The sequence below is a fragment of the Bubalus bubalis genome, chromosome 18, assembly GCF_019923935.1.
Source record: "Bubalus bubalis isolate 160015118507 breed Murrah chromosome 18, NDDB_SH_1, whole genome shotgun sequence".
NCBI lineage: Eukaryota > Metazoa > Chordata > Mammalia > Artiodactyla > Bovidae > Bubalus > Bubalus bubalis.
Window position 1 is genome coordinate 63,998,304 of NC_059174.1, and position 140,887 is coordinate 64,139,190.

A 140,887-nucleotide genomic window follows, 5' to 3' on the forward strand; every position below is an offset into this window, starting at 1 on the left:
CTGGTTTTTGAAAGCAAAACTTTTGAAAGAAATTTCTCAAGCTGAATAGATTATAAATATCAGCAAAATTAAAACTGCAAAAAATAGAAGGTAGAGAAAGAGAGAGAGACTTTTTTTTGTTTTAATGAATCTACCTTGTTACGACTTGGGATTCTTGTGAAATGCATATATTATCTTACAGAGAAAACTCACTCTATAGTCTTCTAAATTGTTGAGGTGCTGAAGCTCATGGGTGATCATTTTACTTCTCAGAAATGAGTGGGTGCTTTCCTAAGTAACAGAGGGCTGGAAACTGGTGATAATCTTAAAACCAGCCAGCACCAAAGAACTGTCATAAATATCTCATAAGCCGTAAAGTCACCAATACCTGCATAGAAGGAGGAACTGGAAAAGATGAGGATTGAGTCAACAACAGAAAAGCCCTGGGAGAAGCGCACTGCAGGGGAGTAAATAGCCAGGGCAAAGGCCCGGAGTCGGGGTTTTTGTTGCTTGCCACCGAAGGAGTCTGATACAAAGGATGGTTGTTGTTGTTTAGCTGCTGAGTCCTGTTGACACAGACTCTGGAGTCAGCCTCTCTGGATTTGAATCCTGGCTTGGCTCCTTATGATCTGTGTGACCTGAAGCAAGTGACAGGCACTGTGTGCCTCTGTTCTCTTATCTCAGAAAGAGACAGAATAACAGAACTGGCCACATGGTCGTGAGCATTAAGGGGATCAAAATGTGTAAAGACCCTGGCTTGCGGCCTACCGCATGGTCAATGCCCAAGAAAAGTTCCTCATTCTAATTATCTGCATAAAAAGGGAGGAGATTCTGGTCAATGGAGGAGAGATACAGAATTGAAGAATACATTTATTCACTTGGGTGTTCATCACAACATGTGCTGGGGATAAATTAACATAACACACCCAGTCAGAGGTGAACACATTATCCATTCTCCTTTGCTATAGTGATAGAAGCTATTGGATGACACATGATTGCCCAGCTAAGGACTACAGTTCCCGGCATCCCTTGCAACTAGATGTCACCATGTGACCGTCTCTGGCCAATGAGCTGTGAGGAAAAGTGATCTGGGCTTCTTCTAGGAGTCGCCCTTTGAAGGACTGAAGCGTGTCTTCCTCTCTCCTCATCCCCCTACTTGCCCCGAACCAGAATGTGGACTGGGTGTCGGGGTGAGCCCTCTCCAGCCACGTGGCACAGAGCACCGAGGTCAAAGGACCCTGGCTGCCCAACTCCACGGAGCTGCACCGCCCCGGTCCTGGGAGTTTCACACACAGACCACAGCCTTGAGAGAGACAGCAAGTCGGGTTTATTGAAGCCGCTGTATTGGGGGATTTTACACTACGGTAGCCCAGCATGCATGATTCGGGGGCGCGCGGTCAGGAGCGGGAAGCGGAGGGCCCTCAGCGTTTAGGAAGCAGTGACGAAGCTGAGGCAGCACAGGGGGCACTCGCACACCTTGACCTCGCGGAACTCCAGCACAGGCATAGGGACGACGGTGCGTTTCGGGTCCGATTTCGAACCGTCAGGAGCCGCCTGGGGCTCGGGCTCGGGCTCGGGCTCGGGCTCGGGCTCGGGCTCAGGCTCAGCGTCATCCGGTTCCAGGTAGTAGCTGAAGCAGACACTCGGCTGGAAGGAAAGAGAACAGAGAAACAGGAGGGGGATGTCAGTGTCCCACTAGAGACATTCTCGGGTCATGTCATTCCTTGCAGAGTGTGTGTGGGGGGGCATCCTGTGCTTTGCAGAATCTTGAGTACCATCAATATTATATCTAAATATATATTTTAAAAAACATGCAAATAGAATATGTGGCAACACTCGGTGAATTTTGATAATCTTTGTACTGTTTTTAAAAAAATCTTGGATTCTCACATTAATTCCTAATACGAGAACTTCTTTAAGAGTAGTACTAGTCGCACTAGTAGGTAAGACATTCTCGCCGGCAATCTGACCCAGGGCCTCCCCTGACCTCTCCCCAAGGGCCTCCTGGTTCTCACCCGGGTCGCTCCAGCCTCCCCTCCTGCCTGTTAAGAAGCCCCAGAGACAGAGCAGACGCCTCATTGGCCAAGGGTGAGTCACGTGCCCAGCCCAGGCCCAATCACCGGGAATCTTGGCACTGCCGGCTCTGATTGGTCAGGGACGTACCTGGAGCTGGTCTGAGGATGGGATCAAATCCATCCAAAGTGCGTGGGGACAGGGGCGCCCCCCAGAAAAGTCAAGGGGGTTAGTAGGAGAAGGAGGACTGGTACCCAGGTAGACAAGGCCATGCTTGCCTCCGCAGGAAGGACCGTTCCCTAATTCATTTCTTCATTTAATCAGCCCGAGTGTATGCAGTGGCTGACACTGGTTAAATCTGATCTAGACAGGGGATATGTCACTGAACAACTTCTCTAGGAGGGGAGACAGATGAACACACAGATCAAGGTATGTTCTTAGGTAGCAATAATTATGAAAATCCAGCATGGCAGGGGGTTAGAGAGAAATGGTGCAAAAGTGAGCAAGGGAGGCTTCGTGGAGAAGGTGGCATTGGAGCCGAGATTGGAATTTAGGAAACAGAAGGAAGGCAGGAAAGAGGGCAGCACCCCCAGAGGATGGTGGCCATATCCTGGGGCGGGGGGGCGGCATGGACAAGGGGCACCCAGCCACCCAAGGGTCTCTGCTGTACAGAGGAAGAGGTAGATGTGCCTGACCTCTCATAACCTAGGGGATCTCAGGTCAAAGAAAGGAAACAAGCAGGCTTACTATGGGACAGAACGGCAGGACTTTGAAAGACAGTCTTCCCTTCATTCCTCTGGGCTTCTTCTTAGGCTCATCAGGGTTCTCAGAAAGCAGGGCTGCATTGGGGGGCGGGGGGAGGAAAGAGGTGTGAGACCATCTTGCCTTCTGGGGCTTGAGAAACTGAGTATCTTCATCATGAAACCAGTGACAAAAACTAACACGTACTGAGTACTTGCCATGTCCAGGTACTCATGTACTTTACATGTATTAGTTTAACTGATTGCTCATAATGACTCTCTGAGACGGATACTATCATTGTCCTGCTTTAGAGATGAGGAAACTGAGGCAGAGAGGTGAGGACCCTGCTGCAGGCTGCAGACTCTGAGCAGAGGAGTGACAGACAGCCTGACACGAGGTGATGTCAGTGACTTCATCCTGTGTGTCCTCAGGGCCCCCTCCCCAGGGGGAGATGCCTGGGTGGGACTGGGCCAGTCTCCAGGGTCAACCCCTCCTCATCACCTTGCCCTAGACCCTCCCACTCCCACCTGCCTATACTTTCCACCCCACGTGGGTCTCACCTCCTTTCTCCGGAGGCTTGGTCTGCACCTCCTCGGCTTCCTTGTCCTCGATGGTGCTCAGAGGCAGCATCATGACGCGGCAGGCCCTCCCTAGAGACAGGAGACAGAGCAGTTAGTGCCTGGGCGGTGGAGCCGGGGGTCCTGGGTGTGGCTCTCAGAGCTCGGGTGGACTCAGACAGCTCCATCCCCTCCTATGTCTCCAGGTCCCCAGCATCCAAGGGGACGTGCTGGCAATGCCTCCTGCTGGTTTCCTCCAAGGCCCAGGGTGTGATCTGGGGAGAGCGGTTGTCATGGCGCCTGGCAAGGACAAGGGCAGAGCTGGTACCTGGGGCTCACCCCCCTTTAAAACCAGAACAACTGTGACACAAAGTGCTGGGACCAGGAAGCTGCAGCTCGGCTAACTGGGTATCAGAAGGGCCTCTGGAGGCTGGCATACAGCAGGCACTCAGTAAGTGCACTCGTGGAGCAGTCCCAGTGCTGTCTTTCAGCTCCGTCCCAGGGCTCCCAGGCAGCCTGCCCAAGGGGTTCAAACAGGCCCTCCCCTCCTGTCCTGGGCCCCTCCAGGTACAGGAGGCATCAGTCCTGCCCTCAGGACCATGGTGAGGGGAGGGGCCGGGCCCCAGACCCCCCAGCACAGCCCTGGGGTGGGGCCAGCCCTGCAGGAAGGGGGCTCGGCACAGGCTTAGTGTGGGGACCCCACCTCTGCCCCAGCATCACCCTGGACAGGACTTGGGCCGTGTGTCTGGGGAGTGGACTTGGGGGAATTCCAGCCTGCTAGTCACTAACTGGAGATCTCAAGGATCAAGTTCGCCAGATTTAACAACTACATTACAACAAATACACAGCAAACTGAGATGTGAATTTCATATACACGGATCATATTGTACTATAACAAGTCCCAAACACTGCATGGTAAGTATCTACCTAAAAATAATTTATTTAATATACTAACCTATGTTTATGCATATATCCCTGGAAATACTTGGGACATACTTATGTCCAAAGGTAATTCATTATTTGTCTCAAATTCAAATGTAAGTAACTCTCCTACATTTTGCATGACAAGGAGATCAAACCAATCAATCTTAAAGGAAATCAATCCTGAATATTCATTGGAAGGATTGATGCTGAAGCTGAAGCTCCAATATTTGGCCACCTGATGAGAAGAACTGACTCATTAGAAAAGACCCTGATGCTGGGAAAGACTGAAAGTAGGAAAGGAAGGGGACGACAGAGGATGAGATGGTTGGATGGCATCACCCACTGGATGGACATGAGTTTTGAGCAAGCTCCAGGAGTTGGTGATGGACAGGGAGGCCTGGCGTGCTGCAGTCCATGGGGTCGCAAAGAGTCGGAGACAACTGAGCGGCTGAACTAAACTGATCCTGTGTTTTACCCGATAAGCTCTAATTCAGGGGTTATTAACTCTTGTTATGTCAAGTCTCCCTTCCAGAAAAAAATGAGTAAAATTAATTATTAAACATGAAGCTTAAATATGGTTAAATTGACACATAGTCAGAACACATTATCTGGAAACAAAATCAACACCTCTGCCTTCTTTAAACCTTCTTTAAACATTTTAAAGAAACATAAGATGCAATCAGAGACCCTCACATATAATCCCGCAAAGAAAAGATGCATCAGTTTGGGGGAACTCTCTCTGGCGGACTCCCAGGCCCACCCTCTGCTTCGCCCGGGCCCCTCCCCCAGAGGCTGACCCTCAAAATCTCGCGCCCCAAACGTGCTCCCAGCCACACGGGCGCACAGAACCACTGGAGGCGCAAAAGCTGTTCTCCACGCGCCCTTCTCATCAGCGAACTTCTCATGCGTCCTCCGTGAACCCCCAAACACATCCATAAGGCCTCCTGCCTCCTGCAAACTGCCCTCTGGACTCCCCACAAAGTCGTTAGCCTATGTTTCATTCTGCACTCGCTAGCTGACCCCTGACACCCCTCTGGCTTCCCAGGTTGGGAGCAGCCCCCGGACCTCCGCCTCCCCCATCAAACGGCAAAGTCCCGGGTTCCGCCCCTCCCGCCCCCAAAAGCTGGGAACTAGGACCCGGGCCCCCCTCCGCCTGTCCTGGAGGGGGTCCCCGCCATCCCCGCCTCCGGACACCCAACTCCGCGGGGCACCCACTCCTCTGTCCCCTCCAGGATTCGCTCCCCACAGTGGCCTCAGAAATCCTGGGGCCCTGAGTCCCCGCGCGGCACGGAAGGGTCCGAGGCCTCCCGCCGCCCTCGGGGAGCCCCCACCGCGCCCTCCCAGCGGAGATCCCCCTCCGCCCTCCCGCCGCCCCCCGCCCCGAACTGCTCCAACCTTGATGGCCGGACCCTTCGGAGCTGCGGCCGCGGGAGCGACCTCCGGCCCCGGGCTCGGTCTCGATGTCCGGGCTGGAGCGCGCCGGCTTGCTCACCGCTTGTCCTGGGGGCGCGGGCAGGGCTGGCTCCGAAGTCCAGGGCACCTGCGGGTGAACTCGCAGGAATGAAGAGTGCTGAGCGGCTCCGCATCACTCACGACGCCCCACCTCCACCCCCAACACAAGCGGGTGGTTAACAGCGTGCCTGCCGCCAGCACGGGCGTGCTGGCTTCACTTTTATTTTGGGGGAGGGTCCCGGGCATCCTCCTCCTCACCGCTTAGAGAAACTGATACAGAGGGTGGCCTTGGGCGGCTTTAGGTGGAGGAGACTCAGTTGTGCAGGTAGCAAGGTAAGCAGTGGCTCTTAAACTTGTTACTCAGATACGAAGAAACACAGGCCCCACACGTAGAAACATGTATGTCTCATGTGTGCTGGACCCAAACAGCAAGTATCCACCCTGTGCATCAGAGTCACAAGAGTTTAAGAGTTTCCCTCCTTTTTCTAAGCATTCTCACACCTTCGCCTGAACTGATGCCAGCCTGCATCTATTCGAAGCACCGTCATTCACCGCTGTCGTGGAAAGTGTCATGGCAAATTGCCTAGCCTTTCTGGATCATCCAGTCTGCGTCTCAGCTACTGGATTTTACATGAAAACAGCCCTGACTCTACCTAAGGTTGGGGGTGGACGTGCCAAGAAACCCTTATTCACACAAACAAGCTGTGGGCTGAATGACCGTAGTCTGCCCACCGTTGACCTAGGGAAATTTTTGTGCTAGCTCCTGCCGGAAAGACAAGGGTGTTGTAGAAGGAGGACTGGTAGCCAGGTGGACAAGGCCACAGCTGCCTTTGCAGGAGGGACCGTTCCCTGACTTATTCCCTCATTTAATCAGCCCGAGAGATTGCATGCCTGGCGCTGGTTACATCTGTGCTAGGCAGAGGGGATATGTCATTGAACAACAGAAGAGGCTCTTGACCCCACAAAACTACTCTAGTAGGGGAGAGAGATGGTTAAAAAATAGGTACAAGGTATGCTGTCAATAATTACTCTGAAGAAAATTCAGGAAGGCAAGGGGCTGGAGAGAAACGGGGTGAAAGGGAGCAAGGGAGGCCTCATGGAGGAGGTGACGTTGGAGCAGAAGTTGGAATTAGCAAGGAGGAGGCAGGAAAGAGGGCAGCACCCTCAAGGAAAACCATCCCGCCCCACAGGCTGGGGCCACATCCAGGGCAAGGCAGGGGCAAGGGGCACCTGGGCACCCGGGCACCCAAGGGTCTCTGGTGAGCAGAGAGGGTGGCCAATCTGCGTGATCGGTCAGCCAGGGGCCTCCGGTGAAAAGGGAGGGAGCAAGCAGGCTTACCGCCGGGCAGAACGGCAGGACTCTGAAGGACACCGTTCCCTTCATTTTCTTGGACTTCTTCGGCAGAACATCACGCTTCTTAGAAAAGAAGCCTGAGGGAGGGGGAAAGAGTCATGAGACCATTTGACCCTCTGAGGCTTGAGAAACTCGGTAATAATAGTCTTCATCATGAAACCAGTAACAGGAGCTAATACGTGTGGAGTGTGTTCCAAACGTGCTTTTAAGTATTGTACACGTTTATGTGGTTCTTCATAATAACTCTCTGAGATGGGTATTATCATCAACCCACTTTAGAGATGAGCGAACTGAGGTACAGAGAGGTAGGGACACTTGTTGGAGGTCACCCAGGAGTGAGTGAGACCTTTATTCAATTGTAACCCAAAGGCCCCCAGAGAACAGACAGGAAGTGTCAGGGAGGGGAGGGGCTGGGGTAAGAAAACAGGGGTGTCCAGGCCACAAAAAGGAGCCCAAACGGGCTCAGCTCCCAGGAGCTCCCAGCGGGCCGTGATGGGACCCGCTGACGGGAGGTGATGTCAGGGAGGCCACATCCTGGGTGTCCCTGCCCGGAAGAGCCAGTGGAGACATTTGGTGACAGGGCCAATCTTCAGGATCATCGCTTTGCCCTGGAGACCTCCCCACTCCCGCCTGCCCACAGTTTTCCGGGTCTCACCTCCTTTCTTCGGCGGCTTGGTCTTCACCTGCTCGGTCTCCTGGCTCTCGATGGTGCTCAGAGGCAGCATGATAACTCCACAGGTGTTCCCTACGGACCGGAGACAGAACAGTTAGTGCCTGGGCGGTGGAGCCGGGGCCCGGGTGTGGCTCTCAGAGGCCGGGTGGACTCAGACAGCTCCATCCCCTCCCCAAGTCCTCAGGTCCCCAACAGCCGAACGGACATGTTGGCAATGCCACCCGCATAGAGTTGCTTCAAGGTCCAGTGTGTGATTTGGGGAGTGTGTGGCATGGTGTCTGGCAAGGGAAGGGGCAGCGTCCGTGGGTTTATGATCCTTTAAGAAACACAAGAAATATGACACCAAGTGCCAGCACCCTGGATGTGCAGCTCAGCAAACTAGTACAGAAAGGGCCTCTGGAGGCTGGCATACAGCAGGCACTCAGTAAGCGCACCCGTGGAGCAGTCCCAGGGCTGTCTTTCAGCTCTGTCCCAGGGCTCCCAGGCAGCCTGCCCAAGGGGTTCAGACAGGCCCTCCCCTCCTGTCCTCGACCCCTCCAGGTACACAAGGCTTCAGTCTCGCCCTCAGGACCGCGGTGACCGGAGGGGCCGGGCCGCAGATCCCCCAGCACAGCCCTGGGGTGGGGCCAGCCCTGCAGGGAGGGGGCTCGGCACAGGCTCAGTGTGGGTTCCTCACCTCTGCCCCAGCATCACCCTGGGCAGGACGTGGCCCAGTGTGTCTTGGGTGAGAACTGGGGGATTCCAGCCTGCCAGTCACTAGCTGGGGATCTCAACGATCAAGTTGGCCACGTTTAACAACAGCAATGTTATAATAAATACGCAGTAAATGGAGATTTGAATTTCAGATACACGAATCAAGTTTTAGTTTAAGCAGCCTTTAAACACTGTGTGGGTCATATCTACATTTAAAAAAAATTATTAAAAATTTATTAGATTATCTTTACAGATGGGCTCCCAGGAAATATTTGTGACACATTTATACTAAAATGTAATTCAGTATCTGTCTGAAGTTTGAATTTAAGAAAGCAGCCTGCATTTTACCTGGCAGGCCCGGATTCTGGGTTTTTTAACCTCTTGGGCTGTCAGCTTTCCCCTCCATGAAAATTAAGACTATAAATGATTAAACATGAGGATTAAATATGCTTAAAAACACACTCAGCACACATTATCTGGTAACCTAGAGTCAAACCTCTTCCTCTAAGCCTTTTTTGAAGAGGCATGAGACCCATCGCAGACCCTCACACATAATCCTGCAAATACAGGGTGCGTCAAACAGCGCGGGAACCGCAGGCCAGATACACACACACTCACACACACACAGTCATTGGAAACACACGTTTTCAGATGCAGACTGCGGGAACCAGGGCCTAACGACACAAACACACCTGCAGACAAGCCCAGGGAAATTCAGAGACCCCACTACGCAGGCGGGCAGGCCTGCCGCTCAATGCTGAGCACACTCCTCACAGGCAGTCCTGATATCTCTCACACACTCTCATACACATACACACACACACACACCCTCCAGACAGGCACAGAGGCAGACCCACAGGCTGGAATGACCCCCCACCCTCCCCAGTACACTTTCCCTCTGGGGGACCCCCAGGCCCACCCTCAGCCTCCCCCGGCCCCTCCCCCAGAGGCTGCCCCTCAAAACCGCGCGCCCTAAACGTGCTCCCAGCCCCCACCCGCAGCCACGCAGCCGCACAGAACCGCTGGAGGCGCAAAAGCTGTTTTCCACGCGCACTCCTCATCTGTGAACCTTGTTCTGCGCCCTTAGTGAACCCCAAACTCATCCAGAGGGTCTCTCCGGCTCCCCACCCATCACACCGCCCTCTGGATCCCCCCAGAATCATGTTCCCATCTTCTGTGTGGCCAATTCCTTACCTGAGCCCGATACCGACTGCCCTCTCTGGTGTGCAGAGCAAACCTGTGCCTCCCGCCTCCTCCAGCAAACTGCGAAGTCCTGGGTCCGCCCCTCCCGCCCCCCAAAACCTGGGGACCAGGACCCGGGCTCCCCGCCGCCTGCCCTGGAGGGGACCCCTGCCATCCCCGCCTCCGGACACCCCAGCCTCCTCTGTCGCCTTCAGTTTTCGCTTCTCCCAGTGACCAGTGAAATCTTTAGACCTGGAGTCTCCCCGAGGTGGAAGGGATCCGAGGGTCTCCATCGCCTCCAGGGGAAAACTTGAATTTCTCCAGGGCCCCCCACCGCCCGCGCCCTGGGGTCTCGGGGCCCCCAGGCTGCAGCCCCCGCTCCCGCACCTCCTCCCGGGGCGCCCCCGCCCTCCTCGCGGGGACCCCCGGCCCGCGCCCCCGCCCTGCGGGCGCAGACCCCGCGGAGTGGCAGCCGCGGGACTGACCTCGGGACCCGCTTCGGTCTGGGCGGCTGGGCAGGGCAGGCGGGCTGGTTCCGCGCGCGTCCTTGGTGCCTGAGCAGAGCCGGCTCCGGAGACGCTCGGGGACGCGGTGGACAAACGCGCGCTTATGTACAGGCTGAGCCGCTCGGCGACTCGCGCAACCCCCAAGCCCGCCCCCAAGGCCGAGTCAGGTGGTTCAAACCGCCTCTGACACCAGCACAGGCGTCAGAGGTTCGCGGCAACTTGGTTACTAGGGGGGAGGGTCGGGGGCCTCTTGTTTTCGTTGCTTTGAAACCGATATAGGAGGTCATGATGGGCAGGTCTTAAGGGGACGAGAATGACCTTGTGCAGGTCATAAGAGTAAGTCAGTGGTTCTAAACTTGTGCTTAGAGTAAGAAGAGATGCCACACAGGTCGAAACACACGTATGTGTTAATAGCATGTGTCCTGGACTCAAACACAAAATATCTTTTAACGTTCGGCATCACGGGCACGGGAAGTTCAAGAGTTTCCCTCCTTTTTCTGATCATTCTCACACGTTCACCCGTGTTGATTGCAGTTTGCGTCTATTCAGTTCCGGGTCAGTCACCTTTCTTGGCCAGGGTGTGTGGCAGGTACTTTAGACTCCTGAGCCATCAGGTCTGGGTCGCAGCTGCTCCTCTTTGCATGAACCCATCCTAGACAGTCCTAAGGATGGATGGAATTATGTCAACATGCCCTTATTTACACAGTCTTCATCCTTGTCCTAAAGAATTTTTTTGTGCCAGGTCCTGGAGTAGATAAACCAAAAAGTTGCTGTGAAAAGTGCAGTTTGAACAGAAAGGTGAACAGATATGTGTTTTTAATATATATCTATATATATATCTATATATATATAGTTTATGGAAATTTAAATCCTGTAACGTATACTATAAAAATCGTAATATAGTCTTGGTATATGTGCAAAATTTGAAACAACCACCTTTACAAATAGCTCTGGTGAGCCTGGGTGACTTCCCTATAAGTTGGGGATCATTTTAGTTCCTATTTCATAGGATTCTGGTGAAGGTTACATGAGCTCATTTGTGGAAAGTGCTCAGCCTCGGACCTGACAGATGGAAATTGCCCGCGAAGTGTTAGAGTTTATCTAACACTATCAGTAACCAGTTGGTTAATCTCTCCCAGGAGAGGGGGTGCCCTTTGGGCCAGGCACTGGCCACTCTGAGACTCAAAGTGCCCAGAGGACCGTGCAAGGAGCCAAGAGTCCCCAAGATGCACTGATAAGATTTTTTCAGGAGACTATGCTCCTTCACGTTCTCATAGCTGCAAGCCCACAGCCTCGCTTTCTGGGGGCCACGGTATGTGATAACCTAAGGGATCTAAATCAGTCCTGACGCAGACCCTTCAGTGACCACGGAAATGTTGTGTATCTGCAGCGTCCAGGGTGGTAGCCTCTGGCCACATTCAGCTGCTGAATCCTGCCCTGAGCTGCCAAGAAACTCTGTTTTGAATTTTATTTAAGATTGATTTGTTTACATCGATTAGCTTCATGTGGTTACTTAGTGATTACTGTGTTGGAGAGCCAGAAAATTGTACCTAATTCCTTCTCAAATGCATCCCCCAGAGTGTCACTGACATTTGGGACCTGAACGTTCTTTGTGCAGGGGGTCTTCCTGGTCCACTGCACCGTGTTTAGAATGGTCTCTATCCATTAGAGTCTAGTGTGTTAGTTGCTCAGTCATCTCTGACTCCTTGTGACCCCATGGACTGTAGCCCGCCAGGCTCCTCTGTCCATGGGATTCTCCAGGCTAGGATACTGGAGTGGGTTGCCATTTGCTTCTTCATCAGAGCCTAGTAGAGGGGCACCAATTTGGGACAACCTGAAATAGTGCCAACATTGCAGACAAGTTCCAGGAGGGGGCGCTGAAGTATCACCCCACATGAGAACTTCTGGTCTACCCAAAGATGTTGGCGGTGAAATGAAAGAAATCTCTATCCACAGAGGTTCTCCATGGTTTTCATGTACGTTTCAGTTATTCCACACTCAGAAAGTTTACCGTCTTTTCAAGCTTGAACTCTCTGGTGGAGCAGCAGGGAGGAGACCTGCCTGAAGCCCACCCCCACCCCCCCCATCCTTGATGCATCATCACAACTTCCCCAAGGTGTAGGTTTTGCCGTAATGAGTAAGGGGTGAGCCCTCTGTGAAAGCTTCCCCACACTCAGGACTCCTGTGGGCTTCTCTGTGGCATGCAGGCTCTGAGGTCTCTGGACATTTGACTTACACAGAAAGTCTTTCCTCCTCATCCCTCACACTGCTAACTGCATCCTCCCAGAGGCTCTTCTGATGCTTGAGAAGGGTCACCTGGCTGCTGAAGGCTCTCCCCCATTCCTGGCTTCCCTCCCAGGTGCCAGGCTGGGGAACCCTCTTGTGTTGTGACAGGTGGAAGCCCATGGACGTTGGGGATGTAGTCACAACTCTGCATTGAAGTAGATTGCAGACATGGCCTGTTTTCCACCCTGCCTCGTGTCTATCCCCTTTGCACTTTAAGTGTGCAATGGCCCCTTGTTCTGAATTTGCATTTGGCCATGGAACGTGCTCTCGGCAGAGGAGGCTGGCAAAATATGATCCAGCAGAAGGTTGAAAAGTGCTTGTGAAATGACATTTGTTTCTCCCCTGCGCCTCTACCAGTGCCATGAGGATGAACCTGCCCAAGCCAGCCTGTTGGAGGAGAAAAGACATTGAGAGCAGGGCCAGGTCTCCCCAGTCCCCCAGGAGAGGCCAGCCTAGGAGAGCTGAGGACCAGTGTCCACCAGGCACCAGGAGGAGCTCAGAAATGGCAGCACAGCCTCCTCCCTGACCTCATATGTCTTTTGTTCCTGAAGTTTGCCAACTAAAGGATGTTCCCCACCACACACCACCACCTACAGTTCACCCTGAAAGGAATTCAGAGTGAAGATCTGGGTGAGGCACTTATGTTCTGGGAGAAGTGGCAGAAAAAATCCTGTGAAAGCAAGTCCTTTGTCCGTTTCCTGTCTGCTCAATTATGTCCCACCTCTAAAATAAACTAATCATAGGAATGAGATCACTAAGTAATTGAAATTAACTCCTGACTTATGAAGAATTGACACTTTTGAACTGTGGTGTTGGAGAAGACTCTTGAGAGCCCCTTGGACTGCAAGGAAATCAAACCAGTCCATCATAAAGGAAATCAATCCTGAATATTCATTGGAAGGACTGATGTTGAAGCTGAAGGTCCAATATTTAAGCCACCTTATGCGAAGAGGTGACTCATTTGAAAAGACCCTGATGCTGGGAAAGATTGAAGGCAGGAGGAGAAGGGGACGACAGAGGATGAGATGGTTGGATGGCATCACCAACTCGATGGACATGAGTTTGAGTAAGCTCCGGGAGTTGGTGATGGACAGGGAAGCTTGGTGTGCTGTAGTCCATGGGGTCGCATGGAGTTGGACACGACTGAGCGACTGAACTGAACTAATATGCTCTCCTGAATGCCTTGTCTAACCTGTTGATACTTTTCCTGGATAAATAGAAGCGTGACTAGCTCTCTTCCTCCAAAGTGCCCCTAAGCATCCAGAAGGCAGATTGAATGGGCAAGGTAACATCTGAAGAGACCTCAGCCAGTTCTGCATACAATGGAGAATGGTGTAGAACCCAACCTCCTGCCTTGACGATTCACAGAGATTCCTACATTTTCCCAAAGGTCCGTATAATCAAAGCTATGGTTTTTCCAGTAGTCATGTACAAATGTGAGAGTTGGACCATAAAGAAGGCTGAGCACCGAAGAACTGATGCTTTCAAACTGCAGTGCTATAGAAGACTCTTTAGAATCCCTTGGACAGCAAGGAGATCAAACCAGTCAAGCTTAAAGCAAATAAACCCTGAATATTCATTGGAAGGACTGATGCTGAAGCTGAAGCTCCAACACTTTGGGCACCTGATGGGAAGAACTGACTCATTTGAAAAGACCCTGATGCTGGGAAAGATTGAAGGCAGGAGGAGAAGGGGACAACAGAGGATGAGATGGTTGGATGGCATCACCAACTCGATGGGCATGAGTTTGAGCAAACTGTGGGAGACAGTGAAGAATAAGGAAGTCTGGCGTGCTGCAGTCCATGGGGTCACAGAGTTGGACACCATTTAGCAACTGAACAAACAAAAGGCTGAGAAGAATCTCTTGAGTTGGTCCCTGGACACAAGCCCACCATCTCCCCAGGTGTCATCTTTTCTGATTAAAGCACCTTTCCTATCTGCTGACACCTGCCTCTTGAATGATTGACTTATGAGTCCCAGGTGGCCAAACTTGGGCTCAGTTACACCTCAGATGCTAGATATGTTCAGGAGAAAATAATAGGATGCAAGAGCCTTAGATTCTTCCTTACTTAGAAAAGCACCAATCACATTAACTGAGATGTCCATGTATCATGACCAACATGAACCGTGTACTGAGGTATGTACTTCATTGCATGGACCCCCTTTCCAAAATCACATCAAACTGACCTCTCACCTACCTGTTTGGAGCAGCTCCTCACAGCTCTTCGAGAGGCTGTCTCCTGGGCTATAATCCCCACTAAACCCCCAGATAAAACCCTCACATTGTGCATTTTCACCTCAGTGAACACCTTCTATGGATTTTGTGGCGGTGGTTGTTAACTGGCACTATTGTGGCTACAGATACGTGCTACACACATATTCCAAGTATTTCTGCAGCATCTGAAGAGTTATGTGAAGGGAATTGGAAGGTCTGAGTGTTGAAAGAGGCTCTTTGACTCACAGGTGTGTGGCCATCTGGGAATCTCCCCGTCTCCACCTCTGTGAGGCGGATACCATGATGCTTAAGGGCGTAGACTCTGGAGCCAGCCTGCCTGGGTTTGAATGTTGGCTTGGCTCCTTCTGATCTGTGTGACCTGAAGCAAGTGATGTGGACTCTCTGTGCCTTGTTCTCTTATCTCAGAAAGAGGGATAATAGTAGAACCAGCCACAGGTTGTGAGAATTAAGTGGCTCAAAATGTGTAAAGACATTAGCTCAGTGCCTAACACAGGGTCAGTGCTCAAAAACATTTATCCTGCTAAAAACGGAGGGGATCCTAATCAAGAACTGAAGAATACATTTATTCACTCGTGTTCATCACATGTGCTGGGGATAAATTAACTTAATAGACTTGATCCGAGGTGGACACATTATCCATTCTCCTTTGCTATAATAACAAAAGCTGTTAGATGACACGGGATTGTCCAGCTAAGGACTACAGTTCCCAGCATCCCTTGCATCTAGATGTTACCATGTGACCGTCTCTGGCCAATGAGCTGTGAGGAAAAGTGATCTGGGCTTCTTCTAGGAGTCGCCCTTTGAAGGACTGAAGCGTGTCTTCCTCTCTCCTCATCCCCCTACTTGCCCCGAACCAGAATGTGGACTGGGTGTGGGGGTGAGCCCTCTCCAGCCACGTGGCACAGAGCACCGAGGTCAAAGGACCCTGGCTGCCCAACTCCACGGAGCTGCACCGCCCCGAGTCCTGGGAGTTTCACACACAGACCACAGCCTTGAGAGAGACAGCAAGTCGGGTTTATTGAAGCCGCTGTATTGGGGGATTTTACACTACGGTAGCCCAGCATGCATGATTCGGGGGCGCGCGGTCAGGAGCAGGAAGCGGAGGGCCCTCAGCGTTTAGGAAGCAGTGACGAAGCTGAGGCAGCACAGGGGGCACTCGCACACCTTGACCTCGCGGAACTCCAGCACAGGCAGAGGGACGAAGGTGCAATTCGGGTCCGATTTCGAACCGTCAGAAGGAACCTGGGGCTCAGACTCAGGGTCATCGGGTTCCACGTAATAGGTGAAGCAGACGCTCGGCTGGAAGGAAAGAGAACAGAGACACAGGGAAAGAACGGTGGTATCGCACTCTCAGGCCGTTCTGTGCAGTGTGTGTGTTTGGGGGGCATCTTGTGCATTGCAGGATGTTAAACACCATCACTGCCCTCTACCCACCAGGTGCTAGGAGCTTGCTTCCTTTACTTGTGACAAAGAAGAAATGTATCCCCACACTGAAGGTGTCCCCTGGGGGGTGAACTGCCTCTGGTTGAGAATCACTGCTTCGTCCCATCCTTACAGCGGTTAGGGAGAGGCAGGGACCGTCTGCCCCATACACACCCATGGATACAAGATGTAGGGTTCTCATCTCATAAGCTGACGGTTGGTTCCGTGGTGGGCACAGGACCCAAAATGAACTGGTCAGAAAGCTCTCTCTTTCTAGACTATTTGGCTCATCTATAAGCATCTCCCCACTGATTTCTTACTAGTTAGTTGCATAGAGAAAAGAAAAATCAGTAAGTATTCAGTGGAGAAATGTGATAAACATCTCGACTGAGTGGATCGAAATTCAAGTGCATTTAGCACATGGCATCACTTAGGTGGTGCTCCAAAGATCATAGCTTACCCTGAATCTCATTAGAGGGATAGCATAAAAATCAAACAAGTGTAGAAATAAAACAAAACAGAAAAAGCAATCAATATTGTGTGAGGTGTGACTCGGATGTTCAAAATTGTCTGTCATAAGAGGCAAAGGAAGACTGAGGAGATTGTCTAGCTCAAAGAGAACTAAAGATATATTGTGTGCATGCTCAGTTGCTTCAGTTCTGTCCACCTCTTTGCGACCCCATGGGCTGTAGCCCTGCAGGCGCCTCTGTCCATGGGATTCTCCAGGCAAGAAGACTGGAGTGGGTTGCCATTTCCTCCTCCAGGGGACCTTCCCAGCCCAGGAACCGAACCCATGTCTCTTACATCTCCTGCACTGGCAGGCGGGTTCTTTACAGGTAGTGCCACTTGGGAATCCCAGAGATACATTACCAAGTGCAATAGCTGGCCCCAGTTTTCCCCCAGGTAGGAGGGAAAAGAACACCAAATAGACTGCATGTAGTGAGAGAAGAAACCAAGAACATGGACAGCAGGTGAGATGGAAGTGCGTATCAGGGTTAAGACCTCAAAGGTCACAACAGGCCCACAGCTATATAAGAGAATATTCTTCTTCTAAAGTGAAACACACAGAGGAATAGGAGCATATATACATATATACATAGTACGTATATGAGAAAACATGCAAATAGAAAAAAATGATAACAACTGGCAAACTCGGATGATCTTTGTACTGTTTTTGTAAAATCTTTGATTACATTATTTCTTAACAAGATTTTCTAAAGAGTCCTCCCCGGGACTGCTGCAGGCACTAATAGGAAAGACGTTCTCACAGGCGTCTGACCCTCTGCCTCCCCTGACCCCTCCCCATGGGCCCCCTGCTTCTCACCAGGGTCCCTCCAGCCTCCCGCTTTGTGGGTCAAGAAGCCGAGACAGAGCAGACACCTCACTGGCAAAGTGTGAGTCACGTGCCAGCCCAGGACCAATCACCAGGCACGTTGGCACTGCCGGCTCTGATTGGTCAGGGGCGTACCTGGAGCTGGTCTGAGGATGGATCAGATCCACCCAAAGTGCACTGTATACTCTCGGGCTGATTAAATGAAGGAATGAATCAGGGAATGGTCCCTCCTGCAAAGGCAGCTGTGGCCTTTGCGCCGGACACGGGTTACATCGGATCTAGACAGGGGATATGTCGTTGCACATAGACATAGAGAAGGCTCTCACAAAACTACTCTAGTAGGGGAGACAAATGATTAAAAAGATAGCTGCAAGATATGCTCTCAGGTAGCAATAATAACGCTGAAGAAAATTCAGGAAGGCAAGAGGTCCGAGGGAAATGGGGCAAAAGTGAGCAAGGGAGGCTTCATGGAGGAGGTGATACTGGAAGTTGGAATTAGGAAAGAGAGGAGGCAGGAAAGAGGGCAGCACCCCCAAGAGGATGGGGGCACATCCTGGGGTGGGGGACAAGGGACACCAAGCCACCCAAGGGTCTCTCCTGGCCAGAGAGGGTGGTGGAGGTGCCTGACCTCTCATAACCTAGGGGATCTCTGGTCAAAGGGAGGAAACAAGCAGGCTTACCATGGGACAGAACGGCAGGACATTGAAAGACAGTCTTCCCTTCATTCCTCTGGGCTTCTTTCGAGGCTCATCAGGGTTCTCAGAAAGCAGGGCTGGGGAAGGAGGAAAGAGGCATGAGGCAATCGTGCCCTCTGAGGCTTGAGAAACTCAGTAATAATAAGATCTCCATCAGGAAACCAGTGACAAAAACTAATGTGTTGAGTGCGTGCCCTGAGCCAGGCACTCTTGCATACATTATACTGTAATATCTGATTTGGTTATTATCTTCATCCAACTTTACGGATGAAGAAACTGAGGCCCAGAGAGGTTAGGACACTTGCAGGAGGTTGCACAGCAATGCCTGCAATCACGCATTAAATTGCATCCTGAAGCTCCCCAGGGAACAGACGGAATGTCAGAGAACGAAGGGGCTGGAGTCAGACAACAGGGGGCTGTGGAGATAGTGATGCCCTGGGGTGCCCGTGTCCAGGAGGAAGGCACAGCTGATACACAGGTGCCCCTGTGGCATATCTCTCCAGAAAATACTTAGGTTTCCCCAAAGAAGATTTCCCCAAGGAAGACAATACTTTGGCCACCTGATGAGAAGAACTGACTCGTTGGAAAAGACCCTGATGCTGGGGGAGGCTGAAGGCAGGAGGAGAAGGGGTCGACAGAGAATAAGATGGTTGGATGGCATCACCAACCCGATGGGACATGACTTTGAGCAAGCTCTGGGAGTTGGTGATGGACAGGGAGGCTTGGCGTGCTGCAGTCCATGGGGCCGCAAAGAGTCGAACACGCCTGAGCCACTTAGCGCGCACAGCACAGACAGACCGCGCAATGCCAGGCAGCTGGAACACAAACCCGGCGTCTTGTGGAGGAGGGTCCCCGAGATGGACAGGGGACACAGTGCTTAAGGTCAAAGACCCCCAGGCAAGACGGGTTCAGATCCCACTGTGAGCTGATTACTCGCAGTTGTCAGCCTTCAGATTTCCCATCTGCAACATGAGGTCATTGGGGTCACCATCTCACAGGGCTGTTGTGGAGTGTGGGTGACTGGATGCAGGGGAAACACTGGGACTGGGCCTGGCATACGTGCCAGATGAGAATTAAGTGAAATAAGACAAAATAGGAAATGGAAGTGAGATACACAGTACACAGCGCATATCAGACATAAATGCACAGCACCAGATACACGCACATCCTTGTCTGTCTGAGCGAGCACAGAACATTCTGGAAGACGGGACGAGAAGCTGGGAAGCAGCTACCTCTGGCAAGAAAGTAGGTAGCTAGGGAAGGGGCTTGCATCTTATTTTGTATGATGGTTACATGCAGCTACAGATGTGTGGAAATAGAAGCAAAAACACGCATGGGACTATGCCAGGATCAGCGGGCCAGTTTTCACGCTGGACTATAATCCAATAAGATCAAATGACTGGGGAGAAATGGGATAAAGGGTCCGTGGAATTTCGATGAATTATGATGGCAACGTCTTGTGAATATAAAATGATTGCAAAGTAAAAGTTTTCACAAAAGGGAATGTCACAGCAAACCCAAGAGACCTCCCTCATGAGGCCAGACCACCAGCGGGACCAGCAAGGAGCTCTGTGCTCAGTCACTAAATCGTGTCTGACTCTTTGGGACTCCATGGACTGTAGCCCGCCAGGCTCCTCTGTCCATGGGATTCTCTGGCAAGAGCACTGGAGCGGGTTGCCATTTCCTTCTGCAGGGGATCTTCCCCAGCCAGGGAAACATGTGACTCCTGCGTTGGCAGGTGGGTTCTTTATCACGAGCGCCACCTGGGAAGCCCCCACTGCACTCCTTCCCACTGCTACGTCCTTGGTTCAGGCCTCCATCGCGTCTCAGATGAATGACCCTACAGCCCCTTGACCTGGCAACTGAGTGGAGGGTCAGCTGGCCCATGCAGGTGGCCACATGATAAAGGAGCCCAGACTGATTCCAGCTCCCAGGACGCAGCCCTGCAGGCTCTGAGCAGGGGACTGACGGACTCATGGACACGGGGTGATGTCGGGGAGGTTCCATTCAGGGCGCCCCTCAGGGCCCTCCCTCCTTAGAGGAGCCAGCGGCAGACACTCGAGGTTGGGGCCAGTCTTCAGGGTCCATGCTTCCCCATCAGCCTGGAGACCCCCCACTCCCGCCTGCCACAGGTTCCGCCCCTCGCGGGTCTCACCTCCTTTCTCCGGAGGCCTGGTCTGCACCTCCTCGGTCTCCTGGCCCTCGATGGTGCTCAGAGGCAGCATCATGGTACCACAGGTGCTCCCTGCGGACAGGAGACAGAGCAGTTAGTGCCTGGGCGGTGGAGCCGGGGGCCCGGGTGTGGCTCTCAGGGCTCGGGTGGACTCAGACAGCTCCATCCCCTCCTACGTCTCCAGGTCCCCAGCATCCAAGGGGACGTGCTGGCAATGCCTCCTGCTGGTTTCCTCCAAGGCCCAGGGTGTGATCTGGGGAGAGCGGTTGTCATGGCGCCTGGCAAGGACAAGGGCAGGGCTCGCGGTACCTGGGGCTCACCCCCCTTTAAAACTAGAACAACTGTGATACAAAGTGCTGGGACCAGGAAGCTGCAGCTCAGCTAACTGGGTATCCGAAGGGCCTCTGGAGGCTGGCATACAGCAGGCACTCAGTAAGTGCACCTCAAGGGCAGCATTACCATCACCATGTTTCAGCTCCGTCCCAGGGCTCCCAGGCAGCCTGCCCAGGGGGCTCAGACAGGCCCTCCCCTCCTGGCCTGGGTCCCTCCAGGTACAGGAGGCATCAGTCCCGCCATCAGGAGCGGGGTGAGGGGAGGGGCTGGGCCCCAGACCCCCAGCACAGCCCTGGGGCCGGGCCAGCCCTGCAGGGAGGGGGTTGGGCACAGGCTGACCCTAGCCCTTCCTGGGCAGAGCCCTGGTCAGTGTGTCTGAGAACTGTGGACTGGGTGGATTCCAGCCTGCCAGTCACTAGCAGGGAGATCTCAAGGATGAAGTTTGCCAGATTTCCCAAAATGATATTACAACAAATTCATAGCAAACTGAGACTTGAATTTCAGACACAGAAATCAGTTTTTACTGTAAGTCATATTGAAACACCATATGGGTCAGGTCTACATAAAAACTCATTTTTAAATTTATTTTGCTAAATGATGTTTAAGTATAGGCAAGTCCCATGAAATATTTGGAACATACTTATACTAAAAGGGAATTCACTATTTGTCTTAAATTCAAATTGAAGTAAGCATCCTGTATTTTACCTGGCAAGCCCCGATTCAGGGGTTTTTTAACCTCTTGTGCTGTCAGCTTTCCCGTCCATGAAAATGAGGAAAATAAATGATTAAACATGAGGATTAAATATGATTAAATACACACACACTCAGAACATACTATCTGGTAACTTAGAGTCAAACCTCGTCTTCGAAGCCTTCGTAAGATGCTTAAGACCCATCAGAGATCCTGACACATAATCGTGCAAATACAAGTGCGTCAAATAGCGGGAACACGCGGCCAGATATACTAACACACACAATTGTTACAACACACACAACTGTTGATCACTGTGGAAACCAGGGCTTACCGACACAAACACACCCGCAGACACACTGCAAGGAAACCCCCATGACCCCCATGACTCAGGTGGGCAGGCCTGCTTCTCAGAACTGAAGGACGGGCCTCTCAGGCAGTCCTGGTCATGCACACCATCCCCGCCCCCCCCCCCCCCCCACACACACAACACACAACTGCAGACGCATCAGCTGAGATTATCATTACACCTCACCCTCCCCAGTACACTTTTCCTCTGGGGGACCCCCAGGCCCACCCTCAGCCTCCCCCGGCCCCTCCCCCAGAGGCTGCCCCTCAGAACCGCGGGCCCCAAACGTGCTCCCAGCCCCCACCCGCAGCCACGCAGCCGCACAGAACCGCTGGAGGCGCAAAAGCTGTTTTCCAGGCGCACTCCTCATCTGTGAACCTTGCTCTGCGCCCTTAGTGAACCCCAAACTCATCCAGAGGGTCTCCTCGGCTCCCCACTCATCACACCGCCCTCTGGACTTGCCCAGAGTCATGTTCCCATCTTCTGTGTGGCCAATTCCTTACCTGAGCCCGATACCGACTGCCCTCTCTGGTGTGCAGAGCAAACCTGTGCCTCCCGCCTCCTCCAGCAAACTGCGAAGTCCCGGGTCCGCCCCTCCCGCCCCCCAAAACCTGGGGACCAGGACGCGGGCTCCCCCCCCCCACGCCTGCCCTGGAGGGGACCCCCGCCTCCGGACACCCCAGCCTCCTGTGTCCCCTCCAGGCTCCCCTCCTCCCAGTGGCCAGAGAAACCCTCGGACTCGAGCCGCCCCGCGACTCACGAGGGTCTGAGGACGCCCCCCGCCCTCAGGGGAGCCGGGGTTCCTGCAGGGCCCGCACCGCACGCGCCCTGGGGTCTCGGGGCCCCCAGGCAGCAGCCCAGAGCGCGCCCGCACCTCCTCACGGGGCGCTCCCGCCCTCCCCGCGGGGACCCCGCAGCGCCCTCCCGCGCCCCTCGCCCTGCTGGCGCAGAGCCCTCGGAGCTGCGGCCGCGGAACTGACCTCCGGCCCCGGGCTCGGTCTGGGCGTCTGGGCTGGAGCGCGCCGGCTTGCTCACGGCTTGTCCTGGGGGCGCGGGCAGGGCTGGCTCCGAAGAAGTCCAGGGCACCTGCGGGTGAACTCGCAGGAATGAAGAGCGCTGAGCGGCTCAGTGATAGGCACAATCCTGCACCTCCAGCGTTGGTCCCCCCAACACGAGCAGGTGGTTATCAGTGTGCCTGCCGCCAGTACGGGCGTGTTCGCATCACTTTTATTATTGGGGGGAGGGTCCCAGGCCTCATCCTCCTCACTGCTTAGAGAAACTGATACAGAGCTGGCCTTGGGCGGCTTTTAGGTGGAGGAGACTCAGTAGTGCACGCAGCAAGGGTAAGGAGTGGTTTTAAACGCCTTTCTCGAATATAAGGAAACATGCACCCCACACACCTAGAAACACATGTGTGTAGCATATACACTGGACCCAAACACAAAATATCTTTTACACACGGCTTCACACTCACAGTAGTTCAAGATTTCCCTCCTTTTTCTAACCATTTTCACACCTTTGCCAGTATTAATTTCAGTTTGCATCTATTCCAAGCAAGATCGGTCACTTTGGTGGTCAAAGGTGTCATGGCAAATCGTTTAGTGTTCCTGAACCATCCACTCTGTGTCCGAGCTACTGGACTTGGCATGAAAGCATCACAGACTCTCCCTAAGACGTGGGTGTAGTGTGTCAACAAGCTCTTATTTACTCAACAGGCTGTGGACTGGGTGGCCTTAATCGGCTCCCCCTTGACCTAGAGAATCTTCTGTGCCAGTTCCTGGAGTAGACAACTCCAAGGTGCTCTCTAGTGAATGGGTAGTTAGGGCAGCAATGTGAAAGGGTACACTTTGTGGATTTTCTTTAAAAATAAGAAATACTTTATGAAGATACGAATCCTGAGAATTGAAAGAGTCTAGTATGAAAGGAGCCATTGCGTCTTCACTATGTACAAAACTTGAAATAACCTTTAAAAACAGCACTCATGACACTCGGGTGTCTCTCCTGTATGAGGGATCATATTAATCCGTGTTTCATAGGACTCGGCATGGTTACATGAGCTCATCTATGTAAAGTGCTCACACCACGCCTGACAGGTCGAAGCTGCCCAGGAAATACTTTGTAAACCTGTGACTCTCGTGTTCTTTTCTAATAAGATTTTCTAATGCATCCTCCCCAGGGCTGCTGCAGGCACTAACAGGAAGACATTCTCGCAGGCATCTGACGCAGGGCCTCCCCTGACCTCTCCCCACGGCCCCCCAGGTTCTCACCAGGGTCCCTCCAGCCTCCCCTCCTGCCTGTTAAGAAGCCCAGAGACAGAGCAGACGCCTCCCTGGCCAAGTGCGAGTCATGTGCCAGACCAGGACCCATCACCGGGAATCTTGGCACTGCCAGCTCTAGCTGGTCAGGGGCCCAATCCTCAGCTGGTCTGAGGATGGGATCAGAGCCATCCAAAGTGCGTGCAGACAGGTGGTCCCCCAGAAAAGTCAAGGGGGTTAGTAGGAGAAGGAGGACTGGTACCCAGGGGGACACGGCCACAGCTGCCTCCGCAGGAGGGACCGTTCCCTAATTCATTCCTTCATTTAGTCAGCCCAAGTGTATACAGTGCCGGACGCTGGTTACATCTGTGCTAGGCATGGAATGAGTCATTGAAAAACAGAGGAGGGCCCTGCCCTCACAGAACTACTCTGGTAGGGGAGACAGATGATGAACACACAGACAGAAGGTATGCTGTCAAGCAGCAATAACTACTGTGAAAAAAAGTTCAGGGAGGCAGTGGATTGGCGAGAAATGGAATGAATGTGAGCAAGGGAGGCTTCATGGAGGAGGTGACACAGGAACAGAGATTGGAATTAGCAAAGAGAAGGAGGCAGAAAGGCGGGCAAAATCTTCAAGGAAGACTAGCCCCCACAGGATGGGGCCACGTCCGGGACAAGGCAGGGGCAAGGGGCACCCGGGCACCTAAGGGTCTCTGGTGGACAGAGAGGGTGGCCAATCCATGTGATCGCTCAGCCCAGGGGCCTCCGGTGAAAAGGGAGGGAGCAAGCAGGCTTACCACGGGGCAGAACGGCAGGACTCTGAAGGACACCGTTCCCTTCATTCTCTTGGACTTCTTGCGTGGAACATCAGCCTTCACAGAAAGCAAGACTGAGGGAGGAGGAAAGAGTCATGAGACCATCTGACTGTGAGACTTGAGAAACTCGGTAAGAATACAGTCTTCATCACAAAACCGGTAACAGGAGCTAATACGTTGAAGTATGTTCCAGACATGCTTTTAAGTATTATACACGTATTCGTTTATGTGGTTCTTCATAATAACTCTCTCTTCATAATAACTCTCAAGAATACTGAAGTGGGTTGCCATTTCCTTCTCCAGGGGATCTTCCCGACCCAGGGATCAAACCCTGGTCTGCCATGTTGAGGGCGGACTCTTTACTGACTGAGCCACCAGGGAAACCAATAACTCTCTGAGATGGGTATCATCATCAACCCACTTTAGAGATGAGCGAACTGAGGTACAGAAAGGTAGGGACACTTGTTGGAGGTCACCCAGGAGTGAGTGAGACCTGCATTCAATTGTATCCCAAAGGTCCCCAGGGAACAGACAGGAAGTGTCAGGGAGGGGAGGGGCTGGGGTAAGAAAACAGGGGTGTCCAGGCCACAAAAAAGGGGCCCAAACGGGCTCAGCTCCAAGGAGCTCCCTGCAGGCTCTGAGCGGGGCCATGACGGGACCCGCTGACGGGAGGTGATGTCAGGGAGGCCGCATCCTGGGTGTCCCTGCCCAGAAGAGCCAGTGGAGACATTTGGTGATGGGGCCAGTCTTCAGGGTCCATGCTTCCCCATCGCCTGTGCCTGGAGACCTCCCCACTCCCGCGTGCCACAGGTTCCGCCCCTCGCGGGTCTCACCTCCTTTCTCCGGAGGCCTGGTCTGCACCTCCTCGGTCTCCTGGCCCTCGATGGTGCTCAGAGGCAGCATCATGGGACCACAGGTGCTCCCTGCGGACAGGAGACAGTTAGTGCCTGGGCGGTGGAGCCAGGCGGCCGGGTGTGGCTCTCAGAGCTCAGGTGGACTCAGACAGCTCCATCCCCTCCCACGTCTCCAGGTCCCCAGCATCCAAAGGGACGTGCTGGCAATGCCTCCTGCTGGTTTCCTCCAAGGCCCAGGGTGTGATCTGGGGAGAGCGGTTGTCATGGCGCCTGGCAAGGGCCTGTGGTACCTGGGGCTCACCCCCCTTTAAAACTAGAACTGTGGCACGAAGTGCTGGGACCAGGAAGCTGCAGCTCAGCTAACTGGGTATCCAAAGGGCCTCTGGAGGCTGGCATACAGCAGGCACTCAGTAAGTGCACTCGTGGAGGAGTCCCAGTACTGTCTTTCGCATCCGTCCCAGGGCTCCCAGGCAGCCTGCCCAAGGGGTTCAGACAGGCCCTCCCCTCCTGTCCTGGGCCCCTCCAGGTATAGGAGGCTTCACTCCCTCCCTCAGGACCGGGGTGAGGGGAGGGGGCGGGCCCCAAACCCCCCAGCACAGCCCTGGGGCAGGGCCAGCCCTGCAGGGAGGGGGCTCCTCATGGGCCCCAGCATCACCCTGGGCAGGACGTGGGCCAGTGTGTCTGGGGGTGAGAACTGGGGGCTTCCACTCTTACAGTCACTAGCTGGGGGGTCTCAAGATTTAACAACAATAGCAAGAAAGACACAGCACCCTGAGATTTGCGTTTCAGACTCACAGATCATTTTTTCTTTTTAGTATAAGCCATATCCAAACACTATATGGGTCATGTCTACTAAAAACTAAGCATTTATTTATTTGGCTAAGTCATTTTTAAGTATATGCAAGTCCCACGGTATATTTGGAGTGTACTTATACCAAAAGATAATTCATTATTTATCTGACATTCATGTTTAAACATGTGCACTGCATTCTACCTGCAGCTCCTGATTCAGGGGTTATTTAACCTCTTGGGCTGGCAGCTTTCCCCTCATGAAAATGAGGACTATAAATGATTAAACATGAAAATTAAATGCAATTAAATACACACACATACTCAGAACACTCTGGTAACTTAGAGTCAAACCTCTTCCTTTAACCCTTTTGAAGAATCCTTTGACCCACCGCAGACCCTCACACATTAATCGTGCAAATACAAGGTGCGTCAAACAGTGGGAACACTCGACCAGTTACACAAATACAGGATTGTTAGTAACGCACACTTTGAGATGCAGACTGGGGGAACCATGGCCTAACGACACAAACACATCTGCAGACAAGCCCAGGAAAATTCAGAGACCCCACCACGCCTGCTGCTCAGTGCTGAGCACACTCCTCACAGGCAGTCCTGCTCACACTCACACACACATACACACACACACACCCTCCAGACAGGCACAGAGGCAGACCCCCAGGCTGGAGTGACGCCCCACCCTCCCCAGCACACTTTCCCTTTGGGGGACCCCCAGGCCCACCCTCAGCCTCGCCCGGCCCCTCCCCCAGAGGCTGCCCCTCAAAACCGCGGGCCCCAAACGTGCTCCCAGCCCCCACCCGCAGCCACGCAGGCGCACAGAACCACTGGAGGCGCAAAAGCTGTTTTCCACGCGCACTCCTCATCTGCGAGCCTCTGATGCGTCTCAGCGCACCTGCAAACACGTCCAGAGGGTCGCCCCTGCTCCCTACCCCTCAAAGTAACCCCCGCACTCCCCAGAACAGCCCCATGGCATCACTTCCCGTGTTCTGCCTGGCCCATTTGCTCGCTGACCCCTGACACCCCGCTGGCTTCCCAGGTTGGGAGCAGCCCCCGGACCTCCGCCTCCCCCATCAAACCGCAAAGTCCCCGGGTCCGCCTCTCTGGCCCCCAAAACATGGGGACCTGGCCCCGGCCCCCCCTCGGCCTGTCCTGCAGGGGGTCCCCGCCATCCCCGCCTCCGGACACCCCACTCCGGGAGGGGGGGCACTCTGTTCCGTCCAGGATTCACTCCTCCCAGTGGCCTCAGAAATCCTGGGGCCCGGAGTTGCCCAGGGGCTCAGAGGATTCGAGGGTCTCGATCGGCCTCAGGGGAGACTCGGGTTCCTGCAGGGCCCCCACCCCCGCGCCCTGGGGTCTCGGGGCCCCCAGGCAGCAGCCCCCGCTCCCGCACCTCCTCCCGGGGCGCCCCCGCCCTCCTCGCGGGGACCCCCCGCCCGCGCCCCCGCCCTGCGGGCGCAGACCCCGCGGAGCGGCGGCCGCGGGACTGACCTCGGGACCCGCTTCGGTCTGGGCGGCTGGGCAGGGCAGGCGGGCTGGCTCCGCGCGCGTCCTTGGCGCCTGAGCAGAGCCGGCTCCGGAGACGCTCGGGGACGCGGTGGACAAACGCGCGCGAATGAACAGCGCTGAGCGGCTCGGCGTCACGCACAAGCCCCAAGCCCGCCCCCAAGGCCGAGTCAGGTGGTTCAAACCGCCTCTGACACCAGCACAGGCGTCAGAGGTTCGCGGCAACTTGGTTATTAGTGGGGGAGGGTCGGGGGCCTCTGTGTCTCGGTTCGTTAGTGAAACCGATATAGGAGGTCGTGATGGGCAGGTCTTAAGGGGACGAGAATGACCTTGTGCAGGTCATAAGAGTACGTCAGTCAGTTAAGTCACTTAGTCGTCTCCAACGCTTTGAGACCCCGTGCACTGCAGCACACCAGGCCTCCCTATCCATCACCAACTCCTGGAACTTGCTCAAACCCATGTCCATCGAGTCAGTGATGCCATCCAACCATCTTATCCTCTGTCGTCCCCTTCTCCTCCTGCCTTCAATCTTTCCCAGCATCTTTCCAATGAGCCGGCTCTTTGCATCAGGTGGCCAAAGTATTGGTGCTTCAGCTTCAACATCAGTCCTTCCAATGAATATTCAGGGCTGATCTCCTTTAGATCTCCTTGGATCTCCTTGCAGTCCAAGGGACTCTCAAGAGTCTTCTCTAACACCACAGTTCAAAAGCATCAATTCTTCGGTGCTCAGCTTTCTTTATAGTTCAACTCTCACATCCATACATGACTACTGGAAAAGCCATAACTTTGACTAGATGGACATTTGTCGGCAAAGTAATGTCTCTGCTTTAATATGCTGTCTACTTTGGTCGTAGCTTTTCATTCAAGGAGTAAGCATCTTTTAATTTCATGGCTGCAGTCACCATCTGCAGTGATTTTAGAGCCCAAGAAAGCAAAGTCTGTCACTGTTTCCCCATCTATTTGCATGAAGTGATCGGACTGGATGCCATGAGCTTGGTTTTTGAATGTTGAGTATTAAGCCAACTTTTTCACTCTCCTCTTCCACTTTTATCAAGAGGCTCTGTCCTTCCTCTTTGCTTTCTGCCATAAGGATGGTGTTGTCTGCATATCTGAGGTTATTGATATTTCTCCCGGCAATCTTAATTTCAGCTTGTGCTTCATCCAGCCTGGCATTTTGCATGATATACTCTGCATATAAGTTAATGAAGCAGAGTGGCAATATACAGCCTTGACGTACTTCTTTCCCAGTTTTGAACCAGTTTGTCTTCCCATATCTGATTCTGTTGCTTCTTGACTCGCATACAGATTTCTCAGGAGGCATGTCAGGTGGTCTGGTATTCCCATCTCTTGAAGAATTTTCCACAGTTTGTTGTGATCCACACAGTGAAAGGCTTTAGCATAGTCAATGAAGCAGAAGTTGATATTTTTCTGGAATTCTCTTGCTTTTTTTTATGATCCAACAGATGTCAGCAATTTGGTCTCTGGTTCCTCTGCCTTTTCTGAATCCAGCTTGAACATCTGGAAGTTCTCAGTGCATGTACTGTTGAAGCCTAGCTTGGAGAATTTTGAGCATTACTTTGCTGGTGTGTGAGTTGAGTGCAATTGTGTGGTAGTTTGAACATTCTTTGACTTTGGCTTCCTTTGGGATTGGAATGGAAACTGACCTTTTGCAGTCCTGTGGCCACTGCTGAGTTTCCCAAATTTGCTGTCATATTGAGCGCAGCACTTTCACAGCATCATCTTTTAGGATTTGTAACAGCTCAGTAAGAGTAAGTAGTGGTTCTAAACTTGTGCTTAGAGTAGGAAGAGATGCCACACAGGCAGAAACACGTGTATGTGTTAATAGCATGTGTATTGGGCTCAAACACAGAAGTTCTGGGTTTCCCTCCTTTTCTAACCATTCTCACGCCCTCACCCCTACTGATTTCCGGTTGGCCTCATCAGTTCCGGGTGAGTCACCTTTCTTGGCCAGAGGGTGTGTGGCAGGTATTTTAGAATCCTGGGTCTGTGTCGCAGCTGCTCCTCTTTTGCATGAAAGCATCCCAGACCCTACCTAAGGATGACTGTGGCTGTGTCAACACACCCTTATTTACACAAACAGGCTCGGGGCTGGATGGCCATGGTCTGCCCACCTCTGACCTGGAGAATTTTCTGTACCAGCTCCTGCAGTACATAAAGTCAAGCTGCTCTCTCGCAAAAGGGCAGTTTGCGAAGAAAAGTGAACAGATAAACTGCTTTAAAGCAAGAAATATTTTATGAAAATTTGAATGTTTAGTCAAGGCTATAGTTTTTCCCGTGGTCATGTATGGATGTGAGAGTTGGACTGTGAAGAAGGCTGAGTGCTGAAGAATTGTTGCTTTTGAACTGTGGTGTTGGAGAAGACTCTTGAGAGTCCCTTGGACTGCAAGGAGATCCAACCAGCCCATCCTAAAGGAAATCAGTCCTGGGTGTTCATTGGAAGGACTGATGAAGCTGAAACTCCAATCCTTTGGCCACCTGATGTGAAGAGTTGACTCATTGGAAAAGACTCTGATGCTGGGAGGGATTGGGGGCAGGAGGAGAAGGGGACGACAGGGGATGAGATGGCTGGACGGCATCACAGACTCGATGGACGTGAGTTTGAGTGAACTCTGGGAGTTGGTGATGGACAGGGAGGCCTGGCATGCTGCAGTCCATGGGATGACAAAGAGTTGGACACGACTGAGCGACTGAACTGAACTGAGCATACAAATAGGCACATAGTGTGGGATTTGGCAGAAAATTTAAAATGGCGGTGTTTTTAAAAAGCTCCTCTGAGCCATGCTTTTCTCTCCAATAAATTGGGGATCATATTAGCTCCTATTTCCTAGGGCTCTGGTGACAATTACATGAGCTCATCTAAGTAAAGTGCTCAGCGCCATGAGTGACAGGCGGAAGCGCCTGGGAAATGTCACCATTTATCTAACATCAGCAGTAACCGATCGGTTAATCTGGCCCAGGCAGGGGAGGTGTCCTGTGGACAGGGCACTGGGCACCCTGAGATTCAAAGTGACCAGAGGACGCTGCGTGGAGCCAAGAGTCCCCAAGATCCACCGATGAGATTGCTCCATGAGACTGTGCTCCTTCAGGCTCTCCCAGCAGCGAGCGCACAGCCTCACTTCTGAAGGCTGCACTGTATGATCATTCTGATAATCTAAGAGATCTAAAGCGTTTCCCTGGTGGCTCGTTGGTGAAGAATCTGCCTGCAGTGCAGGAGATGTAGGAGTTGCGGGTTCAATCCCTGGATCAGGAAGATCCTCTGGGGAAGGAAATGGCAACCCACTCCAGTATTCTTGCCTGGAAAATTCCATGGACAGAGGAGCCTGGTGGGCTACAGTCTATGGGGTGGCAAAGAGTTGGACAGGACTGAGCACTCAGCACAGCACAAGAGATCTAAGCCAGTACTGACACAGATCCGTCGGTGACCATGGAAATGTTCTGTATCTGTGGTGTCCAGTGCAGTAGCCACTGGCCAAGCTGGGCCCCTGAAATGTCCTGGATTCCTTTACATTGAAGGATCCACATGAAGTTATTGTGCTGGAGGCAAGAAAATTAAACCCGGATCCCTCTCAAATGCAATTCCATGGTCACTGAAGGATCTGTGTCATGACTGGTTTCCTGGGCACTTTCCATCTGTCAGGTGTGGTACTGAGCACTTTACATAGATGAGCTCAAGTAACCTTCACCAGAGTCCTATAAAATAGGAACGAAAATGACCCCTAATTTATAGGAAAGATCCCTAGGCTCATGAAAGCTGTTTTTAAAGGTGGTTGTTTCAAATTTTGCACATATATCAAGAATATATTACTATTTTTATATTTTACTTCACAGGATTTAAAATTTCATAAACTATATATTTTTTAAAAAGCATATCTGTTCACATTTCTGCCCAACCTGAACCTTTTACTTAGAAAAGAACTACAGCCTTTAATTCTTTAATGGAGATGTCCATGCATCATAACCAACATGAACTTTGTAATGAGGGGTGCACGTGATTGCATGGGCCCCTTTTCCAAAAATCCCATGTAAACTGACCTCTCACTTACCTGTTTGGAGCAGCTCCTCACAGCTCTCCGAGAGGCTGTCTCCTGGGCTATAATCCCCACTAAATCACCCAGATAAAATGAAAACTCACAGCTCTCACGTTGTGTGTTTTCACCTCAGTGAAGAATTCTATGGATTTTGTAGTGGTGGTTGTTAACTGGCACTATTGTGGCTACAGATACATGCTACACACATATTCCAAGTATTTCTGCAGCATCTGAAGAGTTATGTGAAGGGAATTGGAAGGTCTGAGTGTTGAAAGAGGCTCTTTGACTCACAGGTGTGTGGCCATCTGGGAATCTCCCCGTCTCCACCTCTGTGAGGCGGATACCATGATGGTTAAGGCCGTAGACTCTGGAGCCAGCCTGCCTGGGTTTGAATGTTGGCTTGGCTCCTTCTGATCTGTGTGACCTGAAGCAAGTGATGTGGACTCTCTGTGCCTTGTTCTCTTATCTCAGAAAGAGGGATAATAATAGAATGCAATTAAGGGAATCAAAATGTGTGAAGACATTAGCTCAGTGCCTCCCACATGGATGGTACTCTAAAATGTTCATCATTCTAAATATTTGTGTAAAAAGGGAGGAGAGCCTAGTCAGTGGGAGAGAGATATAGAACTGAAGAATAAGTTTATTCACTCGCGTAATCACCACAGCCTGCTGCTAGGGATAAATGAATATAACAGATCTCGTCAGTGATGGAAACAATAGCCATTCTCCTTTGCTATAAAAGGGCTTCCCTGATGGCTCAGTGAGTAAAGGGTCTGCCTGCAATGCAGGAGACACAGGAGATGCAGGTCCAATCCCTGGGTCGGGAAGATCCCCTGGAGAAGGGAATGGCAACCCACTCCACTATTGTTGGCTGGAAAAACCTACGGAGAGGAGCCTGGCGGGCTACAGTCCACGGGGTTGCGGAGTTGCACTACGTACATACACAACTTTGCTCTGAGGAGGGCAGCTATTACGTGACACAGGCTTCCCCGGTTAGGGACTACACTTCCCAGCATCCCTTGCAACTAGATGTCACCATGTGACCGTCTCTGGCCAATGAGCTGTGAGGAAAAGTTATTTGGGCTTCTTGTAGAAGTCGCCCTTTGAAGGACTGAAACGTGTCTTCCCCTCTCATCCCCCCACTTGCCCCGAACCAGAATGTGGATTGGGTGTGGAGGTGAGCCCTCTCCAGCCACGTGGCACAGAGCACCGAGGTCAAAGGACCCTGGCTGCCCAACTCCACGGAGCTGCACCGCCCCGGTCCTGGGAGTTTCACACACAGACCACAGCCTTGAGAGAGACAGCAAGTCGGGTTTATTGAAGCCGCTGTATTGGGGGTTTCACATCACAGAAGCCCAGCATGCATGTTTGGGGCGCGCGCGGGTGGCCCGGAGCGGGAGGCCGGGGGTGTCCTCAGGATTCAGGAGATGTAGAGGACGCTGAGGCAGCACAGGGGACACTCCCAGGCCTGGATCTCCTGATACTTTGCACGAGGCTTCGAAGGGGAGGTGTACTTCGAGCCAGCTCTCGAACTTCCAGGAGAAGGTTGCGAATCAAACTCGGAGTCGTTCGAATCCATGTAGAAAGTGAAGCAAAAACCCGGCTGGAAGGAAAGAACAGAGAGAAGAGAGAACTTTAGTGCCCTGGGGGGAGGGGCCCCTCGCCCTTAGTTTGAGGGGCTGAGCAAGGATTTCAGGGGCGACCCACCTAGGGTTGAATTCCTTCTTCGCCCAGTACAGCTGGGGATTCTGAGGCAGATAACCTGCCCTTCCCTGGCCTCAGTTTACATTTTTGTATAATGGACTATAAGTAACTGCTCCCTCACAGAGGCGTGTAAGGACTGAACAAGGTAATCCAAAAAAAAGGATCATTAAATGTAACAATGTTTGCCGCTTTGTGAGAGCTGGAAACCCGTCAGCTGTGACAATGTTTGCTTTGCTGGTTTTCTTAAAACCATCTGCTTTCCTAAAAAATTAAACACTTCTTCCCAATAGAAAGCATCACCCACGGTGCTGGCAGTATTGAAGCTGTAGTGATTTCTGGGAGGACTGCTATTTCTATCCAATGGTTTTTGAGCATTTAGGACGCTTTAGCCTGAATGACATATCAGGTCCCATTTAATTCTCACGACGTGGCCTCTGATCTTATTTTTCCATCCTGCAGATGAGGAAATGGGGGTAGGGAGGCACTGGTAAGCTTTCCCACTCTGGCATTTGATCAGACGTATAGGCGGGGAACATGCAGCACTCAGGATTAGAAGTGAGTACATAACCTTCTTGATTCTCCAGGCAAGAATACCGGAGTGGGTTGCCATGCCCCCCTTCAGGGGATCTTCCCAACCCAGGGATCAAACCTGTGTCTCCTGTACTGACAGGTGAGTTCTTTACCACTAGCACCACCTGGGAAGCCCATTTTCCCAGGTAGGCGCAGCACAGATGTGAACCCACTTCATCCTCCTAGTAACCAACCCCATGTGCGGTTCCTACCGCCCTGTTTCACAGATGAGGAAACTGAGGCACGGAGGAGTTCAAGAACTGGTCCCGGGTCCCACAGCTGGTAGTGGCTGACGCCGGGTTTGAACCCAGCGCTGACTCTGGAGTTGGGACCCTTAGCCTCAGAGGGCTGGGATGCCACCTGGGAAGCTTGGGGTGGGCAGGACGGTGTTCCCTCCACACGGCGCCCTCACCTCTGCAGAACCGTCCTTCTCCTATTCCCAGGTTACCAGCCCTTCCCACTTGTGACATTTGGGGTCCAGATCCTTCTTGCCGTGGGTGGGGCAGGGGCTCCTGAATATTGCAGAAATGCTAAGCAGCATTCCTGGCCACCGGATGCCATTAGCACGACCCCTTCAATTGTGACAAACAAAAATGTTTCCAGACATTGAAGGCGTCCCCTGAGGGACAAACCGCCTCTGGCTGAGAATCACCGCCTCATCCCTTCCTTCTGTTCTCCAGGTATGGGGAAAGGGAGGGATCTGCTTCCCTTCGCATTACTATGGTCAGGTGACCCGGCCTGGGGCCATTAGGGTCCTGCGTCACCTCAGCTGATTGGTTCCGTGGAGGACACAGGACCTGGAAAGACCAATCAGAATGCTCTCTGCTTCTAGGTTAGCTGATGATTGGTTCAGTGGTGAGCAAAGGACCTGGAAGGACCAATCAGATTCTCTCTGCTTCTAAGTTATTTAGTGCTTCAAGTGTCTCTCCAATGAGCTCCTATTAGAAATGGGAAAGTCAGATATTATTCAGTGAAGAAATGGAACAAGCATCTTGGCCCAATGGATCAAAATTCGCATCACCAGTGATAGCGCACAGACCTCATGTGCATCAAAATGTGATGTTCTGAGAAGGACACGGCATCACAGGTGGTGCTCCAGAGATCATAGCTTATCCTGAATCTCATTCACAGGGAGATGGTAAAAAATATACCCAATAAACCACAATATGGGATGGGTGTGACTCTGGACTTCAAAATGGTCAGTGCCATAAAAAGCAAACAAGGCTTAGGAGACTGTCTAGCTTAAAGAAAACTACAGATACATTACTAAGTACAATCTCTGCCCTAGACTAGGCCTTGTGTTGGAGGGAAAAGAATGCCAAATGGACAGTATGTAGCATATTAATATCAAAACCAGTACAGGGATAAGATGAAGTGTGCATCAGGGTTGAATGCAGGAAGGTGACAATAGGCCCACCCCTATATAATAGAATATTGTATTTCTAAGGCGATACACACTTAGGTATATTATGCGTACATATACTGTAATAAATATACATACATATGTATAATATATACATATATATTATAATATACATATATATTATTTCTTTTATTAAAGAAAATATGTAAATAGAAAAAAATGTTAGCAACTGGCGAATTTGGATGATCTTTATACCGTCTGTGACTCTTATTTTCTTTTCTAATATAATTTCTAAAGAGTCCTCCCGCGACTGTTGCAGGCACTAGTAGGAAAGACGTTCTTGAAGGCATCTGACCCAGGGCCTCCCCTGAACCCTCTCACCAGGGTCCCTCCAGCCTCCCTGCGTGCCTGTAAAGAAGCCCAGAGACAGAGCCGACGCCTCATTGGCCAAGGGCGAGTCACGTGCCAGCCCAGGGCCAATCACCGGGAACCTTGGCACTGCCGGCTCTGATTGGTCAGGGGCGTACCTGGAGCTGGTCCGAGGATGGGATCAGATCCACCCAAAGTGGTCCCCCAGAAAAGTCAAGGGGGTTAGCAGGAGAAGGAGGACTGGTACCCAGGGGGACAAGGCCACAGCTGCCTCCGCAGGAGGGACCGTTCCCTAATTCATTCCTTCATTTAATCAGCCCGAGTGTATACAGTGCCGGACACGGGTTACATCTATCTGATCTAGACAGGGGACATGTCACTGAACAACACGGGGCTTCCCGCTGCCATCCTCCCCCTGAAATACTCTCGTAAGGGGGACAGATTAGGAACAAATAGATAAATGGTATAATCTCAAGCAGCAATAATAATGCTGAAGAAATTCAGCAAGGCAAGGGGTTGGGGATGCAGTGTCAAGGGAGGCTTCATGAAGGAGGTGACATTGGAGCAGAGGTTGGAATTAGCAAAGAGAAGGAGGCAGGAAAGAGGGCAGCACCCTCAAGGAAAACCGTCCCCTTCATAGGATGGGGCCACATCTGGGACGAGGGAGGGGCAAGGGGCACCCGGGCACCCAAGGGTCTCTGCTGGGCGGAGAGGGTGGGTGATAAGCCTGACCTCTCAGGCCCAGGGTTCTCTGGTCAAAGGAGAAAACAAGCAGACTCACCATGGGACATGTTGACACCCGTTTGGCTGACACTCGTGCATTCTTTCTGGCGGGCTCCCTTCGCTGACCGGTAGTGCTCTCAAAAGGCAGGGCTGAGCGAGGAAGAAAGAGGCATGAGTCCCTCTCACCTGATGAGGCTTGCGAAACTCGATAGTAATAAAATGTTCATCATGAAACCAGTGACGATGGCTAATACATGTGGAGGACCTGCTGTGTGTCAGGCACACTTTTAAGTATTTTGCAGGTATTAGCTTGTTTGGTTGTTCATGATAACTCTCTGAGATGGGCACTGTATTCATCCAACTTTAGAGAGAAGGAAACAGAGAGGTTAGGACACTTGCAGGAGGTTACACAGCAGTCCCTGCAGAGATGCGTGAAGTTGCATCCTGAAGGTCCACAGGGAACAGACAGGGAATGTCAGTGAGTGGAGAGGCTGGAGTTAGACAACAGGGGCTCTGGAGATAGTGACGCCCCGGGGCACCCGTGCCCAGGAGGAAGGCACAGCTGATACGCAGGTGCCAGTGGGCATGTCTCTCCAGAAAACACTTGGGTCTCCCTGAAGAAGACAGACATGTCGATTTGGAGTGAAAGTCCCTGCTATTTCAAAGCTGCCCACAAATCCATCTATTTGCTTACAGACTCCTCCACTCCTGAGAATGGAAGCCGGCCTCTCTGGAGGACCATCCAGGCCACCTGTGCAAACGTCCCCTCGGACGCTGCCATCTCCCTTTTTAAACATGTAGTCCTGGATCCACTCCCCTGTGTGCAATGTGACCCAAGTATAGTCCTATTTCCATCTGCATTTATTGTCATCGTCAAAGACTGGGAATAACCCAAATGGCCACCGGCAGGAACCTGGTTGAGCTTCCCTGAAGGCTCAGTGGTAAAGAATCCGCCTGCCAGTGCAGGAGACACAGGAGACCTGGGTTCAATCCCTGAGTTGGGAAGATCCCCTGGAGAAGGAAATGGCAACCCACTCCAGTATTCTGGCCCGGAAAATTCCATGGACAGAGGAGCCAGGCAGGGTTACAATCTGTAGGGTTGCAAAGAGTCAGACACGACCGAAGCAACTTAGCACACATATAGCACAGAGAGACGTGGAATCCCAGGCAGCTGGAACACAAACCAGGCATCTTGTGGGGGAGGGTCCTAGAGATGGGCAGGGGGCACGGTGCTTAAGGTCAAAGACCCCCAGGCCAGAGGGGTTCAGATCCCACCGTGAGCTGTTTATTCACACTTTCACCCTTCAGATTTCCCATCTGGAAAATGAGATAATTCCTGTCCCTCCCTCATTGTGAAGCATGCATGACTGGATGTGTGGAAAGCCTTGGGACTGTGACTGGAAGATTCTGTGTCAGAGCAGAAATAAATGAAACCAAACACTGAAGGAAGTTGCATGTGCAGTACACACCCGTATATCAGACATAAATACACAGTAACAGATACATGCACATCCTTGTCTCCATGAGTGAGCATAGAACATTCTGGAAGACTGGACAAGGAGCTGGGAAGTAGCTGTCTGGGGAAGGAACTACAAAGCTGAGCGACGGAGAGGCATGTCTGTGTTTTGTGTGATGGTTATAAGCTGCTACAGATTTGATAAAATACATGGGGGAAGACACGGTGGATTGGACCAGTATCTGTCGTACCATCGTCACGTCAGCTACAACAGCTGGGCGCCCCTCAGGGCCCCCTCCTTCAGAGAGCAGCGGCAGACACTCGGGCTTGGGGCCAGTCTTCAGGGTCATTGCTTCCCCATCGCCTGTGCCCTGGAGACCTCCCCACTCCCGCCTGACCACAGATTCCGCCCCACGTGGGTCTCACCTCTTCTCTGCGGAGGCCTGGTCTGCACCTCCTCCCTTCCCTGGCCCCCGATGGTGCTCAGAGGCAGCATCACGGCACTACAGGTGCTCCCTGCGGACAGGAGACAGTTAGTGCCTGGGCGGTGGACCCGGGGGCCTGGGTGTGGCTCTCAGAGCTCGGGTGGACTCAGACAGCTCCATCCCCTCCCACGTCTCCAGGTCCCCAGCATCCAAGGGGACGTGCTGGCAATGCCTCCTGCTGGTTTCCTCCAAGGCCCAGGGTGTGATCTGGGGAGAGCGGTTGTCATGGCGCCTGGCAAGGACAAAGGCAGGGCTGGTACCTGGGGCTCACCCCCTTTAAAACCAGAACAACTGTGACACAAAGTTCTGGGACCAGGAAGCTGCAGCTCGGCTAACTGGGTATCCAAAGGGCCTCTGGAGGCTGGCATACAGCAGGCACTCAGTAAGTGCACTCGTGGAGCCGTCCCAGTCGTGTTTCAGCTCCGTCCCAAGGCTACCAGGCAGCCTGCCCAAGGGGTTCAGACAGGCCCTCCCTGGTCCAGGTACAGGAGGCTTCAGTCCTGCCCTCAGGACCGGGGTGAGGGGAGGGGCCGGGCCCTAGCCCTGGGGCGGGGCCAGCCCTGCAGGGAAGGGGCTCGGCCCAGGCTCACCTCTGCCCCAGCATCACTTCGGCCCCAGAATCACCCTAGGCAGGACGTGGGCCATATGTCTGGGGTGAGAACTGGGGGATGCCAGCCTGCCAGTCACTAGCTGGGGATCTCAAGATTTAACAACAGCAACAAGAAAGACACAGCACCCTAAGATTTGCGTTTCAGACTCACAGATCACTTTTTAGCATAAGTATCTCCAAACACTGCATGGCTCATGTCTCTAATGACATAAAAATTCATTTTGTATTTATTCTTCTAAATTGTGTTTCAGTATTGGCAAATCCCATGGAATATTTGGGACGTACTTATACTAAAAGGTGGAGAAGGAAATGGCAATCCACTCCAGTACTATGGACAGAGGAGCCTGGTAGACTACAGTCCACGGGGTCGCAAAGAGTCGGACACGACTGAGCGACTTCACTCACTTACTATACTAAAAGGTAATTCATTATTTATCTGAAATTTGCATTTAAGTATTTATCATATATTTTACCTGGAAAACCCCAGTTTGGGGGTATTTAACCTCTTGTGCTGTCAGCTTTCCCCTCCACAAAATGACCAGAATGATGAAACGTGAGGATTAAATAGGATTCAATGCATGTCAAGTGTTGAGAACACAGTCTGACCCAGACCAAGGCAGTCCTGTGTTGGCTCCAACTCTATCGCTGTTGGGGGGGGCGAGTCAGGGGGCCTCCCCCCACCGGCTCCCACCCAGCTTCCCTGAATCACTGTCTCTGATGCTGGGACCCTCCAGCTTGACCTCTGACCTCCCCAGCGCCCCTCCCCACCAGTCCAGGGCCTCCTTCTGGGCCAGGTCGTCCAGGGCAGAGGAACCCTGCGAGAGGGAGAAGCCCCCCGGGTCACCGAACCGCTAAGGCACAGGGACAAGGGGCGGGTCACCAGGTCAGGTGGGCTTCAGAACTGGGCTGGCCCTCCGGGGCCCTCAGAGCTGGGACGACCCCCCAGGAACGCGGTGACCCTCGGGGCCTCTCCCGCGCTCCGGCTCTCCAGGACGCTCTCCAGGCGTCTGGGGCACCAGGGGCGCCCAGAGGTTTATTCTAAAGAACCGAGAGCCGCCTGCGGACACGCCGCCCTGCCTCCCTAGAGTGAAGACACATGCCGCAGTGCGCCCACCGTCCCCACTGGCTGCCCCAGGTGCTCTGAGAGGTGCTCCCTGCGGCACCTCCCCGGAGGCCGCTCCTCTGGGAGGCACCCCCCTCAACCAGACATGACCCCCCAGAATCCCTGGAGGTCGACAGGCCCGTTTCCAAGGCCTTACTCAGCAGCACATCATCACAGGCGTCCTCAGAGGACCTCCAAACGCCTTCAGAAGTTCCCCTGCCCCAGACTCCCCTCTGGACTGTCCCCCAGAAATAATTTCTGGATGTTCTCTTTGGTCAGGGCTGTGCCTGGACCACGATCCCCACCTCACCTCTCCTGGGTCCTGCAGTGCCCCCCTCCCAAAGTCCCGCCTCCTCCCACAAACTCAGAAGTCCACAGGTCTGCCCCTGTGCTCCCTAAAATGAGCTGTGGGGTTGGAGAAGACTCTTGAGAGGCCCTTGGACAGCAAGGAGATCCAACCAGTCCATCCTAAAGGAGATCAGTCCTGAGTATTCATTGGAAGGACTGATGTTGAAGCTGAAACTCCAATACTTTGGCCACCTGATGAGAAGAGCTGACTCATTGGAAAAGACCTTGATGCTGGGAAAGATTGAGGGCAGGAGGAGAAGGGGACGACAGAGGGTGAGATGGTTGGATGGCATCACCGACTCAATGGACATGGGTTTGGGTGGACTCTGGGAGTTGGTGATGGACAGGGAGGCCTGGCGTGCTGCAGTCCATGGGGTCACAAAGAGTCAGACACGACTGAACGACTGAACTGAAAACCTGGGGACCAGGAGGGGGTCCCCGCCACCTCCTCTTGCAGACACCCCAGCCTCCCCTGCCAACTGCATTCTTTGTTCCTCCTGGTGACCCCAGAAACCCTCAGACTTGGGAGGGGTCGGGAAGCTCAGAAGGTGAGGCTGCCCTCAGGGAGGCTTGGTTCCTCAAGGGGCCCCACCACCCACCCCATCGGGTCTCTGTGGCCCCCAGCCCACGCCCCTGGGCCCCACCACCCAGGAGGCCCCCGCACATCCTCCCTGGGTGCCCCCCTGTGCTCCCCGCGGAGACCCCTGCAGCGCCATCCTGCCCGAAAGGCGGAGACCCTTCAAGACTGCGGCCGCAAAACTGACCTCGAGATTGACATCGCGACCCGGGTCTCTCTTCGACCCTGGGCACGAGCGGGATGGGGGGCCTGGTGCTTTTCCTTGACGCCCGGACAGGGCTGGCTCTGGGGATGCCCGCGGAGCCTGTGGACAAACCCAAGAGAATGAACGCGGCTCGGTTGCTCGGAGACACAAGCCCCCTCCACAAACCCCAAACGGCAAGTCAGGTGGTTAACACTGTCTCTGACACCCGCACAGGCGTCGGAATGTTCACCGCAATTTCATTATTTGTGTGAGCGGGGGTCCCGGGCCTTTACCTCCAGGAAGACCCCCAGCCTGCCAGCATCACTGTCCCTCTTCTGAGGTGTCCCTACTGGACCTCAGCGCATGGCCCCTCCCCCCAGCGCCCCTCCCCCACTGTCCAGGCCAGGCCTTCCTGGGAAATGCACAGAGGCTGGGGCTTCAGAGACCCAGGGGTGGGGGGTGCTGGGGACCCCTCGGGGGTGGGGGTGGGTCCTGCAGGATCACAGACACACAGTGACTCCCTCTTGGGAGCTGATCCCCTGCTCGGGACTCACAGGTGGACACTCTCAACAACTCCCGGACACACCCCTGGCCCCAGAGCCCCACGTGTGCAAATGAAGATGCACTTGTAGATCCTGAAACACACGCAGATGGGCAGTAACATCCTGAGGTTCAGGGAAGCTCAGGCACACGCATACACACACACACACACACACACACAGATGTGCAGATACAGCTTCAAATACCGGGCACTTCCAGGCACACACACGGAGGACACACACTTTTGCACACTTAGATTTCAAAGGACACCCTATGGGACACCCAGACCACCTCTGTCTGACACCCCAGGGTTCACCCTCAGACTCACATGGGGACCCACCCCCAGAGGCCTCCCCCTCTCAGACCTCCGTCACTCCCCTTTACACTCTCCAGATGGTTTTCTTTAAACCTCAGAATCACTCCTTTGGGAGTATAGGCTTGGAAAAAATTGAAACCTACGAGGAAATCAAATCAGACAGATATGCAGAGAGACACCCTGGCGTGTCTCTCCCAGACACCGTCAGAGACACCCAGGCGTGCACACAGACACACAAATATCCACACCCACACTGCAGTCACAGACATTCCTGGAAAATCAGAGACACCCTCTCAGCTCGCGGGCCTTTTGGAAACGCTAAGACCCGCTCACAAATCCACACACACAAACGTGCAGATTCAGGTTCACGGAGATTGAAAGAGCAGACAATCCAGTCACACACAGACACATGCACGTACGAACTTGCAGAAACACCTATTTCCAAACAGATACTTTGGACACGGGGGCATGAAGACACAGACGTTTGCAAAGCCGCAATCGGCCTCCAGACTCAGGATCCCCTCGGGCTGGCCCCCGGGGCAGACCCTCGGTCTCCCCCAGAGGCCGCCCCCCTCAGAGGCGCGCTCCGGCGCGCTCCCGGGCCCCGCCGGCCGCAGGCGCGGGCGCGCAGACACCCGAGGCTCCAGGACGCTTCGGCAGGCGCGCTTCTCGCCAGCTTGCTCTGGTGCCCCGAAAGGCTCCGGAGGGGCTCCTGGCCCCCCGCACCCCCAGGCTCCCCTCGAGGCTCCCCAAGCCAGCCTGCTGGGCTCCCTCCGGCCGCTCCGGAAGGAGCCCCGGCCCCGCCGCCTCCCCGGAGCGCCCGTCCGCCATGGGCGCCGCGCGGCGCGCAGACCGGCCCTCGTACCTCCGGGCGGCTCCGGGCCGGGCGCCTGCTCCTCCTGCACCTGCCCGGGGAGGAGGCCCAGCCAGGCCCTCACCCGCACGGCCCAGTCCTCCTCGCTGCCCTCCAGCCTGCTCGCTCGCCGGCGGCCCGAGGAGCCCTCGGACCACGAGTCGCCCGCCTGGCGCCTCAGAAGGGTCTGAGGACTGCGGCCGCCCTCGGGGAGCCGCGGGCTCCTCGGGGTCTCCCGGCGCGCGCGCCCGCGCCCCGCCGCCCGGAACGCACCCGCACCGCCCGCGGGGCGCCTCCGCCTCCCCGCGGCGACCCCGCAGCGCCCGCCCGCCGCCCGCCGCCCCCCGCCCCGCACTGCGCACTCGCCCGGATGGCGCAGACCCTCGGAGGCGCGGCGGCGGGATGGCCCCGGGCTGCCCAGGGCTCAGAGTCGGGGCGGGCGGGCCCCGGCAGCTCCCTGGCGTCCCGCGGCGGGGCTTCCCTGCACACGCGCCCGGGGACCCCGGGACAAAAGCGCGGAGGCAGCGGCCCGCGACCACCGGCCCCGCCCCGGCCCACGGGGACTCGGACCGAGTGGTTCCAGCAGCGCCCGAAACAAAGTGCACCAGGGGCTCGTGCTGGCTCCGCTTTTGTTGTCTCAGGGTTGGAGGACTGGAAATTCTGGCCTCACACCCCTCTGTGAGCCAGCGTCCCGGCATCACTGCCCCCCGGCGGGGGTTCCACCTGGGCCCCGCCAGCGCCCCTCCCCCACCTGCCCCCCCCCACCCGGGCCCAGACCTTCAGGAGACGGGACGTGGGGTTCCCAGGGAAGAACCGTGTTACACTCCTGAGCCACGGAGACCCAAGGGCCTGGATGCCCGGGGCGGGGGTGGCACTGGGGTCTGGGGGCCCGCCCTGCACAATCTTAAGATACAGTGACCCCCAGGCACGCGGTGACCCCTCTCCCAAATACCCACACACTCACTGCTGCTCACAATGGCCTACTCTCAAACCCCCAAGATGTCCCCTCAACTTCTCAGGCCAGCTGGTGACAATTGAGACCCTCTTGTGGATGGGCACACACGTGGGGAAACACACCTCGCCCGGGCTGTCTGTTATGGATGGTCCCTGAGTGCACGCTCAGTCATGTCCAACTCTTGCGACCCCATGGACTGTAGCCTGCCAGGCTCCTCTGTCCATGGGATTCTCCAGGCAAGCATACTGGACTGGGTTGCCATTTCCTCTTCCAGCAGATCTTCCCGACCCAGGAGAACCCACATCTCCTTCACTGGCAGGCAAATTCTTCACCACTGAGTCACTGGGAAGCCCAAGGATGTTCACTGGCCAGACCTTAATCAAATGGACCCCTGGGACAAGAAGTGAGAAATGCTGTCTTGCCTTCAGGGAGCAGGATTCCAGCTGAGATTCAGGGCTTTCATGTCCTGGAAGAAAGGGGGAATGGATCGAGGAGACTTGGTTTCAGCAACAGTGGTGAAACCTTCCAACAGGATAAAATATTATACAGAAAGGAGTACATCTCCTTCCCCTCCAGCTCTCCCGGCCATGTTTCCTACTGAAGGTAACCTCCACTAGCATTAGCCAATTTCCTATCCATGCCATCAGAGATAAATATGTATTCATTTATTTGTATGCTTAATTATCACTCACCTAGAGCCAGACATCCTGGAATGCGAAGTCAAGTGGGTCTTAGAAAGCATCACTACAAACAAAGCTAGTGGAGGTGATGGAATTCCAGTTGAGCTATTTCAAATCCTGAGAGATGATGCTGTGAAAGTGCTGAACTCAATATGCCAGCAAATTTGGAAAAGTCAGCAGTGGCCACAGGACTGGAAAAGGTCAGTTTTCATTCCAATCCCAAAGAAAGGCAATGCCAAAGAATGCTCAAACTACCGCACAATTGCACTTATCTCACACACTAGTAAAGTAATGCTCAAAATTCTCCAAGCCAGGCTTCAGCAATACATCAACCGTGAACTTCCAGATGTTCAAGCTGGTTTTAGAAAAGGCAGAGGAACCAGAGATCAAATTGCCAACATCCGCTGGATCATCAAAAAAGCAAGAGAGTTCTAGAAAAACATCTATTTCTGCTTTATTGACTATGCCAAAGCCTTTGACTGTGTGGATCACCATAAACTGTGGACAGTTCTTCAAGAGATGGGAATACCAGACCACCTGACCTGCCTCTTGAGAAATCTGTATGCAGGTCAGGAAGCAACAGTTAGAACTGGACATGGAACAACAGACTGGTTCCAAATAGGAAAAGGAGTACGTCAAGGCTGTATATTGTCACCCTGCTTATTTAGCTTATATACAGAGTACATCATGAGAAGCACTGGACTGGAAGAAGCACAAGCTGGAATCAAGATTGCCGGGTGAAATATCAATAACCTCAGATATGCAGATGACACCACCCTTATGGCAGAAAGTGAAGAGGAACTAAAGAGGCTCTTGATGAAAGTGAAAGAGGAGAGTGAAAAAGTTGGCTTAAAGCTCAACATTCAGAACACGAAGATCATGGCATCTGGTCCCATCACTTCATGGGAAATAGATGGGGAAACAGTGGAAACAGTGTCAGACTTTATTTTTTTGGGCTCCAAAACCACTGCAGATGGTGATTGCAGCCATGAAATTAAAAGACGCTTACTCCTTGGAAGGAAAGTTGTGACCAACCTAGATAGCATATTCAAAAGCAGAGACATTACTTTGCCAACAAAGGTCCATCTAGTCAAGGCTATGGTTTTTCCTGTAGTCATGTATGGATGTGAGAGTTGGACTGTGAAGAAAGCTGAGCGCCGAAGAATTGATGCTTTTGAACTGTGGTGTTGGAGAAGACTCTTGAGAGTCCCTTGGACTGCAAGGAGATCCAACCAGTCCATTCTGAAGGAGATCAGCCCTGGGATTTCTTTGGAAGGAATGATGCTAAAGCTGAAACTCCAGTACTTTGGCCACCTCATGCGAAGAGTTGACTCATTGGAAGAGACTCTGATGCTGGGAGGGATTGGGGGCAGGAGGAGAAGGGGATGACAGAGAATGAGATGGGTGGATTGGATCACCAACTTAATGGACATGAGTTTGGGTGAACTCCGGGAGTTGGTGATGGACAGCAAGGCCTGGTGTGCTGCGATTCATGGGGTTGCAAAGAGTCGGACACGACTGAGCGACTGAACTGAACTGATGCATGTATATGCATGTGTGTATTTAAATAAACCGAAGTACATTTCATCTGCCCCTATCCCTCTGTTTCTTTCTTTAATGTGCATGATATCCTACCATACACACTCTTGCTTTTTTTTTTTAGCTAACAAATGAATATATTTTAGAAATTTTGTCATATCAGTCCATACAGTACTGCCTCATTCTTTTTTAACAGAAGTAGACTATTCCACTGAGTGACTTTACCATGATTTGTATAACCAGTGTCCAAAGGCTGGACATTTAGGTGGCTTCTGGTCTTTTCTTACTACCAACGTGACTGGAATAACCTTCTTTCAAAGTGTGTGGTTGCACACAATTGGCAGCTTATCAGCACAGGTTTTAGAATGGAAGGTACTGCATCAGAGTATATGTACATTTCAAATTTGGGAGCAGCTCTTTCCAAACCGCCCTTCATAAAGAGGACCAGAGGAGACTCTGACTAACAGTGCATGTGGACAGGCCACGTCCGTATATAGGAACACATTTTAAAATCTTTACTGAAAGCTGAGTCAAAACACTATTAGAAAGTTTCATTTCTTCACTGTTAATTACTGTTTCCTCTGTCCCCACTTCTGGTTGGGTGGTTGGTCTTTGTCTTATCTATTTATAAGAGTTCTTTACATATTAAGGATATTGATCTTGTCTATGTAATGTGTACTGAAATTACCTTTGATGAGTTTCTTATTCATACATTGACTTTCTTTATGGTGTTGGTAAAATATTTTTGAATACATGAATGAATAACTTAATTGGCCATCAATTTCTAAGCTTGATCTGCAAATCAGAAATCATGGGCAGAGCTACATTCCCGCATACGAGGTAATGGGTGTATATGAAGGCAGCTTAAAAAAATATTTGCAGGTTTAAACACACACTCCTTGCACTTGCTAAGGCTTACTTGGCTCTAATTCAATTTAACACATCCTAAATTAAACAAACCCTTATAAACCCACTGGTGTGTCTCCCAAGTCATTCCCACCTTGGAACCTAGCACCTCCGGTGGTTCAAGCCAGAATCCATGAAGCTATCCAAGATGCTCACCTCCCCCTTGGTCCTCCACATCCAATCCCTAGGACACCCTTTGGCTCAACCTTTTATCTTTGAATCCTGAAGCTATACAGAAGCAGCGATCAGTCACCTTTCTTTTCAAGGGTCTCTTGGCAAGATTTTTAGCCTTTCTGGGCCAATGAGTCTCTGTCGCAGCTAAAGGACTTTGCATTAAAGCAGTCCAGACGTAACTGTGCCAAAAAGTCCTCATTTGCACAAACAGGCTGTGGGCTGGACAGCCGTAGTCTGCCCACCTCTGACCTAGAGTTTTCTCTGCCAGCTCCTGCAGTAGACAAAGCCAAGCTGCTGTCTGGTGAAAGGGCAGTCTTGGCAGAAATGTAAACTGCTCTATTTTATTTCTTTAAAGATATATTTTGTTAAAATTTGAATTCCATGAGGCTGAAAAAGTGTAAAGAGTAGCCAGAGAGTCCTGGTTTAGATTCAGAAACTGAAATAATAATCTTTAAAAACAGCTCTCACAAGCCTCGGGTTTCTCCCATATAAATTGGGGTCATATTAGCTCCTATTTCCTAGGGATCTGCTGGCGGTTACATGAGCTCGTCAAAGTACATTGCTCAGCACCATGAAGGACAGGCGGAAGTGCCCGGGAAATGTCACCATTTACCGAACGTCAGCAGGAACAGACTGGTTAACCTGGCCCAGGTGGAGGACGTGTCCTGCGGGCCAGGCACCAGCCAAGCTGAGACTCGAAGTGCCCAGAGGGCCTGAGTGGAGCCAAGAGTCCCCAAGACCCACTGATAGGATGCTCTGTAAGACCGTGCTCCTTCGGGATCTCACGGCGCTCAGCCTAAATCCTCGTTCTCTAGGGCCTATAGTGAAAGTGAAAGTTGCTCAGTTGTGTCCAACTCTTTGCGACCCCATGGACCATACAGTCCATGGAGTTCTCTAGGCCAGAATGCTGGAGTGGGTAGCCTTTCCCTTCTCCAGGGGATCTTCCCAACTCAGGGATCAAACCCAGGTTTCCCACATTGCAGGCAGATTCTTTACCAGCTGAGCCACCAGGGAAGCCCAAGAACACTGGAGTGGGTAGCCTATCCCTTTCTCCAGGGGATCTTCCTGACCCAGGAATCGAACCGGGATCTCCTGCACTGCACATGGATTCTTTACCAACTGAGCTATCAGGGAAGCCCTAGGGGCTCTAGTGTGATAATTCTGAAAACCTAAGCGATCTAAGCCAGTCCTGACATAGACCCTCCAGTGACCATGGAAATGTTCTGTATTTGAAATGTGTTCAGTGTGGTAGCCACTGGCCACATCTGGCCACTGAAATGTAGCTGGCGGGGCTGAGAAACTGTTTTGAACTCAATGTTTAATTCATTTACATCGAAATGTCTTTTTTCGACAATCACAGGTTTCTGATAACCTCCAGCTCATACCACTGCACTGAATAAGGAATTGAAGAATCCTAACGGAGAAGCCGATGGCTTCATAAACTGCCAACAGAAGTTTAAGATCAACAAGGATTCATTACACAGGACCAAGTGAAGGGTTGAAGATACTTTCCATTTTTATGGCTTTTTGTCTGAAATGCTGGCTTTTAATCTTTGTTTTTCTACACATAAGGAAACATTTCGCTCTCATTTAATTATGACAACAATTTGGCAAATTATACCTTTGTAAGCTGAAGTGAAACGTTTATATTGTCTCTCTACCTGATCCTTCCAGAATTTGGAAACTCTTAGCAAGTATTCTTTTTTTATGGCAATGTAGTTACCTGCATAAATTCAATAAGAATCTCTTCTTTTAATGGGGTATAAATGGAAACATCGTTGAGAATATGCACAGACTATAACCAGACAGCTTTAAAGAGCCTAGGTGAACTTTAAGGAGTCACAAAGCTCCTGGGAAAAAGAGCCTGGTACCTTGCTTCAGAGTTCCTAGCAGCACTCCCAGGTAAATAAGGAAGGACAGCTCCTGGTAGATGCAGGAATCTCAACTTACATTAAGGCCTTCCTTGAAAAGACAGGAAACTCCCCAAATCTGTAGATTCTGCTATGATATCTGACTCATCTATGGAGAGGACTGCTGGCCTCCAATCTTCTCACATCCATGCTCAAGCGCAGGAGAGATTATTCTCAGACCAGGAAAACAGGAGATGGCATCAGAAGTAGACAGCTATCCCAAGAGGCCAGACCTGACCCATGTGAGCTGAAAATGTTAGTCACTCAGTCGTGTCTGACTCTTTGTGATCCCATGGACTGTAGCCCGCCAGGCTCCTCTGTCCATGGAACTCTCCAGGCAAGAATACTGGAGTGGGTTGCCATTTCCTTCTCTAGGGGAGTCTTCCCCACCACAGAATTCAAACCTGGGTCTCCTGCATCAGAGGCAGATTCTTTCCCACCTGAGCCACCAGGGAAGCCCAGACCTGACCCAGATGACTCTTTATCATTTTTCTTTATTGTGAGGACTTTTGCATGTGAATGAAATGTTTTTCTATCATAAGCAGAATCATATGCAGAGTTTAGAAACTATTCCAGCTGTTGGGCTTATGGTCAGTTACCTATGTGGAGGACTACTGGCTTACTTTGGTGGATTTCTCTTCACCAATGCTCTCATTGGATGGTCCTTAAGAAACTTATTCTAGAAGAAAGAAATATTCTTCTGCTGGGGCTGTTTTTTAAACTGAAGTATAGTTGGTTTATATTAGTTTTGGGTGAACAGCACAGTGATTTAATATTTTTATAGATTATTTTATTATTTATAGCAGATTATTTATATGATTTAAAGTTATTAAACTCATTGCAAAATAATGGCTATATTTCCCTGTGCTGTATAATACACCCTTGTTGCTTATTTGCTTTATACATAGTGGTTTGTGCCTCTTAATCAGATACCCATCTCTTGGCCCTCCTCCCCTCCTGAGTAACCACTAGTTTATTCTCTACATTCGTGAGTGTGTGTTAGTCATGCAGTTATGTCCAACTCTTTGGGTCCCCATGGGCTGTAGCCCGCCAGGCTCCTCTGTCCATGGAGTGGGTTGCCATTCCCTTCCCCAGGGGATCTTCCTGACTGAGGGATTGAACCCAGGTCTCACACACTGCAGGCAGATGCTTTATCATCTGAGCCACCAGGGAAGCCTTCAGTGTGTTTCTATTTTGTTATATTCATTTGTCTGTTTTATTGTTTAGATGCCACATGTAAGTAATAATATATAGAGAATTTATCTTTCTCTGTCTTACTTATTTCACTAAGCCTAATACTTTGGCCACCTCATGAGAAGAGTTGACTCATTGGAAAAGACTCTGATGCTGGGAGGGATTAGGGGCAGGAGGAGAAGGGGACGACAGAGAATGAGATGGCTGGATGGCATCACTGACTCGATGGACGTGTCTAAGTGAACTCTGGGAGTTGGTGATGGACAGGGAGGCCTGGCGTGCTGCGATTCATGGGGTTGCAAAGAGTCGGACATGACTGAGCGACTGAACTGAACTGAATACCTTCCATGTCCATCCACATTGTTGCAAATGGCAGAATTTCATTCTTTTTTTATGACTGAGTAGTATTTCAGCCCTGGGATTTCTTTGGAAGGAATGATGCTAAAGCTGAAACTCCAGTACTTTGGCCACCTCATGCGAAGAGTTGACTCATTGGAAAAGACTCTGATGCTGGGAGGGATTGGGGGCAGGAGAAGGGGACGACAGAGAATGAGATGGCTGGATGGCATCACTGACTCGATGGACGTGTCTGAGTGAACTCTGGAAGTTGGTGATGCACAGGGAGGCCTGGCGTGCTGCGATTCATGGGGTTGCAAAGAGTCGGACATGACTGAGCGACTGATCTGATCTGATCTGAGTATTTCAGTGTGTGTGTGTGTGTGTGTGTGTGTGTAAGATGTTATATGTGTAGGGATCCAACCCACAGCTCCTGCATTGGAATTTCGGAGTTTTAACCACTGGAAGAAGTCCCAAGAAATGTTCATTATTGTAAATATTTGCTTAAAGGCAGGAGATCCTCATCAGTGGGAGAGAGATACAGAATTGAAGAGTAAATTGTTTTCACTTATGTGTTCATCACAGGCTAGTGCTGGGGGTAAATGAACATACCATACCCGGTCAGCAGTGGACACAATGGCCATTCTCCTTTGCTATAACAATAGGAGCTATTAGCTGACACAAGATTGCTCAGCTTCTCTTGCAGCTACTTATGGTCATGTGACTAGGCTCTGGCCAATGAAGTTTAAGGAAAAGTGGTCTGGGCATCTTGGAGGAGTTTCCCTTTGAGGGTCTAAAGTGTGTCTTCCCTTCCCCTCATCGTCCCCCTTCCCCCTGAGCCAGAATGTGGGCTTGGTGTGGGGGGTGAGCCCTCTCCAACCACAGATCCCCCAGGTCAAAGGACCCTGACCGCCCAGCTCCACAGGGTGACCGCACCTTGGCCCCTGAGAGGTTAACACACAAACCACCCACACAAGAGAGACGGCAAGCTGGGTTTATTGAGGCTGCTGTATCGGCGGTCTCACATCACAGTAGTCCAGCACGTGCCTCTGGGGAGAGCGCAGGTGCTCTGGAGCAGGGGCAGGGGTGGGGGGGGGGGGGCGAAGAGCGCAGGTGCTCTGGAGCGGAGTCGGGGAGGGGAGCGCAGGTGCTATGGAGTGGGGGCGGGGTGGGGGGGAGCGCAGGCGCCCTCGGGATCTAGGAGAGGCAGAGGATGCTGAGACAGCACAGGGGACACTCCCACGCCTGGATCTCCTCGTGGTCCACGCCAGGCTTGGAGGGGGAGGTGCAGCTCGAGCCGGGTTTCAAGGTGTCAGGGTCAGACTGGGAATCAGAGTCAGAGTCATCCGTTTCCAGGTAGTAAGCGAAGCAGACACTCGGCTGGAAGGAGAAAGAACAGAGAAGCAAGAGGGGAATGTTACACCCGGGGCGTCCACTCACCCTTAGTGTGGGAGCTGAGCCCTGGCACCCAAGGGCGACCACTGGGGGCTGGATTCAAAGTTGCTTACAAACAGCTGGGGGCTCCGGGGCAAATGACCTGACCTCTCCCCACTTCCGTTTATAATTCTATTTAATGAAATAAAAGTAACTACTCCCTCAGGGCCGGGTGAGGACTGAACAGGATAATCCAAGAAAAGGATGGTTAATGTCTGATGCTTAGTGAGAGAGGGTTTTGCGCCTACCCAGTGCCCTCATCTTGGCAAAACCATCCTGCCTCTCTTCCCGGGAGTCTCAGCCTCCACACTAAGGATATTTTGGGTCCAGATCATCCTTTGCAGTGGGGGTCAGAGGGCCATGCTGGGCATTGCAGGGTGTTGAGAGATATCTCTGGCCTCTACCCATAGGGTTCCCTGGTGGCTCAGTGATAAAGAGTCCACATGCAATGCAGGAGACCCAGGTTCGATCCCTGGGTTGCATCCCTGGGTCAGGAAGATCCCCTGGAGAAGGGAATGCCTACCCACTCCAGTATTCTTGCCTAGAGAATCCCATGGACAGAGGAGCCTGGTGGGCTACAGTCCATGGGGTCGCAAAGAGTCGGACACAACTGAGTAACTAACATTTTCACACTTTCATACGAAGATACATTACTAAGCACAATACCTGGCCCAGAATGGACCCTGTGATCTGGGGGAAAGAATGAAAACAAGGCAGCATGTAGCTAATTCACGAAACAGGAATACGGACAGAGATTAGATGAAGGTGTGTCTCAAGGTGAAAAGCCGGAATGTTACAACAGCCCACACTTATGCAAGAGTATATTCTATATCTAAGGTCATAAAGACTAAGGAACGCATGTATAAATATATTTATTAGATAGAACAAGCAAATAAAATATTAACAGTTGGTGAATTTGGATGAACTTTATACCATTTTTGCAAAACCTGTAACTCTCACGTTCTTTTCTAATAAGATTTCTAACAAGTCCTTCCTGGGACGGTTGCAGGCACTAACAGGAAAGACTTTCTTGCAGACATCTGACCCTCTGCCTCCCCTCACCCCTCTCACCAGGGTCCCTCCAGGCTCCCCTCCTGCCTGTTAAGAAGTCCAGGGACAGAGCAGATGCCTCACTGGCCAAGTGTGAGTCACGTGCCAGCCCAGGACCAATCACCGGGAACCTTAGCATTGCCGGCTCTGATTCGTTAGGGGCGTACCTGGAACTGCTCTGAGGATGGGGTCATATCCATTCAAAGTGCATGGAGACAGGTGGTCCCCCCAGAAAAGTCAAGGGGGTTAGTAGGAGGAGGACTGGTACCCAGGTGGATAAGGCCACAGCTGCCTCCACAGGAGGGAGCGTTCCCTAATTCATTCCTTCCTTTAATCAGCCCGAGTGCATAGAGTGCCGGACACGGGTTACATCTGTGCTAGGCAGAGGGGGATATGTCACTGAACAATGGAGGAGGGTCCTGCCCCCATAGAACTACTCTAGGAGGGAAGACAGATGATGAACACACAGATACAAGGTATGTTCTCAGGTAGCAATAATAACGCTGACGAAAATTCAGTAAGGCAGAGGCTTAGAGCCAGATCCGGAGGAAGTGTGTAAGGGAGGCTTCATGAAGGAGGTGACATTGGAGCAGAAGTTGGAATTAGGAAAGAGAGGAGGCAGGAAAGAGGGCAGCATCTCCAAGAAAACCACCCGCCGGAGGATGGGGCCACATCCTCAAGGGTATACAAGGGGTGCCTAGCCACCCACAGGTTCTCCTGGGCAGAGAGGGTGATGTATGCGCCTCTCTTCTCAGAACCAAGGGGGCTCCGGTAAAAGTGACGAAAGAAGCAGGCTTACCAAGGGACAGATGGGCAGGAACTTGGCTGACATCTTCCCCTCCTCTTTGTTTAGCAGATCATCAGGGTTCTCAGAAGGCAGGGCTGAGGGGGGAGAAAGAGGCGTGAGGCCATTGTGCCCTCTGAGGCTTGAGAAACTCAGTAACAAGGTCTTTATCCTGAAACCAGTGATGAAGCTCACCCGTGTTGAGCGCTTCTCATGTGCCAGGCACGCTTTTCAGCATTCTACAAGCAGGGGAGTCATGGGACCTACTACAGGAGCTGGTGCCTGGCGCTTCCTCCCAGGCACTGCTCAGGGACCTCCCTCCTTTAGAGGAGCCAGGGGCAGATATTTGGGGCTGGAGACCCACAGCCTGGACACTTCCCCACTCCCGCCTGCCACAGGTTCCGCCCCTCGCGGGTCTCACCTCCTTTCTCCGGAGGCCTGGTCTGCACCTCCTCCGTCTCCTGGCCCTCGATGGTGCTCAGAGGCAGCATCATGGCACCACAGGCCCTCCCTGAGGACAGGAGACAGAGCAGTTAGTGCCTGGGCGGTGGAGCCGGGGGGCCCGGGTGTGGCTCTCAGAGCTCGGGTGGACTCAGACAGCTCCATCCCCTCCCACGTCTCCGGGTCCCCAGCATCCAAGGGGACGTGCTGGCAATGCCTCCTGCTGGTTTCCTCCAAGGCCCAGGGTGTGATCTGGGGAGAGTGGTTGTCATGGCACCTGGCAAGCACAAGGGCAGGGCTCGTGATACCTGGGGCTCACCCCCTTTTAAAACTAGAACAACTGTGATACAAAGTGCTGGGACCAGGAAGCTGCAGCTCGGCTAACTGGGTATCCAAAGGGCCTCTGGAGGCTGGCATACAGCAGGCACTCAGTAAGTGCACCTCAAGGGCAGCATTACCATCACCATGTTTCAGCTCCGTCCCAGGGCTCCCAGGCAGCCTGCCCAGGGGGCTCAGACAGGCCCTCCCCTCCTGGCCTGGGTCCCTCCAGGTACAGGAGGCATCAGTCCCGCCCTCAGGAGCGGGGTGAGGGGAGGGGCTGGGCCCCAGACCCCCCAGCACAGCCCTGGGGCCGGGCCAGCCCTGCAGGGAGGGGGCTCCTCGCCTCCGCCCCAGCATCACCTGGGCAGGACGTGGCCAGTGTGTCTTGCGACTGTGAGCTGGGGGGATTCCAGCCTCCCAGTCACTAGCTGGGAGATCTCAAGGATCAAGTTTGCCAGATTTAACATTATAACAAATATGCAGCAAACTGACATTCACTTTGAGATACATAAATCAATGTTTAGTATAAACACCTCCAAACACTGCATGGGACATGTCTACATTTTAAAACTTCATTTTAAAAAATTTATTTCAGTATATTACTTGTAAGTATAGGCAAATCCCATGAAATATTGGGATGTACTTATACTAAAAGGTAATTTATTATTTGTTGAAAATCAAATGTAAGTATTCGATTAAATACTCCCACTTTGGGAGTATTTAACCTCTTGTGCTGTCAGCTTTCCCCTCCACAAAATGACCAGAATGATGAAACGTGAGGATTAAATAGGATTCAATGCATGTCAAGTGTTGAGAACACAGTCTGACCCAGACCAAGGCAGTCCTGTGTCGGCTCCAACTCTATCGCTGTTGGGGGAGGGGGTCAGGGGGCCTCCCCCCACCGGCTCCCACCCAGCTTCCCTGAATCACTGTCTCTGATGCTGGGACCCTCCAGCCTGACCTCTGACCTCCCCAGCGCCCCTCCCCACCAGTCCAGGGCCTCCTTCTGGGCCAGGTCGTCCGGGAGAGAGGAACCCTGCGAGAGGGAGAAGCCCCCCGGGTCACCGAACCGCTAAGGCACAGGGACAAGGGGCGGGTCACCAGGTCAGGTGGGCTTCAGAACTGGGCTGGCCCTCCGGGGCCCTCAGAGCTGGGACGACCCCCCAGGAACGCGGTGACCCTCGGGGCCTCTCCCGCGCTCCGGCTCTCCAGGACGCTCTCCAGGCGTCTGGGGCACCAGGGGCGCCCAGAGGTTTATTCTAAAGAACCGAGAGCCGCCTGAGGACACGCGGCCCTGCCGCCCCAGAGTGAAGACACATGCTGCCGTGCGCCCGCCGTCTCCTCTGGGCCCGGGCGCTCTGAGAGGCGCTCCCCGCGCGCGGCAGGTGCGCGCGCAGGGCCCGCGGGCCGGCGGGAAGCGCGCGGAAGCTCCCCGGCGCGCCCAAGCCCCGCCCGCCCCGCGCACCCCGGGCGCTCTCCGCGGCCCGCACTGACCCCGCTCTCTGAGGCCCCGTGACCGCCTGGCTCTCACAGCACCCTCCGCGCATCCCTCCCGCCTCCTCCGCAAACAGCAGAGTCCCGGGTCCGCGCCCCCCGCCCCCCAGAACCTCGGGGGGCACGACCCGGGCTCCCCTCCGCCTGCCCTGGAGGGGACCCCCGCCTCCGGACAACCCAGCCTCCTGTGTCCCCTCCAGGCTCCCCTCCTCCCAGTGGCCACAGAAACCCTCGGACTCCTCGCGGCTCAAGAGGGTCTGAGGGCGCCCCCCGCCCTCAGGGGAGCCGGGGTTCCTGCAGGGCCCACACTGCGCGCGCCCTGGAGTCTCGGGGCCCCCAGGCAGCAGCCCAGAGCGCGCCCGCACCTCCTCCCGGGGCGCTCCCGCTCTCGCAGCGGGGACCCCCTCGCCCCGCGCGGCGTCTCCTCCCCAATGGCGCAGACCGCTCGGAGCTTCGGTCACGGGACTGACCTCCGGACCCAGGGGACCCAGAGTCTGTCCCGGCCGCTGGGCAGGGGCGGGCGGGCTTGCTCAGCGCGTGTCCTTGGCGCTGGAGCCACGCTGGCTCTGGAGATGTGAAGGGATGCTGTGGACAAACTCGCGTGAATGAACGCGGCTGAGTCGCTTACAGACACGCATAAACCCCCACCCCCGCCCCTAAACACAAGTCAGGTGGTTAACACAGTCTCTGACACCCGCACAGGCGTCGGATTGTTCACCGCAATTTCATTATTCGTGGGGAGGGTCCCGGGCCTCTTCCTCCAGGAAGACCCCCAGCCTGCCAGCATCACTGTCCCTCTTCTGAGGTGTCCCTACTGGACCTCAGCGCATGGCCCCTCCCCCCAGCGCCCCTCCCCCACTGTCCAGGCCAGGCCTTCCTGGGAAATGCACAGAGGCTGGGGCTTCAGAGACCCAGGGGTGGGGGGTGCTGGGGACCCCTCGGGGGTGGGGGTGGGTCCTGCAGGATCACAGACACACAGTGACTCCCTCTTGGGAGCTGATCCCCTGCTCGGGACTCACAGGAGGACACTCTCAACAACTCCCGGACACACCCCTGGCCCCAGAGCCCCACGTGTGCAAATGAAGATGCACTTGTAGATCCTGAAACACACGCAGATGGGCAGTAACATCCTGAGGTTCAGGGAAGCTCAGGCACACGCATACACACACACACAGATGTGCAGATACAGTTTCAAATACTGGGCACTTCCAGGCACACACACGGAGGACACACACTTTTGCACACTTAGATCTCAAAGGACACCCTATGGGATACCCAGACCACCTCTGTCTGACACCCCAGGGTCCACCCTCAGTCTCACATGGGGACCCACCCCCAGAGGCCTCCCCCTCTCAGACCCCCGTCACTCCCCTTTACACTCTCCAGATGGTTTTCTTTAAACCTCAGAATCACTCCTTTGGGAGTATAGGCTTGGAAAAACTTGAAACCTACGAGGAAATCAAATCAGACAGATATGCAGAAATCCATCCACAGAAATCCGGGCCTGCAGACACACACGTACCTGGAAAATCAGTCACCCTCTCAGCCTCCAGGCCTTTCAAAAACAGTAAAAGTCACTCGCTCCCCCACATACAAATATGTAGATTCAGGTTCATACAACTTCAATCTGTAGGTAACCCACATGGACACGTACACACACACTTGTAGACACACACATTTTTCAGATAAACACCTCAGACACCGGGGAATGAAGACTTAGCACCCAGGGCTGCCCCCTCTCACACGTGTGCACCAGCCATGCTCCCAGCCCCCACCCTCAGCCCAGCACTCCTGCTCATACCCACTGCAAGCTCAAAAACCCTTCTAAAACCCCAAACTTCACACCCACTCTGGGGAACACTCAGATGCCTCCTGAGGGTCTCTCTGCAGCCCCAACGCCCCCCACAAACTGCCTCAGGTGTTCCCTGCAAGTCGTTTATACTTGCCCCATCCAGCCAATTCATCACTGGCCCTCTTAGCTCTCTCTTTATTTATTTTTTTTTTTCCTCTTAACTCTCAATGCACCCCTCCAGCGTCCGGGAGGCCCCCGAATACCACCTGCCACCGCCATCAGATTAGCACTCCCTTCACAGAGTGAGCTGCCCGAATTCAGACACACAGTCAGACTCGGTTCCACGCGCACGCCCACACCCCCTAGGTGCCCTCAGACTGCACCTGTCAGAGCAGGTGCGGACTCTCACAGACGCCTCGCAAAGTCAGAATCCTTGCAGTGTGGAACCCCACGAAGTCTCCCGCCCTGGGACGCGCAGACAAGGCCACACACTCCGAGTCAGTCCCACGCACCCCGGGCATCCACACGGCCCCCTCCCCCCCTGACAGGCTCACCTCGCACCCTGACACGCTCACTCACTCACACCCACCACCCCAGACCCTTCACCCTCGGAGATACAACAGGTCAGGGAGGGGTGGCCCAGGACCCAGCCGCTGTCACCCCCCAGAGCGCGCAGCTGAGCCACCCCGCTTCCTCCGACCCTCTCCCCACGCTCCAGGGACAGAGACAAAGCACCCCAAAACACGCACTCTCTCTCCCTTTGCCCTCCCCCCGCACCAGCCCACCTCCCATCCTCTCCTGCCGCAAACTCACCGCTCGCCCGCACTGTCTGCCTCCTCTCTGAGCCGAATGCGGGTGGGCGGAATTCAAACCTGGACCTAAGTGCGCCCAGCGCCGCCCACCGAACTACAAGTCCCAGAAGGCACCGCGCCTCGCCGCCGCCAGCCTCCCTGTGTCTGCTAAGGAGCCCGCGGTAGGGTGGTGCGCGAGGACCGCTGGGAAATGTAGTCCTGAAACCGAAGGCATGGTGGAGGTGGTGGGGAGGAGGACCACGTGGTTTGCCTCCTTTCACCCTAGCCCTGGGTCCCTGCAGCTGGAGAGAGCTTTACCTTCATCTGTAGGTATGAAGGGCGAGTGGGGGGGAACTTGATGCTCAGCACCTCATCCGCTTACCAGAGGGTAAAGTAGCATCACGGACTCAGTGGACATGAGTTTGAACAGAATCCGTGAGATGGTGAAGGAAAGGCAAGCTTGGCATGCTACAGGTCCACGGGATCGCAGAGTCAGACATGACTGAGCGACTGAACAATGACAAAAGTAGCATAGAGGTCCCTGGAGACCCTGCCTCAAAACTTCCAGCACCCCCGAGCAGCCTTGCACCGCCAAGAGCAGTGTGTACTCAATAAAAAGCAAAAAACTGCATTCAACAATATCACAAGTTTATGCAGATTTTGTATGAGAGTAATTTAGAAATAGATTTCAAACAGTACCTTAAAAATAGATGGTCGTGTCTGATGTAGACATTTGAACACTGGCTATCTGACAATATTAAGAAATTATTTTAAGTGTAATAGTGGTATTGGGAATAGTTTTTTAAAAACAGTTGTCTGGTGAATATGTACTGGGATTCGAGGATGGTTTAACACATGCAAATCAATAAATTATACAACATTAAGAGACAAAGATAAAGATCCTATTATCATCTCAGTAGATGAAGAAAAAGCACTGGACAAAATTTAATACCCTTTCATGATAAAAAGTCCCAATACACTGGGTATAGAAGGAGTGAACCTTAACTTAATAAAGGCCATTTATAACAAGCCAACAGCTAACATCACATAAGCGGTGAATGGCTGAAAGTTTTTCCTGTAAGATCTGAAATAAGACATGAATGCTTATTCTTAGAAGGCAATGGCACCCCACTCCAGTACTCTTGCCTGGAAAATCCCATGGATGGAGAAGCCTGGTAGGCTGCAGTCCATGGGGTCGCTAAGAGTCGGATACGACTGAATGTCTTCACTTTCACTTTTCACTTTCATGCATTGGAGAAGGCAATGGCAACCCACTCCAGTGTTCTTGCCTGGAGAATCCCAGGGATGGGGGAGCCTGACAGAGTCGGACACAACTGAAGCAACTTAGCAGCAGCAGCAGCTTATTCTTACCAAACCTATTCTACATAATACTAGAAGCTCTAGCCAGAGCAATTAGGCAAGAAAAAAGAAACAAAAGGCATTCAAATCAGAAAGGAAGAAGTAAAATAGATATTTAAATGAAAATCCTAAATACTCCACCAAAAATCTGTTAGAACTAACACACAAATTCAATAAAGTTGCAGGGTAAACATCAACACTCAAAAATCAGTAGTACTTCCATATACTAAAAACAAACTATCTGAAAAAGAAATTAAGAAACAATCCTATTTCTAAAACCATCAAAAAGAGAAAATACTTAAGAATAAATTTACCAAAGAGGTGAAAGCTCTGTTCACTGGAAAATATAAAACACTGCAGAAAGGAATCAAGTGAGTGAGTGAGTGAAGTCACTCAGTTGTGTCCGACTCTTTGCGACCCCATGGACTGTAGCCTACAAGGCTCCTCTGTCCATGGAATTTTCCAGGCAAGAGTACTGGAGTGGGGTGCCATTTCCTAGACAGACATAAATGGGACAATACACCATGTTCATTGATTGGAAGAATTAATACTGTTTAAATTTCTATTCTATCCAAAGCAATCTTCAAATTCAATGCAATCCCTATCAAAATTCCATAGCATTTTAACAGAAATAGAAAATAAATCCTGAAATTCAGATGAAACTACAAAAGACCTGACTAGCCCATACAATCTTGAGCAAGAAAAGACAATTTTGGAACTATCACATTTCTTGATGAAAAAAGAAAAAAACCTTGTAAATCTACAGCAGTAACACCGGTATGGAACCAGGCTTGAAACAGACATAGAGCAATGGAACAGAATAGTCAGAAATAAGGGCATTCATCTTCAGATCTTCAATAAAGTTGCTAAGAACACACAGCGGGGCACAAAGTTCAGTTCAGTCACTCAGTTGTGTCCGACTCTTTGTGACCCCATGAACCACAGCATGCCAGGCCTCCGTGCCCATCACCAACTCCCGGAGTCCACCCAAACCCATGTCCATCGAGTCAGTGATGCCATCCAACCATCTTATCCTCTGTCGTCCCCTTCTCCTCCTGCCTTCAATATTTCCCAGCATCAGGGTCTTTTCAAATGAGTCAGCTCTTCGCATCAGGTGGCCAAAGTATTGGAGTTTCAGCTTCAACATCAGTCCTTCCAATGAATACCCAGGACTGATCTCGCTTGGGATGGACTGGTTGGACCTAGTCTTCTCCAGCACCATAGTTCAAAAGTATCAATTCTTCGGCACTCAGCTTTCTTTATAGTCCAACTCTCACATCCATACATGACCACTGGAAAAACCATAGCCTTGACTAGATGGACCTTTGTTGACAAAGTAATGTCTCTGCTTTTTAATATGCTGTCTAGGTTGATCGTAACTTTCCTTCCAAGGAGTAAGCAACTTTTAATTTCATGGCTGCAGTCACCATCTGCAGTGATTTTGGAGCCCCCCAAAATAAAGTCAGCCACTGTTTCCACTGTTTCTCCATCTATTTGCCATGAAGTGATGGGACCAGATGCCATGATCTTAGTTTTCTGAATGTTGAGCTTTAAGTCAGCTTTTTCACTCTCTTCTTTCACTTTCATCAAGAGGCTCTTTAGTGCTTCACTTTCTGCCATAAGGGTGGTCTGCATATCTGAGGTTATTGATATTTCTCCTAGCAATCTTGATTCCAGCCTGTGCTTCCTCCAGCCCAGTGTTTCTCATGATGTACTCTGCATATAAGTTAAATAAGCAGGGTGACAATATACAGCCTTGATGAACTCCTTTTCCTATTTGGAACCAGTCTGTTGTTCCATGTCCAGTTCTAACTGTTGCTTCCTGACCTGCATACAAGTTTCTTAAGAGGCAGATCAGGTGGTCTGGTATTCCCATCTTTTGAAGAATTTTCCACAGTTTATGGTGATCCACACAGTCAAAGGCTTTGGCATAGTCAATAAAGCAGAAATAGATGTTTTTCTGGAACTCTCTTGCTTTTTCAACGATCCAGCAGATGTTGACAATTTGATCTCTGGTTCCTCTGCCTTTTCTAAATCCAGCTTGAACATCTGGAAGTTCACAGTTCATGTACTGTTGAAGCCTGGCTTGGAGAATTTTGAGCATTACTTTATTAGCATGTGAGATGAGTGCAATTATGCAGTAGTTTGAACACTCTTTGGCATTGCTTTTCTTTGGGATTGGAATGAAAACTGACCTTTTCCAGTCCTGTGGCCATTGCTGAGTTTTCCAAAAATGCTGGCATATTGAGTGCAGTGCGTTCACAGCATCATCTTTTAGGGTTTGAAATAGCTCAACTGGAATCCCATCACCTCCACTAGCTTTGTTTGTAGTGATGCTTTCTAAGGCCCACTTGACTTTGCATTCCAGGATGTCTGGCTCCAGGTGAGTGATCACACCATCGTGATTATCTGGGTCATGAAGATCTTTTTTGTACAGTTCTTCTGTGTATTCTTGCCACCTCTTCTTTGTATCTTCTGCTTCTGTTAGGTCTATACCATTTCTGTCCTTTATTGAGCCCATCTTTGCATGAAATATTCCCTTGGTATCTCTAGTTTTCTTGAAGAGATCTCTAGTCTTTCCCATTCTGTTGTTTTCGTCTATTTCTTTGCACTGATCACTGAGGAAGGTTTTCTTATCTCTCCTCGCTATTCTTTGGAACGCTGCATTCAAATGGGTATATGTTTCCTTTTCTCCTTTGCTTTTCGCTTCTCTTTTCACAGCTACTTATAAGCCTTCCTCAGACAGCCATTTTGCCTTTTTTGCATTTCTTTTCTTGGGGATGGTCTTCATCACTGCCTCCTGTACAATGTCATGAACCTCCGTCCATAGTTATTCAGGGACTCTATCAGATCTAATCCCTTGAATCTGTTTCTCACTTCCACTGTATAATCACAAGGGATTTGATTTAGTCATACCTGAATGGTCTAGTGGTTTTCCCTACTCTCTTCAATTTAAGTCTGTATTTGAGGGAAATGCAAATTAAAACAATAAGAGGGTCTTTCCTGGCAGTCCGGTGGTTAAAGACTCTGAGCTTCCTGTGCAGGGGGCACAGGTTCGAGCCCTGGTTGAGAAGCTAAAACCCCACCTGCCTCGTGGCCAAAAACACACACAGGAGATAGCACTGCATACGTTAGGATGGCTATTATCCAAAAAGACGAAAGATAACTAATGTTAAGGATGTGGAGAAAAGGAACTCGCATACTTTTGGAGGAAATACAAGTTGATACAGCTACTATGGAAAACAGTGTGGGATAAATACGGCATGATCTCACTTATATGTGGAATTTAAGACAGTCAAGCTCTTAGAATAGTCGTTGCCAGTGTCTGGGAAGTGTGGTAAATGAAGGGGTGTTGCCCAAAAGGTATAAAGTTTTAGTTATGCTGGATGAATAAGTTCTCGAGTTCTAATGTACAGCTTGGTGACTTTAGTTAATACTACTGTATTATATACTTGAAATTTGCCAAAAGAGTAGATCTCTCTTCTTGCTGCCCCCAAAAAGATAACCATGTGAGGTGATGGATATGTTACTTATTTTGATTGTGATAATTATTATACTATATATGGAATCAAAACATTACATTGTAAACCTTAAATAGATAAAGCTTTTTAATATTAAAGGTGAACACCAGACTACTGGTGTATTTTAAATTAATTCATTTTTTGGCTGCACTGGGTTTTTGCTGCGCCTCAGGTGTTCTCTAGTTGCTGAGCGCAGGGGCAGCGCTCTAGTTGTGCTTTGGGAGTCTCTCACTGCAGTGGGTCCTTTGAGGGGCCAGCACATCCATGAAGCTGTCAGAACTCCCTGCGCCCACTCCAGGATCTGACTACACCAGCCATACTTCTTCTTTTTTAAACTTATTTTGTATTGGGGTGTAGCTGTGAGAGTTTTAGGTGAACAGCAAAGGGACTCAGCCATATATATACACATGTACCCATTTCCCCCCAAACTCCCCTCCCATCCAGGCTGCCGCTTAACCCTGAGCAGAGTTCGCTGTGCTGTATTGGTCCCCGCTGGGTCTGCATTTTGAATCTAGCCGTGTGTGCACATGTCCATCCCAAGCTCCCTAACCATCCCCCTCCATCCTTTCCCCTGCAACCATAAGCTTGTTCTCTGAGTCTGCGTGTGCTTCCTCCGTTTCAATACCGGGGTTCAGCCCATCCCAAAGGACATCAGAGAGCATTTCGACAGCTGCCGCTCCCACAGGCAGCGCCCCCTGCTTCCCGTCCTGCGAGAGGGAGGTGGTGGATGAGGAGTGTTTTCAAGGGCTTGGAGCTTCAGAGGGGTCCAAAGTCTTCCAGACACCACCTTTCTGATTGCCAGGATTCCATTTCTCCCAGGGCTGCCTAAGCTTTTGTCGCTGGAAACAGGGCAGGGCTATGGACGAGGCCGAGCACAGTCAGAGAGGACCCGCAGCGTCCTGTTTCGTGCCTTAAACCCAGCTGTGGCTTTCACCTGGACATCCTTCGCAGTCTCGGGGTTTGTGACAGTAGCCGTCAAGCCCTACCCTGTGTCCGCCCCCTCAAGCAGAGGAGCCAGAGGACTGACGTCCGGGTGGTATGTAGGGATCTTACTGCCATGTGCCTCAGTCTTCACGGTCCCCATCCCTGTCCCGGGGCCTGATCCTGAGTTTTTCAGAGTATCCCAGTTTCCCTCAGGGTTTATTATGTCCAGCCCACTCTCTGTCTCCCTTAGGGCTCTTTGGGGCTACAAAGGACCAACTTTGGCCAAGTAGAGTGAGGGAGAAGCCTGCCGGGACAGTGTGCTCAGAGAATGAATGGGGGGCACTGATGCGTGGTCAGCGCCGACCTTGGGACAAGGAGGGGCCGGGAATTGATCCTTCTCAGCAGACTTGCCAGTTCCCAGGGAGGGGAAGAGGACTCGGGGCCAGGGAAAACACCAAGAACTGCACCGGTGACAAAGTCAGCTCATGGGAGAGGCGTTCTCAGGGAGCCCACAGGTGGCCCTGCCACCAAGAGCCCTAGGCGCTGGGCGCCCAGTCTCCCTGGCGCACCGGCCGGCCCCTGGTCTGGGTCTGATGGGACCGCGGGGACCCAGGAGTATAGTCAGCTGAGGCCAGGGAGGGGTCTGGCTCGGGGAATAAGCGTGTGGCAGGGGCACCGGGGAGCTGTCTGAGAGGGCAAGCGCTGGCCAGGCAGGCCCCAGCGACCCTCACCTTTTCCCTTCCTACAGGTTGTCTGTTAGTGATGAACTCTGCAGGAAGTCAGCCTTAAAAGAGAACTGACCCCTTGCCCTGACGATCTTGGACACCCCTGGAAGGATTATTGAAGCTGTGACTCAAGAGCTGGTCAGGCACCTTCAGACAGATCCATTCAGCTTCAGGGGAGTTAGGGACGCACACTTTATGTAATAGGTCTTCTGGAGGCTCAGATGGTAAAGAATCTGCCTACAATGCAGGAGACGGGTTGAGAAGATCCCCTGGAGGAGGAAATGGCAACCCACCCCCGTATTCTTGCCTGAAGAACTCCATGGACACAGGAGCCAGGTGGGCTACAGACCCTGGGGTCACAGTCAGACACGACTGAATAGGAAGGGATTCCAAATCACAGGATTAACATTCTTTTTATGTTACGGGGATCATTCTTGTTTGTGTTTGAGGGAGTATTGTATTTAGATGAGATTAAAATTTTAAATGCAGGCTCAAAGTAAGTGAAACTTATCTAACGCTTAATGTCAAGTTTAAAAACACTATTGATACGTATCATCTTTTAATTTTATTAGTGCAGTTACAAATGTGGCTTTGTGTAGTACTGAGAGATCCCCTGGAAGTGAGCTGTTGAAATACACAATAATTTAAAAAGGGAGGAGATTTGTGGGGCCTAAGGGGACACTAAGCGCTCAGATTTTTTAAACACCCCAAACGCTTTGAATGGACAAAAGAAGAGGCTGAGAGCTATCTTATTTTCAACTTTATTTTTATTGGTGACACGATTACAGATAGAACGACCACAACCATACTAACAAACCAAAAACCTGTGCACAGAGAGAAGATGAAGAAAACGTGTGCAGATGCTAACTGTGGTCTTTGGGTGACGGCGACAGGGGCACGCCTCTCTTCCACACTTCGGTAAGCGCCGGGTTTCTACAGTGGGCAGACACTGCGCTTACAACGGGGGCACCCGTGATAAAAGGTGGGTGACCGGAACACAACGAGACAGGCCTCCCCGGAAAGCAAGCCCCACAGCCTTAACGCTGGCGAAGACCACACGACCGTTCCTTCACTGCTTTCCATGTTTCTTCTCCTCTTCAACCCTCTGCATTCTCACCACAGACACCCCCGTCCTGACTGTGCACAGATTAAGGTTTAACAGCAATGATTGTTGGGTGTCAGGAATATGCGTGAATTTCTTTTGCTTTACTAAATCTCCCCCAAGGTATGCCATGAGTATGTATTAAGAGTTTTAATGGAAAAACATACATAAGATTTAATACTCAAAACACCAAAGATCATTCAAGAAATTTGAGACAAGATAGTTAACCATAATCCCACAATGACAACACTAATTATTTTCTGTGATTTTTTTCATTTTAGACTGTACGCACACATATTCACCACGGTCAGAAATCACAAGCCTGTGCACTGATACGAGATGCAGGAAACAAGATGTTAACACTAGTCGCTGGGCGCTGGGAATATGGGCGACTTTTTTTGTTCTTTTCTCATTTATTTTGTATTTTCCAATTATTCCTCTGGGTGTGTATTATGCTTGCTAATTGAAGCAAGCATAATAAACTTTGTCATCAGGAAACTATTTTAAGGGCCATCTGAAAACATTAAGATGAAAGCGTTTAACCATAATTCCACAAAGCTAACACTTAATCTGAGTACATGTTTGGGACACAGTTATAAGCCTGTGCACAGAAAGAAGAATAAACAATATAGTGAGGAGTATATCTGTCATCTTTGGATGGTGGGTATATGGATTTTTTTTTCCCTCCACTTTTCTGTATTCTCTGAGTGCCTGAATAATGAGCTCAAATTATGTTCAAAATGGAGACGTGATTATAAACTTTTGAGGAACACTACCATAAGAACATTAAAGGAATTTAAGAAAATAATGCTCAACTATAAGCCTACAACAGCACCGCCACCACAGCTTTTGACTATAAGCATACATTTTTAAACAGCTATGATCGCAGTATAAATATAATTCTGTGTCCTGCTGTTTCCACTTGGTATTCCGTAAATATATCTCCACGTCACTACATAACTCTCCATGATTATCATTTCTAGACAGCTGCATTCAGAGTGCGCGAACACACTCCCTTCACCTTGCTCCTATTTTTGGCATTTGTCAGTTGTTCCTGATCGCTCACTGACCAAAGGACGGTTGGAACGGACACTGGGCAGGCAGCTCTCTGAAAACACTCTACCCGTTGGTGCCGCCGACAGCGATGAACGCCAGGCTCACCCCCACGCCGTGCAGGCGGGCTCCCGGCTCGCGGCCCCCGGGGCTCTGGGCGTCCGTTCCAACGTCGGGTCTCGTGATGCAGCTGCCCTCATCGACACCAGGCCACCAAGCGGCGCCTTCTCCTAACTGCCAGGACACCCTGCTCGTTCAGTCAACCTCCCCCATTGGGGCCTTCCAGTCCCTGCTTCTGATGTTCCTTCTGTCAGACCCTGCCCTCCCAGGTCTGGTGAGGCGTCGGGACCCCCTTCTTTGGCTCTCCCTGACTTTGGCGTTCCCTCCAGCTCTGACACGCTTTCCCCAGCCCTCGTGGCAGGGACCTAGGAGAGGGGGGGTCCAGACGCGGCTCCCGAGCAGATCTCACTCTGCTCTCCCAAACAATCTGCTCTTAGCTTCTGCTCACTGCAGCTACAAGATCCTCTTTTTTTTTTTAACTTTTAAAAAATTTTTTTAATTTTTTTTGCCAGCCAACTCAAAGCCAAGAAATTTCATAAGAGTCATTATGCGAAGAGGGGGCGGGGAAGCAAAGGGAGGGCACAAGGCAGGACGCAGGAGACCCCAGAGCGGCGAGGTCAGCTTGGGACGGCAGCGCGGGAGACCGGGGCGGCGGGACAGGGGCCGCTCTGAGGGCAGCGGGGGTGCTTGTCAGGAAGGCGCGACCTGAGAGGGGGACAGATGGCAACGAAGCAAATTAAGGCTGCCGGGGAACCTGAGTCCGTGTCGAGCTCGAGTTGGCTGTAAAGAAAGCTTTTTTCAATTTTTTTTTTAAATGCAAGTTAGACATGGGGTTGGTTGAGGGTCAGACAGGTGGAGAGGAGGATTAAGTCTCAGGCTGGAAAGCTCTAAGGATACTAGCTCCTGGGCACCCAGGGTGCAGACTTGCCATGTGGCAGCACGGAGGGGCCAAGCCACGTTGCTACTGGTCACTTAAGGCAGGAAGCGCGCAAAGGGAAGTGATGAAGTCGTAGGCCCTCAACCGTATTTACACCAGGAGAGCCCCCCCTCCCCCCGTGGTTCTCAACCTTCATTAGGCACACGTGATCTAGTGATGGTTACAACCCACTCTTTAAAGGCAAGGATGTAAGACTCACAGGGAAAAGCTTCAGCTTTTGTAAAATTCACTATCGAAGAGACATCAAGGTGGGTTAAAAAAATAAAAATAACAAAAACTTGTAGTGTTTTTTGCATGAGACCCACTGCAAGGTTACAAGGTGGCAACGAACCAAAGAGGTTACAAAAGGCCAATCCACATACAGTAAAGGCTTACACAGCACGAGGCTTCAGAAGTGTCGGTGTAGACGAGGCGCCTGAAAGGGGAGCAGAGAGGACTTCCCTTTACACAGCGAAGCGGGCAAGACGCTCTGCCTTTCACGCCTACACCGTGAGGGGGTTATGTAGAAAGTAAGGAACCACACAGTCAGTCAGTCAAAAAGATACTGATAAGGTTCAAACACCTCACAACAAATCTTTCTAAAGCTCTAAGATGCTTACAAATATATTGTAATTTGTTGCTCTCTTCCTCCTCCAAAAAAAAGAAAAAAGCAAAACCAGAGTACCAGGTGAGGTGTGTCTGCAGGTAAACGGCCAGCGAGCGTCACACTCAGTCCAGTTCACTGTGCTGGGCTGCTCTGTGCACATCTCGGGAGGCAGTGCGCGGGGGTCCCGGGCTGTCACAGACGGGCGCTCTCTGCAGCCGCGAAGGCCCCGGCGGAGGCGGCCGAGTGCCCTGCTGTCCCGCAGGTACCTGCTGTGCTGGACACGGGAGCTGCAAGCGTCTGCACCCTGGGGCCGAGAGTCTGAATCCAGGCCGCTGGGTGCAGTGCAGGCCAGCTCGGTGGGTCCGGTTGTGTGGGGGTGAGGGGGGCCGGGTCCCAGTGGAGGCCCCGGCCCGCCGAGCCTCAGCTGGCGTGGGGCTGTGTCCGGGCCGGGTGTCTGAAGTCCAGGTCGGGTGAGTGCAGTCCGGGTGGTCGCAGTGGGTCCGGTGAGTGTGGGTGAGGAGGGTTGGGTCCCAGGGCGCCCCCGGGCCTCAGCCGGTGTGGGTGTTCTGGTGCCTGGCCAGGGACAGGCGGTCGCTGAAGAGCTGCCCGCACACGTCGCACTTGAAGAGCTCGTCGTCGGGCCGGCCGCCCTCCGGGCCGCCGGCGCCCTCGCCGTAGAGGCCGGCGGGCTCCAGGATGACGAGGCTGGCGTGCGCCGTCAGGTGCTCGGCATAGGCGGCGCCCGAGGGGAAGGTCTCCCCGCACTCGCCGCAGTCGTAGTACGGCTCCTCCACCTGGATCTCCTGCTCCTCGCCCTCCTCCTCGGGGTCCTCGATGCCCGCGCCATCTGGCTCGTCGTCGTCGCCCTCGGGTTCTTCAGCGCGCTCCTCCGGGTCCTCGATGCCCGCGCCGTCCGGCTCGTCGGCGTCCATGTCGGGCTGCTCGGCCTCGGCGTGGGGCTGCTCCGCCTCGCCGCTCGGCTCCGCGGCCTCCCACTCCGGGCCCTCGGCCTCCCCGAGGGGTTCGGCCGCCTCCACTTCAGGCTCGGCCGCCTCCACCTCGGGCTCAGCCGCCTCCACCTCGGGCTCGGCCGCCTCCACGTTGGAGCCCTGGATGCGCAGGACTTCCCGGGGGACGAGGACGTTGGCCTCTGCCTCCTGGGCCGTGGCGGCGGCCGCGGCGGCCGCGCCCTCCTCCTGCAGGTGCAGCTTCTGGTGCTTGGTGAGGATGGTGCTGTGGATGAAGGACTTGCCGCAGTCCTTGCACTCATAGAAGGGCCAGTCCCTCTTGGGCGGCTCCGTGAGGAAGGACGTGTGCACGAAGGCGGCCCCGTAGTCGTAGGGCTCGCCCTTCTCGTGCACACGCATGTGCTCCTGGAGATCGGCCTGGCTGGGGAAGGACTCGCCGCAGGTCTCACACTCGTAGCGCTGCTCCTCGCCCGGGTCTTGCTGCGGCTCCGTGGGTGCCGGGCCGGGCCCCGCAGCACCCGCACCCGCCTGGCCCTGATCCGGCAGCCCCTCGCCGGCATGGCCCCGGGCGTGCTCGCTGAGGACCGAGGCGTGGATGAAGTCCTGCCCGCACACCTGGCACTGCGGGCCCACCCCGGCGGGGGCGCTCTTCTGCGGGGCCTGCGGCCGCCGCGGGCTGACAATCAGGGGCTGCATGAAGGGCTCGTACCGCCTGTGGCCGTAGAACTGGTCCTGCTCGTGGACCTTTTGGTGCTCAAAGAGGAACGAGCTGTGCACGAACGACTCCCCGCAGGCCGGGCACTCGTAGAGCTGCTCTCCGAGGCAATCTTTCTGGTACTCGCTGACAGGCGGCATGTGCACCGCGGGGTGCGTATACTCACGGCTGTCCACCAGGTACTCCCGGCCGTGGACCTTCTGGTGGTCCCGGAGGTCCGCGCGGTCCGCGAAGCCCAGCCCACAGTCCTTACAGCCATAGATGGAGTCTTCGGGCTCCTCAGGCTCCTCCTGCTCTTCTGGCTCTTCCTCCGGAGACCCATCCAGGCCCAGGTCCTGCATCACAGGCTCTCCAAACAGCTTCCCATCATGGAATTTCTCTCGGGCATAGATTTTCTGATGTCTGCCAAGGTCTTCAACGGTGGCAAAGCATTCCCCACACTCCTTACATTCATTGAGGACTGGCTGCTCGCAGTAACTAGTCTCACTTGTTAGCTCAGCATAGCTGGTCTGAGCTAGTGGTTCAGAGTAACTGGTCTGAGCTGCTAGCTCAGCATAACTAGTCTGATCTGCTGGTTCAGAATAACTGATCTGAGCTGCTAGCTCAGCATAACTAGTCTCAGCTGGTGGTTCATCATAGCTGATCTGAGCTGCTAGGTCAGCATAGCTTGTCTCAGCTGCTAGTTCAGCATAACTGATCTCAGCTGCTAGATCAGCATAACTAGCCTCAGCTGGTGGTTCATCAAAACTGACCTGAGCTGCTGGGTCAGCATAATTGGTCTCAGCTGGTTCAGTATAACTAGTCTGAGCTGGTGGTTCAAAGTAACTGGTCTCAGCTGCTAGTTCAGCGTAACTAGTCGGAGCTACTAGTTCAGCATAACTAATCTGAGCTACTAGTTCAGCATAACTAGTCTCAGCTGGGGGTTCCTCAGCATATCTGGTCTGAGCTGGTTCCCCAGCATATCCGGTCTGAGCTGGTTCCTCAGAATAACTGGTCTGGGCTGGTTCCTCGGCATATCTGGTCTGAGCTGGTTCCTCGGCATAACTGGTCTGAGCTGGTTCCTCCACATATCTGATCTGAGCTGGTTCCCCAGTGTATCTGGTCTGAGCTGATTCCTCGGCATAACTGGTCTGAGCTGGTTCCTCACTATAACTGGTCTGAGCTGGTTCCTCGGCATAACTGGTCTGAGCTGGTTCCTCAGGATAACTGGTCTGAGCTGGTTCCTCGGCATAACTGGTCTGAGCTGGTTCCTCGGCGTAACTGGTCTGAGCTGGTTCCTCAGTGTAACTGGTCTGAGCTGGTTCCTCGGCGTAACTGGTCTGAGCTGGTTCCTCACTATAACTGGTCTGAGCTGGTTCCTCGGCATAACTGGTCTGAGTTGGTTCCTCGGTATAACTGGCCTCAGCTGGTTCCTCGGTGTAATTGGTCTGAGCTGGTTCTTGGGTGTAAATGGTCTGAGCTGGTTCTTGGGTATAACTGGTCTGAGCTGGTTCTTCGGTGCAACTGGTCTGAGCTGGTTCTTCGGTGCAACTGGTCTGAGCTGGTTCTTCGGTGCGACTGGTCTGAGCTGGTTCTTCGGTGTGACTGGTCTGAGCTGGTTCTTCGGTGTAACTGGTATCAGCTGCTGAGTCAGTGTAACTGGTCTGAGCTGGTTCTTCGGTGTAACTGGTCTGAGCTGGTTCTTCGGTGTAACTGGTCTGAGCTGGTTCTTCGGTGCAACTGGTCTGAGCTGGTTCTTCGGTGTAACTGGTATCAGCTGCTGAGTCAGTGTAACTGGTCTGAGCTGGTTCCTCAGTATAACTGGCTTCAGCTGATTCCGCGGTGTAACTGGTCTCAGCTGCTGGGTCAGTGTAACTGGTCTGAGCTGGTTCCTCAATACAACTGGTCTGAGCTGGTTCCTCAGTAAAACTGGCCTTAGCTGATTCCTTGGTGTAATTGGTCTGAGCTGGTTCCTCAATACAACTGGTCTGAGCTGGTTCCTCAGTATAACTGGCCTCAGCTGGCTCCTTGGTGTAATTGGTCTGAGCTGGTTCTTCGGTGTAACTGGTCTCAGCTGCTGGCTCAGTGTAACTGGTCTGAGCTGGTTCTTCAATACAGCTGGTCTGAGATGGCGCCTCAGTATAAGTGGCCTCAGCTGATTCCTCTGTGTAATTGGTCTGAGCTGGTTCTTCAGTGTAAATGGTCTCAGCTGCTGGCTCAGTGTAACTGGTCTGAGCTGGTTCTTCAATACAGCTGGTCTGAGATGGCGCCTCAGTATAACTGGCCTCAGCTGATTCCTCTGTGTAATTGGTCTGAGCTGGTTCTTCAGTGTAAATGGTCTCAGCTGCTGGGTCAGTGTAACTGGTCTGAGCTGGTTCTTCAATACAACTGGTCTGAGCTGGTTCTTCAATACAACTGGCCTCAGCTGGTTCCTCAGTGTAATTGGTCTGATCTGGTTCTTCAGTGTAACTGGTCTCAGCTGCTGGGTCAGTATAACTGGTCTGAGCTGGCTCCTCAATACAACTGGTCTGAACTGGTTCCTCAGTATAACTAGCCTCAGCTGGTGCCTCAGTGTAACTGGTCTGAGCTGGTTCTTCGGTGTAACTGGTCTCAGCTGCTGGGTTGGTGTAACTAGTCTGAGCTGGTTCCTCAATACAACTGGTCTGAGCTGGTTCCTCAGTACAACTAGCCTCAGCTGGTGCCTCAGTGTAACTGGTCTGAGCTGGTTCTTCGGCATAACTGGTCTGAGCTGGTTCTTCAGTGTAACTGGTCTGAGCTGGTTCTTCGACATAACTGGTCTGAGCTGCTAGTTCAGCATAACTGGTCTGAGCTGCTAGTTCAGCATAACTGGTCTGAGCTGCTTCCTGGGGATAACTCATCTGCACTGACTGGCCTTGGTAGCTGGTCTGAGGGTCAGTGGAGGACAGGCTGCGAAGGACAGACCGTAGGTAGTTTTTACTTCCAGAGAGCTTCTTCCTGTTGTGGATCTTCTGGTGTTCAGCCAGCTCAGAGCTACGGACAAAGAACTCTCCACATTCTAGACATTCGTAAAATCTCTCTCTCGGGCGAAATGTTTGAGGCTCACCAAAATGCAGGGAGTGCATCATGGAGGCGTCGTAATTCTTGCGCTCGATGTTCTTCTTCTTGGCACGCGCCTTCTGGTGCTGGCGGCCATCTGAGCTGGGGCCGGAGGCTTCGCCGTCTCTCTGCCACCCGCTGGGGCCTTCCCCAGCAAGGTGGTCCAGAGGGGCAGGGCGCGATGCGCGGTAGAAGACTGAGCTCCTGAAAAAGCTGTGCCTGCCTCCGGCGTAAGGGCTCTCCCAGGCCGGGGTCTTCTGCGGTGGGTCACGAAGGCCTGAGAGGTATGTGGAGGGCTCCCCGTCCTCCCTGAGGCTACGGGGAGGCCGGAAGGCAGCCAGGCTGTGGAGGATGGCCCTCTCGTAGGCGCTCCTCTCGTAGGCCCGGGCCTCCTGGCCGTCTTCGGGGCTGCTACTGGCAGTGAATGCCTTCTCTTCATCCTCCTCCTCGGGTGGCCTGGTGATTGTGTGACTCTTCTGAGAGCTGGGCATGGACATGCTGTGGAGCAGCGGCTTCTCATACCCCCGGCTGTCGAAGTAGCTCTTCCGAGAATGAATTTTCTGGTGCTCCATGAAGTCTGAGCTCCGCCCAAAGGCATCCCCGCCCTCTCTAAAGTCGTAGAGCTTCTCTTTGGAGTAGGTTTTCTGGCGCCTCTTCAGGGACTGGCCAGGAATGAAGGTCTCCTCGAAGGCTCTGGCCCTGCCATCAGACGGGCTCCCCCGGCCGTGGGTCTTCTGGTGCTCCCGCAGGGCCGCACTGTGGTGGAAGGTCTCCCCACAGACTTTGCACTCGTAGCGTTTCTCCTTCCCACAGGCTCTCTGCAACTCTCCGAGCATGGGGGTGCGCCTCACAGCGCCCGTACTACGCTCCTTCTCCCTGTCCTCGCGGCTGTGGATCTTCTGGTGCTCAATCAGGGCCGAGCTGTGCAAGAAGGTCTCCTTGCACACCTTGCACTCGTAGAACTTGTCCTTGCCGTACATCTTCTGAAGCTCACTGAAGGTGGGGCTGGGCAGGAAGGGCTCGTCCTGCTCCTCGTCCCCACTGCCCCCGAGGTGCTCTTGGGCCTGGGCCCCCCGATGCTCGGCCAGGCCAGCGGCCTGCGCACCCTCAGAGCGCCTGGCACCCTCGGGCCTGCTCTGGGCCTCACTGACGGCTGCGCTGTGGATGAAGGACTCCCCATACTCATACAGGCTCTCCCGGGTGTGCACGATCTGGTGCTCCACAAACTCAGAAATGACCGCGAAGGACCTCCCGCACTCATCGCACACGTAGGGCATGGCCCCAAAGTCCAGCGGCTGCGACAGGGCCACGGGCGGAGTGCTCAGGCTGCTGGCGCCCGCCGCCTTGGCGGCCCTGCGGGCCTCGCCTCCGCACTCGAAGGGCCGTTTCCTTGCCCCGCCCCTGGGATCGTGTACTGGGCCCTGCCCTTCCGCATCGAAGTGGTAGCGCCTTTTTCTCTCCAGAGCACGCTTTTTGGAAACCAGGTCTGAGCCACAGCTGAAGCCTCCTCCCCCAAAGGCGCCCCCCTCTGGGCCCCTCTCTGAGGCTCCCGCCTCCCTCCTGCTGAACGATGCTTCTTTCCAGTCGCCGCCCGCCCTCCGGGAGAGCCGGTGCGGCCGCTCACTCGACTCCCGCGCCCGCCCGGACCTGGAGCTGCGGGCCACGTCCTTGATGAACTTCTCCATGATCACCCCGTGGGAGGACTCGGCCTCGCAGATGCCCCGCCGGTGGGCTGACTTCTTGGTCTCAGGCGCCGCCTTCAGACCTGGAAGAAGCCCCGTGTGAACACTCCCTGGGGCCCTGGGATGAACGTCTGTACCCTGTGCCCTGACCACGTGCCCCCAAGTGTCACTGCACTTCGCCTCGTATCCATGTGCACGCCCTGCGTGACTGTGTGTGCTGCCGTGTGTGTGCACGTGCCACCCTATCAGTGCATGCTGCTGCATGTCAGTGTGTGTACACCACTGTGTCTGTGCACACCCCCCACTGCGTGTCAGTGTGTGTACACCACCGTGTCTGTGCACACCCCCACCGCGTGTCTGCTCGTGCGCCCAGCGCCCGCTCCTGCAGCAGGGCCTTGCGCTCACCTCTGCTGGTGCTTGGGTAGGCACTTCTCTTTGACCTTGCTGAGTGGCCCTGGGTCATGTGTGAGTGGCCATCGTCCTCGGCAAGCTGAACCCCTGTCCGCAGGAAGAACACAGCATGAGACGTGTCACCACGGACGACAGGCTCTCTCTTGGGCACTGAGCGTGCCCTGGACGGCCTGTGTCTCGCTCTCTCTCCTCACTGTCCATTCCTTGGCCCCTTGCCCAGTTTGTCTTGGTTAATTCTCTGGACTCTGCTGACAAGGTTGCACAGAGTCCTCGAGCACCCCTAAACCCAGGGCATCCTTGCTGGCTCTCAGGCTCCGTCCGTTTCCCCACCTGTCATGGCCCACATGACCCCTCGCGAGGTGACTGCCGCCTCAAACCCAACCACGTGTCCCCCGGGGAAGCCATCCAGGACCCCGGACCTGCCTCAGAGCAGACTGGAGTCACAGGGTGGCACTCTGGGGTGAGAGCCATGTGGGCGTGGCCCCGTTGGAGCGGGTCACAGGACCACTCCCTCCCACTCCCGCTCCACCAGAAGCTGTTCTGACCCCGCTTCAAGCACTCACCCAGTGAGAGCAGCTTCCGGTAGTTCTCCATGTTGTCCTGAATCGGGTTCTGGGGCTTGCGATCCTCAGTGAGGGCCACCATGTCCTGGTACAACACCGCCTCCTGCAACAGCAGATGTGCCCTCAGCGGGGTCTGCCCAGGCGACCGCGGCCAGGACCGCGCCAGCAGCGCGGGAGCCACACACACGCGCACACAGTGTGCAGCAAGTGCTCACAGCGCCGGGGGTTCCGAGTGATCTGGTCAGGCTCTACTAGGGACCTACATCGTACCTACCTTGGTGCTACACTCTGAGGAAGCTCCCAAAGACGGAGGGCACATATTCCTTGCCCTCATGCAGCTTATCATTTGGTTGGAAAGAAACAATCAGAGAACAGTAAACAACAAAGTGGGGTGCAGAGAGTCGGCGCTAAGCAGGCGTGGCGGGGGCAGCTCAGGGTGGGCTGGGGGGCGTGAGCAAGACCCGCAGGTGTGGGCGGGGCCGCGAGCGCTGCTGAGGCCCCAGGAGGGGCACGGAGCCTGAGGGGCCCCCAGCGGCGCAGCCAGAGGAACTCCAGGGTCAGAGGAGCTCAAGCACCTTCACGACCGAGCAAGCTGGGAACAGAAGTCCTCCCAAACCTCAGCGTCCTCATCTGTGAAATGGAGAGGAGGGTGTCCACTTGCCCCCCTCAGGCTGTGGGGGTCCTGTCACCTGGGCCGCTGACCTGGGCGAAGTATGGAGGAGCTAACACTATGTGTGCGTGTCCTGCCACGTGGTCTGCTGCACGTGGGGCTAAGTGTGGAGGAAGACTGGGTGCGACTCCCTTGGCGGGCCAGCAGTTAAGACCCCGGGCTTCCACTGCAGGGCGCGTGGGTTCACTCCCTGGTCAGGGAACTGAGACCCCACACGCCATGTGGCCCGGCCAAAAAGTAAAAAAAGAAAATTATGTAAATAAAACATAAGTTGTTGTCACTACTGAACTATTATGTAAAGATATTTTGATATTAAATTTGCTTTAGTTCTGGGAAGTGGCATATGACATGACAGCCATGTGGAAGTGTAGCAAAGAAAACAAAAACGATGTGGGCACAATTAGGTGCAGCTCCTACTGAGAAAAATAAACAGGCACAGGCATTGGGGTTTAAGAGAAAGAAAACCTTCAGCAATTAGAAACAAAACCCCTGGCAAAATGAAGCAGAGCTTCAGAAATGAACCCCTTGCTAGGACAAGAAGCTGCAGAAGCAGCAGGCACCACCGGACGGCCGGTGCCGGCCGCCAGGAGCTAGATGCTCCCTGTCTGGGGGTAGGGAGCTCCCTCCATGGTGGGCAGCTCCCCGGAGCGGGCACTGCGCGGCACTCAGGGCTGACAATGCCTCCTCCTAAGGCCTCCCCGGGTTATCACAGTGCAGGTGAAGCCGCGGGGGTGGGGAGCACAGGGGTGTCTGCGGTGGGACAGGAGGAAACCGGGGCTCCTAGCTTGGGGCTGGCAGAGAGCAGATGAGATCAAGAATTCGGGGGGCTGAGGGTGCCACAGGGCACCACCCCTGGTGCTAACAAACCCCAACAGGCAACGGCAAAAGGAAAGGGGCACTTTTCACACCTTCCTGTTGGTCGAATCTGAGTGACATAAATGTGCATGACGTTCTGGACTACACTGTTCCCAGGAAAGAGAACGCTTGAGCTGACCCAACGAGTGGGCAGCCCTGAGCTGCGTCTACTGTCTCTCAGACGCTGCCTTCTCACACGGCTGCACAGGCGCCCTCCTCCACGCTGCCACATCACGCACGACCCTCTTGCCCGAGCCCCTCCTTGTCCATGCCCCTGTCCTTAGTGCACAGGGACTGGCAGTGACAGTGTGCCCACTGCGTGCCAGGCCGCACATTGCACACTGCATATCTGTGTGTGACTCATGCATCCCTCACAACAGCCCTGGTGAGGCTGTCGTCACACCCATTTCACAGATGAGGAAACTGAGGCTTGGTGCAGCTAGTGGGCTGGCAGGTGGCAGAGCCAGGCTGCAGACTCCGCTCTTCTCGGCTCCGGGACCTGAGCGCCCTCTCCCTCCGCTCTGTGCACGGGGCAGGCGACCTCCAGGGGACACAAGTGCTGACCCCGTTGACGAGCCAGAAAGCAGGCGGCAGTCACTGCGGCCATTGGTCACCCCTGGGCTCTCTCCCCAACCCTGGTGGGCTTCTAGGTGTCAGATAACTCAGCCTCCCGAGAAAGAAAGGCACCTCCAGCACGGAGTGAAGACGGCCCTCCCAGAACGAGAGGAAACCTGGGCGCACCTCAGATCTGGCATCCAAATCCAGCAGGGAGTCCCTGCGTCTGTGATCTCTTTCCTTGGCTCTCTCCGCCAGAGGAAGGGCGAGATCCCGCTGGTGAAACCCTGGGAATGGAGAGGCCGCGTGAACGGATGTGGCCGGTCGACCGGGAGGTGAGTTTGCGGTGGGGGGGGGGGGGGGGGGTTCGCGGGCACACGTACTGCTCCTGGGGCTCCGCACGGATGGCCAGCGGTCCCGCGACTCCACGTCCCGGCTTCGGCCACGGCGGCGCTCCCGCTCCCGTGCCCGGCCTCGCTCCCGTTCTCGCTCCCAGTCCTGGTCCCAGTCCCGGTCTCGGTCCCGGTCACCTGCGGACACAGACGTGTGGAGCTGACCGTGTGCTCTGCACACCCCTCCACACCCGAACGCTACGCCTGCTCTCCCCTGGGAGCTGGGTCCCAATCGAGGGGCAGATGCCCCGTACACCGGGGCCTGGGACCGCTTCCGGGGCCTGGGCCCACTTCTGCGGCCTCGCGCAGGCTGGCTTGGCCTTGGTCGGGCCGCCGCCCTCAAGGGGCCCATTCCCGCTTCAGGCTCTCCCGGTTTCCCGGATCCTGCGGTCTCCGCCTTAAGGAGGAGGCCATCTGCCAACCCTCCACAGCCTGGCCAACCCTGGCCCGTCTTAATGTGCTCCCCACTTGATTACAGAGAGACAAAGCACCGTCCCCGGAGCACTGCTGCTCCAGAAAGTTCTCTGGAGAACCTTGAACAAATGAACAGCTGTGCAGGCAAAGTGGTGATGAACTTTACCCCCCGGAGGCGGTAGGCACAGCCTGAAACAACCTACGGCAAATTCCAAATAGCTTCAAAATTTTAAATGTTTTCCCTCATCACTGAATAATAAAAAGTTGTATTTCACTCCACGGATGTGTCTGCTTTGATGAAAACGTCTCATTCCGCCATCCCGGAATCCCCCGCCCCAGATTCCCGAGCAGCAGCAGCAGGTCCCCAGAGACGGGTTGTGCGCAGACCCAGCGGCGGTGGGCAGCTACTCACTGCAGCAGGGGAGGGCGGGGCGCGGCGGTGGGGACTCCGCGGCCCTCCGGCTCATGCCGCCTTCGCTGTGGGTGTCGCTGCTGTTGTCGTCTGAGGGGACACCAGACACGGCTCAGGGGCTCAGCCACGCTTGCCCGTTAGCTTAGCCCCCGAGGGCGCCCACCACGCCCCTCTCCACCGCCCCGGTCCCCGGTTAGACCATCAAAGCTGGGGCGGGGAGGGCTCCAGCTCCTTGCGGGCAGAAAGGCCGGGGTTGCCACCTACACCGCACGCCCCGCGCCCGCCCCAGCCCCCCAGAACGGTCCCGCCGGAGCAGCGGGGGTGCCGCCTTCCCCTTCGCTCACCTTCCGGCTCGTACATCTCCTCGTAATCTTCCAGCAGAGCAACGAGCTTCTCACAGGTCTCCGGCTTTCTTGCGTACACCCAAGGCTTGATCTTTTCCGGAAGGATGGTCAGGTACTGCTCCAGGACCAAGACCTCGATAATCTCCTCCTTGGTGCGAATCTCCGGCTGCAACCAATCGAGGCAGAGGTTTCGGAGTTTGAGAAGGGTCTTCCGAGGCCCAATGAAGTCCACGTAGAGGAAGTTCCGAAACCTCTGATGAAAGAACTCAGAGTCAGTGGCGCCTTCTCCTGGGACGGCGTCCGGCTCAGACAAGTCACTGTCTAGCTCATACAGGTTTGGGGCCCACTTCTTGGGTTTGGTGGCGGACAAGGACTTGGGAGGCAGCATGTCTCTAAGGAAAAGTTTCACTGGAGGAACCCAACATGCGCCAACAAGGCAGACGCAGCAGCGGGGGCAGTCAGTGCTCAGGGACCTGCGGATCGTAAGGAGACACACATGTCCCAGGGGTTGAGGACTGCCCGGTGGGAGGACAGGCCCAGGGGGGCGCCGCACCACACCCCCGACACACAGACACATGCGAGGAGTCGCAAGCAGCACGCCTGCAGCGGGAGGACCGCGCTCTGCTCCTGACGGCGTCTGCGACCCTGGGCCTCGGAGCCCGAGTCCTGCAGTCCGCCCCTTCTCGGCAGACCCGGGGCCATGGCCCGCGTGCCTTCCGCGGCCATGCCTTCAGGTGTACAGCACAGGAAGGCCAAACACACACGTGACAGTGCGGGTCCTGGGCTTCAAGTGCTCTGGGCAACTTCTCTGCGCCTGTGCTCTGCATGTGCCCCTGAAATCAGCAGCTCAGCTCCTCTGCACACTAGCCACGTCCCCACCGCTCCGGCCGGGTGGCTGCCCCGTCTGCGTCTGCAGGCAGCAGGCATGCCTTCTCCACGGCGTGCACCCTGAGGGCAGCCCTGGGCTCCTGTCTGTGCCACTGCCTCTGGTGCCTGAACAGAGGTCAATCTACTGGTGTTCCGGGCACCTCTCAAATGTAGTCTTAAATATCTGAGCTCACTGGCCTGGGCCCCACTGTGAAGGGATCAGAGACAGATGCTTCCCTCACTGGGAAGGTCAGGGGTCAACATCAGCCCCGCTGGCGTTCCGTGGAGCTTGGATGCTGGCACCCAGCTCAATGAGCCGGCAGAAGGTCAGATGGAGCACCGCTGAGTCCACGGGAACCCCACATCTAGTACTCACATCAGTGGTGATGACATGCCCAAGCGCAGCAGGCTTCTGCACGCCCCACACCTCCTCCTGCTCTGGCCAGCCTCGTCTGAGATCCGGGGTCTCCAGAGAAACCAGCATGCTACTCCCTTCACCCTCCTGTCGCTGCGTCTCTATTCTAGGGTCTGCCCTCACTCTGCTAAGAGAACTTCTCAGGCTGAGTGTAAACGCTAACTCCCCGTCCTCCTCTTGCTCTGGTGTCATCAGCTAAGGCTCTTCGCCCCCTTCACCTGAGCCACTCAGCGGCCCACGAGCTCTCCGGCCCTGCCCTGTCCTCAGTGGTCAGCCACGCTGGAGCAGAAAGCAGGCGGCACAGCAAAGAAGTCCAGGTCAGGGTGCAGTAACTTACCTGACAGTTTTGTACTTCTGACTTTACTTCCAGAGAAGGACAAAACCACATGCAGCAAAAATTCTTTTTTGTTTTAAAAGAAAAACCAGTAAGTTTAAAAAAAATTGTTTTTAATCTCTAAAGAGAAAACAAAAGGGGTTTCAATTATTTCGTCTCACAGCAGCCTTCCTTCCTGGGGCCTGAGCGCCTCTCTGCGGTGCGCTCCACTCTGCCCCGTGCACACACCCCCACTCTCTTTGCAGCGTCCTGCCTGCCAGCTGGGCACACTCTTGCCTCTGCCACTCCCACTCTGCCTGCCCTGCCCTCCTCTCCTCCACAGCAGACAGGGCACCAGGTGACAGCCTGCTGGGCAAGACCCCCGGCTCTGGAAAGCGGCCGTGAGCTGACCCAGAGCATGGCTAAGAGGGACTGCCTGGCCAGAGCAGGGCCCTCAGAGCCCACGGGGGACAGGGAAGCGAGCCCCGATCTCTCCGTGGCCTCCGATTCAGAGAACTTGCTCCCCTAGACGGCCACGGCCCCGCCTCTCAAGAGGCCACGGGACACCCCTGGGTATGTAAATCACCTGGTGGGAACAGGGTCCCTTCCGGAACTTCTGAACAAGTAGCTATCCACAGGAACAGTCAAAATGCCAGGGACCTGCAGACATTTTAAAGAAAGAAATACATGGACAAATCAACACAGAAGAAGTGTCAAGAGTGTCAGAGAATTCATTCTCCATGTGGCTGTGGACTGAGACCACGCTGTGGGCAAGGCCTTACGTATCGTCTTCAAGAGAAGGCCCACTCCCACATCTTATAAACCAACCAGAGACAGGAGGTAGAAAGCTTTTGAGTTTCTGCTATGAAATCTGAATGATTTAAGAAATCTAAGACAGAGAGCTCCGGAACGGTAGACCAAACTCACTTCTGAAGCAGACACACACTACTAGGACTGCTGAGCCACACCCCTTGAAAGTGCAAGCCACACCCCCTTGAGACTGCAAGCCACACCCCCTGAAACTGCAAGCCACACTCCTCGACTCCATTTGTTCCTACACTAAACCTTTTATAGTCTCTATACATATTACATCGTTTCTAACAAAATGAGATCACACCAGGGGCTCTCTCTGTGTGTGTATTTTTAAACGCAGTAATTTTTGATAGACATCTTTCCAATCAGTACATACAGATTTACGTCATTGTTTCTAAAGGCCACACAGTCTTCCTTTCTATGGATACAGTCAATTCGCACTTGATGGAAATGACTAATATAAAAACTGTTTAAAGCATTAAATGAAAATACTAGGGTATGAAATGGTATATAGCATATGTGGCATTCTTACTGCAAACATAGTCATTTATATGTACACAGAAAATGATGAGGATGTCCGCGCATGGAATAAAATGCAGTTTTAGAAAGCAAAGCTATAGATGGAGGCGTGTTTATACTGAAATTCTTATGGCCATTGCTAAACAGCTGCACTAAGTCATGTCTACACACAGAAACACACCCACATACACGTGATGGATACAAGGTCCCAGCTTTCACACCACACCCCCCTACAACCAAATGTTGCCTAACATCCCACTTATGCTTCACTCTGGTGGCCTGAGTTTGAAGCCTTCATGAATTGGGCATAGTCTTACTAAAATCAAAAAAGCTACATAGATACTTAAATGTGTGGAAGTGTGTACAAACCAAGGTAGAAGCAAATTTCCATACAAACTGGGGCCTTCCCTGGTGGTCCCATCGTTAAGACTCTCTGCTTCCAGTGAAGGGGGCACAGGTTGGACCCCTGGTTGGGGAACAGATCCTGCATGCCACACAGTGGGCCAAACAATACATAAATAAAACTTGTATAAGGACCGTTAGTAAAGTGAGGTAAACCGAAAAAGGAAATGATTGATAAAAGACACATTATACATTCCAATTTAGAATGTTATTTGAAGTTCACAATCAAAAAAAAATTTGAATCTAAATTTGAAGTACACTCAGCAGCTGTGGGGCTTTCCTCTCCTTTCTGTGGGCCAGTGCCCATCAGTAGCCCCTCCTCCTGTGGCCCCCTCCCTCTCCACCTGCAGTGCTCCCATGGGGCACCCCCCCACATACCCCTCAGGACAGGCCAGCACTGCTGGGGCTCCACGCCTAGGCCCGGGTGTCGCCCCTCCTCCTGTGGCCCCCTCCCTCTCCACCTGCAGTGCTCCCATGAGGCACACCCCCCACACACCCTTCAGGACAGGCCAGCACTGCTGGGGCTCCACGCCTAGGCCCGGGTGTCGCCGCCTGCCGTCCCCTCTGTCTCACTGAGCTCTGGCCCGAGGGACGCCACCAGTGAAGCCATCAGTAGCCCCTCCTCCTGTGGCCCCCTCCCTCTCCACCTGCAGTGCTCCCATGGGGCACACCCCCCACATACCCCTCAGGACAGGCCAGCACTGCTGCGGCTCCACGCCTAGGCCCGGATGTCGCCACCTGCCGTCCCCTCTGTCTCACTGAACTCTGGCCCCGAGGGACGCCACCAGTGTGGCTTCCTGGCCTGGAGGTGGGCTCTCAGGTACCCTAGTTAGCAGGCCCCCACCTCCCCCTCCGCACTCTCTTTGGAGCAGGAATCCCAGGGTGAGTCGAGCAGTGTGGTCAAGGGTAGGATTTTAAAAGCCAAGGTCTGACCACATTCAGAGGATGAGGGTGAGGGTGGGGGCACAGAGTTGGGACTCAGCCCAACTCTGGTCGTAGGGCCAAGGGGGGGCATCAGCTCTGCTGGTGGGGAGGACAGGAGACAAACGAGGGCAGCCGGTCAGGACGAGGTATCACCAGCTAACCAGGCAGAGGGGTTTACGGGGCTCCAGCTCAGCTGTCCTCAAGCACACTGGACAGTGAGCGCAAAGTGGGTGCGCCGGGAGCACCGCGCACAGATGGAGCTCAGCGCTGAGCTGGGCCATCCCACCACAGCGCTGCGGGGCTGCCCGCAGGCCAGCATGGCTGCCCCGGTGGTCCATGTGGGGCATTTGGGTTACTCTTTGAACACCTTATAGTCTTTTACTTCTACTTCTAGAAAACGAAAACATGGCCTCACAATTAATGTACCTGAAACCAAGCTGCAACTCACCAGGTGTTCCTGCTGCAAGTCAGGGGTGGGGTGGAGGTCTTTGGCCTCAATCAAAGATCAGTGGGTCAACTGTTCAACTGCACGGGGAGGAACTCGACTATTGAGGGTTGGACCGGTGGCTGGGCCGTGGGAGGAGAAGTAAGAAAGTCCGTGGCCCCCATGGGACCCCAGGCTCCCCACATCCCACCAGGAGTGACAGCAGCTCCGGGGTGTGGGCTCCAAGCCTGGTCCCGTTTGCTGGGGCCTTGTCACAGAGCTCTGAGACCCAGCCCCGTCTCCTGCTCCCTACCTTATCAGAGGCGCTGGAATTGAGAAGTTACTGCCTTTGTTTCAGGGGCAGCAGGCGCCACGCTGTCTTCTCCTGCCTGTCTCTGCACACAGCCTTACTTTTTTCAATGGCTTTCATTACCCAAAAGACTACGAGCTCCAAGGAATCACTTCCTTTCCCACTCAGGGTCATGACTGATAGAAGACTCACTGAATTTTTCATGCTTCCTTAATCACCCAATAAGAAAGAAAGGGGAGGCATGAAGGAGTAGCTCAATGTTGGGAAAAGACCAACAAAGGATGGTTGTTGGACACTGCAAAGGATGGCGTGAGACCAAGGAGAATCCGGCGAACACACAGTCCACCGGAAGAGTCTGCACATTCTCAGTGAGCACGAACCGTGCTCATGGTCAGATGGAACATGTGTGCAGCAGGGAAGTGTCAGGTTCAGGAAGCACGTGCTCACCCCAAGGATGGTGTGGCACTGTGAGAAGGGACTTCAGCTCACCTGGACACAGACACCTGGCGTTTGGACCTAGTCCCTCTTCCTCCTGCCGATCACCTCGGAGAAGAGAAAAGCAGAGCTGGGGAAGGAAAAGAAAACGTGAGACCTCAAATTTATTTTCCAAATACTGGAATTCCCAGGCTGGAAATGACCCCACACAGCTTCATCTTTACCCCCCACAGAGTGGCCAGCCCATCAGTCTCGCCCCTGGGGTGCACGCTGTACTGCGGGCTGTAACCACAGGTCTTCACCCAGTGAGGCCATGTCAATGGGTGTGCAACCAGCTCTAAGTGTGTGTCACAACCTGCTCTAATACGCAGAGCAATAGAGTAAAAACACAGGACTTGGGGCTGAGGAATTCAAGACCCCAATTTCCCACTTATTAGCTCTGTTGCACGGGCCACCCTTCTAAAGTCAAGGTATACACATTGCAGATAGAAACTGGAGGGAGAAAGAAAATAGTAATGGCTAAGAAAATAGTACTATTTATTGCTAATTATGTGCCTCCTATAGTGCGGGCAGCTTACTTTTAGCATCTCTGTTAATTCTCACATTATTAATTTTCTACATATTTTACAAAAATGAAGCAGAGAACTCAACCTCAGAGTTCATGGCAATTACAGATCAACTAATGTCATTTTGGAAAACAGTACATCTACAGATATTTTCTATGGAAACATTGTGGAACAATGATATAGACACCACTTAGAAAAATGAGCTGAAATTCTAGTTTTGCCATGTGATAACCAGTGACGCAATGCCAGAAGTTTTGCTGTGCTGCACGCCTATGCAGCATGAAGACACTAGCTTATATTAGGACCTTAATAATAGTCATCATTACTATGAGGTAACGGCACCATTACTTAACCTTACACAACATTTAGAGGTTAACAACAAGATCCCTTTGGACGACACCACACGTTTCAAGTCCCACTGTGACTCAGAGCATGTGTTCAATCAGTGGCCCGTAGAAGCTCCTTCAGGACTGTGCCTCTGGCTTTTATTAACGCTATCAGTTGTCAGCAGATTTATAATTAGGTTCCGCCCACCACACACTTGGCAACGCCCCCCTCACACCACCCCTCCCGGCTGGGGCCACCCCCGCCCCGCCCCGCCCCGCCCCCCCAGACCCGCCCACCTGCCAGCACCGCCTCCGCCCCACCAGGCCCCACGCAATGCCTCCCCCATAGCCTTCCGCCACTGCACATGCTCCAGGCCATCACGAGCTTTTTTTCCTTCAAGTCACCTCCTACCACCCTCAAGAGCCTCCCACCCTCAAATCTCATATGTACAGCCTCCTCCACCCTCTCACTTAGGAACCCACCCTCCCCCAAATCTATTAAGATTCTGTTTCCCACGTGACCCCCAGATGTGCACATTTTGAACCCTGTCCCACAGCCCCCACCCCCTCCAGGGAACATGGCGCCATCGCGCGGCCACTGAGACGTGGTGCAGAGGCAAGCAGCGGTCCACCTGGTGCCTGCACAGCGGAGAACGCGGGGCGGGCTCGGTCTCCCTGGACACCAGAGGCGGTGGCCCACTAATCCAGCCCCGCTGGCACTCACGACGGTGCATGCGCAGCAAGCAAAGCCCACCCTCTGCCATTCAAGATGGCGCCTGCGCAATAAGCCTCACCGCCACCTGTCGGTCGGCGGAGCTCTAGGTGAGCAGAGCTCTGAAGCCCCTCCCCCAGCCCGCCCCCTGAAGCCAGCCCCACGGTCATTCAAGATGGCGCCTGCGCAGTAAGCCTCGGCGCCCCCTGTCGGCCACCGGAGCACAAGTGGGTAGGGGTCTGTAGTCCCTCCCTCGGGCCGCCCCAGCAGAACCACTGTCATTCAAGATGGCGCCTGCGCAGTAAGCCTCTGCCGCCACCTGTCAGTCAACAAACAGCGCTGGAGTGGGCAGGGCTCTGCAGCCCCACCCTCGGCCCGCCCCTGCGGTCAGCCCCGCGGCTATTCAGGATGGCGCCTGCGCAATATGTCTCGGCGCCACTTGTCAGTCAACAGTGCTAGAGTGGGCAGGGCTATGCAGCCCCGCCTTCAACCCGCCCCCTGAGAGCAGCTCCGCAGCCATTCAAGATGGCGCCTGCGCAGTAAGCCTCGGCCGCCACCTGTCAGTCAACAAAGAGCGCTGGAGAGGGCAGGGCTCTGCAGCCCCTCCCTCAGCCCGCCCACTGCTGCCAGCCCCACTGTCATTCAAGATGGCGCCTGCGCAGTAACACTTGGTGGCACCTGTCAGTCAACAAACAGCGCTTGAGTGGGCAGGTTGCTACAGCCTGTCCCTCTGCCCGCCCCGAGACCCGCCTCACTGTTATTTAAGGCAGCGCCTGCACAATAAGCCTCAGCCTGTCTGTCAACAAACTGCAGTGGGGAGGGCAGGGCTCCGCAGCCCCTCTCTCGGCCCGACCCCTGCAGCTCCGCCGTCATTCGCAATGGTCCCTGCGCAATGAGCCTCGGCGCCACCTGTTGGCCACCACACACAGTGTCACAGCGGGCAGGGCTTCACAGCACTCTGCAGCGCTCAGTCCCCCCAGACGGCCCGCGGTCCCACGCCCTCGGCCCAGCCAACAGGGCACCTGTGAAACGCAGCTAGGCTGCACCCGCTGCCCAGTCCCCGCGGCGCCAACCAAAACATGGAGCCAGAAACATCCCAGGGTGAAAGCAGTCCAGAAAGGAGTCATGCTCTGCAACCCCAGAGCAGCCAAGAGAGGCAGCGGGCACAATGACAGCCCGTGACCCTGTCCCTCAGGACAAACAGCTCCTTAGTGACAACAGTGTGGCTCCTGCTGATCAAAAAGAAGCCCCCCTCCCGTCACCAGACCGCACGCCCGTCAGGTGTGACGCATCGCGGCAAGCCTCTGCGGCAAGCGTCCGCGGCAAGTGTCCACGGCCGGCTCGAGACCAGCAAAAAACGGGTGAGACAGAGGACCCCCACAGCCTTCAATCACAGCACAGACTCCAGCACAGACCCGCGGCCCCGCCCCCGCGGCTGGCCAGCCAGACCGCGCCGGCCAAGCCTCTGCCGCCCCCATCAAAGATGGCGCCGCGGCGGCGGGTTTGACTGGATGGTCTCTTCTGAGACCCGCTGTCACAGCCCTCAGCCCTTCCCCAGCCAATCAGAACAGCGTCCTCGCAGCCCATCACCGCCGCCGCTTCAAAGACAGCGCCAGGGTGGGTGGGCCGCAGGTCGTCACCACCCTGAGAACACACCGCACAGGCACTGACACCCTCGGCCCCGCCTATAGCTCCTCCCGCCGCCACTGCGGCAAGCAAGCCCCGCCCCAGACACCGGCAAGGATGCAGGGGTGGCCGGAGGGGACCTGGCTAGTCTAGGACCCTGGGAAATGGGGGTGCCCTTTGCAGCCCCCAGACCGAGCCGAGGAAGACGGGGGCACCCTGTGACTTCCCATGCTCATCAGGGACCACCGCCACTGCTCCGGCACCCACCCCAGCGGACTGCGGAGCCCGGAGCCTGTGGCCGTCCCACCCCCTGCCCAGGATGATCAGCCGTCCCTGTACCCGCTACGCCCAGGACAGGTGGCACGGGAGCCCCGATCCCAAACTCCAGCTGGCCGCGCAACATGGTGCGGCTGTGGCAAGCGCGGCAGCTCTCGCCCACTGACCAGGGTCCTGGCTCTGCGGCATCCATCCCGGCGCACCATCCAGATGCGGTGGTGCGGACCGGGGCAGCCGGACTCACCTCACCGGACCTCAAGGCACCGCCCTGCCCGGGCTGACAGCTCGACCACTGCTCAGCCTGTGCAAGCTCTAGTGCCCCCACACGGCCCCAGGCGCTCGGCAGCGCCAGCAGCCAAGGGTGGACATGTCCGATCCTCTGCTCCAACCTCTCTCTCCCGCGGCTCACGGCGTCTGCACCGAGCCCCGGCCCGCGGCTCCTTGTCTGCTTCTCCGCAGAGGCGGGGCCGGGCACTGGCCAATCAACGGCTGCCCTCTGCGCCCAGGGCCCCTCGCCACACCCTCGGCCCTGCCCATCGGGCCGCAGTTGCCGTGGCGACTGCTTGGCGCGAAGGCTGGAGGTTGACGTCAACGGAGCCAACGCGAGGGGCCCTGAGGCAGGGTCTGGAAGGGGGGGGGGTTGTGTTCGACCCCCAAACAAAGAAGTGGGGGGTCACACGAAGAAAGCCTTACCAACGACTCCCAAATGCAAATCCTCTGAAGAGACCAAACAAACAAACAAACAAACCCGTACATTTGTCTAAGAAAGTGAAAAGCTGGCGGGCAAAAATATGTATGTTGAAGTTAAAGACAAATGAGAAAGTGGGAGACGAGGCTTTTCTGCCTGGGACACACGAAAGACCCGGGGCTAACTTCCCTAATAAACGAAGAACTCTTGGAAACCGATACCGTTCAGACCAAATCGCGCCTGAAAAATGGGCAAAAAGGGAGGACACTGGCAATTCACAGAAAAGCACAAATGGCTGACAGACCTGCGGGACAGAACTCATGACCCGACTTCCAAAGACCGAAAAACCGAGAGCGCGACTCGCGCGGCGCCGCGGCCGCTCTCCTCACGCGGCCGCGCGTGCCGCCGCCGGGCCGGTCCCCCGCCGCCCAGCCGGACGGTTGACGCGCGGGGCGCATCGCCGCCTGAGGACCTGTGCGGCGGGAAACGACCCCCGAGGACTCGGCCGTCAGTCACACCGTCGGTCAGGCCGAAGCGTGCAGCCACGACCCGGTAAGCAGTCCCACTTGCTCGTTTGTTAAGGGTGAGCACACACGCGGTTAAACCTCTGGGGAAGCATGCAGGACATTGTCAGCCGGTCACCTCAGGGGCCACGGGAGAGAGGGGAAGGAAGACGGAGGCGGGCTCCTGCCCGTCTCCAGTCCATTCTGCCGGACTCCCCCTCCAGAAACACGCGTTCTGCCGTGCGGCAGGCGCGGGGAGTCTCAGCGAGCCCCCGACGCGCTGGCGATCCGGCCGCCCCTCTCCAGGAATAAAGCGGAGAGGTGCGAGCGAGCCCATGCAGGCGTGCTTGGCGAGCGTCACTTTTTGTGAAAAACAGGCACTCTGTGGAAGCACCAAACTGTACCCGGGCAAAGCCATACCATGCGATTTTATGTGGCCAGTTAAAATGTAAGACTTGAATTTTAAAGGAAAAGATTCATGAGATATAATTAATTACAGAATGTACATTACCCAAGAGCATAAAGAATAGGATATCCAAAATGAATTTTTACATTCACACTTCGTAAGTATAAATATTTATAAATCAGTGGTTCCTGGGGATACTGGAAAGCTGCTGACCTGGGGCGAGGGGGCAAGGGGGGCGGTGTTTGAAACCCTGCAAGCCTTCAACAGTCTCCGGTCAGCCAGCAGTGCCGCATGAACAGAAAATCGGAATGAAAGCACCCTTGAATACTCCCCATGAGCATCCACAGAAATTCTAGAGGGACCACTGAGAATGAATGCAGTCCTAAGCCTAGCGCAGAGGTTTCCAAATCTGGCCACACACGTCAGGAGCCGCTGGGGGAGCTGTTGGACGCTGCAGGTGCCCAGCGTCCCACAGAGGTGTTTTTTCCGGACCCCGGAGGGGAATTTAAAGTCTGGCTAGGGTCTGGAAGGTGATTTAACACATTCAAGGGACCCCTCCGTCCCCTCTCTCCTCAAAACCTCTATCTGCAACACAGGTTTTTCTCTGGATCCCGCATCATTCATTCCCATCAGATAGCACATGTTCTCAGAGGGTCTCCCCTTTCTCAGCACTCCCTTCTGGCACTAGCCAATAAAGCCTTCTTGATGGAGTGGTCTCTGTCACGGACTCAACAGCTTTACCGCACCATTCTCTCCCCTTACCATGCCACACTGGGGGCTTCCCCCTTTCCACACTCCTGAAACCACTTGGCAATTTCAGCAGTTCTCTATGTGGCTAAGAAACTTGTTCTTAATCTCACTTGATCTTTCAGTAACATTCAACATCTCATTAAAACAATGAAAATAAAAACTCACACCATCTTATTTTCAGAGACACTACACTGCCCTGGTTTTTCCCTTCTGTTCTCTTAGCTGGCTTCTGTTCCGTTCAAGCTCCCAATGCTCAGAACTCAAGTCACTAGCCTTCTCCCTCAACATCTACTCCCTAGGCAGCAGTCTAACCTAGCCGGATGGTTTAAATGCCACCTGCATGCAAACAGCTCCCTCTGGCACAGAAGTCTCTACAGAAGCCCAGTCTCATATACCCAACTAGCTGCTTAACAGCTGAGTGCTCTACCAGGATGTCTAATGGGCAACTCAAAACACTGAAAACAAACAGTAATTTCCCTTTTCCCTGTTTCTATAAACAGCACCAGTTGCAGTAGCCAAAAATCTTGCAATTGTTCTGGATTCCTGGTTCCTTTACCAACAACATTCAATTCATCAGCAGGTCCTGCTGGCTCTACATACAAGATACACTCCAAATTTGTCCCCTTTTTGCTCTGCATGATAGTACTAATCATTACCCCCTAGGTATTAGCCTACTCACTTGACTACCTGCTTTGACTTCAAACCCTTCCCTCTAGTATTTTCTAGATAGCATCTTCTTTAACCATAAATAAGACATCATGTTGCAGCTTGAATTACCTCCTATTCTTGACCCCAATCACACTTCAATATGTCTAAAATCCATACCATGAACAAAGTTAAAAGAAAAGGCATCAATATCTTTTGTCACGGAAGAATGTTAAATATTTGTGCTGTAAAATTTAATCATCTTTTCCTTCAGATTTCTGCTTTTTTATACCTTAAGAAATCCCTCTCCACGCTGAAATCATAAAGATACAATACCCTTAAGTTTTAGTTTTTTCAGGTTTAGTTTTATATATGTTCTGTGGTATGGATCTGTTTTTTTCTCCTGACATATATGTTTCTGTATGAGTGGACCCGTTCCTAAACTCTAGTCTGTCCCACAGGTCCATCTGTTTATCTGCATGCATTAATTATTGGAGCTTTACAATATCTTGATATCTTAAAGGACAATTGCCCTACCTTGTTTTTCAAAAGTGTCTTTGGCTATTCTTAGACCTCGACAATTTACTGAAACCACAAAAAAATTTAAAGAGAACCCAAAACATTTTATCACGACATCTCATCTTTGCCTATGATCTGTGCTACCTGTTTATTCATGTCTTCTACAGCCAACAACAGTACGTTGTAATTTTTTCCCATAAAGATCTTGGTTGACTTTTGGAGGTCTTTTTTCCCATTACTTACCTAACAGGTTATTTTTGAGTTAAAACAGTGATAAAGCTTTTAAAAAATTATTTCATACTTACAGAAAAATTGCAAAGATAATATAAACATTCCTTACTCAGTCTCCCCTGATGTTAACATCTTACCTAACTTTGGTATGTGGTCAAATGAAGAAATTACCACTAGTACAAAGCTAGTAATTATACTACAGATTTGCCATAAATGTTTTCCTTCTGTCCCAGGATCCCATCCAGAAGACCACATTACATTTAGTTATGTGTCCTTAGACAACTCTCGGAGAAGGCAATGGCACCCAAATCTAGTACTCTTGCCTGGAAAATCCCATGGATGGAGGGGCCTGGTGGGCTGCAGTTCATGGGGTCGCTAGGAGTCGGACACGACTGAGCGACTTCACTTTATTTTTTCACTTTCATGCATTGGAGAAGGAAATGGCAACACACTCCAGTGTTCTTGCCTGGAGAATCCCAGGGACGGGGGAGCCTGGTGGGCTGCCGTCTCTGGGGTCGCACAGAGTCGGACACGACTAAAGCGACTTAGCAGCAGCAGCAGCAACAGACAACTCTAGGCTCTGACAGATCCTTGGTATCTCCTTGTTTTTCATGACTTTAGCAGTTTTGAGGAATAGTGGTCAAGTATTTTCTAGAAAGTCTCAATTTGAGTTTGTCTAACAGTTTCTCATGATTTGTCTTGGATTATGGTTTTTGAGAATTATCTGCTATTGCTTTTTATATGCTGATTTTTTTTGTTTTAATCCAGTGAATTTGCTGACCTGTCCTTGTTAGTTCTAATAGTTTCTCTCAGATTTTCCTGGACGCTTTGAAAATGTTAACTGGTTTATGACAATTTTTAGATTTTTATTGACAATTATATCTCATTTCTATCATAATGCATCCTCTAGGACCTCTGGGGAAATATGGAATAAATCTTGTTCTAGACTTGAAAGGGGATACGTATCTTTTACTATCAAGTAAAAATGTCCACAGTAAGTTTGTTTGCAAAGCCTCTTTGTTGGGGATTAAGGAAATTCCCTTTAGTTCTAGTTTTCTAAAAATTTTTTCATGAATACATTTAATTTTTATGTAATGACTTTTCTGTTATCTATTGGGAAGCTTATGTTATATAATCTGTTAATGTGGAGAATTAAGGCAAATTTTCTGATGTTGAAATGTGGCATTTGTAACCCCTACTTGATCATGATAATGAGGGTCTGATTTTATATACACATGCAGCAGGACACTACTGAGTTATATTTTACTTTTGGTTTTTGCACCTAAGTTCTTATTCTACTATACTTGTTTCATTTTGGTATCATGGTTATACTAGACTTATAAAATTATTTAGATTTTCTTCCTGCTTATATTCTCTACAACAGATCATAAAAAATAGTTTCTCATTTTTGAAAGTTTAACATAACTCACTATAAAATTAAATCTGAGGTCTTTTAGCATGAAGTATTTTTTACTTGGTTTCCTTAGTTTTGTACTATATTTCTGCTTTATCGTGAGTCAATTTAGGTCATTTATATTTTCTAACAAAATTGTCCTCCTTACTTATTCTTCTTTTACATTTAATGTCTGTTCTCTGTTTTATTATTTCCTTTTTTCTCTTTATTTGCGTTTCTTTTCCTAGCATCTTGAGTTGCACATTTAACTCATTTACCTTTAATCTTTCTTAATTTTTAACAGGTACATTTAAGGCTATTACATTCCTTTCAAGTACCACTTGAACCGCATTCCATACATTTCACTGTTGTTTGGTACTATATTCCATTGCTGCAAATAGATTTCCTCTTAGTCACACTAAGGAATGTATTTAGGTTTTCAAGTTCTTTAAAAGTCTTTTGATTATAGATTTCCAATTTAACTATATTATAGCCAAATGATATGGTCTATATGTTATTATTTGATATTTGTTAAAATTTCTTTTGTGATCTTAGGATGTAATCAATTTTTAATTGTTCAGTGTATTAGAAAAGAATAAGCATTCTGTAATTATCAGGTACCAATTTCTATTTATGTCCATAGGATCAAGTTCTGTGTTTACATTTTCAGTATTCTTATTAATTTTCTGTCTGCTTGATATATCAATTCTAAATAATTATTTTTTTTAAAAATCTCCCATTAGCCTATGGCTTCATTCACTGCTCCTGGTAATTCTTTTTAGTTTTTGCTTTATGTATTTCAAGGCCATGTTTTTAGGTAGGAACAAGCTCATGATTTCCTGTAAATCAGATATCAAAGAAATTAATCTTGAAGTCTGCCTTCAATAGGGGAGTTAATCTGTTCACATTTTATATTTCTGATATACTTGCTTGTTAAATGTGCCTTTTCCTTTGCTCCTTATTTTTTCCTTTCCTGCCTTCTACTGACTTGATCAAGTTTACTTTTTTTGCTCTTTGCTAATTTGAAAGCTTTCAATTAAATTTGTTATTTTATTGTCTGTCTTTAAATTCCTAATTATATACAAGTACTTATTTTTTTAAACAGAGTGTAAAATAATAAAGGAACCTGGCATACCTTAGCAATTCATTGAATTTCTTATTCCCACTTTCCTGGTTATTATCTAGAATTTTAGCTACATATTTTTAAAACAAACCCAAAGCACAATTTTTGCAGTCAATGATTAATTACGTTTACTGATAATTTATTCTCGTTTCTTGAATTTTACTCCTCTTTAGGTTCTTTTTTCCCCCTCATTGTAATAAATCCTTAAATAAGCCTTTTAGTGTAGGGGGCAGTCTCTGTATTTGTGTTTCTAAAAATGGCTTTAAGATATTTTTTGAATGACAGTTTACTTAGGTATGGAATTGTAAAGTGACCCTTCTCTTCTCTTATTTTGAAGATATTATTCTATTGTCTTCAAGATCTAATATTGCTGATGAGGTTTGCTATGATATAAATGTTCCTAATAGCATTGGTTTTTTCCTCTGTGGCTTTTCAGAAGGTGTTATATATGGATTTATTTTTGTTTCTCCTGCTCAGGACTGTGTGACCAATGAAGGTCTTTCTGCCATTCTGCAGAATTCTTGGCCAGTCTATCTTGGCCAATATAGCTTTTCTGTTATTTCAACTTTATTCTCGTCTCAACCTACTAGAGTATATCTGGCCTTCTTAGTCCGTCCTTTGTCTACATTCTCTATTTTTCATATACTTTTCTGAGTTGCTTTCTGAGTAACTCCTTTTTTGAACTGCATCCAATATAGTGTTTACCTTGATGTGTTTTACAGTGGCCTTTTTTTTTCATGTGTAAGATTTTTAATCAGTACTTTTTTATATCTACCTTTCTCAAATGGATGAACATTGTATGAATACTATTCTTTATCTTTCAAGAATCTTAAAGTTACACTGAAATTATTAGAATTGCATTTTATCAGGAATGAATTTATCCTGACAGCTGATTTTGTTGTCTTGCTTACTGTTAAGTTTTCCTATGTTTAACTCAGTGCTTTGTAATTTTAATTTCTAAGTGTTTCTTAGAACACTTGGCTATCACCCCTGACCCCACCTATCCCTTCCCTCCATATCTAGCTTTTTTCCTTTTTTTGGTTGTGTCTTTTTTGCTGTGAGAAAGTTAGTCCTGAGACAAGTTAAATGGGGGCTCTGTGCCATGAGATAAAGGGGTATGTTAGTCACTGAGAAAAATTTAAGCTCAGGCTGGGTGTGCTCTACATGGCCATGTTTTCACTCCTGCCACTGCTCTTAATGTAAGTTGAAGCCCTGAGTAACTATTACTGGCTTTTTTTCAGTCTCATTTCATGTCAGGAGAATCTCACCCCAGCCCCTGTTTGACACAATGAGCCTGGGACCTCAATATGCATGGAGTGCTTCTGGACCTTGTTACTCCACAGCAGTCAAATTGTTAACCACCTCTATTTAAAGATCAGAAGTCCAACAGGTTCAGCTCTTCAACCCCACAGATCCTAGTTTTTCTGTTCAGTTTTTAATCCATACACTTCTAGATCACTGCAAGTTATATTAAAAAGAGGCTGAAATGTGAATGCAGCACTCACAGCACCATCTCAATCAAAACTATTTACCCTTTTCTTAGTTGGGGGCAGGCACACTGCCTGGCAGGTGGGATCTTAGTTCCCCAACCAGAGATTGAACCCACACCCTTTGCATTGGAAATGCAAAGTCTTAACCACTGAACTGCCAGGGAAATCTCCAAAATACTATTTTCTAAATTATCTACAGCAGTTCTCACTTCTTTCCCAAGTGTACAATGGGGTTTTCCTGAGGCTGTATGACATGTGGTATCTCGACCGAGTGAATGCTGAAGCAGTTGAGAATCTAGCTGTTTTCATTCAAGCCAGTTGTTAAAAGAGATTTGTAAAGATGTAAAACAATGCCACTCTTCTCAGTAGTCTTTTGGGAATTATTAACATTAAATTTAAAAAAAGGTTGCTTATATTAACATGTAATAAACTTACTACCTATTTTAAATTAATTAATATACATTTAAATTTTTAATTTCTACAACTATATATATTGATAGGTATAATCCACATAAACAAAAATTCTTTAGAGTCCTTAATCATTTTCAAGAGTGTAAATGGGTCTTGAGAAAAAAAAAGTTTGACAACCCCTGGTCTACAATAAATCTTTAACAGATTGGGCGATCTGGGTATTATGATCCCATGAATTTGCATCGAGTTTAGTACATGGTTAAGTCTCTCAATGAATGCTTACTCATCCATTCGTTAACAGATATTTGAGTGCCATATACACATAAGGACCAGTGGTAGGCCAGGTTCTGGCTCATTGCAATTAAATTCAAAATAGCCCCTGCCCTAAGTCATTTATTTGATAAGTATGTCTTTAAGCTTCAGTCTAGCTGGCAAGATACATTAAGTTGAAAAAATGAACCTTTAAAAACTGCAGTGAGGAGTCTGAAGAAAAAAACAGGCAGCTGCAATGAGGTGGAGAGAGGGGTAGGTGTTTGTATGGCGGTTAAATAGAGCAGTCAGGGAAGGCTTCTCTATGGAAGAGAAGCTAAAACTAAACTGTGAGAAAGAGCTAGCCCTGGGAAGAGCAAGGGGGGAATATTCTAGACAGATAAAATAGCAATATACAAAGACTAAAAAGGAAAAAAAAATAGAACAGACATCAGAATGCCTGGAGGATAGCAAGAATGGAGTAGAGGGGAGTAAAATGAGGTTTTACAGGTGTGCAAAAGCCAGTTCTTTAGGAGCTGGAGGCCAAGATAAAGATCTTGAATTTGATCCAAAAGGTGATATGGAGTCATTAAAGATGTTTAAATAAGGTCTGACATAATCCACTGAAAGACGATTCATGTTGCTGTGTGGAGAACTAGGGGACTAGAGGTTGAAAACAGAGGAGGCCCGTAGACCGGTTAGGAGGCAGCTGTCTAGGCAGGATGAGAGTGCTCTGAACCAGCAGGATGGCAGTGGCGATAAGGAGGAGTGGACACAGACAACAGGTGTTTTGGAGACAAAATAGACAAACCCTGCTGATAATTTGTGTATTTGTGGCAAAGGAAAAAAGCATCACAAATGATTCCTATAATTTTGGTTTGAGCGGCTGGGTAGATGGAAGTGTTATTTAGTGAGTCCTTGAGTCACAGGTTTGGGGAGGGGAAGAACAGAAAATCCAGAGCTCTCTTTTTGATGTGTTACATTTGAAATGCTTACCCTCAAGCAAGTGGAGATGTTGAGTTAGGTACTCTGGAGAGGTCTGCTAGAGCTCTGACTCTGGAAGTTTTCCACACAGAGCTGTGAAGTGAACACTGTACTCTACAAAAATAAATTCAAAAATGTGTTCTTCAGTATTTAGTACTCTTGCATATTCAGAGCTGGATAGGTAATTATCTTAGTATACAAATTTGTATACAGTTCCTCAGTAATGCAAATCTAACCAATTTTCTTTGAGAGTGAACTTAATTTTTTAACCCCCTCTAGGAATTTCAAGACAACAGAAAACCAAATATTCACATAAAGGCAACCAACTCTATCACAAAAACTGCTTCTAAATTCAAATATTAAACAGTTAACTACACATAAGATTAAAGACAGGCAAAGGAGAACCCTGTCACAAATCCGATGTTAACAGAGAAAAATTCAGTGTCAAATCTGGCTGATGGTATTAAGATTCAGAACTATAAGAGTTTCTGTAGGCCAGGAAGGATCGCCTACCCACAGTTCTGCTCACACACCCCTGTCCAAGAGGACACCAGGAGCCTTCTCTCATAGGAAGCAGAAGCACTCAGAGTCAAGTTATCACATGCCAAACGAAATACTTATTTAAAAAATACAAGGTTATTCACATCCTTTTTCTCACACTGGTTTGCCAGGCAGAACGCTCTAATCCTGAACTGGCAAAATGGTAGACACTCATTTATTCAACCATTCAATAAACAGGTATTATCAAACACATCCAGACACTAGGGATAAAATGATAGAAGAGATGCAGTTTCTGCTTCCACTGGGCTGTATGGTTCAGATGACACCAGACAATTAGAAGCAGCCACATAAGCCGGGTGGGTGGCGAGCGGCAATGTGGAGACAGCGCACTGCTCTAAGCGTATGGGGGCCTGAGGTGCTGAGGAAGCGCTGCACGTCCAATAAACAGCGTGCACAAAGCTCAGGAGGCAGAGAGGACTACGGACAACCATGCAGCTAGAGTACAGACTGGCTTAGGACAGAGGAGGAAGAGAGCAGTCGGACCCTGCAAGGCCTTGGAGGCCACTTAAGGACTGGAGATCCCTGACGCTCACAATCTCTAGCTTACCACAAAAATTCCCCCCAGGTGACCAGCCAGCACTCAGATCTCACTCAAGTCTCCCAAAAAGTGGCATGATTTCCACTCATACTCACATGTCAACACCTCAGGATGTGATGAGAATGGTTTGCAGAGGTGATCTGGCTTCTACAATGCGGACTGTCAGGCCAGGAGAGAACACACACTCTTATCTGGTTCATTTTGCCAAAGGCCCACCAAAATAAATCTGAGGAGAACAGGAAAAAGACCATCATTGACATAAAAGTAAAACATGAATCAGAAAGCAGGAAAACATCTGGACATTAGAGAAACATTTTATAAATTCTACATATTTCACATAATAGAAACTTCCATAGCCATTAAAAAAAAAGGATGAGAAATACCTTATGGAATGATCTCTAAGATACACCGTTAAGTAAAAGTCAAGGTGCTGAACACTGAATACAATATGCTTCATTTGTTAAACAAAGAGGCAAACAATATATGTATATATATATTTGCTTCAATATACATGAAATAACTCTGGAAAGAAAATACACAAAACTAGTGGCGTGGTTATCTACAGGGAGGGAAACTGGTGCTGAGAGAAGGGATGTGGGAAGGAAATTTTCACTGTATACCCTTTTTCCTTTTTGAATTTTGAGCCACACAAATTACATATTAAAAGTTAAAGCAAACATGTTAATATTAACCAAGGTTTTAGACAAATGATATGAAAATTTTAATGAAAATGAACATTGTCAAGGAAAATGCTGCTGCTGCTGCTAAGTCGCTTCAGTTGTGTCTCTGTGCGACCCCATAGACGGCAGCCCACCACGCTCCTCTGTCCACGGGAGTCTCTAGGCAAGAATACTGCAGTGGGTTGCCGTTTTCCTTCTCCAATGCGTGCATGCATGCTAAGTCACTTCAGTAGTGTCCGATTCTGTGCGGCCCTATGGACAGCAGCCCACCAGGCTCCTCTGTCCACGGGATTCTCTAGGCAAGAATACTGGAGTGGTTTGCCATTTCCTTCTCCAGTCAAGGAAAATAAGAATTACTAAAACTGACTACCAAAGGAATAGGAAAAAAATTAGGAGAAATCTTCTTACAAAGAATTCCTATGTGCTAAGACTCTCTACTTCATAATTTCTATGCAAAGAGCTGACTCATTGGAAAAGACCCTGATGCTGGGAAAGACTGAAGGCAAAATGAGAAGGGGTGGCAGAGGATGACATAGTTAGATGGCATCACCAACTCAATGGACATGAACCTGAGCAAACTCTGGGAGATAGTGAAGGACAGGGAAGCCTGGCATGGTGTATAATCCATGGGGTAGGAAAGAGTCAGACATGACTGAGCGACTGAACAAGACTCTCTACAACATTTTAATAGCCTAGCACAATGATTTTCAACCTCACAGTCTCTATGAGATTAAAAACTAATATTTATTTAGCACTTCCTGTATGCAGGATACAGCATAAAACATTATATGTATTTGTAGTTCCTCCTTATTGAGATATAGGTGACCTCATGACCTGTTTTACATGTGAGCAAAGTGAAGGTCATGGAGTCTTACTCCAACTTCCAAAGCCAGCAAATGACTGCAGAGTCAGATTTCAACCACTTGTGCTAATATAATTTTATGCTAACAAATTGGAAAACCTTAAAGGAATGCATCACTTTCTAGGGAAGCAGAAATTATTTGAAATCTCAGTTTGACTGGACCTGTCCTTCAAATGCTTAAGGAGCAAATTATTTTTAGTTTGTACACATTGTTCCAGAGCATTTAAAAAGACAGAAGGCTTGCCAGTTTATTCAACTAAATTAGAAGAGTGGCCTCCAAGAACAAATTTTTTACAATAAAATGGCTATCTTATATGAGGCATTTGCTCTATGTCAAGTTTTAGGAGTCAAGTTCTTTAAAAATGATCTGGGTGCTGCTTGGAAAACAGTCTGGCAGTTCCTTAAATGGTCAAACAGTTACCATAAGACCCAGAAATTCCTTTTCTGGGTGAAATGAAAACATATATTCACATAAAAACTTGTACATGAATGTCCACAGCAGCAGTATCACAAGAATGATACTGAAGTTTCCACTTCAAAAAGTGGAAATAACTGCCCATCGTTTGATGGATCCACTGTTTGATAAATGGATAAATAGAAGGTGGTATACCATACAACAGAGTATTTGGCAATAAAAAATGAAGTACTGATACATGCTACAGCATTGATGAACTTTGAAAACATTATGCTAAATGAAAGGAAACAGTCATAAAGGCCCACAATATCGTATGATTCCATTTATGTGAAATGTCCAGAATAGGCACAGACAGACAGAAAGTAGATTAACAGTTGCCTAGGGCTAGGGCAGAGGGGAATGAAGAGTGAGGGTTTCTTTTTAGGGTAATGAAAATGTTTTAAAATTGATTTTGATTATGGTTGCACAATTCTGAATGTATTAAACACCAGTGAAGTGGGTGAACTTTGTGGTAGTGAATTAATTACATCTAGATGAAACTGTTATTTAAAAATATGCATCTGGGTGAGTGCTCCCAATAATCTTAATGAAACTAGAACTAATATACTTGTTTTATAGATGGGAAATCTGCAGCTCAGAGAGGATGACATTTATTCAAGTTCATAATCTGGTTGAGAGAGTCAAGACTCAAACCTAGGTCTTTCTGTCTACAGTGCTTTCTACTTCCCAACACAATTCTATGCAAATAAAGTGAGAATCTTCAAGAAATGGCCCCCTTGTTGAGAAACATAAACTCATGGCTAACAGGTTCACAAGGGCAATCTTCTAAGAACAAAAAATTCCTACAATATTATTAAACATTCCAAACCTAGAGTGAGAGAGAAGGCTGCCCATTAAAAAAACCTAGCAAGTGGTTTTCCATCTCAAATAGGTCTGACTTTAATAAGAGTGCCCTGGAGGACAACAAAAGTAATAGCTGTCATTTATTAAACTTTTACAACAGGCAAGGCCTGGCACCAAGCACTTTATATGCATTAGTATGTTTAATCTTTACAGCAACTCTGTGAAATAGATACTATTATTATCCAAGTTTCATAGATCAGAAGTGAGTTACGGGAGGTGGGTAGCTTGTCCCAGGTCACATGCTATAGATGGTAGTCAGGAATCAAGTCCAGATCTTTGAGACACCCAAGCTCTCACCACCGAATACACTTCTGTGCTATGAAATTTGAAAGCTATAATGAAATGGATCATTCTTGAGAGGAAGACAGATAATAAAAACTTGGCAAATATCAAGGGAGCGCTTTCTTCACAAAGTGCCCTAAGCCCTTGCCATTTACCAGCAACTTTCTTCTCACTTCCAAGGAACAAATCCTGTTTTATAAATTGTACCATTTCAGGGGAAAGAGGCAAAAGTCTTTCATTTTAACAACACAGCACAGGAGCTTTTAACCCCAAATACATCTTATTGTAAATAGTAACAGCTAATATTAATTGAGAATTTATATGTGTCAGAAATTTCTCTAAGTGTTTCATTAAGTGTTAGCTTACTTAATATTCAAGACAATTGTCTGTAGTGGGTACTATTATAATCCCTATCTTAGGGATTAGTTAAGAGAGGCACAGAGATTGGGTGACCAGCGCAAAGTCACACAGCTAATAAACAGGCAGGATTGAAACCCAGGTCATCTAGCTCCACCCTCTAGCACATATTCCATTTGACGGATTCTCAGAAAATAGAGCTGATAGAGCCAGTATGTGATTCGTTAGATGCCCAGTATTATGCGTAATACAGTATGTATTGTATCAGCCTAACAACTTGAAGAGGCACATATGTTAGCAGAATACCTATTTGCAAGATGAGGAACACGAGGCTTAGAGTGCTGGTTAGCTTGCCCAAATACATCCAGTTAATACAAATCAGAACCAAGTCTTTCTTACTCTGTATCGTACCACTATTCATTACGTCAGGCCAAATTTGGACACAAAATAGTTGAATGAAGTAGTTAATTGATTGGAAAAAAATCAAAATAATACTTTGTGACACATGAAAATGGTATGCAATCCAAATTTCACTGTTCATAAACAGTTTTATTGGACACAGCCACCTCACGTTGACACACTCACCGTGGCTGCTCTCACACTGCAGTGGCTCAGCTAAGTAATTCTGAAAGATACCACATATCCCACAAAGCCTGGAATATTTACTGTTTGGCCCTTAACAGAAAAGATTTATGGACCCTCATTCTTTTTGGTATTAAAACTCTTAGTGAAAAATGGAGGGGGAATATATAAAAAGTACTCCCTCAAAGGAAGCAAAAGTATGCCTTTAAAGGGTGACTGGAGTGGGAATGAAAACTTCCTTCCAAACTTTCAAGGAACAAATTTCTATGTTCCATAACACGTTCCAAGGCCTCAAAAACAGTGGAGGACGTCCCAGTTCCTTTTAATGACTGGTTCATAAAGGTTTACAATCCCTAAGCTGTTTTAATTGGAAAGAACTCTGCATAATGAAAATAACAACAGCTGACAGTTACAGAACTTTCCCTACGATTCCAGGTGCTTTGCTAAATACAAGATTTCCATGTAATCCTCAACCAGGGAAAGCAGGGTACCATTGTTTTCCAATTCTGTGGATGAACTGGAGACTCAGGAGGTTAAGCACATTGCCCAAGGTGCTAAAGTTGATAAGAGCTCAGGCCTCTAACCCTTGCTTCTGTCTTCAGAGACTACACTCTTAACAAGACACCATTTAATTTTAACCTGGTCTGCAAATACTGAGGAAATGCACACTTTCCTGAGAAAATAAAAAGTACCAAAACTACGAAAATAATCTTGGTTGGAGGGAGAGTATAGAAGCTTCCTGGTGACCTGTATGGTAAAGAATCTGCCTGCAATGCAGGAGACCAGGGTTCGATCCCTGGGTCAGGAAGATCCTCTGGAGAAGGGCATAGCAATCCACTTCAGCATTCTTGCCTGGAGAATTCCATGGACAGAAGATCTGGCAGGCTACAATCTATGGGGTTGCAGAGTCAGCCACAACTGAGGGACTTTCACTACCACTACTGACTCCCAGAGAACAAATAATTAGGTGCCACAAATTGATTTGAGGGTGTGGAGAGAAGGGAGCCCTCCTACACTGTTGGTAGGAATGTAAATTGGTGCAGCCACTAAGGAGAACAGCATAGAGATTTCTTTAAAAATTAAACACAGAGCTACCATATAATCCTACAATCACACTCCTCAGCATATATCTGGAGAAAACACATGGTCCAAAAGGATACATGCACCCCCAGCACCCACAACGTTCACTGCAGCACTATTTACAACAGCCAAGACATGGAAGCAACCTAAATGTCCACCCAGAAATGAACAGATGAAGGAAATGTGGTGCATATATACAATGGAATATCACTCAGCCATTAAAAAAATAAAATAATGTCATTTGCAACAAATGGATGGACCTAGAGATTGTCATACTGAGGGAAGTAACTCAGAGAAGGAGAAATATCATCTATCGCTTGTATGTGGAATCTAAAAAATAAAATTACAAAAAAACTTATCTACAAAACAGACACAGAGAAGGAACTTATGGTTACCAGCAGGGAAGTGTGGGGGGTCAGGGATAGTTAGGGAGTTTGGGATTAACATTTACACATTACTATATCTAAAATGGATAATCAACAAGGACCTACTGCATAGCATAGGGAACTCTGCTTAATATCATGGAACAACCTAAATGGGAAAAGACTTTGAAAAAGAATAGGTACATGTGTCTGTATAACTGAATCACTCTGCTGTACACCTAAAACTAACACTACATTGTTAACCAACTATACTCCAATAGAAAATAAAAAGTTAAAAAAAAGAAAAGGCTTCTCAACCAATGTTATACCCTAGCCGAGCAGGTTGCAACAGTACCCATCTGTTGACTCACCACCCTCTCTCCCCTCGGAAGGAATCCCTGCAAGATAAGGCGAGTTAACATTTTCAGCTGGACTGTGTGTCAGGGCACTCACTATTCTAAGACTTTCTATGCAGTAATTCACCTAACCTAGGAAAGATTGTTCCCTGCAAACTGAGAACCACAGAGACTCAAAGTCTCACAACTAACAAGTTAGAAGAGCTGGCCCCAAAGCCAAGTCAGGCAGCAAACAGTCAGCATCCTCAACAGATTCCCTACCATTCCATGGTAATAAATCTCAAAATCCTAATCAAACATGTTCGACCCAGGGAAAACAGAAATTGGAAAAACTGAGCCAAACTTATGGCAGGGGTTGTGGGGGCAATGGCATTCCTATAGTGCCCAGTCAGCTGTCCTCACAAATTATCTAAACTCCCAGCAGAGCAGTTCTGAACCAAAACCATCTGACTTCCCAACTCTGGATAAAGAGACTTCAAACGCCTTATGGTAAGTTTAAGACGCCAGCCGCAAAATACCACATACTGTATCATTTCATTTTTATGAAACTTCCAGAAAAGGGACATCGAAAGAGACAAAGTAAACTCATGGTTCCTCGGTGGTAGGAGCCACCACTGACTGCAAATGGGCGGGACCGAATTTTGAGGGATGTTGGAAATGTTCTAAAGCCTGCAGCGGGGCCTGCACAACTCCTTAGAGAGGTGAAAGTCGCTCAGTTGTGTCCAACTCTTTGCGACCCCATGGATTATACAGTCCATGGAATTCTCCAGGCCAGAATACTGGAGGGGGTAGCCTTTCCCTTCTCCAGGGAATCTTCCCAACAGAGCGATCGACCAGGTCTCCCGCTTTGCAGGCGGCTTCTTGACCAGCTGAGCCGCCAGGGAAGCCCGGCACAACTCCTTAATTGTACTTTAAAATAAAAGAAAAAAAAAGTTGAGTTGAACCCTTACAGTGGGTAAGTTTTAAGGTACGTAAATTTATGTCTCAAAAAAGCTGTTTAAAAGACAAGAGGCTGGCTGTTCCGATAACCGATTCCTAACCGAAGGCAGTTTCCTAGACTCAAAGCTTCCTCTATTCAAGTCAATGGTAGTCACGGGAAAGCCCAAATTCAGAGAAGACACGGGGTGGAACACAGGTAGGGAGCGGGCCCCGGACTTCAGGAGCTCTTCCTGGAAGGTTTCTCGCTGTTTTAAGAAACCTGGCGGAGAGGCTGGAGGTCGTCGGTGGGCCCGGCCAAGAAGCAGCCCCGCAGCACGGAGAGGCAAAGGGAACTGAGGTTCTGCGGGAACCGCGGAACGCCTCATTCCCGACGGCCTGAGTCCAGCGCGAGGCCTGACGAGGACGCCCGGAGTCTCCACAAAGGAGGGAAAAGCGACGTCCCGAGGGGCTCCACGACCCGAGCCCACCGACCTCGTAGCCCCGAACGGCCAGGATGGGGATGGATCGCCTCCCGCGACGGCTCAAGATGGTGCCCGGACCCTGAGGGCCCGCGCGCCTGCGCCCTGGACCGTCTTTGCCATTGGGCCCACGCCGGGGCGTCGGACTTTCCGCTGTTCTCCCTCCGGTGTGGACTAGTCGCCCCATCCCTCGGTAAAGAACGGACAGAAGAATCATGCCCTCCATTTACTGCGGCTTTAGAGTCGCAGGTCTCTAAGCCTAGCCCGTGTCCCTGAGGAGAACCGGCAAGCGGCCCGGGAACAGGCGTCGCCCTGGTCAACGAGTCGGTACTTAGTGCGCAGGCGCGCCGCGCGGGGCGGCGCAAGGGCGCCTGGGAAACCGCCGGGAAAGCGAGTAGGGCCTTGCCCGCAAGGAGCTCTCACGGGAGCCGGGAGCCGCGAGAAAGCGACGGCGAGCGTGGGTATCCGCTGGCTCTACCCGAACCGTCCGTTGTAGACTTGGGGAAACGTGTTTCCAGACACAGTAGTTTTATATCATGTTCTAGACAATGAGTTCATCTTTTGTCAGTGAGTTTCAATTTCAGAATTCCATGAGGTTACATTTTGAATATTCACTATATTCTGGGAAGAGATTCCGTGACCAGGATGAAAACTCTAAGAGGGCAGGCACTTGTCAGTACAAGTACCCACTGCACCTGAAGGGTACCTGGCACAGAGTGAATGCTCAATGAATAGTTTTCAGATCGCTGAAGTCTGTAAAAGAGCGTTTTTGTTGTTTTAGTCACTAAGTCGTGTCTGACTCTTGAAACCTTGTGGACTGTAGCCCGCCAGGCTCCTCTGTCCATGAGATTTCCCAGGCAAGAATACTGGAGTGGGGTTCTCCTTCTCCAGGGCATCTTCCCTCCCCAGGGATTGAACACGCGACTCCTGCATTGCCAGACTGAGCCACCTGGGAAGCTCTTAAAAGGGCATGCTGCACCAAAAGTTAAGAGTTCTTGGTAAGTGAACCAACCACTAGCTTGGCTGATAAAACCAAATATTCATTTGTTAAAAAGTAGTCTAGTGTGCGAAGTAGGGTTGCATGATATACCAAGTAAAATTACAGGATAACCCAGTTAAATTTGAGTTTTAAATAAATGACAGTTTTTTAGCGTTACTATTGTCCCATACTGGATTTTCTATATTTTATCTGGCGCCCTAGTGAGAAGGCGAGAAGGCAATATGTTAAGGTGGAGAGGGAAGATGATTTCATTCCTCCTAGAAAGAGAACTGGAGAAGAAAAAAAAAAGACACCTGGAATTTATAAATAAATGCCTCCAGTTATGAAGCAGACCTAAGACTGTGCTTGAGAAACTTTGATTTAAAGTCCACCTAGCCCTGTGCTAAGGATGGTATTTACATTATCATAATTGAAATGTCCTCTGCAATAGGATAATTATTATTTTTATTCTACAAATGAAGAAAGAGGCTCAGAGATAGGAGGTGGCTTGCCCAAGTTGCCATATTTTCATTCAGTCACCCCAAAAATAGTTACTGAGAATATTTTAGTGTGCTGTTCTGGTATTTTTATTCCACACACAGGCTGCCTCCTGAACTTGAAAATTTTAGTTCTCTGCTCACTGCTTAGGCACCTTCTCCTTACACGCCAGCTGTTGTTTCCATGGTAACCGACCCTACTCTGCCTCTATTGCTGACTAGAGCTAAGAGCTCTTGAAGGGGAGCAAGAGGAACCAGTGAGTTAGTGTAACTGGCCTAAGGAATGGGAGGAGTGCCTGGAGCCCTGAAGCTGCCTCTTTCAGTGGTTTGTGCTAGATGCCTGTATGTGTTAAAATCTGTCTTTGGATGGGGTGTCTGCAAAAGAATAAAAAGTTGACCGTGTGAACCTCTGTAGACTCCATGGAGTCACAGACTGTCAGTTCATAAGCTGCTGCGAGCACCAGTGATATTAACATTTTGCATGCTTAATACTTATTAATTCATTTAGTCTTATCACTCAATCAGTAATGATCTGAAGAGAGCTGACTTCCTATGTGTGCTGAATGCTAAAGGTACTACTGCTATTAATACACTTATAGTCTCTACTGCTGGAGAGGCAATGGCACCCCACTCCAGTACTCTTGCCTGGAGAATCCCATGGACGGTGGAGCCTGGTGGGCTGCAGTCCATGGGGTCGCGGAGAGTCGGACACGACTGAGCGACTTCACTTTTCACTTGCATGCGTTGGGGAAGGAAATGGCAACCCACTCCAGTGTTCTTGCCTGGAGAATCCCAGGGACGGCGGAGCCCGGTGGACTGCTGTCTATGGGGTTGCACAGAGTCAGATACGACTGAAGCGACTTAGCAGCAGTAGCAGCAGCAGTCTCTACTGCCCTGTTCCTTAGAGTCCAGCAGGAGAGATACTTATTTGTTTATTTTTTATGATTTTTTAATTGACACATCTTTGATATACAACATTATGTTACAAGTATATGATCTAGTTATTCAGAATTTTTAAAAGTTATACTCCATTTATAGTTATTATAAAATATTGACTATATTCACTGTGTTATACAGTATATCCTTGTAGGTTAGTTTATACATAATAGTCTGTACCTCTTAATCCCCTGCCCCTATTTTTCCCTTCCCTGCTTCCCTCTCTCCTTTGGTAACCACTAATTCTTTCTCTACAAGTCTGGTTATTTGTTGTATTCACCAGTTTGTTATATTTTTTAGATTCCACATATAAGCAATATTATAGAGTATTAGTCTTTCTCTGTCTGACATTTCACTTAGCATAGTCCCTTCCAAGTCCATCCATGTTGTTGCAAATGGCAAAATTTCATTCTTTCTTATGGCTCAGTAGAGTTCCATTGTATATATGTAGCACATCTTCTTTATCCATTCCTCTGCCGATGGACACTTAGGTTGTTTCCATATCTTGGCTATTATAAATAGTGCTGCTGTGAACATTGAGGTACATGTACCTTTTCAAATTAGTGTTTTCATTTTTTTTTTCAGATATGTACCCAGGAGTGGAGTTGCTTAGTCAGATGGTAGTTCTGTTTTTAGTTTTTTTTTGAGAAACCTCTGTACTGTTTTCCGTAGTACCTGTACCAATTTACATTCCCACCAACAGTGTACCGAGTTCCCTTTTCCCGTATCCTCGCCAACATTTGTTTGTGTTGTTTTGTTATTTATTTGTTCCTTTTGTTATTTTGTTATTATTTATTTGTTCATCACTATATTCTGAGAGCCCATTATGTGTGAGACATATTAGAGTCTGGGAGAAACAGAGTGAGTTTAAAAAGTTAAACAGAATGCTGTGCTGCATGGAAATGAGCCTGATAGGTTTGAGGTCAGGTATTAAACAGATAATCAGAAGTGTGGCAGATATTTACGAAGTACCTACTGTGGTGCCAGGCACTATTTCAGACAAAGGGACTGCAGTAATGAACAAAATAGACTTTGTGTCTGTTCTCATGGAGTTTACATTATGGTGCAGAGAGAAGAAATATATGTAAATGAATCATTTAGTGTCTTTCATTTACAGCATTAGAGAAGGAAAATGGCAGCCCACCCCTGTATTCTTGCCTTGAGAAAATCCAGGGACAGAGAACCCTGGCAGGCTATAGTCCATGGAGTTGCAAAGAGCTGGATGTGACTTAGTGACTAAACAGCAGCAACAACAACAACAGTTACAACATACAAAATATTCAACTCAAATTGACTTAAATAAAAAGAATTTATTGGCCTAACTAATTGAAAATGCCAGAGATATAGGTGGTCTCCTCTATTTAGAAACATGATTTCTATTATTCTCGCAAATCTCTGTGGTTTTTCTGCCCAATATTCCCTCCCCCTGTTTCTTGCCACAGAAGCCTTCATTTTCTATGGCGATCTGGTGAGGGTTTGACCCAAGCCTTGTCAGACACTCTGTTCTGTTGCTGTGCCCACTGTGATTGGTTCGGGAATGAGCATGTGACTCCAGGTGAGGCATTCGGAGATACTCCTGGAATGATAGCTCTTTGCTAGGATGCTAAACTGGTCCTATCTGCCTGTTAGGGACAAAAGCAAGAGTCAGAGCCTCCCACTGCCTCTTCTGATATGTAGAGGGGATAAGGTATGTAATGGACTTAGCACAAAGTGGGCTCTCAGCAACTGTCAGCTAGCGTTGAGGGTGAGTTACAAAGGGACAGTGAGAAGAAAGTCTTTGAAGGGACCGGAAGCTCATGAGTTTGTAGACCACTTCAAAATAAAGTAAATCAGGAGGTTTCTTGGACTGCCTGTTGTTGTTCAGTCTCTAAGTCATGTCCGACTCTGTGACCCCATGGACTGCAGCACACAATACTTCCCTGTCCTTCACTATCTCCCAGAGTTTGCTCAAACTCATGTCCATTGAGTCAGTGATTCCATTTAACCATCTCATCCTCTGCCGCCCCCTTCTCTTCCTGCCCTCAATCATTCCCAGCATCAGGGTCTTTTCCAGTGAGTCAGCTCTTCAGATCAGGTGGCCAAAGTATTGGAGCTTCAGCATCAGTCCTGCCAATGAATATTCATGATTGATTTCCTTTAAGATGGACTGGTTTGATCTCCTTGCTGTCCAAGGGACTCTCAACCGTCTTCTCCAGCACCACAGTTCAAGAGCATGAATTCTTTGGTGCTCAGCCTTCTTTATGGTCCAATTTTCACACTCATATATGACTGCTGGAAAAACCATAGCTCTGACTATGTGCACCTTTGCTGGCAAAGTGATGTCTCTGCTTTATCATAGGTTTATCATAGCTTTTCTTCCAAGAAGGAAGCATCTCTTAATTTCATGGCTGCAGTCACTGTCAGCAATGATTTTGGAGCCCAAGAAAATAAAATGTGCCACTGTTTCCATTTTTCCCCTCCATGTATAAGTGCTATCATGTAATACTTGTATTTCTCTGACTTATTTTGCTTGATATGACTGATCATCTCTAGGTCCATCCATGTTGCTACAAATGGCATTATTTCTTCTTTTTAATGGCAGAGTAATATTCCATTGTATATATGCACCACACCTTTACCCATTCATCTGTCAGTGGACACTTAGATTGCTTCCATGTCTTGGCTGTTATGAGTAGTGCTTCTGTGAACATTGGGGTGCATGGATCTTTTCAAATTAGGGTTTTTGTCTTTTCCAGGTATACGCCCAGGGGTAGGATTGCTGGATCAAATGGTAGCTGTTTTTAGTTTTTTAAGGGATCGCCATACTGTTCTCAATCATGGCTGCACCAAATTACATTCCCACAAACAGTTTAGGAGGGTTCCTTTCTCTCCACAACCCCCCAGCATTTATTGTTCGTGGACTTCTTGATTATGGCCATTCTGACCTGTGTCAGGTGGTACTGCATTGTACTTTTGATTTGCATTTCTCTAATAATTAGTGTTATTGAATGTCTCTTCATGTGCCTGTTGGCCATATATATCTCCTTTGGGGGAAGTGTCTAGGTCTTCTGCCCATTTTTTTGATTTTTTTGTTGTTGTTGTTTTTTGATAATTGAGTTGTAAGCTGTTTGTATGCTTTGAAAAGTAAGCCCATATCAGTTGCATCATTTGCAGGTATCTTCTCCCATTCTGTAAGTTGTCTTTTTGTTCTGTTTATGGTTTCCTTTGCTGTGCAAAAGCTTTTAAGTTTGATTAAGGCCTATTTGTTTATTTTTGCTTCTATTTCTTTCACCTTGGGAGACTGATCTAAGAAAATACTCCTACAGTTTTGCCTGTGTTTTCCATTAAAATGAAAATCTGACTGTCTTCCTCTACTGAAATCCTCAAAAAGAGTCCTACAGCTTTTTTGCTGAAGCCCCGGCTCCTCACCAAGGCTTTCATGGAGTGGAGACGCCAGGTTCTTTTTGGAAGGTCCATGGGGTGGCATTTGGCTTAAAAATAGGTGAACGCAGGATGTGGCTGAATATGTCTGGAAGCTCCACTGGCATCACTGTATGAATGACTGCATCATATTACTATTCAAAAACCAGTGTTCCTCAATATGTACTTATGTTTTGGAGGGTGTGTGCATGCGCCATTATGCGCGTGTGAGTATAGACATAGCGAGGTGACAAACAATCACACTGAAACTTGGGCTTCCCTGGTTTCTCAGTGGTAGAGAACCCGCCTGCCAATGCAGGTGTCAGGAGTTCAGCCCCTGATGTGGGAAGCTCCCCCACACTGCAGTGCACCAGGCTTCCCTGTCCTTCACTATCTCTTGGAGCTTGCTCAAATTCATTTCCCTTGAGTTGGTGATGCCCATCCAAGCATCTCATCCTCTGTCGTCCCCTTCTCCTCCTGCTCTCAATCTTTCCCAGCATCCCAGCCTTTTCCAATGACTTGGTTCTTCGCATCAGGTAGTCAAAGTACTGGAGCTTCAACTTCAGCATCAGTGCTTCCAGTGAATATTCAGGGTTGATTTCCTTTAGGATTGACTGATTTTATCTCCCTACAGTCCAAGGGACTCTCAAGAGTCTTCTCCAACACCACAGTTCAAAAGCATCAATTTTTTGGTGCTCAGCCCCCTTTATGAGCAGTTCAGATCATCTTCCTTTTCTTATGGAGCTGACAGTCTTGGGGACCACCACCATGCTGCAAGTGGAGTGTTGGAGAGTTCCCACAAGCTTTGGAAAAGACAGCCAGAGAAGCAGGCCGCCAACCAGCATCCGTTAGAAACCCGTTCAGCTGCTCCACAGTGGCTCGCCTCAGCAAACGTGCTTTTGCAAGCCAAACAATCCATGTCAGCGCTCTACCCTGCAAACTCAGCCAGTGAAAGAGCCCATCAAGGGTGGACTCACTCTGGTAAACACGCCTCCGGGTGCCAGCCAGTCAGCAGGGATCTCACTTGAGAGACCACAGTCCTACAGATGGCATGAAGCTGTTGATGCCTCCAAAGGTCTGCCACCCTCCCAACGCCAAATCCTGCATGAGATCAGTCCACCGAGGACAGAGACGGCCTGACTAGCAGAGCTCTCCCTCCTTAGGGGAAAAAATAAATCTGGCACTGTCCTTTTATTTATTTTTTTACCTTTTTGTTTTGTATTGGGTGTAGCTGCTTAACAATGTTGTGATAATTTCAAGTGGATAGCAAAGGGACTCAGCCATCCATACATATGGACCCACTCTCCCCCAAACTCCCCTGCCATTCAGGCCGCCACATAACCCTGAGCAGAGTTCCCTGTGCTGTAGAGCACGTCCTTGTTGCTTATCTATTTGAAATATAGCCGTGTGTACATATCCATCCCAAACTCCCTAAGAATCCCTTCCCCTTGCAACTGTAAGTTCATTCTCAAAATCTGTGAGTCGCTTTCTGTTTTGTAATAAGTGTATTTGCATCATTTCTTTCTAAGTTCCACATATAAGGGGTGTCGTATGATATTTCTCCTTCTCTGTCTGACTTCACTCAGTATGGCACTCTCTAGGTCCGTCCGTGTTGCTGCATTATTCCCTTCTTTTAAGGGCTGGGTGATACTCCACTGTATGTATGCGCACAGCTTCTTTGTCTGTCCTCTGTCGATGGACATCTAGGTCGTGCCCATGTCTCAGCTACTGTCCGCAGCGCTGTAGTAAGCCTTGGGGAAGCGCTGTGCTTCTATCTGGGGCGTTAAGTTGTGTGAGTGTGCTAGGACCGCCGCAACACAGAGCACAGGCCAGGGGGCTGAAACAAGAGCAGCGTGTTGTCTCACGACCCTGCAGGCCAGAAATCTGGGATGAGGGTGTCGGGGGTGCAGGTCTCTCCCGCGGCCCCTCTCCGTGGCGTCAGACGGCCACCGTCTCCCAGTAACCTCGCATGGTCTTCACTGCGCGTGTCCAGACTCTGTCCTCTTATGAGCGTGCTGATGGTTGGATTAGGGCCCGCTCTGATGACCGGTAGCACCTTACTTTAACTATCTGCAGACTGAAAAGACTAAATCTAGACTATCTGAAGACAGAAAAGCCTATATCCAAGCTCAGGCACAGTCTGAGCTCCTGGGGGGCCTCGAGGGATCAGGACTTCAGTGAATGAATTTAGAGGGCATAGAGTTCAGCTCATAACAGTGTAGTAGTCTCGCTTGGCTATTTTTGTTTTGTATTATTTCTTTTTAAAGATTTTTTGATGTGGACCATTGGTCTTCCCTGGCCCCAGTGGTAAAGAATCTGCCTGCAGTGCAGGAGACGTTGAGTTCAATCCTTGGATCAGGAAGATTCCCTGAAGAGCAGAATGGCAACCCACTCCAGTATTCTGGCCTGGGAAATGCTGTAGGCAGAGGATCCTGGCCGGCTACAGTCCATGGGGTTGCAACAGCCAGAAACAACCGAGAGACTCAACCACCACTGTTAAAATCTTTATTGAGTTTGTTACAGTTTTGCTTCTGTTTTATGTTTTGGTTTTTGGGGCCATGAGTCATGTGGGATCTCAGTTTCCCACCCTGGGATCAAACTCTCACTCCCTGCATCATAAGCTGAGGTCTTAACCACTGGACTGCCAAGGAAGTCCCCGCACTGTGCGGTGTTTTGTTTTTTTTCTTTCTTTTTAAATATTTCTTTTGTACCAGGGTAGAGCCACTCAGCAGACAGTGCTGTGACAGTCTGAGGTGAGCGTGACGGGCTCAGCCGCGCATGCCCACGTGTGCGCTCCCCCACCGAGCCCCACGCCCACCCGGGCCTCCCGTGCTGTGGCAGGGCAGTGCACGGCCACACGCGTGGGGACAGGTGGCATCTGCCTCCCAAGCTCTCTGTGCTCCCCCGGGCGAGTCTCTTTCTTCCGCTGGGACACACGGAGCCCTTCTTGGCCCTGGGTTTTGGACATAGGCCATGAGTTCTCCGAGTGCGCACAAGTTCTCTCCCTCCTGGAATGCCCCCTCCCCGCACCCCCACCCCACCCACCCAGTCTGCCTCGCTCAGGGAATCCAGAGTTCCACTCCACTGGAGACACTCGGCCACACTCCAGCCTCTGCCTCTGGGTGTTAATTAGCGCCGGGAAGCTGGGGTCATTTCTCGCCACACATCCCTGTGCTCCCAGTTGGAAAGGAACGACCCACGTGGCGAATCTCACAGGACTGGAATCAGCAAGCGCCCAGCACATCTCATGCATTTAGGGGCCCAGGTTGGGGTGAGGGACTCTCCCAAAGTCTAGGGAGGCAGTAGAAAACTCGGTCATCAAGACGTGTAATGTTTTTCCTTTATTTTTTTAAAAAATATTTTTAAAAATGTGGACCATTCCTAAAGTCTTCATTGAATTTGTTACAGTATTGTGTCTGTTTATGTTTTGGGGTTTTCGGGCCACGAGGCACGTGGGGGTCTTAGCTCCTCGACCAGGGATCGAACCCTCGCCCCCCGCATTGGATGGCGAGGTCCTCACCTCAGGACTGCCAGTGCATGCCTGCTAAGCCACTCCAGTCATGTCCCACTATTTGTGGCCCTGTGGACTGCAGCCCGCCAGGCTCCTCTATCCGTGGGATCCTCCAGGCAGGAATACTGGAGTGGGTTGCCATGCCCTCCTCTGGGGGATCTTCCTGACCCAGACATCAAACCCATGTCTCTTACGTCTCCCGCACTGGCAGGCAGGTTCTTTACCACTGGCACCATGCAGATGTCCTAAATGTGTAACATTTTTTAAAAGATTGACTTGTGGCCGTGCTGTCTCCGCCGTGGTGTGGGCTTTCTCTGGCTGCAGCGAGCGGGGCTACTCTGCAGTCGCGGCGCTCGGCCTTCTCACTGCAGGGGCTCCTCTTGCTGTGGAGAACAGGCTCAAGGGTGCACGGGCTCAGTGCTGTGCTGCACAGACTTGGTAGCCCTGAGGCATATGGGATCTTCCCAGAGCAGGGATCAAACCTGTGACCCCTGCATTGGCAGCTGGATTCTCAACCACTAGACCACCAGGAAAGCCCCCAAATATATAATATTTTAACAATACGTTTTTAAAAAAATCACAATGAATGCAAAGCAGTCAGCGATGAAGAACTCCTGTTGGGATTTGCCGCGTCTGAGGCCTGCTTTAGGATAGCCGCAGGTGACATAGCGAACGGGGCCTGCTGGAGGGATCTGTTCCTGCCCATCTCCAATCTTCGGCCAAATCTGCCTCCAGGGCCCCCAGTCCTTTCTCAGGAGGGGAGCTGGGGGAGGAGAGGAGCAGAAACGCCTCTGAGCCGCTCCCAGGCTGGTTCCAGCCGGCCTGGCGACCCTTCCTTGGAAGGAGTTGACCTCTCATTCTCAGGGAGCAAGGCCTTGGCTAGTCATTAACCTGCAAAGTATCTGGGAGCCCAGGCCACCCAGATCCTTCTCTTTGTGGGTGGAAGTGCCTCTCGCGGTCATAAGGCAGAAGCACGAGCCTCTCCCGTGGACAGTCTCCAGACAGCACAGGCCGCAGGGTCTGCGGGTCACGCCCCGTCCATCTGCAGGCCTCCTCCCAGTCCCCTCCTTGGCTGCCCCACCCTCATCTTCCCCCTGGCTTACGCCCCTGGTCTCCTGAGGGCACCCCCACTCCCATTCCTGCCCTCCCACCCTCCGGTCAATCCCCCACATAATTGAGATTTTACCATTCCTGGTACTTCCCCGGTGGCCCAGTGGTTAGGACTTTGCCTTCCGATGCAAGGGTGCAGGTCTCATCCCCGGTCAGGGAGTAAGATCCCACACGCCTCTTGGGCAAAAAAGCCAAAACATGAAACAGAAGCAATTTTGTAACAAATTCAATAAAGGTTTTAAAAATAGTCCACATTAAAAGAAAAAAAAAAAAGTATTACCATCCTTACATCAAACCAACTGGTGCCTCCTTATTGCTAGTAGGGGAAAAAAAATTTACGCTCCTATTTTAACTTTAGTTTTTTCAAAAGACAAAAATTAATATATGTACATACATATTTTATATATAATGCAGCATCACACCCTGTAGGGTATTTACTCATATACTTGCAGATATGTTTGCAACACTTCTTAAGTCTACAAAACAGAACAGAGAAAAATGAACAAATATATTCAGCACTTAAAAAACGTAATAAAGAATATAAAGTACTATTTTCCTTTCAACACTTCAAAAGATGTGTATATGCTCTGTTTTTTTAACAAGTAACATCACAAATGTAAACTCTTAAGCCCCTTTTTAAAAAAGGAATTAGGAGGATTTCCCTGTTGGTCCAGCAGGTAAGAATCTGCCTTGCAGTGCAAGGGATGCAGGTTCGATCCCTGCTCGGGAAGCTGAGATCCCTCATGCCACAGGGCTGCTGAGCCCACATGTTGCAAGCAAGACCTGGCAAAGCTAAATAAATAAACATTTAAAGTCATTAAAACTTACTAAAGTTATTAAAAAATAAATAAATGGAGGCTTATAAACAGTGGAAGCTTCAGAATCTCCACCGTGGAGGGCCGAGGAGAACAATTCAGTTACTGGAGTGGAGTGACAGGAGGCAGTGTGACTTGGCCTGAAGCTGCAGCTGCGTTTGTACAGTTTTCTAAACATAGTAGTCACTATTTGTAAATATGTTACAATATAACTCATTGCATGTTGTTGTTCGGTCCCTAAGTTGTGTCTCACTCTGCAACCCCATGGACTGCGGCACGCCAGGCCTCCCTGTCCATCATCTCCCGGAGTTTGCTGAAACTCGTGTCCATTGAGTCGGTGATGCCATCCAACCATCGCATCCTCTGTCATCCCCTTCTCCTCCTGCCTTCAATCTTTCCCAGCATCAGGTTCTTTGCAAAGGAGTCAGTTCTTTGCATCAGGTGGCCGAAGTATTGGAGCTTCAGCTTCAGCATCAGTCCTTACAATGAATATTCAGGACTGATTTCCTTTAGGATGGACTGGTTGGATCTCCTTGCAGTCCAAGGGACTCTCGGGAGCCTTCTCCAACACCACAGTTCAAAATCATCAATTCTTCGGTGCTCATTCTTCTTTATTGTCCAACTCTCATATCCGTACATGACTACTGGAAAAACCATAAGCTTTGACTACATGGACCTTTGTCAGCGAAGTGATGTCTCTGCTTTTTAATACGCTGTCTAGATTTGTTATAGCTTTCCTTCGAAGGAGCAAGTGTCTTTCACTTTCATGGCTGCAGTCACCATCTGCAGTGATTTTGGAGCCCAAGAAAAGAAAACCTGTCACTGTTTCCACTGTTTCCCTATCTATTTGCCATGAAGTGATGGGACCGGATGCCATGATCTTAGTTTTCTGAATGTTGAGTGTTAAGCAAGCTTTTTCACACTCCTCTCTCGAGGCTCTTAGTCCCTCTTCGCTTTCTGCCGTTAGAGTGGTGTCGTCCGCGTATCTGTGGTCTCTGGAGTTGTAAATTCCTTGAGATGGAAAGTGCAGTGGTGGTTTGCAGGGCCTCAGAGAGGGAGGGTGGGGAGTTGGTGTTTAATGGGGACAGAGTTTCAGCTTTGCAAGATGAAAAGAGTTGTGGAGATGGACGGTAGTGACAGTTATACCACATTATGAGCGTATTAAACATTGCTGAACTGTACACTTAAAAATGGTTAAAATAGGGACTTCCCTGGTGGTCCAGGAGTTGAGAGTTCATCTTCCACTACAGGTGACCCAGGTTTGATCCCTGCTCAGGGAACTAAGATCCCACATGCCATCTTATGTGGCCAAAAACAAAAGTGTTAAGATGGTTAATTTAATGTTATGTGTATTTTAGCAGTTTTTTTTTTTTTTTTTTTTAAAGAAAAAACAAAGATGTCGGATTGTTTCCACTAGTGGGGAGATCCACCTCTGGGGCAGAGAATGGCCACCACAACCAGTAAAACCCAGTAACAGTGAAGGAAGAGTATGGCAGTGGGTTCTTTCCCGAAGCCTCCGCAGGGGAACCCAGCCCAGCCCCACCTTGACTTCAGCCTTGTGAGACCCGGTGGAGGCTGCCTGGACTTCTGACCTATACAACAACGGTCAGGTGATCTGTGGGCATCGTTTCCAGACTCCCAAGTTTGCAGTAATTTGTTCCAGAGCGATGAACACTAACAGTTATTGTCAGAATGGACTGTGGAATTTAAATTAGATCAGGAGGAGCTGTGGTCAGGTGCTGTGAACTGAATGTGCCAATAAGTCACAGAATTGTATTCGGGGCGGGGGGAGCGGGAAGACCTAAGGAGACCAGGGCCAGCGTTGAGAGCAACAGCGATTTGATATGTGATTTCAGGCACGGTGTGGTTTCTGATGATGACAGAGTCAGAGTAGGTAGGTAGACAGACAGACAGATAAGTATGCATAGAAAACAATAATGGAATAAATATCCCCAAACCTTAAGAGTCATTATCTCTATGTTGCCTGATGATGGATAATTTTTAAAATTAATCACATTCGATCTTTTTATTTTCATTTTTAAAATTTTGTCTAAATTTTTAATTTTTTATTTTGTGTTGGGGTATAGCTGATTAACAGAGTTTGATAGTTTCATGTGAACAGCACAGGGACTCAGCCGTACATATACATGGATCCATTCTCTCCCATGCCACCCACCACCTGTTTATTTTATTTATTTTTGGCTGCACTGGGTCTTCCTTGCTGCGCACGGGCTTTCTCTGGTTGTGGTGCTGGGGGCGGCTCCCTGTTTGCAGTGCCAGGGCCTCTGATTGCAGCAGCTTCTGTTGTTGCAGAGCACAGGCTCTAGGCTCATGGGCTTCGGGAGGGGTGGCCTCCCGACGTAGTTGCTGTGCCACCAAGGGCCTTCCTGGACCAGAGTCCTCTGCATTGGAAGGCAAGTTCTTAACCAGGGAAGCTGTACAGAAGTTTTTTAAGTTAATTTTTATGGGAGTGTAGTTGTTTTAGGATGCTGTAAGGCAAAATACATCAGCCATCCATATACGCATGTCCCCTCTTTTGTGGACGTCCTTCCCGTTCGGGTCGCACAGAGCGCTGGGTAGAGCTCCCTGTGCTGTGCAGCGGGCTCTCGTTGGTCACCTCTTCTATGCACAGTGTCAGTAGTAGGTGTGTGTCAACCCCGGTCCCCCAACTCCTCCCACCCCCGTCTATCCCCTTGGTGTCCATACGTTTACGTCTGCGTGCCTGCTTCTGTTTTGCAAAGGTTTTTAGCTCGGCTGCAGTCCTGCTTTGTCTCCTTTTGCCTTTGTTGCCTGTGGTTTTGGCATCCTGTCCATGAAACCGTCCTCTCAGATGGTAAAGAATCCGCCTGCAGTGCAGCAGAGCCAGGTTCAGTCCCTGGGTTGGGAAGATCCCCTGGAGGAGGGCATGACAGTCCACTCCAGTATTCTTGCCTGGAGAGTTCCATGGACAGAGGACCCTGGCGGGCTGCAGTCCTTGGGTCACAAAGAGTCGGACGTGATGGAGTGACCCACACTTTCACTCACTTTTCAGACCACAGTTGCCTCTCTCCATTCACTTAAAGAATGATCTTGCCTTAGTCAGAGTCCCTCCTCCCTCCACCCCCACCCCAGGGGGAAAGGAACAGGTCTGCACGAACTCCCGAGACCCTCCAGGATTCGGCTCCCGAGACTGCCCAGGATTCGGCTCAGTGCCCGGGGCCAAGGCAGGTTGGGTCTTTGTTGGAGGCGTGCGTGCTCCCTTGTTGATGTCAGTTAGAATGTCATTTATAGTTCACACCTGGCTGTCTCGGGTGGGGTCTCTGAATCCCTCCGGTGAGCACCACAGAGGGAGAGTGGGGCTTCCGGGGGCCCCCGCCCATGTCTGTCCTAATATGTGGCATCTAAAGGGGGCCCCAGAGGGCTCTGTGCCAGGGCTGGAACCCGGGAGCCTTCTTGCCCTCTGATTTGCAGGGTGAGCCAGGTGAGACACTCCTGACCCAGCCGGCTCACTGCTCCCCTTCCCCAGTTCGCAGGAGGGCAATGGAAGCTGAGGCTGTGTGCGGTGGGACGGCAGGGAGGCTGGGGGAAGCGCCTGTTCCCGCCTGATCCTTCTCATGGCCTCTGGTCAACTGCAAAGAGTGAAAGTGTGAGTCGCTCAGTCATGTCCCACTCTACAGCCCCATGGACTGTAGCCTGCCAGGCTCCTCTGTCTGTGGGATTCTCCAGGCAAAGATACTGCAGCGGGTGGCCATTCCCTCCTCCAGGGGATCTTCCCAACTCAGGGATCAAACCCGGGTCTCCTGCACTGGCAGGCAGATTCTTTATGTCTGAGCCACCAGGGAAGCCCCAGTGGCCCGGGGGACAAACTTTACTGGGTCTTGGGCCCCAGAAGGGGACAGGAGCAGAGGCAGAGGCTCTACCTTTCCTGGATGGGGAAACGCTTCACAGGGCTTGTGCTCACTCCTTCCTGAGTGAGGAAGCATTCCTAGGGTCAGGGATCCTCCACTCCTGGACGTGGAAAGAGTGACACTGTCTTTCCCTCCCTCACCAGGCTACACCTCCCAGACCCTCACTGGTATAGACATTCTGTCCTTTTTATGGCTGAGTAATACTCCATTGTATATACACATTTGCAGAGCTGTGGGTAGGCCTAGAGACCGTTATACAGAGTGAAGTAAGTCAGAAAGAGAAAAATCACACATATATGTTGAATCTAGAAAAATGGCACAGAAGAACCTATTTGCTAAGCACAAATAGAGACACAGAGGAAGCGAAGAAATGTTCTGACACCAAGGGGGAAGCGGGGGTGGGATGAGCTGGGATTGACACATGTCCACTATTGATACGTGTGTATAATAGCTGATGAGAACCGACTCTAGAGCTCAGGGAACCCTACTCAGTGCTCTGCGGTGACCCGGGTGGGAAGGAAATCCAAGAGAGAGGGGAGATATGTGTACATACGGCTGGTTCACTCTGCTGTACAGCGGAAACTAACACAACATTGTAAAGCAACTTGTTGTTCAGTTGATAAATCATCTCCGACTCCATGGACCCCCATGGACTGCAGCTCACCAGGCCTCCCTGTCCATCACCAATTCCCGGAGCTTGCTCAAATTCATGTCCATCAAGTCAGTGATGCCATCCAACCATCTCATCCTCTGTCGCCCCTTCCTCCTCCTGCCCTCAATCTTTCTGAGCGTCAGAGTCTTTTCCAGTGACTCAGCTCTTCGCATCAGGTGGCCAAAGTATTGGAGCTTCAGCTTAAGCATCAGTCCCTCCAATGAATATTCATGACTGATTCCCTTTAGAGTTGACTGGCTTGATCTCCTTGTAGTCCAAGGGACTCTCAAGAGTCTTCTCCAGCACCACACTTCATAAGCACCTTTGTTGGCAAAGTGGTGTCTAGGTTTATCAAAGCTTCTCTTCCAAGGAGCAAGCGTTTTTTAACGTCATGGCTGCAGTCCCCATCTGCAGTGATTTTGGAGCCCAAGAAAAGAAAACCTGTCACTGCTTCCACTTTTCCTCCATCTATTTGCCATGAAGTGATGCCATGAGCTTAGTTTTCTGAATGTTGAGTTTTAAGCCAGCTTTTCCACTCTCCTCTTTCACCCTCATCCAGAGAGTCTTTAGTTCCTCTTTACTTTGTGCCATTAGAGGGGTATCATCTGCATATCTGAGGTTCTTGATGTCTCTGTGGTGACCTAAATGGGAAGGAAATCCAAAAAAGAGTGGATACAAGTATACATATAACTGATTCACTTTGCTGCATAGCAGAAACTAACACAACATAGTAAAGCAACTATAAAAACTTATTTAAAAAGTTGAAACCCGGAAGAAAGCAGAGAAGTCATGCCCTGGGATGTCAGTGCTGGGGCAGTGCCCCTCGGTGGGGACGGCGCGGCGCAGGGCGGGACGGGTCCTCCTCCGGCCCCTCCATGGGCCTCCAGCCCCAGCTGGAGGATTAAGGAGAGCAGGCTCCTGGCGCCCCGCAGTCTGCGGCCGCCGCCGGGGAGTGTCCCGAGAGAGCAGAGGGGCCAGAGGGCTGGAGGCTCCCAGAGGAACCGGAGACCCGAAGGTCAGCAGAGCCCTGGCCTTCCAATTAGGTTCCTTGTGACCCCGGAGGCGTGCACACCCTCCACGCGGGGGAGAAGGGCTGAAGAGAGGTGAACTGCTGGAGACAGGCCGTTTCCCAGAGAGGCGCCTGGGGTTCCCATTTCACTGTGACCCTTCGACCACTTTGCAATTAAACAGCACACCTCTCCCCATTCCCACCCTACTCTCACCAAGGCGCATCCTCCTGGGGTTAGGAAAGCCCTTGGCAGGGGCGGGGATCCCCACACTGAGAGACCATTCAAAATACTGTTTAAGGCAGCAGGAAGCGGAAAATGCCAGAATTAGGCCTAATGTGTCAAGTTAAATGAATTTATTGGGCTTCCCTGGTGCCTCAGTGGTAAAGAATCCGCCTGCAATGCAGGAGATGCGGGTTCCTTCCCTGGGTAGGGCAGATCCCCTGGAGAAGGACATGACAACCCACTCCAGTGTTCTTGCCTGGAGAACTCCATGGACAGAGGAGCCTGGCGGGCTGCAGTCCTTGGGGTCGCAGAGAGTCAGATACAGTTTAGCACAGACGCACACAAAAGAATGACTGGGAATAATGCAGGGTCTTCCTCTCCCCTGGACAGTCACCCGGGCACGCAGGAGATGAGCTTCCACTAGCTTTTGCTGGAAGATGTTGACATGCTGCAGCCCCAGATTCCAGACTCCAAATAAATCTTCAGTTGCCTGATAATCGTCTCCCCGCCAGCTTCTTCCCACCAAGTGCTGTTCCACAGGGTCAGCTGAAATGCAGATTCTACAGGAAGGATGATGGGCGATCAATGGTGAGATTATTCTGTGTTCTTAGCATGGATGATTACATAGCTGTATGCTCAGGCCTTGTTCACATATATGGTTATGTGAACATAACATATACATATACCATAATATATATGGTTGTTACATTTAGCACTGTATTCTTTTCTGATGTTTGTTTATTTCTTTGGCTGCACTGGATGTTAGTTGCAGCATGTGGTGTGGCATATGAACTCTCAATTGCAGTGTGAGGGCTGTAGTTCCTCCATCAGGGATCGAACCCCAGCCCTGTGCACGGGCAGCGCAGAGTCTTAGCCACTGTTTGTTGTTCAGTTGCTGAGCTGTGTGACTCTTGCAACCCCGTGGACTGTAGCCTGCTACCTTCTCTGTCCATGGGATTCTCCAGGTAAGAATACTCTCAGTTTAGTTCAGTCGTTCAGTCGTGTCCAACTCTTTGTGACCCCATGAATCGCAGCACGCCAGGCCTCCCTGTCTATCACCAACTCCCGGAGTTTACTCAAACTCATGTCCATCGAGTCGGTGATGCCATCCAGCCATCTCATCCCCTGTCGTCCCCTTCTCCTCCTGCCCCCAATCCCTCCCAGCATCAGAGTCTTTTCCAATGAGTCAACTCTTCCCATGAGGTGGCCAAAGTATTGGAGTTTCAGCTTTAGCATCAGTCCTTCCAATGAACACCCAGGACTGATCTCCTTTAGAATGGACTGGCTGAATCTCCTTGCAGTCCAAGGGACTCTCCATAGTCTTCTCCAACACCACAGTTCAAAAGCATCAATTCTTTGGCGCTTAGCTTTCTTCACAGTCTGACTCTCACAGCCATACATGACCACTGGAAAAACCATAACCTTGACTAGACGGAGCTTTGTTGGCAAGGTAGTGTCTCTGCTTTTGAATATGCTATCTAGGTTGGTCATAACTTTCCTTCCAAGGAGTAAGTGTCTTTTCATTTCATGGCTGCAGTCACCATCTGCAGTGATTTTGGAGCCCCCAAAAATAAAGTCTGACACCGTTTCCACTGTTTCCCCATCTGTTTCCCTGGGTTGCTATTCCCTTCTCCAGGGGATCTTTCTGACCCAGGGGATTCAACCCAAGTCTTTTGCATTGGCAGGCGGGTTCTTTACTACTGAGCCGCCTGGGAAGCCTTAGCCACTGGACCTCCAGGTAAGTCCCAGCATTCTATTCTGTATTTAATTATATGTTATCCTGTTGTTGTTATTCTGTCACTAACTCGTGTCTGACTCTTGGCCGCCCCATGGACTGCAGCACGCCAGGCTTCTCTGTCCTCCACTGTCTCCTAGAGTTTCCTCAAACTCATGTCCATTGAGTTGATGATGCCATCCAACCATCTCATCCTCTGTCACCCCCTTCTCCTCTTGCCCTCAGTCTTTCCCAGCATCAGGGCCTTTTCCATTGAGTCAGTTCTTCACATCAGTAGGCATAACATTGATCTCCATTATCTTGTAGTAACTTTGGCCTATAATCCATAGAATTTTGAATTACTTTACTGCATTCCTGAAGCTAGTGTAATCTTGTATATCAAGTATGCTTCAATAAAACAATAAAGGATTGTGTGAAGTGGAAGCAATGGTGTGTAAAAAGTAAAGATGGGTCTGTTAAGTGTAAATGAAAGGGTTTCCCTGGTGGCTCAGTAGTACAGAATCTGTCTGCAGTGCAGGAGACTGGGGTTTGATCCCTGGGTCGGGAAAAACTGCTGGAGAAGGAAACAGCAACCCACTCCAGTATTCTTGCCCGGAGAATCTCATGGACAGAGGAGCCTGGCGGGCTGCAGTCCATGGGATTGCAAAAGGCGGACACAGCTGAGCAACCAAACAATGAAGGTGCGTTGCTCTGAAGGCAGCTCCTTCGGGGTGGTCGTGCAGGACACCCCTGGTTGCAGGAGAAAGACGCCTGCTTCTCTTCACCTCAAGCCCTCCCCCCAGATGAGGTTTTTAGTCAGCACCCATGGGGGCTCTGTAGACAGGCAGGGCACAGCTGGCCTGGGAGGGCTTGGGAGACAAAAACAACTCAGGCATGTTCAGTCCAAGACGGGGAGTTTCCTGGCTCCAGTAAGCAGAGCAAAGAATTGATGCTTCTGAACTGTGATGTTGGAGAAGACTCTTGAGAGTCCCTTGGACTGCAACGAGATCCAGCCAGTCCCTCCTAAAGGAGATCAGTCCTGGGTGTTCACTGGAAGGACTGATGCTGAAGCCGAAGCTCCAATCCTTTGGCTTCTACCCGGTCAGTTGAAACCACTGTAACTGTCTCCAGGATGGACACGTGACTCCAACTGGGAAAGGAGGCCCAGCCCTGGGGTGTTTGTGGAAGGGATTGGGGATGACTCCTGCTGGGGAAGGAGGCCAGAGATGGGAGAGACGGATTGCTGGGACCTGGGTGCACCCGTGCCTGGGGCCAGAGACCCCTGTGCTCTTCAGTCCTGAGTCAGCAGCTGTGTGAAAAGTTCATTTTTATTGAACTCTCGTTGCTTTACAATGTTGTGTTCGTCTCTGCTGTGCAGCAAAGTGAAATCAGCCACACATGTACAGATGTCCCTTTTTTGGACTTCCTTCCTGTTTGGGTCACCACAGAGCACTGAGTAGAGGTCCCTGAGCTCTACAGTCGGTTCTCATTAGTTACGTGTTTTATACGCGGCGTCAATAGTGGACACGTGTCAGTCCAGTCTCCCAGCTCATCCCACCCCCGCTTCCCCTTGGTGTCCGGATGCTTCTTCGCTTCCTCTGTGTCTCTATTTCTGCCTTGCAAATAGGATCATCAGTATCATTTTTCTAGATTCCCCACATTTACACATTAATATATGAGAAAACTTTTGTTTTTGTTCATTCTTTTGTCTTAGCATTGGCAGTTAGCATCTCTGTCTCTCATCACTGAAGAAACGTTTCTGAGCCTGAGCATGGCCGAGTCAGATGTGCATTTCAGGAGCATGTCCTTGAGATGGGGGTCGGGGTGGATGGAGAGAACTAAGGGTGGGTGGACTCTCGTTCTGTGACACAGGCGGTGTATCAGCGGGAGAGACGGAAGATGTGTGTGAAGAAACGGCAAGTGTGAGCGAGATGGAAGCCACGGTTAGGCGTACGAGACACGACAGCTCTGAGTATGGCGGAGGGAGGAGAGGGAGGAGTTGGGGTGGTTTGAGTTTGTGAATTGTGTGTGTTATTTCGGCTGTGCGGGCCCCACTGCTGCACCGGGGCTCTCCCTGGCTGTGGGCAGCGGGGCTGCTCGCTAGCTGTGGTGCAGGGCCTTCTCATTGCGGGCGCTTCTCCTGCTGCTGAGCACGGGCTCCCGGGCGCGCAGGCTTCAGTAGCTGCAGCTGCCGGGCTCTGGTGCACAGGCTCAGTGGTTGTGGCGCACAGGCTTAGTTGCTCCGCAGCCTGTGGGATCTTCCCAGACCAGGGATCAAACCCGTGTCTCCTGCATTGACAGGCGGATTTTTTTTTTTTTTTTTTTTTTTTACCACTGAGCCATCAGGGAACCCCTTAACCGCTATTTTATTTTTTTAATTGGAGTAAAATTGCTTTACACTGTTGTGTTAGTTTCTTTTGTGTATACTGTGGGGGATAGCCTGGAGCCGGGTAGGGCCAAATGAGGAGTCTGGGCTAGCAGGAACACACCACCAGACGCTGGCTTCCCAGGGGGCTCAGTGGTGAGCGAGCTGCCTGAGACGCAGGGGCCGTGGGCCCGGTCCCTGGGCAGGGAAGGTCCCCTGCTGAAGGGCATGGCAACCCATTCCAGGATTCTTACCTGGAGAATCCCACGGACAGAGGAGCCTGGTGGGCTACAGCCCATGGGGTCGCAAAGAGTCTGATACGACTGAGCGACTGAACAGCAACAGAGTGTATCCTCGACTCCCAATTTATCCCTCCCTTCCTCCCCTCTGGTAGCCATTGGTTTGATTTTTACATCTTTGACTCTGCTTTTGTTTTGTAAATAAGTTTATTTGTACAATTTTTTTTTTTTTACATTCCACCTATATGTGATGCCGTGTGATAGTTCTCTTTCTCTGACTTATTTCACTCAGTATGACAATCTCTAGGTCCTATATTAGTATTTTATAGATCTACATCCATCTATCCAATATTATACACATGTGTATCTCTGTCAGACATTATATATATACACACACACAGATGTATGTATGTGTATATATGCACATACAATACATAAAGCTTAATATGTAATAATATTTATTATAAATTTCTTATTTATTATGTGTTTATCATATATAAATTCTTATATATATCATTGGTGTGTGTGTGTAAAGACAGAGAGATTCATGTATAAATTGCCAAAATTACTTATATAAGGGTGGTATGATTACAATAGTTTCTTAAAGTTGTTTTTTAAGAATTTTTAAAATTAAAAATATAATATGCAATTGTTGATAAACCTCAAACTATATCAGAAATGTAGAAAGAAAAGCTGTAATAGTCCTTTCCACTTCCATAGGGTCAATAGCTTCTGACATTTTCTTGTTTTTTCCCTCTCAAGATTTTCTGTACAACTCAGAGAATGAACTTACGGTTGCCAAGGGGGAAGGATGGGGGAACGGGAGAGTTAGAGAGTGTGGGATATGGAAAACCAACAAGGACCTACTGTCGCGCACAGGGAACTCTGTTGAGGGTTATGTGGCGGCCTGCGTGGCAGGGGAGTGTGGGGGAGAGTGGATCTGTCCATGTGCAGGGCTGAGTCCCTTCACTGTTCACCTGACACTGTCACAGCGCTGCTCGTCAGCTCTCCCCCGGTAGAAAACAAGAAGGTTAAAAAAAGGTGGCTGTCAGGGCTGACTGTGCTGCCTCTGCATGTGGCCTCTCCCTCCACCTCTGCACCCCTGAAACTCCCCCTTTTTGCTCCATGATCATCAGTGGAGGAGTCAGCATTTGGACATGAATTCACCTTCTCCAAAGCTATGGTTTTTCCAGTGGTCATGTATGGATGTGAGAGTTGGACTGTAAAGAAAGCTGAGCGCCGAAGAATTGATGCTTTTGAACTATGGTGTTGGAGAAGACTCTTGAGAGTCCCTTGGACTGCAAGGAGATTCAAACCAGTCAACCCTAAAGGAAATCAGCCCTCAATATTCATTGGAAGGACTGATGCTGAAGCTGAAGCTCCAATACTTTAGCCACCTGATGCAAAGAGCTGGCTCATTGGAAAAGACCCTGATTCTGGGAAAGATTGAAGGCAGGAGGAGAAGGGGGCCACAGAGGATGAGATGGTTGGATCGCATCACCGACTCAGTGGACATGAGTTTTTGCGAACGCCAGGAGATGGTGAAGGACAGGAGAGCCTGATGTGCTGCAGTCCATGGGGTCTCAAAGAGTCGAACATGACCGAGCGACTGAACAACAACAGTAACAACCACCGTCTCCCCCGGTTGCCAGTCTCTGAAATATAGTGGACTTTTCTCTCCACCAAAAAAAAATAATAATGTTAGGCGTTTTGACCACGTGTTCACTATTTTACCCCCCAGTCCTCAGAACAGCATCTGGCATGTAACCCGAATGCAAATACTGTGTCAATTCCATCTCAGCGCCGCTTCCTCTCACTTCTCCAAGGCCCACAGAGCCGGCCAGTCGTTTTAAACTAAGAACAACCGAAATCTGCCAAAAGCCATGTGCACACACGTGTAATCCAGGCAGCTGTGTCCAAGGTCATGATTAACTGCTAAGCCCCCCTGGATCTGTGCGTTCACTCGGTCAGCACATTCTCTTCCCGGGAAAGCGGCTGGAGGCCCAGTGGTGTGATGTAACTCTCACCACACCCCATGAGAAACATGTCTTGTAATCATTTCAGTTTAGAGATGCGGGATTTGAGGCTCAGAGCTGCGAAGGGCAGATCAAAGTGGCCTGTGAGGCCGACCCTGTTTTATGGGGTGGTTGGATGGTAACCAGGACCCCGAATAGGGATCAGGAGCAGAAGTCTGTTTGTGGGCAGAGAGAAACAGGCGGTGCCCTGAACGCAAGAGGTCTGGGAGCCCCAGGCAGCGGCATTTGGGAGCTGGGTCTGGGGACTGAGATTGCGGCCGAAGTTGGAACACACTGGTGGTGGCTGGTCTGTGACCTGAGCTGACTTTTCTGGGGAGGAAAGTTAGTGAGGAAGGCGGATGAAGGCCCTCCACATCCTCTGTGCCTGAGTTCTGTGGGGAGCAACGTCGATTTAGTCGTGTCTCAATTGTACACATGAGAAAACCTACCACGGTTTTTCCTGCCTAAGTGAGTCAGGGCTTAATTTTGTCTTCTCTAACTCGTGATGGACTCTCATGGCTCAGTAACTTCACCAAAGCCCTGAGTTCCTCTGTTCTTTCTTCTTCTCCTTTCATAGTGGAAGGCTGTCTTCCTCGTGGTCACAAGATGGCTGGTGCACTTCCAGACCTCACACCCATGTTCCAGGCAGGAAGTAGAAGGGAAGGCCAAGTGCCTCCTCCTAATGAAGCTCTGCTTTTTATTCAAGAAGGAATGCCAAGACGATTTTTGCCCTTGTCTCGTTGGCCAGAACTGGCTTGCCTGCTCCATTCATGCAGCTGCAGGGGAGTTCTAGGGTGAAGGGTACTTGTAACTGAACCCATTGCCATCTGGAACAAAATCAGGGTTTGTTATTTATTTATTTATTTAAGAGCAGAATGGATATAGAGTGACTCGTTGGAAAAGACTCTGATGCTGGGAAAGATTGAGGACCGAAGGAGAAGAGGACAGCAGAGGATGAGATGATTCACATCAATGGACATGAGTTTGAGCAAACTCTGGGAGTTAGTGAAGGATAGGGAAGCCTGGCATGCTGCAGTCAATGGGGTCGCAGAGGTCAGACACGACTTAGTGACTGAACAGCAACAAGCAACCTGAGTGCTTGGCATAGTCCTTGATGAAGTGGGGAGAGAATTTAGAAAAGAACGGGGTGTGAACAGGGTCATGGAAGCCAAAGGTGTCCCCAGGAGGAGGGCTGAAGACTGTTCCCCCTTAGGAGTCAGGGTCAGTAGGAGAGAGGGAAAGGGAATCAGTCACAGCACCTTTCCTCTTTATCCAGTGCTTGTTACAGGCCAGACCCTTTTCCCAGCAGCTCTTCTTAGAGCCTTCCCACCACCCAGTGAGTTTTTACATCTTGCTTTATCTCACTGTGTCGGGTCTTAGTTGCAGCACGTGGGATCTGCAACTCCAGTTGCGGCCCGTGAACTCTTAGTTGTGGTCTTTGGGGTCCAGTTCCGTGACCAGGGACCCCCTGCCTCGGGAGCCCAGAGTCTTAACCCCCAGACCACCAGGGAAGTCCCCACCCGCTGATGTTGACACTGTCACCCTCTTTTTACCTATAGCAAAAGCATGTCTTCTGTCTTACACAAGTTAGCCAAGTCTCATCACTGGTGCAGTTTCTTGAAAGTTTTCATTTATTTTTGTGGATATGTAATAAACATACTGGTTACAAAGATCCCCAAAGTAGCAAAGACTAGCTCAAGAGTGAATTCTCCCTTCCATCCCTGTGTCTCACTCACCTAGTCTTCTTTCCTGGAGACAACCCGCGTTAACTCACAGTCCTTCTGTGTTATTTGCAGATTCTGCGTTTAGATTCGTCTACTCCCTAAAATGTGTAATAACCCCCAAATCAACATTCGCTGAGTTTTCCCAGATGTGTGCAGAGTGGTGAAAACTTTGCCATCCTGCGGGAGGTTCTGCCTTCTCATTTCAGGTTCTGTGCTGTAAGGGGGTGTCTTTTGAGCAGGCTGTTTAGTGCCACTTATGACAGGGATTGCTTCCCTCGTGGCTCAGCTGGGAAAGAAGCCACCTGCAATGTGGCAGACCTGGGTTCAATCCCTGGGTTGGGAAGATCCCCTGCAGAAGGAAATGGCTACCTGCTCCTGGAGAATTCCATGGACAGTATAGCTCGTGGGGTCACAAAGAGTCGGACACGACTGAGCAGCTTTCACTCACTCACTCGTGACAGTGATCATCAGGGCTCCCCCGGTGGCTCAGTGGTAAAGAATTCACCTCCCAATGAAGGAGATTTAGATTCAGTCCCTGGGTGGGGAAGATCCCCTGGAGAAGGGAATGGCAACCCACTCCAGTATTCTTGCCTGGAAAATCCCTTGGCTGGTGAGCTGGGGTTGCAGAGTCGGACACGACTGAGCATCTATGCATGGAGGAGAGCGGCTGACTTCCCCACACTTTGGCCTACACAGTATGGGATCAAGTTTTTTTCTTCACCAAACTGGTGAGCAACAGGTGGTATGTGGAGGTGTTATTCTGGGTCTCTTGTACCATGGCTGAAGCCACAGTCTTTTTACACATAGAAGGGATGTTCATGTTTCTTTTCTGTGGGTTGTGGCTAAATCCTGCGACCCCGTGGACTGCAGCACGCCAGGATTCTCTGTCCTTCACTATTTCCCAGAGCTTGCTCAAACTCATGCTGATCGAGTTGGTGATGCCATCCAACCATCTCATCCTCTGTTGTCCCCTTCTCCCGCCTTCAATCTTTCCCAGCATCAGGGTCTTTTCCAGTGAGTCGGCTCTTCGCATCAGGTGGCCAAAGGATTGGAGCTTCAGCTTGAACATCAGTCCTTCCAATGAATATTCAGGGTTGATTTCCTTTAGGATGGACTGGTTGGATTTCCTTGCAGTCCAAGGGACTGGACACTTAGTTTGCTTGAATGAGCAGTTGCTTGCCAGCCATCCCGACACTGGGATTAGATCCCAGGAGGACAGCAGGGCCATGGCTGGTGCTGACGGCCTGTGACCCCCGGCCCAGAGCTGGTGGTTGTGGGAAGAGCTCACAGCTGGCACGTTGTGGGGCTGGGGATGGGGCTCAGGCTGCTTGACGGCCCCCCACCCCTGGGATGGCCGCCTTTGATGCTGCAAGCCCACTGCCAGGCACAGGGTCCCCGCTGGTTTATATCAAACCTCCCGTTGGTCTCTTACTGCGTTTGCCTGAGTCCTTCCCCCTTCCCCAATGGCCACGGCTCTGAGAACACCCAGGGGAGCCGACCTCAGGGTCACAGGACTCCTGAGCAGAGGAGAGGGGACTTGAGCTGAGGACGGATGGATTCGAAAGGGGGTGCAAACACTGAGACAGCGCGGTCTGATTTGTAACACATGGCCCAGTTTCCAGAGGCGAGTTCAGCTCATCAGCCTACCATGGGATTTTCCTCCAGGCTGGAACGCCAGGTTGGATTCCAAGAAATACATACATTGCAGTGTAATTAAGCAAGGAAGCCGTGTTCTTGGAGCCTGGGTGCCGTGTGATCGGCGTTTGGGCCACATCGACTTCCTGGCAGTAAACAGACTTAAGTGCACCATCTGTTTCGCAGTTATTCCCCTGGACCTGTTTTTAGTCAGTTTCTCTCCTTTGCAGGTTCTGACAACCTTGTTTTCTTTTTCTCTCCTTTTTCTTTTTTTTTTTTTTAACTGATGTAAACCAGTATTTGCTTTTTTTCCCCCCATGTGCCAGGTTAGATTCTTTTCATTTACATACCATCATTTGTTCCATGAAAGTAAAAAGCAAGCCATCTTTCTGGTCTGTTTTGTCAACATTCACAATGATTAAGAATTTACAGAGTTAGTATTCAGCTTTGTCCTCAAACTGAGAGAAGGTAGTTAAAAAAAATTTTTTTTAACATTATGTCAATTTAATATCACTTTATTACCTTTTAAAATTAAAATAATAAGCTTTCTTCTTGAAAACTGAAAATTACCCATTCCCAATAATATGTGTGTGCGTGATCATTCGTGCTGGACTCTTTGTGACCTCATGAACTGTAACCTGCCAGGCTCCTCTGTCCATGGGATTTCGCAGGCAAGAATACTGGAGTGGGTTGCCATTTCCTGCTCCAGGAGATCTTCCCGACTCAGGGATCGAACCTGTGTCTCTTGCATCTCCTGCGTTAGCCTGTGACTTCTTTACCACTGTGCCACTGGGAAGCCCAGTAGTGTGTTCCACAGACTAAAGGGCAAATATCCAATTAAGGTGATTTTTTTTTTTTTGATAGATAGGCATGGGAAATAAAATTGATAGGAGATGAGTGAAAATGGGATCATGTGGTCTTAAAGGTCTGTTAACTTCGGGACTTCCCTGGCAGTCCAGTGGTTAAGACCCTGCACGTCCCATAGAAGGATTTGACCCCTGATCAGGGAACTAAGATTCCATAGCTTCCTGGCTTGGCCGAAAGAAAACAATTATGTTGCTTCTTAGGACATCAGAAAGTGCCTTTGGGCAAATTCTTGGGTGGGGGGGGCATTTATGGTGGTGTCTGTTATTGCCGTTTGCAGGTTCTGTCCCCGCTCTGGGGCAGAGAGTCTCGGGTGCTGAAGCCTCTCCTTGTCGGCACTGTGACCTCTCTGGTGTGTGCTCACAAATCCCCTCTGAGGATGGAATAGAGTAGCTCGGTCTTGGGATGCTGTTCACAGCAGCTTTCTAAAACTCAGAAAGTGGATGTTTTTAAAAGTCTCTCTTTTCTTGTTTTTATCTTTGATTATAGAAGTATTAGGTAAACAGCGAAGACCTACTATATAGCACAGGGAACTATATTCAGTATCCTGTGAAAAACCATCATGGGAAAGAATATAAAAAAGAGTGCATACATATGTTTAACTGAGCCACTTTGCTGTACAGCGGAAATTAACACAGCAGTATAAATCAATTATACATTTAAAAAAAAGTACTATATGTTTTTTGTGCAAAGAAAAGGAATTCCCTTTTAATGTTCTGAGGCAACGTTAAGAGACTTCCTGTGTGTTTTTCTCCATCTCTCTCTCTGTCTCTGCAGCTGCCTCCTGGCCCAGTGTGGTTTTCCTAATTATTTACTTAACACTACTCCACATCCTCTCTGTTTCACACACCCCTTGCAGGTCCCTACCTGGTGTTAGGAGCCTGCATCATTTCACAGGCAGCCATAAGCAGGTTTCTGTCAACCCTCTTCATTTAGACTATCAGACAATCTGGTTTTTTTTTTTAATCCATTTAATTTTCTGAAATCTATTTTATTGAAGTGTAGTTGATTTACAGTGTCATGTTAATTTCTGCTGTCCAAGAACGGAATAACACCGTCTGCAGTAACACGGATGGACCTAGAGCTTGTCATCCCAAGTGAAGTGGGTTGGACACTTCCTGGTACGTGCCTCCTGTGCTGTAGGCCCGTGCTTCCTCAGTTTCTAGGCGACTACACTCCCCCCAACCCTGTCGTCAGTCCTGACTTGCTGAATCCACTTCGTCCTCATTCACCCACTCGGAAGTGTCCACAGGGCAGACTGGATTGCAACTCACATCGGCATCTGATGTCTATTATAACTCAGCACCCCAGCCAAAACTCTTCTTGAAACGCTTCTTTGGGGGAAAGCAGTGCCTCCCAAAATTAACTTAGTTATGACATAGCATAATAAAACATAACATAAGATAACATAGCAACACAGTATAACATAATACATTATATAACAGCATAAAATAACACAGCATAAAATAACATAGTATGTTGTTGTCGTTGTTCAGTCACTAAATTGTGGCCGCCTTTCAATGCAAGAGACGAAGGTTCCATCCCTGGCTCGGGAAGATCCCATGGAGAAGGAAATTGCAACCTACCCAGTACTCTTGCCTGGAGGATCCCATGGACAGAGGAGCCTGGCAGGCTGCAGTCCATGGGGTCACAGAGTCAGACGACTGAGGTACTGAGCTCAGCACACATAGAATAGGTAACTAGTGAGCACCTACTGTATCGCTCGGGGAACTCTACTAGGTGCTCTGTGGTGCCTAAGTGGGGAGGAAATCCAGCAAGATGGGGTGTGTGTATACATGGAGCTGGTTCACTTCGCTGTACAGCAGAAACTAACACAGCAGTATAAAGCAACTCCAATCCAATAAAAATTATTTTAAAAAAATTAAAAAATTTAAAAATTCTAAAATATTGTATTTGATACTGTTAAAATATTTTAAATGTACAATAGGAAGCTCTAAAATAGATCATTTAAAATCTTTTTTTGCATATACTTTTGGGCAAATAGGAGAGTCTAGCCTGACCTGTAGAGTCTCCGAAATTAAATGAATCTCTAAATTAAATTGTTAAAAAAAGAAAGAAAGGAGTCAAGTTTGTGAGTGTATTCATTTCCTGGGGTTGTTGTAAGAGGTTACCACAAACCTGACAGCTTTGAAACAACAGGAATTCATTTTCTGGCGGTTCTAAGGCCAGAGGCCTGAGTCGCGGTGTGCGCAGGGGCCCTTGTGGACACCTGCCTCCGCCTGCCTCCTGGCCTCTGGCGTTTGCCCCGGTCCTTCCACCCACCGGAGCCCCCGCCGCAGCCGTCACATGCTCCTCATCTCCGTATGTCCCGGTGTCTTCCCCTTTTCTACAGGGACACTCGTTACTGGAACTGGGGGCTCCCCTGACTCCAGGACGTGCACATCTGCAGAGACCCTGTTTGCAGATGAGGTCACGTGCTGAGGTTCGGGTCGGAGTTGGACCTGGGTTGGGATGAGGGGGGCAATGCTGAGCCAGTGCAGAGAGTTGTGGGCACAGGCTTAACGCTGGACGTGCCTGGACTGCAGAGACCATGTGGACTGCAAGGGGAGTTGGTTTTTTCTTTCTTTTGCTGTTTCAGTTTCCCTTGGGCCAAAACGCATTTCAGTTTTCAGTTTTGCCCTAGTTTTTGTTTCATTTGGGCAGGCTTGTCTTGATTTGCAGACCCAGCTCTATCACCCATCAGATGCGGGTAGGATCCTCACCAGAGGCATGAAACTCCTCTCCGAGGTTTAAAACACGTCAGAAAGTTACGTGACATGCCGTTCAAACATCTGTGCACTCAGAGAATTTCAAACAACAAAGACAGTCATAAAAACAGGTTGGGTGCTGGAATCCTGTTCTCTCATTTACAACACCCTTGACGTCCCAGACCTACGGAATACTCTTGGTTGAACCACCCAAAGGTTCTTCATTTTAAGAGATTAAAAATCCTCAGAGTGCCCTAAATTCCAGTTTGGTCGTGACAGGACAGCTGTTAGCCAGCGTAAATCTGAACTCGCACTCCGCTCCCGTAGAAATGAAACTAAAACCTCAAATCACTCAAAAGCTCTCTTCCAGATGGGGTTGCTGTCACCATCTGAAAGAGCTCAGAGGAACACACTTTTACTTGCTGCTGTTGTGTAGACAAAGTTGATACATGTGTCCACTTCAGGGGAATTAGCCATGCAGCCAAAGCCGTCATCGGAACAACTGATTCTCAGCGAATCTGAAAGCTGAGATCTGGCAGTCGGAAAACATGGCCCGGCCCGTAGCTGGGCTTGGGTTTCACAAGTGTCTTTATGAAAGTTCCAGTTGCATCTCCTCATGCATTCTTCTCTACGTGTGACATATTTCACGGAGAGATAAGGGGAGACATTCCCACGGGCCAGAAGGAACAGAAATGGGATTTTATTCAACTTGTTTGGGATGAAACTGGTGGCCATCGAAACAAAGCCATTGAGAATTAAATAATAATAATTTTTAAAAATGGTCTCGCCACCAGACGCCGTCTGCAGCCGTGGAATCCTGCCCCAGCCCACAAGCGCGCTTCCATTCCAGCAACGCACACAGTGTGGTGGGAGCTGGGCCCAGGGGTGAGGTTCCTGCACCCCAGGCCTGCAGAACAGACTTAAACACCATCCCTCTGCCCACACCGGCCGTGCCACCTCCTTTTTTCCCTTTCAGCTTTTTTCTTTTTACTTTTTCATAATCAGAATACCTTTTCTTTTCTTTTTTTTAAAACCCAGAAACTTGTATTTGTTTTTGTTGACTCTCGAGCAAGCTTCAGGGGTTCTCAAGTTAACTCGTAGACCCTTGTGTGTTCCTAAAAGGAAAAGCATCGCGTTTTGTTTCTTTCGGTCTCGGTCACAGAGGTTAAGAGCTTTCTAGACAGAATTTCACTTTATTCTTTCACAGGGAGGTGTTTTGTCTGGACCCCTGGAAAAAAAAAAAAGGCAGTTCATACACAAGAGCTAGTAGAATGTGATTATTGATTCTTAAAATCTGATAAATAGAAAATCACTGTATACTCAGTCTTTTTTATGTATTTCCTTGGGACTTTCCCAGTGGTCCAGTGGTTAAGACTCCACTCTTCAAATGCAAGCGCTGTGAGTTCGGTCAGGGAACTAAGATCTCACATGTCATGCAACGTGGCAAGAAAATATTCTTTAAAAATTTAAATGTATATGTGTGTGTGCATATATATGTGTGTGTGTGTGTGTATCTTCTTGATTTTGGGCTTTCAGCTATTTGGGGACTTATTCTTTTTGTCTGAAAACAGGAAGAACTTTCAAGACTCCCTTGTTTGTGCCGTGGGGCCCCTATGAATTGCACTAGCAAATCCCAAATGAGGTTATGGGGGAAACACCAGAAGAAAACAGCTCAGCCTTTTTTGTTCAAAGGCAGTTGGCTCTATGTGTTGTTGTTCAGTCACTAAGTCGTGTCCAGCTCTTTGCAACCCTGTGGACTGCAGCACGGCAGACTCCTCTGTCCTTCACTGTCTCCACGAAGTTTGCTCAAATTTGTGTCCATCGAGTCAGTGATGCCATCCAACCATCTCATCCTCTGTCGTCCCCTTCTCCTGCCTTCAGTCTTTCCCAGCATCAGGGTCTTTTCCAACTAGTTGCCTCTTCACATCAGGTGGACAAAGTATTGGAACTTCAGCTTCAGCATCAGTCCTTCCAGTGAATATTCAGGGTTTGATTTCCTTCAGGATTGACTGGTTTGATCTCCCTGCAGTCCAATCAACTTTCAAGAGTCTCTGTGTGCAAATACGTTTATTCTAGACTTTTGTGCTTCCTCTTTTCATTCAGAATAAACTCGAGCTTGTTCTAACAGAACAGTGAGAGAGAGATCTCTGAAAACCAACAGAGTATCCCTGACTCCTCCACCGCCACCCCACAGTGTAGCAGTATGAAAAATTGTTTGCATTTGCTTCTTCTCCCCGTAGATTAGTACACCAGCCCAATTTTTATGATCACCTTTATTCTAATCCTTTGCTTTCATCGCTGACACCTAATCTTATATAAGAGTGTTAGTCACTCAGTTGTGTCCGACTCTGTCCATGGAATTCTCCAGGCAAGAGTACTGGGATAGGTAGTCATTCCCTTCTCCAAAGGATCTTCTGACCCAGGGATCGAACCCTGGGTCTCCTGCGTTGCAGGCAGATTCTTTACCATCTGAGCCAGCAGGGAAGCTCATCTTATGTGGATCAAAACTGATAAGAATTTTCCTTTTTAATAAATAATCACTGTCGGTCCAGCATGAAAGTTTCCCGTGTTCAGTGGTCCTTTCCCGTCTTTCATTTGTGCCCTCTCACAGAGAGAGTAACTGCTGACATTTACCAAGTGACTGTTGAGAACCAGGCACTGTGCAGAGCGCTAACAGGCATTTTTAAATTTATTCTTCAGAAAAAATGATATCCTGGAGCGAGATTGGCTCTCCTTCCATAGATGAGGAAGCTGAGATTCTGAGACATGAAATGACTCACCCAGTCACACAGCTAATACACAGCAGAGCGGGGGCTCCAGCCCTGGTTTGCCTAAACGGACACACAGCTGAGTGTTTTGCCGTGTTGTTTCAGTTTTGATTTTTATTTTTCTTATGAGTACCTCAAAAGCTTGTTTCTGCTCTAAATACTTGGTTAATTTCTTCATTTAAAAATTATTGATTGGGAGCTTCCTGGAGCTCCAGTGGTTAGGACTCCCTGCTTTCACTGCTGAGGGTTCAATCACTGGTCAGGGAATTAAGAGCTCACAAGCGATGTGATTGGCCAAAAAAAAACCAAGTGTTGATTACAGGACTGCAGTCTGCCAGGTATGGCATCAACGGACACAACGCCTATGTGGCCCTTAAGGGGGCTAGAGTATGCTCCCCACAAACATGCTTTCTTGGCCTGTGGATTATTCTGAGTCTCAAACCATTGAGAACTTTAAGACACAGGTGAAGCTCTAAAATCAGGGCCGCGGCTTCCCTGTCTCCCTCTGAATAGCTCATATTAAGGTGTCTGTCTCCCTCTCTTTTGTTTTATTTTGTATCCGCCCTTCGTTCCTCCGCATCACTCGCTGTCCATCCATCCATCTGTTTCTGGCTGTACTGGGCCTTCCCGGCTCTGGCTGCGGTGACCAGCAGCTGCTCCCCGCTGCGGTGCAGGGTCCTCTCTTACTGGAGCATGGGCTCTCGAGCGAGGGCTCAGTAGTTGTGGCGCTCAGCTTAGTTGCCCCGCAGTATGTGGAGTCTTCCCAAACCAGGGATTGAACCTGTGTCCCCTGCATTGGCAGGTAGGTTCCTAACCACTGGGCCCCCAGGGAAGTCCTTTATCTGCATCTTTGACCAAGCTGTTCCTCTGACTGAAAGCTCTCAGTGGCTTTCCATCACCCTGGAGATAAAAAACAACCTCCGCAGGAGCCCAGGGCCTCTCGACGCGGTGGCTTCTG

At 50.6% G+C, this 140,887-nt stretch overlaps 5 protein-coding genes across 16 annotated transcripts; all 5 read right to left on the reverse strand.

Moving 5' to 3' along the window:
* Positions 1-1,283: 1,283 nt before the first annotated feature.
* LOC102395838 (ryanodine receptor 1) lies at positions 1,284-10,221 on the reverse strand. 2 transcript variants are annotated; one of them, XM_025270328.3, is made up of 7 exons: positions 10,054-10,221; positions 7,676-7,765; positions 7,006-7,097; positions 5,610-5,754; positions 3,294-3,383; positions 2,740-2,831; positions 1,284-1,626 (listed from the first exon to the last, which is right to left on the reverse strand). In XM_025270328.3, exons 2-7 carry the CDS (start codon positions 7,743-7,745, stop codon positions 1,408-1,410), a joined length of 708 nt encoding a protein of 235 aa, XP_025126113.1. In that variant the 5' UTR covers positions 7,746-7,765; positions 10,054-10,221; the 3' UTR covers positions 1,284-1,407. The 2 variants fall into 2 exon arrangements, with proteins under 2 accessions (XP_025126113.1, XP_025126112.2); XM_025270327.2 differs by lacking the exon at positions 10,054-10,221 and adding an exon at positions 9,581-9,758.
* A 5,367-nt stretch (positions 10,222-15,588) lies between these two features.
* On the reverse strand, positions 15,589-27,986 carry LOC102395519. The gene is made up of 7 exons (XM_006078374.4): positions 27,815-27,986; positions 25,496-25,585; positions 24,645-24,736; positions 22,573-22,678; positions 20,202-20,291; positions 18,032-18,123; positions 15,589-15,895 (listed from the first exon to the last, which is right to left on the reverse strand). The coding sequence occupies exons 2-7, from the start codon at positions 25,566-25,568 to the stop codon at positions 15,713-15,715; spliced, it is 636 nt and encodes a 211-aa protein (XP_006078436.1). The 5' UTR covers positions 25,569-25,585; positions 27,815-27,986; the 3' UTR covers positions 15,589-15,712.
* A 5,183-nt stretch (positions 27,987-33,169) lies between these two features.
* LOC112580153 (collagen alpha-1(I) chain) lies at positions 33,170-43,776 on the reverse strand. The gene is made up of 6 exons (XM_025268331.3): positions 43,568-43,776; positions 43,091-43,491; positions 41,373-41,489; positions 38,490-38,579; positions 36,666-36,757; positions 33,170-33,481 (listed from the first exon to the last, which is right to left on the reverse strand). The coding sequence occupies exons 1-6, from the start codon at positions 43,774-43,776 to the stop codon at positions 33,299-33,301; spliced, it is 1,092 nt and encodes a 363-aa protein (XP_025124116.3). The 3' UTR covers positions 33,170-33,298.
* A 7,976-nt stretch (positions 43,777-51,752) lies between these two features.
* Positions 51,753-69,306, reverse strand: LOC102409492. Its single transcript, XM_045163241.1, has 7 exons — positions 69,225-69,306; positions 68,207-68,328; positions 67,634-67,797; positions 58,902-59,098; positions 54,462-54,551; positions 54,056-54,138; positions 51,753-52,152 (listed from the first exon to the last, which is right to left on the reverse strand). The coding sequence occupies exons 1-7, from the start codon at positions 69,304-69,306 to the stop codon at positions 51,970-51,972; spliced, it is 921 nt and encodes a 306-aa protein (XP_045019176.1). The 3' UTR covers positions 51,753-51,969.
* PEG3 (paternally expressed 3) lies at positions 66,158-107,013 on the reverse strand. 11 transcript variants are annotated; one of them, XM_044931686.2, is made up of 12 exons: positions 106,893-107,013; positions 99,699-99,829; positions 98,517-98,618; positions 85,661-85,736; positions 82,366-82,439; positions 80,185-80,657; positions 79,841-79,930; positions 79,006-79,152; positions 78,809-78,909; positions 76,543-76,645; positions 75,974-76,066; positions 66,158-75,651 (listed from the first exon to the last, which is right to left on the reverse strand). In XM_044931686.2, exons 6-12 carry the CDS (start codon positions 80,570-80,572, stop codon positions 69,695-69,697), a joined length of 6,879 nt encoding a protein of 2,292 aa, XP_044787621.2. In that variant the 5' UTR covers positions 80,573-80,657; positions 82,366-82,439; positions 85,661-85,736; positions 98,517-98,618; positions 99,699-99,829; positions 106,893-107,013; the 3' UTR covers positions 66,158-69,694. The 11 variants fall into 11 exon arrangements, with proteins under 11 accessions (XP_044787621.2, XP_044787619.2, XP_044787620.2 ...); XM_044931684.2 differs by lacking the exons at positions 98,517-98,618; positions 99,699-99,829; positions 106,893-107,013 and adding exons at positions 81,804-81,866; positions 89,357-89,518; XM_044931685.2 differs by lacking the exons at positions 98,517-98,618; positions 99,699-99,829; positions 106,893-107,013 and adding exons at positions 81,804-81,920; positions 89,357-89,518.
* Between the last annotated feature and the right edge of the window lie 33,874 nt (positions 107,014-140,887).

Bases quoted from the DNA above. Each gene is read 5' to 3' on its own strand.
- LOC102395838 (XM_025270327.2), bottom strand. From the start codon at position 9,743: ATGGCAGGGGTCCCCTCCAGGGCAGGCGGCGGGGAGCCCGGGTCCTGG. The intron at 7,766-9,580 runs GTAAGGAATTGG...TCCGGTCCGTAG, and splicing joins GCAGTCGGTATCGGGCTCAG to GGAACACCTGTGGAGTTATC. The intron at 2,832-3,293 runs GTGAGACCCACG...CCCCCAATGCAG, and splicing joins CAAGCCTCCGGAGAAAGGAG to CCCTGCTTTCTGAGAACCCT.
- LOC102395519 (XM_006078374.4), bottom strand. From the start codon at position 25,568: ATGATGCTGCCTCTGAGCACCATCGAGGGCCAGGAGACCGAGGAGGTG. The intron at 24,737-25,495 runs GTGAGACCCGCG...CTCCTCCCTCAG, and splicing joins CAGGCCTCCGGAGAAAGGAG to TCTTGCTTTCTGTGAAGGCT. The intron at 15,896-18,031 runs GTAAGCCTGCTT...CTTTCCTTCCAG, and splicing joins TCCTGCCGTTCTGTCCCATG to CCGAGCGTCTGCTTCACCTA.
- LOC112580153 (XM_025268331.3), bottom strand. From the start codon at position 43,776: ATGCCGGGACGCTGGCTCACAGAGGGGTGTGAGGCCAGAATTTCCAGT. The intron at 43,492-43,567 runs GTGTGCAGGGAA...AGCCCTGGGCAG, and splicing joins GTCCCGGGGTCCCCGGGCGC to CCCGGGGCCATCCCGCCGCC. The intron at 38,580-41,372 runs GTCAGTTTTGCG...TCCTGTCCGCAG, and splicing joins GTCGCGATGTCAATCTCGAG to GGAGCACCTGTAGTGCCGTG.
- LOC102409492 (XM_045163241.1), bottom strand. From the start codon at position 69,306: ATGTGCACAGAGCAGCCCAGCACAGTGAACTGGACTGAGTGTGACGCT. The intron at 68,329-69,224 runs GTACTCTGGTTT...TCCCCCTCTCAG, and splicing joins CTGCAGACACACCTCACCTG to GTCGCGCCTTCCTGACAAGC. The intron at 54,552-58,901 runs GTGAGTTTGCGG...TCCTGTCCTCAG, and splicing joins GCAGACAGTGCGGGCGAGCG to GGAGGGCCTGTGGTGCCATG.
- PEG3 (XM_044931686.2), bottom strand. From the start codon at position 80,572: ATGCTGCCTCCCAAGTCCTTGTCCGCCACCAAACCCAAGAAGTGGGCC. The intron at 76,067-76,542 runs GTGAGTGCTTGA...TCCTGCGGACAG, and splicing joins CCGGAAGCTGCTCTCACTGG to GGGTTCAGCTTGCCGAGGAC. The intron at 75,652-75,973 runs GTGAGCGCAAGG...GGCTTCTTCCAG, and splicing joins CTACCCAAGCACCAGCAGAG to GTCTGAAGGCGGCGCCTGAG.